Source organism: Pinus tabuliformis, chromosome 9, assembly GCF_031772625.1.
Source record: "Pinus tabuliformis cultivar Carrire ecotype Pingquan chromosome 9, CPIR1, whole genome shotgun sequence".
Taxonomy (NCBI): Eukaryota; Viridiplantae; Streptophyta; class Pinopsida; order Pinales; family Pinaceae; genus Pinus; species Pinus tabuliformis.
The window spans coordinates 1,996,399,534-1,996,543,712 of record NC_142307.1 but is presented as its reverse complement, the minus strand read 5'-3'; positions in this window follow the sequence as shown (position 1 = coordinate 1,996,543,712).

Below are 144,179 nucleotides of genomic sequence, written 5' to 3'. Positions count from 1 at the left end.
TATTGAGGATCCTATCCTCAAGGTTCGATGTGATTGTCACCACCATAGAAGAGACAAAGGATCTCACAAACTTCTCAGTTGATGAACTACATGCATCACTAATAACACATGAGAAGAGATTGAGTAGAAATGAAAACTCATCTCTAAAGCATGCCTTTAAAACCCAGATGTTCTTTGGAAGAGGAAGAGGTCAAGGCAGAGGAAACAAGAGAGGAAGAGGCAGAAGCAAAAACAGAGGTGGAAAAAACAGTCCAGCAAATGCTCAAGGAAGAGGCAGCAATCCAAATCAGAACCAAGGCCAAGGCAGCAGCCAACAAAGTGGACAACATCATGCTCAAGGACAAAGGTATGATAAACCCAATGTCCAATGTCACTATTGTAAAGAAGATGGGCATTATGCAAATGAATGTAGGAAGAAGCAGCATGATAGGGATAATAGAACTAGTGCAAATTTCACTAGAGAAAATATCAGCCAAAATAATTTGTTTTTAGCTTGTAATATGGCTGAAGAAAAGAGTGAAGATGTATGGTTTCTAGACTTCAGTTGCAGTAACCATATGACAGGAAACATAGCCATGTTTTCTATGTTAGATCAGAATGTGAAGTCACAAGTCACACTAGGGACTGATAATAAAGTTTCTGTTATGGGAAAAGGAGAGGTAAATGTCCTAACAAAGAAAGGTGAAAAGAAAACCATAGTAGATGTTTATTATCTTCCTGGAATGAAATGTAACCTCTTAAGTGTTGGACAGCTTATGCAAAAGGGTTACAATGTTTTCTTTGTGAATGATGTATGCACTATCATGGATAAAACACCCAGAAAACAATGTATTGCTGAAGTGAAGATGACAAGGAACAAGATGTTCCCTCTCAGAACGAAAGTAGACTTAAAAAATGGAGAAGAAATAGCAACAGTGACTCAAGAGGCTTTCCAAAGCGAACCAAAGGATGAAAACTAGTTGTGGCACTTGAGATTTGGACATCTCAACTTTGGAGGTCTTAACTTGTTGAATAGAAAAGGAATGGTAAGAGGATTACCATTGATAGAGAAGCCAGACAACCTTTGTGAAGGTTGTATCTTGGGGAAACAACACAGAGAAATTTTTCCATCTAGGAAAAGCATAAGGGCAAAAGCACCTTTAGAGATTGTCCACTCAGATTTATTTGGACCGATGCAAACTCCATCACTTGCAGGCAGCCACTATATACTAACATTTATTGATGATTTTACTAGAAAAACTTGGGTTTATTTCCTGAAAAGCAAAGGTGAAGTGTTTGAAAGATTTTGCAATTTCAAAGCACTTGTAGAAAACCAAAGTGGGCTGCATATCAAAGTTCTAAGAACTGATAGAGGAGGTGAGTATATCTCCAAAGAATTTCTACGTTTTTGTAGAGAAAATGGAATTCATAAGCATTTTACCACTAGGTACACTCCGCAACAAAATGGAGTTGCCAAAAGGAAGAATAGGACAATCATGGATATGGCGAGGAGTATGTTAAAGGCAAAGCATTTGCCAAATGATTATTGGGCTAAAGCTGTACACTGTGTAGCGTACATTTGAATAGATGCCCTACAAAAGCAGTCATGAATAGAGTGCCGGAAGAAGCATGGAGTGGGACAAAGCAAGGAGTCACCCACATGAAAGTTTTTGGATGTGTGGCTTATGCACACATTCCAGATCAGCTAAGGAAGAAGTTGGACAGCAAAGGGGAGAAATGTATTTTCATTGGATACAGTGAGGAATCCAAAGCTTACAGGTTGTATAACCCATCCACCAAGAAGCTTATTGTGAGTAGAGATGTTCATTTCATTGAGGAGGAAGCTTGGGATGGAAGCACAGAGAAGACAATGAATGTTAAAAACTATTTATCACATGATGAAGATGATGAGGAGATGGCTGAAATACATCCCCAAATAGCAGCACCAACAGAAGGGCAGCAACAGACACCCTTGAGGAGAAATGAAAGTTCTTCTCCAAGCACATCACAAGGAGGAAATTCAAGTGCTTCTTCAAGCACTTGTACACCAAATGAAAGAGGTTAGAAGTTCAGAAATTTAAGTGATATTTATGAACAAGAGGCAGCAAATGAAGGTATGAACTCTTTGTTTGCTTTATATTGTCATGTTGATGACCCTGTTCATTTTAAAGAAGCAATTAAGGATAGGAAATGGATATAAGCTATGGATGAGGAGATCAATGCCATAGAAAGAAACAAGACATGGGATTTACTCGAACTACCAAAATGAAAAGAAGTCATTGGAGTTAAATGGGTCTACAAGACCAAGAGTAATGCTGAAGGCAAAATAGAAAGACACAAGGCAAGACTTGTTGTCAAAGGATACAAGCAACAGTATGGGAGAGACTATGAGGAAACTTTTGCACCGGTTGCTAGAATGAAAACCGTGAGAGTAGTGTTGTCCATAGCAGCACAAAACAAGTGGAAAGTTTACCAAATGGACGTGAAGTCAGCATTCTTAAATGGAGTGTTAATGGAAGAGGTTTACAGTGAACAACCTCTAGGCTATGAAAAGAAAGGCCAAGAGCACAAAGTGTGCGGATTGAAGAAAGCTCTTTATGGGCTGAAGCAAGCACCAAGAGCATGGTACAGCAGGATAGATTCCTATCTACTGGAAAATGGATTTGAAAAATGTGAGGGAGAACCCACCCTCTACATCAAAGAAAAGGATGGTAAATTACTAATTGTTGTGTTATATGTTGATGATGTTATTTTCATAGGTAATGATGATTATCATATTGAAAATTTCAAAACAGTCATAAAAGAAGAATTTGAAATGACTGACATGGGTTTGCTAAGATACTTCTTAGGAATAGAAGTAGAACAAAATGGAAATGGGATTTTTATCTCACAAGAAAAATATGTTAATGAAGTGTTGGAAAGATTTAATATGTAGGAGAGCAAAGTAGCAATCACTCCCACAGTTATGGGATTAAAACTCAGCAAAGATGACAACAGCAAGGATTTTGATCCAAGTTTGTACAAGAGCATAGTTGGCAGCCTCATGTATTTGACTACAACAAGGCCGGATATAATGCATCCTGTTAGTTTGATTTCTAGATTCATGGAGAGGCCAAAAGAAGCACATTGGCACATAGCAAAAAGGATTCTGAGGTATGTTAAAGGTACTAAAAGGTTTGGCATTTTATATACTACTTCAGAATGTTCAGATTTAATTGGATACATTGATAGTGATTGGGTTAGAAGTGTAGATGATCGGAAAAGCACATCCGGTTATGTTTTTCACATGGGTTCAGGAGCCATTTCATGGGCTTCTAAAAAACAGCCTATTGTAGCATTATCTACAGCAGAGGCAAAATATGTGGCAGCTACAGCAGCAGCGTCTCAAACAATTTGGATGAGAAGGATGTTAAGGAGCTTATGCTAAGAGCAAGCAAAAGGAACTGTGATTTTTTGTGGCAATAGTTCAGCTATTGCATTATCCAAGAATGCTATGTTTCATAAGAGAACGAAACACATTGACACAAGGTTTCATTACATCAGGGAATTGGTAAACAATGGAGAAATTGTTTTAGAACACGGCAGAACTCAGGAGCAGGTTGCAGATATTCTGACCAAACCATTGGGGCAGAAAAGTTTTGAGTTTTTGAGGAAATGTCTGGGTGTGATTGATAACCCAGCAGTTGAAATTAAAGGGGAGTTTTGAAATATTACTTTCAACTACAGTGCCAAAACCGTCATGGGATTTGTTAGCTCTGTTTCTTTTTCTTTCTTTGCGATGCGATCTTATCACTATCGCAAATCGCGTCCACGCCCTGTTGCCTTTGTTACGCCCTGTGTTTTCTGCCGATTGCGATTCTACAATGTGATCCGATTGTAAATCGCAAATCGCACCCATATGTTAGTGCTCCACTTTTCTCTTCCGCCGACGCAACGTTGCGATGTGATCCAATCGCAAATTGCATATCTCACCTTCTTCAAACCGATCTCAGCTATCTGATTAAAGCAACGGTTGATGTACATGCTTGCAGCAAATTACGTGACGTGAATTAGAAGTTTCATTGACCACGAGTTTTGTCAGTGAAACAATAAATGAAAAATTTACTATGGTTGGTAAACATAGGTAAAAGCCTTTGATTTTATTGTTTTTTTATTTTTCACGGGAGTATGGCATAGTGAAAAAATGTAATGTCCTGTTTTATTGTTCATTGAACATGAAATGTAAGTGTAGACACAGCAGCGCGAAGGAAAAAAAATAATTTACGCACAACAGTGCAAATGTAAGGTGTGAAGAAAAGGAAATTGACACATAGCAGTGTTAATGTTAAAACAGAGACAAAGTTCTCCTTTTGTAATGCACAGCAATGTTTTTTATTTTCTAGCAGAGACAGAGTAATTTTTTTTGGGACTGCCTCTGAAGCAGACTTGGTGAAATCCCTCTGTGAGAGGAAGATATTTTTTGTAACAGCAATATTATAAATGAATGCAAAGTTCTTTTGTGTGTGTCACTGAAACTCTGTCTTCAGCAAACAAATTTTTAGTTCCGCTGTGGTAAAAACAGAGCATCGTTCTCTGTTTTGTTCAGTTTATTTGTTCTGGAATTATCAGAAATTCCCAACTCTATAATATTCCATGATATTGTTTCTAGAGTCCAACTAATTATCACAAAATTAAAATGAATCCAACTTCCTCAAAAAAATAATACTATCTAATAAAGTTTATAAAAGTTTGTTGATGTTGGTGCATTAGACTCCCTAGAACAAAATATTCTTAAATCCTATCGAGCAGATCTTTAACCCTTTGTTGTAACTTTTCTTTGGCTAAAATTTTTCATGACGATTTAAATTTCCTCCAGCATCCCAAGGTTCTCCATTAAAAAAATGAATCTATTTGGGTACGCTCTTGGAAACTTAGCTCTCTGGGTTCTTGGCTAATTCCTTCACAAACTTCTTTGGAATGACCTAAACTTGTACAATTGAAAGCACCTTTCATGCTCATGAAACAAACATGTCAAAATTAATTTAAAATTTTTCCTTTATGGTTCCCAAGGTACTTGCTTTGTTGACCACTTCCATTTCTTGTCCAAAATATTTTGCATTATGGTTGTCTTCATCTGAAATTTGGATATTTTTGCATATTAACTTCTCACTGGTTTCAAAAGAAGCATTCTCCTTGACATTCTTTTGTTGTTCATTTATTAAAATTTCTTCATTCATCACCTTTTTTTGCCATGGATACTTTTGGTTGATCTCTATTTTCTACCATAAACATTTCATTGATTATCATATTCTCATATTCATTGGAAACATATTTCTTTTCTAAAGATAAGTGTTTTACCTCAATTACTGGTTCACATTACTTGCATTCTGCTTCATCCTTCAAAAAAACTTTATTATCCAGCGTTAACACTTGATCATTGTTTGTATCCTTTAATGGTAGAAGTGTATGTAATTTCCCATCTTTCTCAAAACTGTAAGTGTTTTTCTTTCCATTATGTTTTACGACCTTGTCATATTTCCAAAGGCTTTCTTAATAGAATATTGAAGATATCCATTGGCAAGACATTACACACAACTTCATCTTTATAACTTCCAATTTAAAATTCTACCTTCGATTTCTCAGAAACCAAAACTTGATGACCCTTTTGTAACTAAGAGACTTTATAAGGTGTAGGATGTGATGTCTTGGTGCAGGGTAAAAACCCCGCACATAGCCACAATATGCATCAATATGCATAATCACAATTGTCCCAGGTATTTGACTCTACAATGGAGTCAAATCTTCATTAACCATACATGGTTAAGGCCCTTTTACCATAGTTCCTTTGTTATCAAAACAAATCACCCCGCCAAAACCTCCTATTACGACTTTAAAACAACCCTCAAGCCTTTGTTTATGGCTTTATTGAACTCTTTCTATTTGTCCTTCTTATCGGGATGCTAAACCCCTTCGTAACCTTTAAACCATCCATCGGCCACTTATACATAAGCTTCCCTCTCTAAACATGATTAATATATGTTTAACACATAAAAACACTATCGGCGTTCCTTTTCCATTATAACCATTTTACAAAGGGATTATATGCACAACCATACCTTTTCCTGCTTTGGTACGGTCTCCACACACTCCCCGAGGCTAACCCTATCGCAATCAGCCATCTCCTCTTTCCTTCATCATGCATACATATATGCCTTCCTCTTTCCGATATGCGTTTTCCCTTCAAAACTGGGAAATACACTATCATCGTTTAATTCTTCACTATCCCATTTACAAAGGAAAACATCGCGGAACATATATATCGGAATTCAAATTCATTGAACCCGCGTTTATAAATGCATCGGGTCCGCTTCCTTTAGTCGTTCCATAGTGCGAAACTGTATTAAGACCCAACTTCCGATCAACCAAAATATCCGATCACCAATTAACGCTTAATCGCTATCGACATATCGGCCCTTAACTATTCCACTGTCGTTTAGGCCTTTGGCTTCTCTGATATGCGATGAGCGATCAGATCTGGACCATTGATCTAACGTCAGATCCGACAGCTATCGCTCAATCGCAATATCGCAATTGCTCTATTCAAAGGGCCATTCCAATCCTCGTCCCAACGATTTCTGCCGATGTGATAAGATCTGGACTGTTGATCTTACGAGATCTAATAGCTGTTGTGCATCGGTACTTCACTTATCCGTTCTTCTGTTTCACTTAATTTTTATGCCATTTTCAGTGATTGTGATAGTTTCTAGTTTCTTCAAGGGTTCTTCATCCTCCACTGTTTCCACTATGCCACTCTAATCTGAGCTTAACTCTGCATGCTCTATGATCAATGTCCTCTTAGATCCTTTAGATGGACCCAATGTTCCATTTCAATTTCTCTGAATCATTCCTCTCTTGCGTGATTCTTCAGAACTCCGCTTTCCACTGTTCAATTTCTCTGAGCTTAACTCTTAAGTTTATCCTCGCTTCGCCATTCCTCCAGAGCTTCCTTTGTCTCTTCACTTGGATTCGAAATCCATTGTGATTCCTCTGAATCACTCTATCCCTCTGCGTCCTTCAGAATTTTGCCTACAACCTGTTGTAGAGCCAATGAATTCACAGTAAATCATTCATGAAATACTCCCTAATGCACTGACACAATTAGGAAAAAACTTTGCATATATTAATGTAAAAGCAAAGATTATATTAGAGACTCCTTGGTCTCGCATAGGCCTATTTTTCCATGTCAGTGGCCTCCCCCCTCTGACTCTGCCCGTAGGCTTACATATATCCAGCATTGGTTCTGTTGAACTAATTCTAGGGTAAATCCTAAACTGAATCCTAAATCCTCTGTACTGACTCCTAAATCTTCTATCCACTATGTTCACTTCAATTAATTCCTAAAAAAGCTCTCTCTCATCCTCGAATCATGCAACTGTTTAAGAGTTATAGTTAACTTTGGACTCTTTTGGCATTACTACCCACTCATGTTGTCATTTATTCAAGAGCACTCACAATTTCCTCTCACATATCTAATTAGGCCTAGATATTGCATTAACTTGAGACTTAGGAAAACTATTTCCTAAAAATACATAACCCCCTTATGTCTATTTAATTACAATGATTTTCCTTGGGATGAATGCTCCTGCATCAGAATCCCAAAGTAGAAAATATTCATGATCTCCTAATCATGTGTCTTCTAGTCTTGGTCTTCTTGGATCCCACATTTTGTTATGTAACTGTCCACATGCTTTGTTCCCTTGTTGCTGCCGCACTTTTGTTGTCTTTTGCTCCATTTTCTTCTTCTTGTCAATAAGATTCAAATTTTGATTGATCTTGCTTCCTTCTGTTACCATTTTCCTCCATTTGAATTGCTTCATCATCAGTTGCCACATTTCTTCAAGTTCTGTCTCCAGTACATCTTTGGACAAGTTCATATTTTGCTTCTTACTTTTGCCTCTTTCTTTTTGTTTTAGGTTGTTGGTGTCCACTAGTTCTTCAATCTACTATTGGTTTTCTTTACTTACTTCATCTTTTGCCTTGGTTGCTTTGCTGACTTCTACTCTGCTTGCTTTTATGTTGTCTCTTATACTGACTTTTGCTTTGTTTTCTTCAACTTTTGGTTTGCTTGCTACCTCCCTATCATCCTTACCCTCTTGCATTGAATCACGATTGTTCAGCACTCTCTCCAGCAATTTAACATCTTCATTCCATTAATTGGATTCTTGTATAGAATCTACTTATCTCATCTTTAAGTTGCTTAGCTATGCCAAATCTCCTCCATCATTTGCAACATAACCTGCACTCACAAAACACTTGTTAAAATTAAAAACACAAGGCTACTGTGCCTCGTTTTCTTTTGGAAACAATTCAGTTTGCTGCATTGTTTCTTCCTCCTCTGTCAGCACATCAGTATGCTAATTTGAACTCTTAAACGAATTTATGAGACTGTCCATTAGTCTCTCTTCCATACCATCTTTTTCAATGATATCTCTTTGCTTTTGTCCATTGTAGTGAACTCCTTCTTTTGCAGTGTCAATTTGTTGAATTCTCATTATCACCTCCTTTCTCTTGTGACTGTTATTCATGACAATTATTTTGTCTTCCTTCTTCATCAATCTCTCTTAAACTTCTATCCTCTGTCTTTCGAACTCCCTTCTTTGAAAATCTAATTTTCTATATAACTTAACAACTTTAATTGGAGTAGATTTTGGAAATTTCACATAGTTCTCCATACCTTCCTTTGTTATGGATAGATCATCAGATGTCCTTTCTCCCTTTGTTAAGTCTTTCCCATAGACTTCTTCTTCCTTAACATCTTTCAGTAGATGTCCTTCTTCTTCATTGACTGTCTCAACATCTTTCATGGCTATTTCCATTGTGCCTATCATCATGGTGAATTTTTGATCCTTTACTATGTTTTCAGCTAACATAGTTTCTTCTTCTTCAGTACATTTTTCCTTGCTGTCCCTCTGTAACTCTTCTCCCAGAGTTATCCTTATCCCATCATCTTCATTAATATTCTCTTATATTTGTTTTTCATCATTAACATTCATCAAACGCATTTGATTACCTTTCTGAGAGAGTATCCCTTCATTCTTCATCAGAATAAGATACTGATTCCTCATCTCCATGACAGCTTCTATAGACTCATCCATAGACCTTTTCTTCTATATGCAGTCAAATTCCTCCTCTTCTGAAAAGTTTTCTTTGTCACCTTTTGCTTCTAGATCTTCATCTCCTCTTAAGATATCTTCAAATGGCTACTTTTCTCCTGCAATATTTGCCATCATACACAAACTATCAGTTTTAAAAATATAAGAACCTATGGTCCCATTTGATGGTTCAGCCATCATATCTCCTTGATGTTCTAAATCATTCATATGATTTAGAAATTCTTTGATAGTCTCCTTTTTAATCTCTTCAAGCCCTTCACTTAGTTGCTTGATATCTTTCTCCAACTGCATATGAGATCTATCTATCTCATCTTTTTCCAGAACAGAATTTAGATTCTGCTGGTCTTCTTCCTTCTTCATGACAATATTAGCCAATTGTCCTTCTTTACATGTTTCACCTGCATACATACACAAATTGTCAGTTTTAAACCCATGTGACCCTTTGGCCTCACTTGAAGTTTCAACCTTGATGTCTTCATCTTCAGTCTTTCCTAGAATTTCTCCCCATTCTGGTTCACAAATGTACTCTTCCATTTCCAACTCAGCTTCTTTGAGTTTTACCATCAGCCACTTCACTTGCATTTGGTGTAGCCTTCTCTGTATTTCTTGCCATTTTATTGGCTTCTTCCTCAAGACCCAACCTAGTCTCTAGCCTTCCTCAAGCATTCTCCTTAATGCATTGAGTTGTTCTTTTAACTCTACAATCTCCTTGTGAATTTCCCCTTGACTTATCCTCTTTCCATTTGCCTTGGCATCCTTCTTCTCATATCCTCTGTTGTGGCTTCTCTCTGAACTCTGCTATGACTATCAGTAGTCATCTTCTTCTTTTCTTTCTTCATGAGCTTCTCTCACTCATCTGCAACAAGCCTCTGCTACAGCTAGTCCTCTTGGCTACAATCTTACCTCACTAAGCTCTCCTCACTCAGTCTTTTGGTAAGCACAGGTCCTTTATCTGGAACCTTCTCTTGAGCAACACCTTTGCTCCTTCTATGCTTCTGCAATCTCTCACTCTCTCCTGAGAACATTTCAATTGTCCTCTCTGTCCAATTTCTTGTTGGATTCTTCAAGTTCACTTCCACTTCTCTTTTAGAGTATTCTTCTTATTCTGCCTTTAAGAACACATCTAGTTCTCCTCTCACAACTTTTCTTGTTGCCACGTATGCATTAATATAAAAACACACATTCTCAATTTAAAGCAGAACATATTACCTCACCTTCAAGATCACAACATGATCTTGTTTCACCATTCCACCTGTGCTTTGAATGGATTCCCCTCTGTCTTGTCTCTAAGTCCTATTTCCTTCAGAACTTGCATTAAGCAATCTTGCTTTCTCTTTCCTTCAAGGAATCCTTTATTCCTGTCTACTCCAAGCCTCTGATGGAACTGCTACAGTCTTCCAGAACTTCAAAAGTTCTCCTTATAGTCTTTTGCTGTAGTCTCTATCATTCATCCATTTAACTTATTCACATTACCTTTTTTTGTGTTAAACCTCATTTTCATAAGAAATATTCCCTCACTCTGATTTCAATTCTACTCTGATACCACTAATGGTGCAGGGTAAAAAACCCGCACATATGCACAATATGTATCAATATGCATAAACACAATTGTCCCAGGTATTTAACTCTGCAACACAGTCAAATATTCATTAACCATTCATGGTTAAGGCCCTTTTACCATAGTTCCGTTGTTATCGGAACCAATCACCCTGCCAAAACCTCCTATCGGGACTTTAAAACAGCCCTCAAGCCTTTATTTATGGCTTTATTGAAGTCTTTCTATTTGTCCATCTTATCGGGATGCTAAACCCCTTCGTAACCTTTAAACCATCCATTGGCCGCTTATACATAAGCTTCCCTCTCTAAACACAGTTAATATATGATAGTTTAACACATAAAAACACTATCAGCATTCCTTTTCCCTTATAACCCTTTTACAAAGGGATTATACGCACAACCATACCTTTTCTCACTTTGGTACGATCTCTGCACACTCCTCGAGGCTAACCCTATCGCAATCAGCCATCGCCTCTTTCCTTGGTCATGCATACATATATGACTTCCTCTTTCTGATATGTGTTTTCCCTTCAAAACCAGAAAATACACTATCGGCACTTAATTCTTCACTATCCTGTTTACAAAGGAAAACACCACTGAACATATATATCGAACTTCAAATTCATTGAACCCATGTTTATAAATGCATCAGGTCTGCTTCCTTTAGTCGCTCCATAGTGCAACACTGTATTAAGACCCGACTTCCAATCAACTGAAATCTCCAATCGTTGATTTGTGCTTAATCACTCTCATCGTATCAGCCCTTAACTACTCCATTATCTCTTAGGCCTTTGGCTTCTTCGATATGCGATGAGCAATCAGATCTGGACCGTTGATCTGACGTCAAATCCGACAGCTATCGCTCAATTGCAATATCGCAATCGCTCTATTCAAAGGCCCATTACAATCCTCGTCCCAATAGTTTTCGCCGATGCAATAATATCTGGACCGTTGATCTTACGAGATCTAATAGCTACTGTGCACTGGTACTTCACTTATCTGTTCTTCTGTTTAACTTAATTTTTACCCCATTTTTAGTGATTGTGATAGTTTCCAGTTTCTTCAAGGCTTCTTCAACCTTCACTATTTCCGCTACGCCACTCTGATATGAGCTTAACTCTGCATGCTCTTTGGTCAATTTCTTCTTAGATCCTTCAGATGGAATCAATGTCTCATTTCGATTTCTCTAAATCATTCTTCTCTTGCATAGTTCTTCAGAACTTCGCCTTCCATTGTTCAATTTCTCCTCGCTTTGCCATTACTCGAGAGCTTCCTCTGTCTCTTCACTTGGATTCGAAATCCATTTTGATTCCTCTAAATCACTTTGTCCCTCTGCATCCTTCAAAATTCTACCTGCAACCTATTGCAGATCCTACGAATTCACAGTAAATCATTCATGAAATACTCCCCAATGCACTGACACAGTCAAGAACAAAATCTGCATATATTAATGTAAAAGCAAAGATTACATTTGAGACTCCTCGATCTCCCACAGGCCTATTTTTCCATGTCAGTGGCCTCCCCCCTCTAAATCTGACCGTAGGCTTACATATATCCAACATTGGTTTTGTTGAACTAATTCTGGGGTAAATCCTAAATTGACTCCTAAATCCTCTGTACTGACTCCTAAATCTTCTGTCCACTATGTTCACTTCAATTAATTCCTAAAAATCTCTCTCTCATGTTGGGTGTGGAGCCCGATTATCTTCTATATTCAAAGGTTTCAGCTGGAAGTATACCCCAGGAAGAATGTACACCCCTCCACGCGGGTGGGACTTGTCACCCTCGCGAGGGTTCAGGGGCAGCGCCCCTGAACCCAATAATAGATGTAAAATTGCCTTGTAAAATTCTAGTAATTTCTAGTCAATTTGGGCCATTCATTAGGCGGATGATCTAACAGTAGAAGTTATGTTTAATTTAGGGTTTTTTGCCCTAGAAGGCAACCCCTCGCTATATATGAGGGAATTGTATTGCATATATGTAGATCTGTATTCTGAGTGAGAAAGAGAGAGGAGATTGAGAGCGAAGAGGGTGTTATAGCGAATCTGTTGTGGGTTGTATCTCTTTAGTTTGCTGGGTAATATAATAAAATAAGAACTGGCTGTTTCTTTGTGGATGTAGCCCAAACTGGGTGAAACACGTATATCTGTGTCTCTCTTGTTTTATGCGTTTTCTGTGTTTATATTTCTGCAATATTTTATGTGTTCCATTGCTCTGTAATATATAATTTTCTAACATCTCATCCTTGAATCATGCAACTATTTAAGAGTTATAGTTGACTTTGGACTCTTTTGGCATTACTGCCCACTCATGTTCTCATTTATTCAAGAGCACTAACAATTTCCTCTCACATATCTAATTAAATCACTTATAGGCCTATATATTACATTAACTTGAGACTTAGGAAAATGATTTCCTAAAAATACATGACCCCCCTATGTCTATTTAATTACAATGATTTTCCTTGGGCTGAATGCTCCTGCATCATGTCTTCTTCAAATTTACTTTTCTACCATTTCAATAGAAGCTATATTATCTATGCTACCACTATCAATCACAAGTTTACAGCACTTACTTTTGGACTTACACCTAGATCTAAAGAAACTCCTCCGTTGAGCTGGTTCTTTAATCTTTTTTTAATGCTTGCATCAATAGCCTTTTTAATAGCAAAGAATCACCTTCCTTAGGACAATTTACAACTGCAACTAGATCTCCATCCTCCCCCTTTTCCTTTGTCACATTAGAAGCTTGTTTGTTTGTTGATCTATGTCCAGGACATTCCCAAGAAATGTGTCCTAATTTACCACAATTGAAGCATCTGGATTGATACTCTCTTCCTCGGCCTCTACCTATCAAAAATGATCTCCTTCCTCCGAAATCTCTTTCTCTTGGTGTTTGACTACTAGAACTTCCTTCTTCTTCCTTTGGAGATTGAACTCCTTATCTGTTGGTTTGTCTTTTATACTCTAAAAGAATTCTTCCTCTACTCCTCAGTTTTTGTTTTTGGGAAATATTCTCTTTTGTTGTCAACGGTGCCTGATATGCATCTTCCACAATTTTCAAAGGAAACAAGTTAATTTCATCTTGAATTTCAAACGTTAAACCAGTAATGTACCATGAAACTTTTTCATCATTGTCTTCTATACTTTCAACGCTGATGTTTAATTTGTATAATTTCTCAATGTATTCTTTAACAATCATATATACGATAATCTCTAGGTAAACATTTACCTTTAATTTTCGCCACCATATTGTCCCACTCTTTAATTTTGGCTTTCCCTTTCCTCCTTCATTCATCTTGTACCTCATCCCACCATAGGGTTGCATGTCCTTTAATTCTATTCATTGCATACTTGACTTGATTATCCTTGTCAACATTCTCATAATAAAAAATGATGCAAATTGCAACTTCCTGCAAATTCTAATCCAAAAATTTAAAAACCCACACAACAATTACACTCAAAACTCAGATATAATTAATTTAATATCAAAATATTTACAATATAATATTGGCCTCATTATCATTGGCCATTTACTCATACTCCACACCTCTCCCACACTCACACACAAATTTTATAGAGCATCAAAATGGTTGTTTGGAATATGCATCAAATCAACAAGTACGTTGCATGTACATTTATTTACAATACTCCAACAAAACACAATTAATATCATATCTTAAAAAAAACATATTACATCAAGATAGCTTTTTCCTTCAATGAATCAAGAGAGGATTCATAATGGAAAGAATTAGTTTTCCCCTCCTCTTACACTAATAGCTCCAATCCTTCTCTAGTTCTCCACATACTTACTAATTTATGAAAATAATTCTAAATCTACAATAGGATCAAGATGCATAATAAGTAGATAAGACCCATTATTTTAATAACTAACTTGGAAAAATCAAAACTAAGACTACTTTTTTGTTTTCTCTATCCTAATCCATAATATTGGATGATAATGTTTCTAGAGTCCAACTAATTATTACAAATTTAAAATATAAGGAATCCAACTTCCTAAAAAAAAGAATCTAATAGATTTTATAAAAGTTTACCCATAAACATACATCATCATGGCAGTTTCCAAATATGAAATTCACATTTTTGTTAAGAATAGAGTAGAAAAAGGAAAAAGTGATACATTATAATAATGAGTTACAATTCTGATTATTGTTTTTGTGATTTTGTGAAGGGTTTTGATTTCTTAATAATAGGGATATGCATATTAAAAAAATAAAAAATATTTGAATAGAAAAATTTTCATGCACATGTGTCTACATTGAAAACATGTCTACATGGAAAACACTAACCATTCGACAATGTCCATATAGACTTACAAGAGAAATAACATGATATTGTCTATACAGGCTTACAAGAGCAATAACATTACGACCCATTGGTCTAAGTCTCTAGTACACTTGAGATCAACTGAAGAATTTTTTTTTACTTTATTTAAATCCCCATGCCAATGCAACTTGTCCCAACTCTATGTTGTATTAGTTTTGTTTTTCCTTTTCCTTCAAACTTTTATAATTTATAAATTTTATTCTTTTGTTCCTTTATTTTTACTTTGGTCTTCTTTTTAATTATTTTCTTATTTCTTCTTATTTTTTATTTTTTTATTTTGCATTTATTTGTACTCCATATACTCTAATTGAAAAAGTTTATCAACATCTATAATATCAACATTTTTGTTTTCTTCATCTTATTTTCATTACCACAACTTCGACAAATCCAATGATTTCCTTCAATTTCTCAGTTTATTTTTCTATTATAGTTATGGATGATTTCTCATATATGCTTTCATATTCATCATAGTTTCCCTTTACAAGCCACTTCTCAAGCAATGCTAATTTAACATAATAACTAAATTCAAATTTTATTTTCATATTCTCTTTATATTTTTCTACTATTACAAAGACAATTTCATCTTCGTTTTCAACATTTCATCATCCATATGTGCATCTACACAATGGGTTTCACCTTGTTCTCCATGTCTATGCACTACATTTCATATAGAGTTATCTTTCTTTTTTCAAATTTTCAACAAACTTCTCTAACCTGAAAAGTAATAACTAATTCGTAAAATAATTACAAGTGTGAATTATATTGGATTAGATTCTAAAGCTATGCACAATTGACAGGCCAAATTAATGGGATGAACAACAACAAAAAATTAATAGATACTGAAAAAGAAAGTTGACAATGGAGTTAACCCATCTTTGACTACTTCTTAGGGTCCACTTTCAATGAACAACCAATTCATTATAAGATGCAAAAGTGTTTATTAGATCAACTTGGCCTCCAACTTGTAAAAAAGCTTGTCTTAAAATCTACTACAAAGGTTGTGAGACTCCAACAGACCACCCCACTCTTGGTTGGCAATAATTGGTCCCATAACCTATATTCTTCAATTTACATAGAGAAAATAACACCACAAAAGAATTTGGTGTTGAGAACCTTTTAAAAAATCACACATTGGTGCATTGGTAAAATGCTTCCATATATATCTACTAGGTCGTAGAGTCGAATCCATGGACTATTGGTGATATTTTGGATATGCATAGATTTACATTTCAAATGTAATATTCCTTTCCCAACATACAAGGAAATTAGGTAGTGCACTACTTAGTCTGTTGGAATAATGGCATAGATATTATGGGGTTGAATATGTAGGCTATCCATTTTTAAACAATGTATAATACACAGAACATTAATATAACCTCATTGGCTCACCAAACAATGTTAATCCATATACTACATAAATATTAAATATAACCTTGCTAGCTCATCATACAACATTAAGTCATAGAATACATAAATCCTAAATATAACTTCATTGGCTCACCATACAATCTTAATTCGTTAGTTCATTTATTAAGTTATTGAATGTGGCATGGAGGTTGTGGGGTTGACCCCATCAATGTCAATTTTAAATGACATATAACATGTAGTGTTTACATAAATGTTGTTTCGGTTCATTACAACAATCATTTTTTTGTTGTAATGGTAAAAATGTTTGTTCACTTTGATGAGGTCAAGTGTTTAAATATGTTTTAATTTTTTTTCAACCATGATTTGACTCTCATATCCCATTTGAGGTACCACGTGGTACATTTTAATTGCTCCATGTCCCTTCTATCTAGTTTAAACATCATATTTCATGTCATCACTACAAAATCATCATTTCATATTAGCATTTGTACAATCCAATCAACATGCCATTGATGGCGGGGTTGCAGGCGTTATTGACAATTTCCCAAATCTGCCAATAAGCTCCTCAACGTCTTCGTCAATTCTCTGTTCTTCAGGCCTGAGCGCCTCAGTCATCAAACTTATATATTCATTTCAAAATCTCACCGTCGAGCCTTACAGCAACTCGTGGCTTTTAAAGGAATTTTAAAAGAGATGCCGTCGGAGGACTTATGCACATAACACACATATATCCACCTTATACATATATATTCATAGCACGTTTATTATTAACAAGGCTCGTGTATAGATGTTATAATGACCTTACCAAAGACAAGGCGCATAAAGAGATATCATAACGGTATTTCCATATGCTAGACTCTTAATTCATGGACTGAAGCCTTATATATATATATATATATATCTATTTGCCGTAATTTAAAGCCGAAATACATATACCAGTCACAATTCTGCCTGCGCTCTTTATATTTGTTCCATTACATAATTCGGCGATCGCTTGACAATCCTTCTCCCTCCGGAACCGATACAACTATAGTCAATGGTTAAGACTTCGCCAGTTCCGTTGTTCACAATCACTCCGGTGATGGTCTTCTGCTCCTTCGGACCCGATGCTATTATATGCTACGTTTAATTAACTCGGCGGTTCCACCATTCGGTGGTTGACTTACCAACCAATTTCTCCACCTCCGAATGCCGGACCTGGCGATACAATTGTGTAGCGGTGTATATTAATTCGCCTCCAAGTTGGAACGCGGCCCCTGTTGCAATAAGACTCCTTTCGGACGGAAACCTTTGCAATTTGAGCGTATAATTAACAAGTTCAACGAACCTCTCTACGCTACTACAGCCTCAGAACCACGATGGTAAGGGGATTACTCTTATAAGGTTCTAAATTCACTACAGTCACTTTAAGGAAGTCGCAAGAGGCTTAACACAAACAGAGATAGATGCGCTAATGAAACTCAAAGCCAGCATAACCAGAAACGCAAGGAAATGATTTCAATAATTTATATACAGTAGTTGCAACGGAAGGAATTAAAACCATTTAACGCCATCTATCTCATAGTCCATGCATGCATATACAGAATCATTGATAAGAGACACTGAGAGAACAAATTTTCAAAACAATACTATGGCACTCGCCCCTCTCCTCTGTCTGATGAGAGCTTTGCTGCCATTTTATTTATAATTAAGGATAGGCCCTCTCGTCCTTATCCAATACAAGAAAAGCATGCTTTACAGGTGATTTAAAGCTTGAAAGCTCTGTTACAATTAGCATGATTTATTGCTAGATTTATTCTAATTTTAACTAGGAAAGCATAGAAATTGCAGGCCAAAGGACCCCACTCCCTTGCCTGTAAATTTTTTTGGATTTTTGGAATAATTTGGAAGATTCTTCCCCTCTGAGTCACATGCTCCCGCATCACACTCCTGAGGACAAAACTCTTCATGGGCTCCTATCCATGAGCTCATCTACAGATTTGCCCAATTTCTGTAGAATGTCTTCTGTAACCCAAGTAGCTTCAGTAATCGGCTGTCCCTTCCATTTTACCAGATACTGGAAATATTCTCGTGCTCTTGTCTTCTTGTATACTTTCTTGTCCAGAATTCTTTCTGGCTGTAAATTCTTGGCTGTGGGTAACTGTTTTACCCAGTCAATCTCTGGAGTCTCTTGATCTTGTGTTGTGTCATCTGCCACTTCATTCTCATACTTGTACAGGTCTGCAACATTAAAAATTGGTGATATTCCCACACCAGGTGGTAATTCAATCTCATAAGCATTTGCTGAGAATTTCCTCAGTATCCTGCATGGTCCAATTTTCTTGGATTTTAATTTGTTATATTCTCCCTTTGGAAATCTCTCTTTTCTGAGGTGTGCTAAAACCAAGTCTCCAACTTCAAAATTCATTTCTCTTCTCCTCATGTCTGCTCTAGTTTTATATTTGATGCTGCTGTCCTGTAGCTGCTGTTTCACCTGTTCATGTATCGCCTGCATTCTTGAAGCAAAGTCTTCACCTTCTGCACTTCTTATTTCTTCTTTCCCCAGATTTCTTAATTCAGATATACCCCTTGGGTGCATTCCATAAACGATATGGAATGGACTTTGTCCTGTGCTCCTGTTCGGTGAATCATTGTATGCATATTCAACTTGTGGTAACACTTGATCCCATTGCTTTGGATGCTCCACAGTAAAACTCCTTAAAAGATTGCCTAAACTTCTATTCACAACCTCAGTCTGTCCATCAGTCTGTGGATGATAGGCAGAACTAAAATTTAATTTAGTTCCCAGCTTCTTCCATAGCGTTCTCCAGAAATGCCCAACAAACTTTGAATCCCTGTCTGACACAATACCTTTGGGCAATCCATGTAATCTTACAATTTCTTTAAAAAACAAGTTAGCAATATGAGAAGCATCATTGGTCTTATAACATGGAATAAAGTGTGCCATTTTTGAAAATATGTCCACTACCACAAAAATTGAATCATAGCCTCTTTGAGTCTTTGGCAATCCTAGCACAAAATCCATACTTATCATATCCCAAGGCCTATCTAGAATTGGCAATGGAATATACAACCCTGTGTTCTGTCTCCTTCCTTTTGCATACTGACAGACTTTACAATTCCTTACATACTTCTCTACTTCAGATTTCATTTTCGGCCAGAAGTAAAATCTGTTGAGCTGTTCAAAGGTCTTCTCTCTACCAAAATGTCCTGCAAGTCCTCCACTATGCTTCTCTTTGATTAAATTTTCTCTCATTGAACAGCTGGGTATGCACAGCTGATTTTTCTTAAATAACAGTACATCTTGTATAAAATAATCCAGCCACTTGCTTCTGTCTGCTAAAACAGGATTCTTGCAAGCCTCATATGCCTCCTTAAAATCTGAATCGGTCTCATATAATTCCTTAAGAAAATCAAAATCCAACACTTGGATTTGGCTTTCTTGCAGCAATATACTCTTCCTACTTAAGGCATCTGCAACTTTGTTTGACTGTCCAGTTATATGTTTCAACACAAAATGAAAGCCTTGAAGATATTCTACCCATTTAGCATGTCTCTGGCTGAGTTTTGGCTGTTGCATTATAAACTGCAATGCATGATTATCTGAGTAAAGAATAAATTCCTTCGACATTAGATAATGCCTCCACTTCTTTAGTGCCTGTACCACTGCATAAAACTCTTTATCATAAGAAGAATACTTTATTTTTGCCTCATTTAGCTTTTCACTGAAGTAAGCTATTGGTCTATCTTCTTGGCTCAAAACTCCTCCAATTGCTTCTGCGCTGGCATCACACTTAACTTGAAAAGTTTTGTTAAAATCAGGAAGAATCAAAACAGGCTTTTCAGTTATTTTCCTCTTCAACAGCTGAAAATTTCTCTCTGCTTCAGCAGTCCACTTGAATGGATGTTTATCTTTCTTTATGGTCTCAATAATAGGTGCATTAATCTTACTAAAATTCTTAATAAATTTTCTGTAAAAACTAGCAAGACCATGAAAACTCCTTACCTCAAAAATACTCTTGGGTGAAGGCCACTCCACAATTGCTTTGATCTTTTCTGGATCCATCTTCAATCCTTCAGCTGAGATATCAAATCCCAAGTACACTAGCTCTTCTTTCATAAATATACATTTCTTTAGATTCAACAATAATTTCTCTTGCTGCAGCTTCTGTAGAACATAATTTAAATGCCTCAAGTGTTCTTCCTTGGATCTGCTATAGACTAATATATCATCCAGATATACGATTACAAATTTACCAATAAATTCTTTAAGGACTTCATTCATAAGCCTCATGAATGTACTTGGTGCATTGGACAGCCCAAAAGGCATCACTCTCCATTCATATAATCCTTCATTGGTCTTAAAAGCGGTTTTCCATTCATCCCCTTCTCTTATCCTTATCTGATGATAACCACTCTTAAGATCTAACTTTGAAAAATATTTTGCACTAGATAAACAATCCAGTAAATCTTCAATCCTGGGTAATGGAAATCTGTACCTGATTGTGATCTTATTAATGGCTCTTGAATCTGTACACATTCTCCAGCCTCCATCTTTCTTCGAGCTCAGCACTGTTGGCACCGAACAAGGACTCAGGCTTTCTTTAATCAACCCCTTGTCAAGTAATTCTTGCACCTGTTTTTTAACTTCTTCATTCTCTGCAGGAGTCATTCTATATGCTGCTTTATTAGGTAGACTTGCTCCAGGAATCAAGTCTATATGATGACTGATTTTTCGAATTGGCGGTAATTCATTAGGCAAATCATCAACAATAATATCACAATAATTCTCCAGCATTTCTTGAATTTCAATGGGTAATTCAGAAATTTTAGTAGAAGTCAATATTACCTTGGGCTTGCAAATCACAGCAAAATTTACCTCATTTTCTTCAATCTGCTTCAAGTACTCCTTCCCTCCAAGCAACAGAGTTTTTGGATCAGTCTTCTGTCCCGGTACATCTTCTTCTTGCAAAGGCAACAATGTATGATTAACACCATCTTTTCCAAACTTGTAGGTGTTTCGCTTCCCGTCATGTATGGCTCCTCTGTCATATTGCCAAGGCCTCCCAAGCAATATGTGACACACGTCCATAGGCATCACATCACAAACAATTTTATCCTTGTACTTGCCCACTTGAAATTCCACTTCACATTGTTCACTTACCAACAGTTGATGTCCCTTTTGTAACCATGACACCGTATAAGGTGTTGGATGCTTCATTGTCTTCAACTTCAATTTCTCCACTACCTCTGTAGAGACCAAATTATCAGTACTGCCACTATCAATGATCATCTGGCAACATTTTCCTTGGACTTTGCACACTGTCCTGAACAAATTTTTCCTTTGTGGCGGTTCAGCAGCCACCTCTTTCACTGGCTTAAGTAGAACTTTATTTACCACCAGAGATTCTCCCCTTTTTGGTGTGTTTTCTTCTTCTACTGCCGCTGCCGCTGGTGCTTCTACTTCAGCTGGAGCAACAATTGCATTTCTATGCTTTGTGTCAGCATTCTCTGGGCACTCAAAAGCTCTGTGTCCCAGTTTGTTACACCTGTAACATCTTATTTCTCTGCCTCTTCCTCTGCCTCCTCTTCCTCTGGAAAAACTCCCTCTGCCTCTTGCATCACCTTCTCTGGGTGCATGCTGGGTTGAGCTGCTGCTAGCTCCATCTCTAGGTGCTGTAGATCTACCTCTACCACCTTGACTTCCTTTTCCTCTTAAAGTCCCTCTCCCTTTGGCAGACTGCTTCCTTATGAGCTTTTCCTCCGCTTTCAGCGCTATCTGATAAGCTTCCTCTACTGTTTTAGGAGACAACAGGCTTATCTCATCCTGAATGTCCATTCTGAGGCCATTCATATATCTAGCCACCTCCTCATCTGTGTCTTGGGCTTCTCCAGCTCTTATACTTACTTTATAAAACTCTTATGTATATTCTTTTACTGTTAAAGCTCTTTGTCTAAGATTTTTCATTTGTCTAAACAATGTTTGCTGATAATTACTTGGCAAGAACTTACCTCTTAACTTTGCTACCATTCGGCTCCAGTTCTTGATTGGCTGCTTACCAAGTCTCTTCCTTTCCGCCTGCACACCATCCCACCAAAGTGCTGCATGGCCTTTTAATTTGGTGACAACAAACTTCACTTTCTTCTCATCCTCTGTTTCTTCGTAATCGAAGAATTTCTCCATGCTGTTAATCTAGTCGATCAATTCTTCTGGATTCAATCCTCCTTGATATACTGGTACTAATTGGTTCCATGGCCTGGCTGTGGATTTTAACACTGACTGGAAGAATCTCATCTCAGGAGTAACTTGTACAACTTCCTCTTCTTCCGCAGCTTCCATTTCAGGCTCACTGACATCTCCATCATCTATATTTCGATCTGAAGTTAAAGCATCCACTCTAGCTCACAGCTCCTCCACTGATTCAAATAATTCAGCATTTGCAGCAGGTCGTCCTCTTCCACCACGTCCTCGTCCTCTTCCAACTCTGAAAGCCATCCTTCTTCTGCTCCTGAGATTCAATTCAATGTCAGTTGTGGGCTCTGATACCACTAATGATGGCGGGGTTGCAGGCGTTATGGACAATTTCCCAAATCTGCCAATAAGCTCCTCAACGTCTTCGTCAATTCCCTGTTCTTCAGGCCTGAGCGCCTCAGTCATCAAACTTATATATTCATTTCAAAACCTCACCGTCGAGCCTTACAGCAACCCGTGGCTTTTAAAGGAATTTTAAAAGAGATGTCGTCGGAGGACTTATGCGCATAACACACATATATCCACCTTATACATATATATTCATAGCACGTTTATTATTAACAAGGCTCGTGTATAGATGTTATAATGACCTTACCAAAGACAAGGCGCATAAAGAGATATCATAACGGTATTGCCATATGCTAGACTCTTAATTCATGGACCGAAGCCTTATATATATATATATATCTCTGTTTGCCGTAATTTAAAGCCGAAATACATATACCAGTCACAATTCTGCCTGCGCTCTTTATATTTGTTCCATTACATAATTCGACGATCGCTTGACAATCCTTCTCCCTCCGGAACCGATACAACTATAGTCAATGGTTAAGACTTCGCCAGTTCCGTTGTTCGCAATCACTCCAGCGATGGTCTTCTGCTCCTCCGGACCCGATGCTATTATATGCTACATTTAATTAACTCGGCGGTTCCACCATTCAGTGGTTGACTTACCAACCAATTTCTCCACCTCCGAATGCCGGATCTGGCAATACAATTTTGTAGCGGTGTATATTAATTCGCCTCCAAGTTGGAATGCGGCCCCTGTTGCAATAAGACTCCTTTCGGATGGAAACCTTTGCAATTTGAGCGTATAATTAACAAGTTCAACGAACCTCTCTACGCTACTACGGCCTCAGAACCATGATGGTAAGGGGATTACTCTTATAAGGTTCTAAATTCACTACAGTCACTTTAAGGGAGTCGCAAGAGGCTTAACACAAACAGAGATAGATGCGCTAATGAAACTCAAAGCCAGCATAACCAGAAACGCAAGGAAATGATTTCAATAATTTATATACAGCAGTTGCCACGGAAGGAATTAAAACCATTTAATGCCGTCTATCTCATAGTCCATACATGCATATACAGGATCATTGACACGAGACACTGAGAGAACAAATTTTCAAAACAATACTATGGCACTCGCCCCTCTCCTCTGTCTCATGAGAGCTTTTTGCCATTTTATTTATAATTAAGGATAGGCCCTCTCATCCTTATCCAGAAAAGCATGCTTTACAGGTGATTTAAAGCTTGAAAGCTCTGTTACAATTAGCTTGATTTATTGCTAGATTTATTCTAATTTTAACTAGGAAAGCATAGAAATTGCAGGCTAAAGGACCCCACTCCCTTGCCTGTAAATTTTTTTGGATTTTTGGAATAATTTGGAAGATTCTTCCCCTCTGAGTCACATGCTCCCGCATCAGCCATGCAACATCCATACGATCTAGTCAACATGTCATTTCAGCATTCATATTGCGACTTGTAAAGTTTGTACTTTCACTTGTCATAGTACATACTACCACATCATCTTCCGCATCAATTTTCATATGGCCATGTGTTAGCACTTGGTGATGTCATGTGTCAAGCCTACACATTTTTTTACTATTTGACCAAAACTTTAGCAGGTCATAATTTTCTCATATGATATATGTTTGAGCTCATTCAAGCATCGTTGGAAATCTCTCAACGAGCTCTACATCATGAATACCTTTTCATGAGAATTTGAGGCCACCATTTTTGTCAGTTGTAAAGGTCTACCTATATCATTCCTTGTAGCTTTCAATAAAACTTTATTAACATTGTCTTTTTTATCTTTTCTTCTTTAATAGGTTCTCCCATATCTTCTCTAATTATTTCTACAATATCACAATTTTCAATGTTTTCTATTATAATGACTACTTAGTCAATACTTATAAGGCTTTGTGACTCAATTTTAGGTAGATTGGTATTTATCCTCTCTCAATATATGTCATTCTAGTATAATCCAAGTGTCTTTGGATCTAGGTATTGTTGCAATTTTGTGAAGAATGTTGTTATCCAAGCTTTGTTGAATGAGAACATTGTTGTTGTATCACCCTTATTGTTTGCAAAGGGTTGATCCTTTTGATCTTGAATCATGGCCTCATAAGTTACCGGATTTGAGAGTTCTTGAAACCCATTCAACACAATATCTCATACACTTTTTTATTCTAAATAATGAATTTAAATAGTTTTAATTCTTTTTTTTTTTTTTTTGCTTACATACTAAAACAATTTTCAAAAAATAAATAATGTAAACTCTTTACATACAAATCAAATGAGAATATTACTATATTCCAACAACTTGAAATGTAGTAGAATAAATTTTCAAATGTTTCATGAGTCAAAATAGTTGATAAAATTTTTTGTAATTAATCATATAAGGTAAAATTTTCCTTTACAATGTTACTATTTTATTATGTATTTTGTTGTAAATTTTTTTTACCCATAATTTTTTCTTATAAATAAAATTTTCAAAAAAAGAAAGATTTATATTATGCACTTTGTAATACAGGGGAATATTTTTATAAATGTTGCAAGAAAATTTGTTTATTTTGAAAATAAGTGTAATTTATTTTGAAATTTCCACCAAAAAGGCACATGGTAAAATTCGTGCATTTTCCAATGGCTGAGATCACATCTGCAACAATCAAAGGAGTAAATGCCCCCCTCCCCTTCCCTTTGCACTCCTGACGTTTAACGAAGAGGGGTTCTACAATCCATGGTTTTGACAAACCATTGAAAGTGACGTGTTGCACGCTCATGTGTTGCGCACCCCCCCACTCATAAACTACCTTCCCAATTAGTTGTTGCCCCACTAAACTTATCCCTTCAGCATCCCGTTGGATATTATTCTACCAAATTTTCTCATGTTATTTCCTCCACCATTCGCCAATCCATAATTTCCAAATTTGACATTTAATTGCCACTAACGTTCAAACATCTATTAACCACTTCGGTCATTAAATTTATCAAATAATATTTCATGTCCTCTAAAATTCAAGTTTATTCCAAGTCATTTGACCATTTTTCTCAGACTTATAGTGTTCCTAGAGTGATCCATTAGTAAAGAAGTTCTAAAGTCACACAGGAAATTCTTTCAACGTCTTCAATTCTTACCTGATATTCAAGTTCCCTTACTCTTTGTTAAATTTTCAATATGAGTACTCAGAAAGAAAAAGGAAATTCAAAATTTGAAAACCCCATGCTTCTTGCAGTCCTGAATTTAGATGAGTTACCATTAGTAGACTTACATTTTAAGATTCTAGAGACCAAGTGTGAGTTTGATTTATATGAATTACATAATTGCGATTTTCAAAAGTTTGAATATGTCAATGATGAGTTTAGTATTTGGGAATCCATGTTATCTCAACTTGTCTTTCCTTAAACTCATTATTTTCCTAAGCTTGTCTTCTGGTGCAAAAGAATATATTTACTCATTCAGAGAGAAATAGTAGCAATAAATGGTGAAACTCTGTTCTATATAACATTAGTGCCTATTACTCAATATTTGAAAACTAATCCTCAATTTCCTTGCATTCCTTTTTAGTCGACTCATTAACAAAAATTTTCCAAAAGCTTACATTTCAAGAGAGAACCAATATATTAGAATCATTTTTACCACAAACATATGAATTTTTGCGTCACAATCTACCTTATTACTGAACCATATTTCCTAAAATGTCCAGACAAGAAATTTCCATGTTTTTTTGTGTTTTATGTTATCAAAATGATGAATGGGTTGATGAATTTATTCTAAGAATCCTGTCTGTCTTTTCATCTGGAAAAAATCCTTTTGCCCTATTCAATTTTAGTCATTTTATCTCAGATAACATTCATGAACAATTCTTAAAGTTGAATGTTGAAAGAGCCTTCAAGCATGAATTTTTGTAAGTTCATCTATTCATATACCATCAAGCTCAAAGATTTAAGATGCCACTACAATAGTTGGATTCATAGGGGAGACCAAAATATGTTATTCACTAGACCTCATTAGTTAAAAAGAATTCAGAAGAGTATTCATTTCCTGATTTTATGGACCACTTTTTGTATTTATCACTCTGACTTCTTAGTAGTGATGCAGTCTCAAGGGTTTTAGCTAAAATTAAGAGAAATTTGAATTTAAGTAGGCAGCAAAAGCTAGGATATTGGTATTTATATCAAAGCTTCGCAAAGATCAGGGTTTATGGTTGAGAATTGTCACCCTATAAGTTACCAGTATTTCTTCCAATAAGGATTTTTTATTTGGATTTCATAAGGCAGATCCTGAATGTAGATGAAGTTAATTTTTTCTCAAGGAAACATAAGGATTAGTTTAAACTAAAATCTCATATTGGCCCCTTCATAGCCAATACCAAAGCGACTAATAGAGAAGAAAAAAAATTGTTAACCCAAACAAATTTTAAAATGAGTTTCAATTGGCACTATGATCCTTTGGAAATAATTTTAGCTATTAGACATAGGCATAAGTTTGCTCCTTATATTCATTTTTCAAAACCATATATTGAACAGTTTGTTAATCAAGAGGTTTGGGAGGAAAACACTTTACAGGAAATTGAAGAATAGGTGTCAAGTCAAACAACATTGGAAATGCCTCTTCCAAATGAAAATGAGCTGAAAGGAACAAGTGAAAGAATTTATTCTATCATTTCAAGGTCTAAGTCAACATAGTTTAGAGTTTTCAAAAGAAGAAATACCAAGGAAACAAAAGAAGAATCATCTGAAGCTAGAAATACAAAGGTTTCAACTACAGTGATGGTGTCAAGTGAGCCTTTGTTTACTCTACAACAGATTGAAGAAAAAATAATTGATTCATCTACTTATCCTTCTTCTAGTGGCCAAAGAATTTTTTCTAAATTCAGAGAGATAAAGAAAAAGAATGAGCTTCTAAAGTTTGTTACATATACTGAATTTTGGAAACAAACATCCTCTACCCAAAATAGATTGTTATTTGCACTAGATCCTGATAGAGGATAGTTTCAATTTCCATTTCTTGAGCCAAAGGTTCTAGTCCCAAAAATTGTAGAGGATTATAAAACCTCCTTATTTTCTTTAAATACAAACAAAATTCACCCTATAGACCAGACAGATTTACATAACCAAACAAGTGAAATGATCTACTCTTCTTTGACAAGTTCTTCCATGGTTGTTTGAAGATTACAAACTTCTTTGAAAAACATTCACTCTCAGTTCAAGTTAGAAAAGATGTCATCATTGGACAAGGATACAAGGATAAAAACTTTATAGGATATTGTCATCGAATTAGGATCGGATCCTAATGATGTTGATGCAGTGCGGGAGATCATAAAAAATAGAAATGCAGATATGTAGGCATTGTGTAGGAAATTAAAGTTTCCAATGACAAAGAATCCTTAAACCCAAGAGGTGGGAGAACTTGAAAAAGAAAAGGAAAACATGTTGTGTATAATTATGGAGAAAAATCTTTAGATACAAAAAATGGAAGCAGAGATGGGAAAGTTATTAAAGGAGAAGGAAAACAATGTCAATGCAGGAGCTTCAACAATGGAGATAGGATCAAAAAGGCATGATTCAATAGAGAACTAATCCAAATCAATAGTTGATCTATCATTAGGAAATGTAGAAAATGAAAAGTTGAAGGAATCATTAAAAAAGGTAGAGAAAAATAAGATAAGAGCAGACAATGCATACATTTCAAAAGTGTAGAAGAATTTCAACCTTACAAAGCAACTTGAAAAATATTTGGATGAATCAGTTAGTGCACAAAACTTATCATAAGGCAAGGAACAAATTTTGTTCAACATAAATGTTGCAATTTTAGATTTTTTTTTCTTCCATATAAATCATTTTTTAATAAGAATAACTATTGGAGACATCTAAAAGGGCCATTTAATATATTAAAGAAGATTTGGACCATAAACCTAGAGAGGCAAACATAATAATCAAAGTTCTAAATTCGAAAACCGTGGAATAACTAAAAGAAAGTGGAAGTGAAGATAGGACAGATGCAGTCATTGAGGTGAGGAAAGTGTTGACTAAGAGGAATTTAATGTTGCATTTGGAAAACAAATGTGAAAATTTATAGGTTCAAATGAAGAAATTTCACAAAAAATTCCTTGTTCCTCAATAGAAAGGACTCCTATCATTAAGGGATTCTCATGGTGGATCAATTCAACACGAAGACTATCAGAAAATATTATTTGATATAGCAGCAGAAAAGCCAAAATTTTCTAGAGTCAAAGGAGTGGTCAAGTTTTATTGCAGTACTTGGCAAATTATTTCAGTTTATTTCATATGAAATTCATCATCTTTTTGTCATTAAATTGGATTTTGAAAAGTATTTTTGGTGTTTAGATATGAATCATGCAATTCACTGAATTCCACATTAATTTTCAACCCAAGTCTCTACGAGTATTTCAAGGATATCATGCAAAGTATATGCAGGCCACAGTTTCCCTACCCAGTACTGATCATTCAACTACAAGCTTAACAATGTGTAACAACAACTGATAATGGTAACAACAAATAAGAGTAACAATAGTACTGTAACAACAACAAGACTAACAAAAAAGCATACTCACAATAATACATTGATATTATTGTTTTGAGGCTTCTGCGATTAGTGATTTATGTGTAGTTTTCTTCTGGAGTTCTCGCATCCATAATTGTTTGAATCGACGTTTCGAGCCATCCACCATGGCTCATCATCAGGATAGATCAGTAAGTGTGTAAGACAGATCTCATTGGAATGAATAAATAGAGTTAAGAGATGTAAAGGGAATGGAAGCCGACCCTGTCATAATTAAATTAAATCCAAATATTATAAAACAATTATGACAGGGGCGGCTTCCATTCCCTTTACATCTCTTAACTCTATTTATTCATACCAATGAGATCTGTCTTACACTCTTACTGATCTATCCTGATGATGAGCCACGGTGGATGGCTCGAAATGTCAATTCAAACAATTATGGATGTAAGAACTCCGAAGGAAAACTACACACAATACGTTGATAATCATTCACAACAATAAATGAATTAATTGAAATTAACCTACGCATGCATCTATCGAACAACACCTGGATAGGAGAGTGGGCCAAACTCCTTGATCAAGGCAGTGGCGAGAACAAGAAATCACGAAATGCTCAGAATATTAGAATTTAATTAATCAAAAGGATAATACATGTATTTTGTTACAGACTCAAAGATAACGTAATTCATTATGATTTTAATTTTTGGCTTTCACAACCCCATAACTCTACCTGTACAATTTGTTAAAACTAATAGCTCCTAGAATTACGGTAGCTATCTTCTCAAAATTACATAGTGGTTTCTTAATAGAAATATAATATAAGTATAGTAGTGCGTTGATTCAAAGATTGATACACCATTGTAGCTGATGTCTTCAGATAACACTGCCAGCTGGATGGTCACCATTCTAGAACCACGATCTTGATAACATTTCCTCCAAATCTGTAAGAATAATCAAATTCGCAAGCCACTTAGGCAATAATCCCCTTTGAATATGCTTCATTAATTAATGATTCATAACGGCATGACAAGAGGTATACCTGTGCAGCTTAGAATGTAAATTGATCAACAACAGTGTAAAATGTATATAAGAAACAAGGTAAAAAGGTGGGTAAAAACATGCAATTTCAGCCACCAACATCTCCCCCCAACTAGTCTTTCTGCATTTTCTCATGCAGCCTGTCGCTTATGTAGATTGAGGTTAGAAGTGCGATGATCAACATGAAGCTATGCAAGATCATATTTTGCAGCCATTTCTATTCCCGGAGGCTTATACCCATCTATTTTCATGCCTTCCTTCCACCAATCCCCGCCTACCTCGTAAGCTGGAGTATATTGATCAGTTGGTATCTAGATAATGGGGAATCAAAAAACCTATCCATCAGAACCCATGAAGTTTCATGCACGCAATATACCGAGGTACCCTGTTCAAATACTAAGAAAAATTATGGGGCCCAAAAGGTTCAGGTGTCCTAATGACTGATGACGATAACATCCATCGTTTCTGGTAGTCGTCCCAGGCCTCCTCTTGACAAGTAAAAATTTGTTTTGTGCATATGTCAACACACCATTTATGGGTTTCCAACATCTTTTATTTCCATCCCTTGATCCCTAAGAGGGTTTCACGTCTTTTATAAACGTTCACAAGCTGAAAATTCCCCATCTGAAGGACCAGTGGCGTGTTTGCTTGATTCTCTTCAAATGTGACAAAGGCCTTATTCCATTTAACCTAATTAACTGTGTAGGAGGTAAAGTCTCCCAATTGAATGTCTCCAATGTATGAAATTGGGTTAAATGATTGATCATTGCCCAAAAAGTAATCATGCATATAGAGTTCACACATCAAGTGCTAATCCAAAATATTGTGGCATCTCAAAATGTGTAGAAACTGCATTGAGTCTTCTATCTCATGGATGAGTTCCTGACGAACACTTTCTAAACAAAATAATAGATATTATTCATGGAGGAATAGATCATAGTTTTGGGTAGAGGGTTGGCAAGCCATTACCTGTTGTGCCAAAGCAAACATTTCTTCCTTATCAGCCTTTAGTAGCTACAACTGCCCTTCCACTTCCTTGATTTTCTTCTATTGCTTCTCTAACTTCCGCTTCTCTTTTTCCAATTGCTCTATGTAACTGATAACTGCTTTCACATGTTTCTCACGAACTCCCTTAACTCCTTCCTAGTGGGCTTCTAAAGGAATGGTCCCCAGTTGAAGGTGAGTTGCAGCAACTTGTCACTTCTGAATTTTTGCAGTCATGAAAAACTCTCATGCCTTGATCACATGAAAAAACGACTCGGTCTGTGTAGCCATAGAGGTTGTGGGGTTGTCCTCGATCTGCACTATCATTGAGATGGTTTTAGCCCCAGATTTCACAGCATTCTTCTTATGACTCCTCACTTTCCTTTGTAAGTGTCGTACTTTCTTCCTTAACTTGATAATTTCCATTTTTAGTTGCATGTTTTCCATGAAATGTGACTCGTACCTTTCTCTAAGAGGAGGTCTTCTTTTCACACATTTCTCAATGAATTCTTGTTCGACAATAACCTCCTTGACCGGTCTCAAGTTGGTGTGGGGTTTGGTGTATTGGCATCGACAAATTCGTCAATCAGCTCTTGCTTTACACTAACCCCCTCTGTTTGTTCCTCAGCCCAGGGAATGGTCCCAACATCTTCTCCTTCGGGTCTTGGAATCTCCATATCTTCCCTTGGTGGCTCTTGAGTCACTCCAACCCCTTGTGGGGTGGTGTCTTTGACACCCTTTTCGTATGACTACTCTGCCTCCAGACCTTTTTCTCCTCTGGGCCTTGAATCCTCCACACCTTCCCTTGGTGGATCTATAGCCACTGTAGGTTCCTGTGGGGTAGCATCAACAATAATTTCCTACTCTAATGGCACTGTGAGGACAATATTGGCTATAGTCTCTTACATTTTTTCTTCAGTTGGCACTGGTCCTTGTGTGACTGTGTTGATCACAAATCCCTCAATTTGTGCAACCTTTTCACCACCCGATATTGGTTCTTGTGTAACAGTGTCGAAAATGGTGCCTTTAACCACCCCAACAAATTTTAAGATTGGGGGAGAGGCTTTTTCCTTCACTAGGCACCTAGTGGAACAAAACTTCCTTTCCCCTCTTAGTAAGGATGCAAGAAGTGGAGAACAAAGAATGTTTTCTTTTGTGTCCATTCTCTTAGTGTCTTATGCCTCAGGTCCTCCTTTGCTTGTTCTCACTAGTTGGTCTATGCCCTCTTTTTCTTCCTGTGCTTTTTCTAGTTTGTCTTCCTACTCAACATCGACACTCGTTCTTGTGGAGCAATGTTGACTATGGCCCTAGCTTCTTTCAAGGGTTCCATAATCGCTTGAGCAGGTGATGACAGTATTTGTGTATTAGCACCACTTGTAGCCTTGCCCAAAGGTTCCTTGATTTCTTGAATGGCTGATGCTAGTTCTTGTGTGTCAGCACCACTTGCAGCCCTATCCACCCTTCGATTTCTTGAACAGTTGATGCTGGTTCGTGTGTATCACCACCACCTGCAATTTCATCCAAGGGTGGTGATTCTATTCTCAAAGAAGCATCCACCGCTAGTTCCTATGGAACAACGTCGACTACATTGTCTTCTATCTCCATTCCTTCTGCTCCCAGTGGGCCAACAGTTGACACTAGCTCTTGTGGAGCAGTGTTGACTATGGCTTCTTCTGTCTCCATTTCTTCCACTCCTATTGAGCCAACAGGTGACGTTGGTTCTTGTGGAGCGGTGTTGGCCTTGGCCTCTCCTATTTCCATTGCTTCTACTCCCATTGAGCCAACAGGTGACGTTGGTTCTTGTGGAGTAGCATCATCTACAGCTCCTTCTTCTTCTTCTTCTTCCACCAATTCTTCCTCATCCTCCCTTGCAGGCATCAAAGTCGCAAGTTATTCTTATGCTAGCTCGGTGAATTGTGGCCAATCCATAGAAGTTCGGGATAGAGCATACACCACTAATAATATTACCAACCGATGATTTGTAAGAACTGGTATTGTTTTTTGAGACTGATGAGCAGATTGCAACATTAACTGAAGACTATTCCATAGAAAATATGGCATGTCTAGAGAATGAATTTGTGCATGCCAAAACCATAGACATGCAAGAAGCTTCAAATGATACTTAAACAAAGTAGCAAATCGGCCTTCACAAGTAATGTACCTCATGAAAAAATATGCAATCTCGGCCCATGGGTGTGGAAAAGACTTTCGATCATACCCCCTACCCTTCTAGACTGTTGTTTCACCAACCTGTAAGAACAATTATGGGAACTTTGGTAACGGCGATTTCCTTGAAAACCACTTATTCCCTCGTTGTGGTAATTTGCTGATGGTCAAAATGAATTCCTCTGTGATGGGATTATCCAATCCATGCACTCTAGAATGATTTCCATCCAAATTCAACTTGAATTGGAATATGATGGCTTTGTCAAATCCCTGCAGCCTTTCAAAATACACATGCCATCCTGCATCTAAAAAGATCTTCCATATGTCTGGATATCTCTGGGCATGCATTTTATTCTTTGGTTCGTGCCTAAAGCTTTCCCGCCCATTCTGCAATTTCTCTATAGTAGCAATCAGAGTAACAATACGACCGTTGAGGAGGATTGTCGGCAGGTAAAATTACAGTGACGGGGTTGTGGTAGTGACGAGGTACGGTGACAGTGAAAATTGGAAGGACGATGGTAAAATATGGAAAAATCTATGGGAGATTATGGTAATGATGAGTGATTATTATGTTATGTGTTTCACAACATTAGAAAGGACCACCATTAAAGTTATCGTACTTATTCAAGTCCCAATGCATATGGATAACCATGCGAGGTATGGTGGGGATCGTGGAGTGTACGCACTTGGCACATGGTTCAATAGTGATACGACAAGTCATTACTTCGTTAAATTATGGTGTTTTCGTATTGTTATAATATCGCCCCCAACTGAGGGGATGACTGTCTGCGGTCATATCAGGTCATGTCAAATGAATTATCAATCAAATCCACAAAGTCAATTAGGTATGTACCTAGCGACTTACCTTGATGGAGTAACAACAACAGAGGAGTGACAACATCGGAGGGAGTAACAACACTCGAAGAGTAACAAAATGAGGGGAGTAACAACATCCGAGGAGTAACAACACCGCTTGAACACTTAGTCAGAATCGTGATCTAGTAACAACATCGGAGGACTAACAACACTAGAGTAGTAAGACGAGATTGCGATGGAGTAACAACACTGGAGGAATAACAACACTAGAGGAGTAACAACACCAGAGTACTTAGACATAATCACCATCGCCATGGAGTAACAACACTAGACGAGTAATAGCACCAGTGAAGTACTTAGACAAAATCACCACGATCAGAGTAACAACATAAGTGAAGTACTTAGACAAAATTGCCATGATCAAAGTAACAACATCGAAGGAGTAACAACACTAATGAGATACCTACAGGAAAAAGAATGATAGAGTAGTAACAACATTTTATTATACTAGATATATAGATATGTATTATTTCTTGTTTTTCCAAATCGCAGCGGAGTAACATCACTGGAGGAGTAACAACATCAGAGGAATAATATCACCAATGAAGTACTTAGACAAAATCACCATGACCAGAGTAACAACACCAGAGGAGTAACAACACTATTGAAGTACTTAGACAAAATTTCCATGACCAGAGTAACAGCACCAGAGGGGTAACAACACTAGTGAAGTACCTAGACAAAATTAACATGATCAAAGTAACAACACTGAAGGAGTGACAAAAATAGTGAGATACCTATTGGAAAAAGAATGATAGAGTAATAACACCATTTATTATATTAGATATATAGATATATATTATTGCTTCCTTTCTTTTTACTCAAAGGTGCAGAGGAAGAGTTCTCTGCACTAATAATTTGAAAACCAGATTTATCAGAGAAATGTTTGATAAAGGACTCTTTAGTCATATAATCTAAGGTGATGTCCATTTACAAGCAAAGGAGTACGTGCCTCGTCAATTTTTATAAGTCTAATAGTCTTGTTATCTTTTTTTGGCTAAAGCAAGTGTGGATCCTTCTATTTCAATAATCCAAAAAATAGTGTACAATTTTTACAAACGTCCAATCGACTCCAAGGAATCCGAAAAGAAAGAAAAGCCCAAGCCACCAAGGGCTAAACCTCCTAGCCTTACAACCAAAGAACCGAACCCAAGGAACAAACAACCAAAATAAAGCCTGGCACTCTGAAAACCCGCGAACTTTCTCGCTGCCCCACTCCCGAAAAAGCCCGAACCATCTAAGCCATCCAAAAGAAGCAAAAGGATGAATGGCTGAGAAGAATATCGCTCAGCACAAAAAGCCCAAAGTTTAGCGGTACCACCACACCAAGATGCACGATCAAACTCAACCGTTGATCCCCTCCAACTGAAGCCTATGGATGAGAATAATATCAAGTGAGACAAGATGGTTTGGCATTAGCATGCAAAAAAGGGCAGTTTTCGGGACCCCACCCTGCCACGTGTTGTAAGTTGAATGGAATCAGTTTTACATTTCAGGACTTCGGTTTCTAAAAAAAGCATCTACCAGACAAAACAGGGTTCTTCTTGTGCCTGTTAATCTCCCTCTCCTGAACCTGGAACCTTGAAAAGATTAGAGGCTTCCCAATGAATGAAGACTCGAGGGATTCTGTTCGTTGCCCCCTAAGAACTGAGATCTTCATCTTTCTAACACCTAGAGTATGCGCGACCAGACGTGGTCTTCTTCCCACCAAAGAACAATATACTAGATATTGGTGACACATTCAGGAGAAAAGTCAAATCTAGTAGGCCTCCATGGCTTTGTGTCTAAACACTTCCCTGTCTTCTTCCACCTGCTCGCAGCATGGAGCTTTCAGTCTACCCGGACACAACTCCTGCCACTTTCTCGACACCTTATTCTTTGTGTAGCTAAACCCCTGGTTGGCCAGAAGATCTGCCAGCTTATTAGCCTTTTTGCGAATATGGTGGAAACTGACCATGCGAAGGCCCTGTAGATGGCTCTGAATTCTTTGGAAGACCCGAATTAATTTCCAATGTTTAGAGACTTTCTCTGGTGCAGTTCCATTATTTATTTTTTGCACTGTGTTAATTATTAACTCGAAATCCACCTCTATCATGACATTGAAACAGTTGTCTTGACCCAGAAAATCTAGGCATTGCTCCATAGCCATTAGTTCAGCCATGTTGTTAGTGGTTGTACCAAGGTGGCAATGGAAGATGGATTAATACTTCCTTCTGCATTTCTGAGGATGCCACCATACCCAGCTATTCCCGGGTTCCCTTTTGAAGTTCCATCATTGTTGTATTTTAAATAGCCTTTTGGAGGAGGATGCCAGAATTCCTTCTCTATATACAAAGTATTAACCTTCTTGTCAATTCCTAGGGGAGTGAGCCCCTATAGCCCTAGCTGCCTAAGAATTTTTAGATCTAAATCTGAGGGAGGTTTTTTATGGTAGTTGTGAACCGTGGTTCCCACCGTCTCCTTGAGCTGTTTTAGGATTCTTTCTAACAGGTGGTGTGGGGGCGTCTTTTCATCCTTAAATATTCTTTTGTTCCTCTCCTTCCAAACGTTCCATATAATGAAGCTTGGAATAAGAGCCCACGCTGAGCTGAGAATTTCATAATCCGAAAAATTTATTCTCCAATTGGTGAGGGTATTAATAATGCTCCCTCTATCTCTATCAGATTGTTGAAAGATTGTAGCAAAAATGTCCCATAACCAAGAAGTGAAAATGCAGTTGTTGAGTAAATGTTCCATAGTTTCTTCTTGAGCCTCACAGAGCTGCCATTCTGAAGGCCCCTCAACACCCCTTTTCCTGATGTTGCCCCAAGTTAGTATTTTCTTGTGATATACCAACCACATGAAGAGTTTGATTTTCATCCACCCTTGCTGCCTCCAAAGGTTTTGTCGGATTTTGTTTGGAACCTCGGGATCTAGCTCAAGGAGAATGCCTTTTGCTTCCTTAAGATTAAAGGTACCCTCTCTATTGTTGCCCCATCTTATTTGATATTGTCCCTCTACAACTAAGATCTTCCTTTGTTCCACTATTTTCCTGAGCTCCTCTGCTTTTGTTTTCAGGAGATTGTTATCTCTGCAATCAATGTTTCTCCAAATTCTCGACTTTTTCGTGTGATGAGAATGATTCCAAAAGTCCTTTAACTTAATTAATCCTTAGGAATATAACTCCTGCTTAAGATCCATGAAGCCTTCTTTTAACACAATTGATTCTTGCTGCCACTTGTCTTCCCAGAAAAGAGCAAGATTTCCTTCCCTAATTTCCCAGAAGTTTTTTTCTTGTACTAGTCTTCTATTCTCCCAGGCTTTGTTCCAGATATATGAGCCCTTTATATTTCCTAACATTCTTATGAGATCACTATTTTTCTAGGAGCTAGCATATTTTTCTTTCCATATATTTGCCCACTGAGTCTCTAGATGCTGAACCCAATGCCACCAAAGTTTGGCTCCTAGAACTTGGCTGAGTATCTCCTGATCATCCAAACCTAGCCCTCCATGGTTCTTGGGCTTACAAATTTTTTCCCAAGACACTAAGGCCCATTTCTTCATAGTCTCCTCCTTGCCCCAAAGGAAGTTTCTTTGAATATTTCTGAATTGTTGGACTCCTTTTGGATCTGGGAGGGTAGATAACATAAAAATATGGATTGCTTGCAGAATAGCTTTAGTAAGAACTAACCTGCCAGCAAGATTTAAGGATTTGATGGTCCATTTACTGAATTTGTCCTGAAACTTATTTATCAAAGGTTCCCAAATGCTTTTGAGCATTTGTTTAATAGTTAGAGGAACTCCCAGATATTTTGAAGGAAGGGAATCCCTTTGGAAGCCTAGAATTTTGGAGATATTTTTCTGAATAGCAATATTGGTATTGAAAAAAAGGATTTTTGATTTAGATAGATTTACTTCCATACTTGAAGCTAAGGCAAAGAGAGTCAGAATATTTTTGTAGCATGTAGCTTCTTTGACTGTGGGGATTCCCTGCAGCATGGTATCATCTACAAATTGTTGGTGAGTCAGGGCCTGACCATTTTCTGTTAGTTGCAGCCCTTTAATCTTTTTTGTTGCTTTCACCTACTTTATAGCCCTACCCAAACCTTCCATCATGATGATAAAAAGAAAGGGAGAGAGCGGGTCTCCTTGTCTGAGTCCTCTTGAAGGACTGAAAATCTCTGAGGGAGAGCCATTAACTAATATAGAAAAACTTGAGGAGGTCACCAGTGCCATAACCCATTTTACCCAATTATGGTCAAATCCAAAAGCAATCAACATCTTCTTTATGTAGGCCCAGTTTAGCTTGTCATAATATTTGGAAATATCCAATTGCATGATCATGCCCACCTGCTTCTTGCTTGTTAATGAGTGTACCACCTCTTGGGCTTGAATGATGTTATCAAGAATTTTTCTCCCTTCCACATAACCTGATTGTTCCCCTGAAACTAGAATCAAAAGTAAAGGTTTGAGTCTATTAGCCACAACCTTGGATATAATCTTATAGATTACATTGCATAGGGCTATGGGTCTATATTTATCTGGTGTATGAGCAATACCTGTTTGGGGGTCAAGGTGATGAAGGAAGTATTGAGCGCTTTCAGAATGGTTTTGTTTAACCTGGAGTCCTCCACCACCTTCAAGATATCATGCTTTACAATATTCTAGCACGCTTTGAAGAAGTCCACATTAAAACCATCTGGGCCTGGTGCTTTACCATTCTGCATTTCTTTGAGGACTTCCCTAAGCTCCACCTCCGTAACTGGTCTATTAAGGTTGAAATTGTCCTCTCTGGACACCAGTTTCAGTATATTGCTAGTTACCTCCCTGATGAATTACTCTCTATATGAATTGTTCTCCTGGGTTATACCTTGGAAGTGGTGGACTAACTCAGTTTCTATAGCTTCATGGGAGATCAGAAGGTCCCCCTCCCCATTCTTGATCGAAGAGATTCTGTTGTGAGTTCTATTGGCCAAGGTGGTTCTATGAAACAACTTAGTGTTACGCTCTCCTTCTTTGAGCCTTTGAACTCTGGACTTTTGTCTCCAGAATATTTCCTCTTATTTACATAGATTCTCCCATTCTTGAAAATGTTTATCTGCTTGATCACTAATGCCTTTATCAAAACCTTCCTTGATCAGAGCTTGGTTGAGAACCTGCATTTTTCTCTCAACCGCCTTTTCTTCTCAAAAATATTGCCAAAATCATTCTTGTTCCATTCTTTAAGCCAAAGCTTGATGTGCTTTAGCCTTTTGTGAAGAAGGTACACTCTAGTCCCCTAAATCTGCAAATATTTTGACCACCATTTTTCAATGTTGCTAATGAAGTCTGGGTGTGTTAGCCATATATTTTTCAAATCTGAAGGGTTTGTTCCTGGGAGTGCCTATACCCTTAATCTCCAACTGAATTGGCCAGTGGTCTAAGCCTCCAAAGGGAAGAACTTGTGCTGTTACCTCTTTATCTATCAGCATAAGATTCTTAGAGACGAGGAATCTGTCTAACATAGAGGCCACTTGGGAACCTCCTCCTCTTTTGCTATTCCAAGTAAAGAGTCCAGTATTCCAATTAGTGTCAACAAGATTCATATTGTCTGAAAAGGATTAGAAAACTAAGGAGTCTTTACTTAGAGTTCTTGTTCCTCCTTTTTCTCTGAAAGAGTTTTGATCATGTTAAAATCTCCTCCCATGATCTTGGGTATATCTGCATATCTGTCCCTGAGATCTACCAAGGAATCTAGAAACCTGAGTTTGTCATCTATTCTCTAAGGACCATACACATTTGTGACCAGAAAGGTGTCCTTTCTCCTACCCGTTGAATAACAACTGATAAATAATTTCTGGAAGCCTCAGCATCCAGAATGCCTACTTTGTGGGGGTTCCATAGGGTGAGAATTCCCCCTGCTGTATTCTCTACTTTGACTTCAAGAAACTCAAATCTGCTGAGCCATTTGCTATGAATTTGTCTTAATTTTTGAATGGAACATTTCGTTTCTTGGATGAAAATTATATCCGGCATTTCTTGTTTCATTCTATTACTAAGCATTCTTTGCTTTCTCCTGCTCCCTAGACCTCTAATATTCCAAGATGTGAACTTCATTATTAAAGATTTGTAAAGGAGTAGCTGGCTAGATCTTTCATCTTACCTAAATCAATCATTAGCTTCCCACACTCCATCAAGAGTTCATTCTACTTTTTCCTCCCTCTTTTCTTGCTTGGGTTTCTAGTGGCTAGTCCTAGAGTAGCTTTCGTCATTTTCACTCCTCTGTTGTCCTGCTTATCACTGGTTTCTCCCCTTTCTAGCACTTTAGCCTGCGTTTTCCATAGAAAGAACTGTTGTATTATGTTGATCTTTTCTTGAGGTAATGAGTCCACTCCTCCCGTGGTTCCCTGCAACAAGAACCCTTCTAGATCTAGGTTTTCTTTGTCAAGAATTTCCTGTAGTTCATGGTCCTCCATGTCCATTTCATTCTGGTTCATTTCCTGATCCATTTCTTGTTCAACATCACTCATTGTAGCTTCTTTCTGGTACTCAAAATTTTGTGTTTGTTCCCAGTTTTCCTCCTTCTCTTTTTCTACAGTACATCCTTCCATTGCTTGATCTTATTTTGTGATCTCCTACTCTTCCTCAAGCACTTGGTATCTATTCTGCCTAGACTGTTTACCTTCATCTTGAGGTTGTTTCGGTCCTCTTTTACCTCCTTTCCCTCAATTATCCACTTTCTAGAAGCTGTCTATTTCTTTTATTGTGTTAGTTTTGTTCTTATTTACTTCTTTGTTGAGTAGATAGTCTCTGAAAAGGTGTCCATGTTCATGAAATTTTTGACATCTGAATAGAATTTGCACCCATTGTTCATCATAAACTTCCAAGACCACCTCATCCGGTAAAGCTCCTGATAGATCCATTTCCACGCATATTCTGGCAAAGGACGTATATTTTTGCCTTCTAGTGGCTTCAGAGGCTTTAACATATCGACCTAATTTATTGCCTATGGCAGCTAACGATTCATTTTGCCAGTAATCAAGAGGTAGAGAATAGAGCCTTACCCAGACCAGAACTAAAGTAAAGGTTTCCCTTTCTGGAACAAAATTCATCCTCCATGGTCTCATGTAGAGTCCCGCTGCAGCATAGAAGTAAGGCCCTCCTTCAAATATTATGTCCTTGTCTTCAATATTTGTGAACACCACTATAAAGAATCCCTTAGACCCAAGATGTAGATCTATGCTCCCTTTAGGTTTCCAGTGGTATTTAATCCATGACTGTAAAGCTTTTTCAGTGGGCCATAGACCCATGAACTTACAGATGATGGCATATGTCCGCATGTGCTCTCTGTGTGCCTGCAGAGCTGGATCATTTAAAATGACCCTAGGTCTTATCTCTGCTTTGGGTTTGCAGGGTCCTTTTTTTTATTGTCTTTAGTTCCTTGTTTATTGTCTTCTATCTCTTTGTCTTTAGTGCCATTCTTTTCACTATTTATGGCTTCTTTTGTTTCTTCTTCCATAATTCTTTTCCCTTCCTCCCCAATTCCTCTAGCATTTTCTAGAGGTTTCTAGCCTCTGCTGGCCATGGCCTCCTTGAAGGAGGGAGTGGAGCTCCCCCCTCTACCTCCCTCCATAGGGTTCCCCGACTGCTACTTCCTGCAAGCTTCGTTGTTTGCTGTTCACTCGTCGTCCCTTCTGGCCGCAGTAGCAAAATGGAAGAGTAACAGTCTTGTTACAAACACTGTGTCAACTTCATATGGTCCCATCCATCTAGAGCAAATTTTCCCTTTAAACTATGTGAACCGAGAATCATAGAGCAATTCCCAATCTTCCCTTTGGAACACATTTTTCTTGATAAATCTATCGTTCCATTTAGTTCTTTGTTGTTGAATTGCAACAGTATTCTGGACAACTACCAAATGAATTTCATCTAACTCATGTAATTGTTCCAACATGTTCTTCTGGGATTTTGAAAGATTCAAACCTACTTCAAAGGGTTGTTCCTGAGCATCTTAATTTTTAATTCCACCAAAACAAAGGGGATTTCCCATAGACAAGATCATATGGTAAGAATCTTGTTGTGTTTAGCCATGTTTTTCTATATGCCCACAGTGCCTCATAATGTTTTTCAACCCAATTTCGGCAATGGTTTGCTACAGTCTTTGTAAGAATGTTTTCCAATACCTTGTTTATGCTCTTAACTTGTCCATTCACCTGCAGATGATATGGAGACATTACCCTATGCTTGATCCCATATTTCTTCATAATTCATACCATCAAATGTGATGTAAATTGCACCCCTCCATCTGAAACTGTCTCCCTAGGAGATCTATTTCAAGAAAAAAAATCTTTAAATAAAAAGTCTGAGACAACCTATTCTATTTATTTCACAACAACTTTTGCCTCTACCCACTCTATCACATAGTCCGTGCAAACCAGAATGTGAATTTTTTGATGTGAAGGTGGATTGAATGGCCCAATGAAATCAATAGCCAATTTCTCGAAGGGCTCAAGAACTAGTTGAGGCTATAGCGACATCTCATTTGCGCCACAAGGATGACCCATCCGTTGGAAAATGTCACACTCTTGAACATATTTCCTTGCATCATGAAAAATAGAGAGCCAATAGTACCCCATTTGCAACACCTTATGACATGTTCGCTTATCTGCAAAATGTCCCTAGCAAGGGCCATCATGAGTAGCTTTTAGGACTCCATAGATGACATCCTCAGTTATGCAGTGCAAGATTTGTTGGTCGAGTCCCGTGTAAAAGAGATATCCTTCTATCTGTGAATAATGGGCACTATGTTGGATAATTCTTCTTTGTTCTCTATAAGGTAAGTGTTGAGGCACTTTTCCTATAGAAAAATAGTTAGCAATCTCTGCATACCACGAAATGTTAGTAGAAATTACAAAAATATGTTCATATGGAAAACTATCCTCTACGAGAATACCTTCATCACTAGTATCCATTCTAGACAGGAAATCTGCAACCACATTAACTTTCCTTGGCTTATCTATAATGGTAATATCAAATTCTTGAATTAACAACAACCGTCTTGTAATACGACCAGGGGTTATTGGTTTATTCATTAAATACTTGATAGATGTATGATCAGTGTACACGAAAGTAGGACACCCTATAATATAATGTTAGAACTTATTAATAGCATAAATAACAACTAAGAATTATTTTTAGTTACCATATAGTTCATTTCAGTAGGAGCCAAGTTCTTGCTAACGTAATAGACCACATACGATTTCTTATCCTCCTGTTGCCCCAAGACTTCCCCTACTACTATTTGAGAAGCATATGTAGGGATGTGAAATGGGACCTTCCAGTCAAGACCTTGTAATATCAGAGCTTTACAAACTAGTTCTTTGATTTCTTTAAATGCTGCTCCACATTCATTTGTCCACACAAACTCTGCATTTTTAGGTAACAAATGAAAAAATTGGAATGTTGTCTTAGAAAAATTCTCTATAAACCTCGTGTAATAGCCAACATAACTAATAAATCTATGTACTTGTGTCAGTGTCTTATGTGTAGGAAAATCAAATATCACTTCTACCTTAGCAGGATCAACCCAAATTCCTGCAGCTGAAAGCGAGTGTCCCAACATTATTCCTTCCTCCATCATCATATGAAATTTGACTCCACTAAGAGAAACATGTGTCTATATACATATTTTAAGTACTTTCTCTAAGTTTTCTAGACCTTCTTGAAAAGAATCCCCATATGGGGTGAAGTCATCCATGTAAATTTCAACACTATCATTGATTAGATCAGAAAAATTCCTACTATTTCCATTTGAAAGGTAGTGGGTGCATTACAGAGGCCAAATGGGAGGACTCAGTAGGCAATGGTCCTGCAAGGACATGTGAAGGTAGTTTTATCCTGATCTTCAAGAGCTATTTGTATATGGTTGTATCAATTGAATCCACATACAAAGAGGAAAAACTTCTTTCCACCTAATGTATCAAGGACCTGGTCAATAAAGGGTAGGGAAAAATGATATTTTAAAGTTGCTTTATTTTATTCCCTATAATCCACATAAATCCACCACTTTTCATTCTTCTCAAGAACAATGACGAGCAAGGAATCCCATTGTTTTTCTGATATCGGATAAATGAAACCCACATCTAATAGGTTCTGTAATTCATCTTTGACAATGTTTTTTAAGGCAGGATTCATTCTTCTCTATGGCTTCCTAACAAGTCGACATTATTCTTTAATGTATATGTGACGAGTGCATAAATCAACATGGATTCCTTTCATATCTTTATACTCCCAAGAAAAGGCTCATTTATGTTCGAGAAGGACCTTCAATAACCATTCAGTTTGGGAGGGAGAAAGACCAATATTAATTTTCAATGTTGTCCCTGGTTCAATTTCTATAGAAATGTTGTCACGGGGTACAATTACAGGAATATTTACAACTTTTGTTTATGGTTCCATATTTTCCTAAATGCTATAACTCATGAAAAATTCGAATAGCTGGCGGGTTGGTTCAGAAACGAAGTTGGGACTGTTGAGAAAGGCGTTAATGGCATCATCCTCCATTTCATCCTTGAAAGAAAGAGCCTCACTGATGGTAACGATTGGTCTAACTTATTCATTCTCGAATTCAGGCTCCTTCATAGGTAGAGATTTTTTCATCAAGGTAAATCCTGGTTTATCTTATGAACTTGGTTCGGTAGGGGGGTAAAGGATAAGATTCTTTGTAACTTCCCCATTGGATATTAGCATATATCTAGACTGACACCCAATATAAGAATATGCGGTCGTAAGCCAAGGTCTTCCTAAAATCATAGGATTTCCACCAGCTGGTGATTGAGTGTGTAAAGCTAAAAGTTTGATATGGTATTGCCATGAGTCTACTGAAATAGTTATATCTTCTAGCTTCCCTACCTATCTTATAGTAGATTGATCTGCCAATTATAGGACAGTGGGAGTTGGTTTAAGGTTTCGTAGACCCAGGTTAATCACTATTGTAGAGGTTATAACATTAATGGTTGCCCCTAAATCCACCGGTGCATTTGGGATATCAACCCTATCAATTTGTAATGTTAGAATCGGGTTCCCTGGATCCTCATATTTAACAGGTATTGTTAGGAAATTTACTGCATAACATAAATAATTACTGAGAGGAATAATTATAAAAATAACCAGCAACAACCAAAAACACATAAACACACATATTTATCTGGGAAAACCCCAAATCCGAGGAAAAACCCAACCATAATGAAATTTCATTATCCTTGGCCAAAACCCTGGCCAATCCGACCAAGTGAGCCTTCACCGCTCACCTCCACGTCTTGCATTACAATGAAGTCATTCCAGTATTTTATAAGCTCCATTACATATAATACCACGGGCAGAATACTATGGGTGCACAATACCATGTGCCCCAAAACCATCATTGTTTAACCTGGTCAACTTTGACTCTATCCTGAGTCAAGTTTACCTAACAGGTATAAGCTTCCCTAACATTATGTCTGATAGTTTTCACCATAACATGAATAGTGAGTGAATGCTTTGGTTTTCTTCTAGGTTTATTAGAGAAATATTCTTTAATTTTTTTCGCATAAATCAATATGTCCTTCATAGCCTTAAGTAACAAGATTTTGAGAAATAAATTCTACAGCTCCACTAAAAATTTGAATTTGGGACAAGGACTTGGTTTGGTCAATGATAATCTCTCAGGATAAGGTGGACCAGTCTGACAATCCTCTAGTAACAATCGTTTGTGAAGGGGTTTTTTGTTTCATAGGAATTTGTATTAACTCACCCCCAGTTATCTAGTAGAGTCTCTAGGTTCTAGTTCTGATACTTCATCATTGGTATGTTCAACAATTATCGGCGAAGTCTGAGTATTCACCACCCGACCAGACTGGAGATTCAATTCGTTACATTTCGTAATGGAGATACTATATGAATGTTAGCCTCACTCTCATATGTTAAAACAATTCTAAGTCCAAATAATTAAATTAATTAAAATCATGAAAGTTAGGATTTAATCCTACCTTTCTAGATTGAGTTTGTTCATCATGGGTAGGAGTCAGTTTAGGCTTAGTTGGTTGAGAGATTCTCTCCAACTAGTTAGGCTCCTAGATTAGTGTGTTGTTGAGACATTTTCTCAACCATAGTGTCCAAGATAGACGTACTATCTTGAGACAAACTTCCTCATGTATTTATTTGTACTATTATCATTCTTTTTACATTAGATTACATTAAAACTGTGAGGAAAATAATACAATGAGGCTCTGGCCTTTTCCACCATGTCTAATTTGTATATTTTTGATATTTTTTTATGAGTGTTTTATTAGTTGTTTATTAAATTTCTTTATTTGGTATCAAAGCCAGGTTTCCTGTTGAGAAATCGATAAATCTATTGTGCATTCAAACACTATGGTTTCGTTTTATGCAGTTTCTTTATAGTTTTTTGAGCAAATCTCGAAATTGAATATGGCTATAATAATGTGGGCACTGGTTCGATGCAGAGGGTAGCCTTGGCACATAGAACAACTCCAGCCTTTAGGACTTTGTCCTTTCTGAATCCTCCACTTCCATTGTATTTTATAACAGCCAGAGAATACAGGGTTCATGGGTGCGATGAAATTACTACTTCAGCCATTAAACCTAAGCCTGATCCATCTATCAGAGTTCCTTCCTGTTTCAATAGGTTTCTCCTCAGCTCCTCATACAATCTGCCGAAGTCGTTGAATAGCAGCATCAAATATTTCTAGCGAAACAGCAAGATGTAACAGGAGACCAACCTCTAGAATGAATAAAGTTCTCCTCTGCCACACTTTATATTCCTGGGCATCTGAGAAATAAGAGGACTTGAATTGCTGCAACAACTCCAGTGGGAGCACTATTGATTCCACACGCTTCCCAAGCTGTCCAGCTGAAATTCTTAATAGAGATCTATAGACATGAACATCAGTCTACTCGGATACATTCATCTGCAATCTCAAAAGCTCTTCATTTGTCTAGGGTATTCTCGATCTAGAAGGCTTCCATCTTTCAAGTGACTGCTCTTCTTTGAGGATCTCAAGCGAAGGGATCTCTTGACGCTACTGGCAGCAACAGAGGTTAATGATTTCTGAATAGAAGGTGATAGTGATGATGCTAATGATGAAGAGGAATGAACTGGTAGTTTTCAATAGGAGACCTATAAAAGCTATAGATCTTCTTTCTAATGGAACAAGGGAATCGAAGTGATTCGATCACAAAAGCTATGGAAGCTATAATACAATCATGTAGCAATTAACAACAAATCGACAACATTAAAGTATTGTGATCTACATGGGATTTGTGTGACTAGATCAACCTACATTCTGTGAAGTAGAGTAGATGATGGTGACTATTGTGGAAGTTTAATGAAGTTCTGGCACAAATTTCTATGAGAAATTACAATTGCCACAAAATTGAATTGTCACAATTTTCTTCCACATATTTGAATTTCCACAGATTTATATGAGAAATTTGCAAAGACAAAAATGGAGATTCGAGTCCTCATTGTTAAATCGGTTTTCACTATATCAGCAGTATCAAACTCTATTTCAGCGCAAACCACTAGATCATTGCAATTCTAGGGGCTGGAGAGTTTGACAATAAACAAATTATGAATGCATGAATCAGGAAAGCATTGATCATTGAAGATCTCTTGCAACCATGCCCAGGGTGCCTGTGGCATGAAATCTCCTCTTAACTAATCCAAATCCAAATATTTTTCTACACAGATCAACCCTTCCATAACCTGAGATAGAGTGCTGAAAAAAAGGAGTCTTTAAACTGCCCAGCAAAGGAATAGATTCCAAATGCAGGAACATGTAGATTTGCTTGGAATGAAGACTTCGGTTCTGGTGTTTCGGCCCTGCTTCGGAATCCAACAAAATTGTTATGTGCTCCTCTTGTAAAATACAAGACATGCCTAATGCCACTTGAATGTGCCATTTGAACGAGCCCTGACACTATACAATTGTTTATTTTGCAGAGTTTTATAGATCTAAAGGCAGCAATCTTCCATGAGCTTTCAGGTACAAGTACCTCGTCCTTTGTATAGTATAGCCATCGGTGTTAATTTCCAGTGCCTGTAGCAATAGATGATGATACCTTCTCGACAGCACCTGCTACTTGCCACTGTAATGGAAACGATCATAAGATTAAGAATCTGAAATTGTGGCTGTTGTGACAAAGCAACTTCAGTTTCTCAAAGATGAAAGGGTCATAGTTTTCCAAAGTTAAAATCTCTAATATTTTAAGAAGAGTGGAGAATATAGGAGGGATGAATGGCTTTCAAAACAAAAATGAAACCTTTAATAAATTTTTATAAAGTAACTTCATACAAATCATTCCATTATTTTGAAGAAAAGCATGATCATAAATTCTTTTTAAAGAGTATATTTTTGTACATTTTGGAGAGATAACGAGTATTTGAATTTTTTTATGTAATGGAGTAAGAAGTGATTTTGTGGATTCTTAAGGATAAGTGAATTTGTTTGAGAGAAAGTCATTGTTGTAATCCAAAGTAATATTTTACTTTGAGAGAGATTTTGAGAGAAATTGAGTCAGTGAACATCCAATCTTTTGAAGACAATTTACCTCCATGGAGTTCTCAAACTTTCTGCTTGAGAAATTTCAATGAATATGTTGTAAACATGAAAGGTTGATGTACTCAAATACTTAATAAAGACATAATTTTTGTGTGGTGTTGAAGTGTCCTAGATCCACCGAAAATTGAATAAGGGGATCTTAGGTACACTGTGAGAGTGTTTGTGATCGCGCATGATTCTTGATATTGTTTTTGTTTTGTGTCTACTTTTGACACTAACCTTCATGTGGTATCCTTCTAATATGGTACACATGTATCACACAAAAAATTATCGAATTGCATGCACATAATCATTTTCATTCAAGCTTATGTAATCAATCAAACTACAAACAATCAAGAATCAGAAATACATATTCAAGTTGTCAAAGATGATTCTACATCAACATCCAATCAAGTTAATGAAGTTGTCATCTACATCAACAACATTTGCATCAATTCAAAAGAAATTTTTAGGAAAATGAACTTGCACCATTTTTTTTAATAAGCTCAATACAAAATTGTAACTTGCAAATCATAATTTGTAAGTTTGATTGTAATCAAGTCCAATTGAGTTGAATTGTAAGGGTGCATTCTTGGTTGAAACCGACACCCAAGATTTGAATTGATAGAGAATCAATTAAACCAAGTGAATCCATTTTTTTTCAACTAATTGTTCAAATCATTGTAAGTGTTTCTCTTCAGGGTGCATTTTCGATAGTATTTGACACCCTTCTTTTGATCAATCAAGAGAGTGAGTTCAAGCAAGCAAAAAATTCACAACATCAAGAAAGCCTAAAACTAGTTGAACAAAGCAAGTGAGCATGAGTTCCAACAAGTTCATATGGCGAAAAGCATTCAATTATCAAATATTCTTAACAATTTGATCCTCTCAACTGCTGAAGACATGGTAAAAATCAGCAAAGCAACTCTTGCTAATATTTAAATGAATCTACAGCAAGCACATGAAGCAATTGAGTTCCTTCAATTGGAGTCGCAACTACAAAGAGATGAGTTACAACAGAAGAGTGATGCTTCCAAGTCATTCAACCATACAGGTGAAGATAAAGATGTTGATTCCAAATCACTCATCCAAACAACATCTAGTGTAGAAGTTGTTCATGATCAAATTGAACTTGCTTCTTCCAAACCAATCATCAAGCCGTGGGAAGAACTTCAAAGTAACAAAAATCAACGAGGATTAGTATATGATAAAGATGAAAACAACTTGCATATCCCTTATTATTCTAAGTCAATCAATTTCATCAGTGCGGGAATTCTTGATCAAATAACATCAACAAGCGATGAGAAAGTTGAAGACAAACCCACATGCAAACATTGTCAAAGAAAAGGTCACATGGAAGATCAATGTTTTGATCTCCATCCTTGTCAACATTGTGGCAAGAAGAATAATTCCTCAGAGAATTGCTGCAAACAAGACCAACCTGCCAGATTAAAGATCACTTATGCATGGATTGATCCTTGGGAATGGTCGTCAACAGTAAAACGATTGTATAAGTTTTACAACAGAATTCAATCTCACCTATTTTAGCCAACAATCAATTGAATATTGTACTCTCATGCACCTAAAAGTGGGAGTACACCAGTGAAACTCTCCTAGACCCGAAGGGGGGGATTTCAGAAATCAAGTGCAGATGATTGTCTCTCCTTTCAGTTGACAAAGGGGGGAAATGATAATGGAATTATGGGTGGTTGTTAGACTGAAAGTCTTGACAACATCATCAAAAGTAGCTAGTGGGCATTTTTAAATCAGCTAGTGGGCATCTTCAAATCAGCTAGTGGGCATCATAAACAAATTCGCCAGTGGGTGTTCTCAATATTTTGTTAGTGGACAAGCAAATTCGCTAGTGGGCGTCATCAACATTTTGTCAGTGGACAAAGGAAGCTGATTGGAAGGAAAGGATGGATGGACCCTTTCACAGCTTGGCACATGATGGAGTCATCAAGAAAATTTCAGAGATGAATTAGAATTGCAATTGATTCATGTTCTCTTCACATTTGAGTTTTTTCAGCATCCAGCTTTGTCGGTTTTTTACGCATTGTTTTTCGAGGATCAACACTTTCAGCATGAGGACTTGGAGATGGTACCAGGTTCTTATTTTGGACTTATCATTGTGGGGGGGGCAATGTTACCCTCACTCTCATATGTTAAAACAATTCTAAGTCCAAATAATTAAATTAATTAAAATAATAAAAGTTAGGATTTAATCCTACCTTTCTAGATTGAGTTTGCTCCTCATGGGTAGGAATCAGTTTAGGATTAGTTGGTTGAGAGATTCTCTCCAACTAGTTAGGCTCCTAGATTAGTGTCTTGTTGAGATATTTTCTCAACCATAGTATCCAAGATATAAGTACTATCTTGAGACAAACTTCCTCATGTATTTATTTGTACTAGTATCATTCTTTGTACATTAGATTACATTGAGAATGTGAGGAATATAATACAGTGAGGCTCTGCTTTTCTGCCATGTCTGATTTGTATATTCCTGCTATTTATTTTATGAGTGTTTTATTAGTTTTTTATTAAATTTCTTTAATTTAGGTAGGTTGAGTGTCTCAACCTTCTAAGCCCCTTGATTGTTTAGATTTGGATTTGATTGAACAGGCAGTTGCAGACGAAGAGAAGGATTACTAGTGGATGCATAAGAAGGCAACTGTAGCTGCTGTTGTGGCATAGGCTGGGAGAGTTGTCCTAAAGGAGGAGGAGAAGGTCCATGCAAATTTTGGGACCATGAAGGGTTTGGACCATGTTGAGGGTACCATGGTTGCCAAGGCATTGAATATGAATAAGACTACAACCATGAAGGTGAAAAAGGTACAGACTGAGGCCCAAAATTCAGAAGGGTCTTGAAGCCTACCTTGATTCATGTTCTGTGGCCATGGATTCCATGGTTTCTTTGATCCCATAAAATACAATTGATCCATTTCTTGATTCGTTCCCTGAAAGACTGCCTTTAGCCCAAGAATAGATGAACAAGTTCTAGTGGCATGTCTCTGTTCACATATCGCACAAATCTCGATGGCATTCAATGGGAATTCCTTTAGTGGTTGCTTATTCCTGCATTGAGGACAGAAAATGGACATAGCCTTCTCTGCTTCTCATTCACCTCTAACACATCTAGCTGTGATGACAGTGTGCTTAGGATATCGGTTCTCAAATTATCCATCAAGTTCCCAATCTTTACTTTTGTAACTCCATCGTTGGAGGCCTTGAGAGTTCAGATCATGTGCTTATGCCTCGCAGCCCCTCATGAACACTTGATGGATAATTCACAGATCGCATCAAATTCCTCATGTGATATACTCCTTTCCCTACCCCATTCAATAATTCTAGAGACTCCTCCCTAAGTGCCCAAAAAAAGATTATTTTCAAAATATTCTTATCCAGATCATGATGGCCTAATCTCTACAAACTATATTGAAAGCACTCCACAAATTCCTCCATGTTCTCATCCTCTTTCTGCCTAATCTTAAAGATTTATTCCTTTACATCTCGAGATTTGTAGTAGTCTTGCTATTTCTCAAGGAAAATCATCTTCATATCATCCCATGTAGCAATAGATTCCCCCCTAAACCCATAAACCATATCAAAATTGTTCCCTTAAAGGTGGCGGGGAATATCTTCAATTTTTGAGTATCATAAATATAATCATACCCCCAAAAAACAACATCGAATTCTAAAAGGAATGTGTCCTACCATGGAAATTAGGTAATTCTGTCAAAGGAATAGGCTTCATAGGTGCATCACCTTTGATATAACCAATTAAAATTTGATTGAAGAAGTTGTAGGAGGAATGAATATATACCAATACCCACTTGGAATATCAACATGTTCTGGCTCTATTTGTTCTATAATAGGTGATTGAAGTTGTTTAACAGCACTCCCTTAACCAAATGGTGCAGATAATTCTCTCAAATCTTCTTCCTCTTGGCTTGCAATATGCAGTTCCTTAGATCCTCTACTTGATGCTTCTTCTTCCCTGAATTGCACTTCAGTTATTGGGGAAGGGCCTGATTTTGAAACTGATTTCCCTCCAGGTCGCCTGTGAGATATCACCCTAGCAGCAGCTCGCGACGATGCTCCTCACCGATCTCTTGAAATGATCACTTGAATGCAGGTATTTATGCCTAGATATCTCTCTCTTCTTTTCAAGGGTCTTCCTTTTCCCCTTTTATTTGTATCTCTGTTCATACAATCAAGGAATAAAAGGAAAGCATTCAAAAAAATCAAAATCTCAGGACCTAGATCAGGGTACGAAATTCCCTCCCTAGGAAGAGAGAGTGGCCCCTAAAAAGAAATCAAAGAAAGAAAATAAATCAATCACAAAATTAAGCTCAGGACTTGAAACAAGGTGACACAAAAACTTCCCTTCCGAGGACAAGAGAGTGGCTCCTATGAAAAAAAACATGAAAATCAAAGCAACAAAAATGATCTAATTCTCAGGACTTGGAGCAGGTGGAAAATCCCCTCCCCAAGACAAGAGATCAGTCCTATGATTAATACTAGTTGTACTTTTGCGCCCTTAATAGCCTCCCCGACAACGACACCAAAATGTTGGTGTTCAAATATGAATCATGCAATTCACCCAATTCCATATTAATTGTCAACCCAGGGCTCTATGAGTATTTCAAGGCTATCATGCAAAGTATATGCAGGCCACAATTTCCCTACCCAGTACTGATCATTCAACTATAAGCTTAACAATGTGTAACAACCATCTATAACTATAACAACAAATAAGAGTAACAACAATAATGACTGTAATAACAACAAGAGTAACAACAATGCAGACTCACAACAATGCAATGATAATCATTCACAGTGGTAAACGAATTAATTGAAATAAACCTATGCACACATCTATCCAACAACACCTGGTGGGGAGAGTGGGCCCAACTCCCTAATCACGGCTATGGCAAGATCAAGAAATAACGAAATGCTCAGAAGATCGAAATTTCATTAATCAAAAGGATAATACATGTATGTTGTTACACAGTCAAAGATAATTTAATTCCTTGTGATATTAACTATTGTCTTTCATAGACACGTAACTCTACTTATACAATTTGTTAATACTAACAACTCCTAGAATTATGGTAGTTTTTCGCCTACAATTACGTAGTGGTTTCTTAAGAAAAACATAATATAAAGATAGCAGTGAGTTGATTCAAAGATTGATCCATCATTGTAGCTGACATCTTGAGATAGCACTGCTAGCTTGATGGTCACGATTGTAGAACAACGGTCTTGATCATATTTCCTCCAAATCAGCAAGAATAATTGAATTAGCAAACCACTTAGGCAAAAATACCCGAGGACTATGCTTTATTGATTAATGATTCATAAAAACATGACAAGATATATACCTCTATAGTTTAGAATGTAATCTGATCAACAACTATGTAAAATGGATAGAGGAAATAAGGTAAAAAGGTGGGTAAAAACATGCACTTTCAACCACCAACAAGTATATCGAGGTAGATGAGGCCTACAGAAATGTGATAAAGTTCTCATCTCCATATGATGATGAATGGGATAAGTTCATTGAACCTAACAATTGAATAAGAAGCAGGTTTTTTAGGCAACTTTTCAGTAGAAAACAAAGACTTTAGGAGAAGAATAAAAAAGAAGTTGATTTAGAGCAAGAAGTTGAAAATTGAACCCTTGAATAGTGTGTAGAGCCACAAAATTGGTTCGAGGACCTCTATTTTGAGTTATTTTGATTAGAATTATCCAAATTATATTGGACAAACATTTATCTTTTCATGAAAAAGTTGTAATAGGTTAGAGATTTTTGAAAAAACTCTATATGTACTTTGTAATTTGAAGTAAGAAGGGCTGAAGCCTAGAAAATATTTTTGGAGTGATATTGCTGTAATATTTTCATCTTCAAGATAATAAAAGGATTATGGATTCCATTTATGAAATATTTGTGTACCTGTGAGTGTTTTCTAGTGATTTTCATAATCTATTTCTATATATTTTTTGAGATAGTGTAGGACATTGGGAAGGGAAGGACTGAATATTAGTCTCCTTGACATCCCTAGCAAGGTTATTTTCTATACTCATAAATTAATATATTATTTCTTCTATGCTATGCTTAAAAATATTGTGTTCATTATAGAGATACATCTATATGTTTCCTCTCAACTCAGATGATTAGATGTTCAAGAAGGATAATTATTCTTCTAAGTTCTTCTTCCTTGAAATAAGTTATAAGGGTTGTATGTTGTCATATTGGAATATCGACACTTTGATTAATCTAAAAGATTAAGAATTATATGCACATAAAAACCCTTCAAAACTGATGATTTGGCACAATTCTTTGTCCTAGTACTTTCTACAAAGATACAACATCAGATATGCGTTGTTGTTGGGGAATGAATTTTGAAGTATATTGTTACTAGGATAATCACTCAACATTCCTCTTAATGGTGAATAAGAGGTTAGTAGGGTGAAATATTTCACTTGGCAACTTCATAGTTTTAAATTATGGCTTCACGCAAACATACTACATCTCATTTTGATCCTGAGCTACTTGCACCATTATAATATGCAAGGAGACTTGTATGAATTGCTTCCCACAGATGTAGATTTGAATATTTTTCTTCTTCTTCTTTTCCACTAGAATCAATTTCACAATGTTGGGCACGGGATCCCCCAAGGCAAGTTTTGGGGCTTAAAACCCAGATTTTGACCAAATCCAATGTAAAGACTCCGCGTTTTGTGGGCGCGGACCGTGAAGATTGTAAATGACTCATAGGGTTGTTCACCCTCATTTTTGTAATGTAATGGCGGATTTAGAAATCTACCCATGGTCCGTGGACCATGGGATTCTATAAACAGAGAGAGGCTCTAAGTTGTAAATAAGAAAATGATAGTCATGAATGAAGGATGAATAATTAAGTCTTATCTAAGTGTAAAGTCAAGTCCTTGGGTCGTAGAGTAGGAGAAGGCTCTGCAGCTGAATGCGTAGAGGCCTAGTAGTCTGCAACTGAGTGTGTGGATCCGTGCAATTAAGTGCACAGGGTGAGTCGAGTCGGTAATTGTTGGAGAAGTAATAAAGAGAAGTTTTACATCAATTCTATGTATCTTTTTCCTTTTTTGTGCATTGAATATATCGGATATAAATTTCAGTTCTATTGTTTATATGATGCACGAACTTATATGAATGTGTTGATAAAGTGAATATAGGATAAAGTATCTATTTATGTGAAGATAACTAACTGTTATAAGAAGATAAGTAAGATCCACGGTATAACTTGGGGAAGTAGCACAGATCGCTGCTCTAGTACTGCGAAAGCACCTCAGCCCTTGTTTAGGGCTGCGTGAAGCGACCTGCATGAAGGTATTCACAGTTGGACTAAATTGACCCCTCAGACATCTCGAGGGTGCGGAAACTTGGTTCCAGTATCCCCCCATACTAATTTGGGTGAGACCTTAGTGTGATCTCCATGGGCTGTTGCGGAAAGGGCCACTAGTACAGGGATTTGTTTGGCTAATTAACTCTAAACCTAGGTCAGGCCCCTTTAAGCCAACAAATGGTTCCATTTCCAGAACCAAAATCTGCATAGAGATGTCTAATGTCATATCATTGGAATCCAACTAAGAAGGAAATTGAAGGTTGGTTGGATAGAAGAATTCACGAGATCGTGATACAGGAGAATAGGAATCCGCGACTGACAAAGGAAGAGTAGTTAGACTGCTACATGTACACAGAGATCCTCAAAATATTTTTTGCATATTTCCCTACTGAGCTGTATGAGTGGATCACGAAGCTATAGATAGCCAAGGAAGGTGGAAACTCAACAATCCTATTGTGTGGACCCCAAAGTTCGTGCATAGATTGGAAGCATCGGAGGATAAGATCATGCACGTTGTTGATCACTAGCTCGATTGAATTATAGGAGGATTCATTAATGAGTTCACGGTAGATACTTTAGTTAGCTATAGCGAAGCAGAGTGACGCTTTCTCAAAGGACTGTGAGGTAAGTACATAAAGTCTCTGAATACCTGGATTAAAATGCTATTGTGTGAAAAGAGGGTTATGCAATTACCTTGATGTCTAAAGCTACGCGAAGTGGAAAAACCTACAAAAAAAAGGAAGTAAGGGACTAGAGAATAGCCCTTTGATTTCACCTCAGTGAGGGGATGAGGAAGAGCTCACGAAGGACTCGCCACGAGGTACGATCAATTTGATAAGGCAAAGGATTCCATGCATACCACCCCCACCCACACCACCACCTGTTTCACCACCTTCACCTCCATCTTTTCCCGTACCACCTCCACCACCACATGAGTCAATATGGCAAGCACGATAAAGTTTCCTGTGTTCAAGGGAGTAGGAAACGAAGATCCGGACCAGTTTTGGCTCGTGATAAGAGCCGTATGGGAAGTGCAGGGAGTTATAGATGATAATATAAAGAAAGTGATGCTAGTCAGTGCTCTGCAAGACCACCCGCTAACTTGGTATATTAAGCATTCTAATGACAATCCAAATGTAGGAATCATATCCAAATTGCGATAAACAAGGAATTTAGCAGCTCAAAGTTAGAAGCGCAGTCGATCATTGGGTTTAAAGAGATCACAATGCTACTAGGTGAGACTCCTTGGGAGCTGGATCAGAGACTGAAGTGTACAATTCACGAATCTAATATGACTTTGACGGATGGACAACACCACGAATAGTTAGTATCATCGCTAACGCCACATTTGAGGAACACCCTATCGCAACAGAGGTTAACGACTTAGGCAGAGGCCTTGGAGATCACAATGAGGTTGCATGAGACCTCGATGCAAGATCCTAACTTACGAGTTCAGAAAATATACGTGCAGTTGAAAAACTTGTGCCTTGAGATGCAAAGTCTGAAACAAGACAGGACAGCCCGACCAGAAGTGCGCGAAGAGGTATGGTGTGTAAAATGCAAGGGTCAGGGTGATGATAAGGACCACTGCCCTGTGTTCATGAATTACCTCGTGGGAGGAGGACCAATTCCGTTAAGGCCAGAAGTGCAAGCAGAACCTAGCGTGGCAGCTGTTTTGTGGTGCACGATTTGTCAAATACGAGGAAATCATGCTACAAACAACTGTCATTTGTTACAGAAGTACATGTAGAATTCACAACAGTTGTTCTGTAATTTTTGTAGATCGGTTAGAAACGATGAGCGCACTTCTAGAAGCTATGAGCTGATGATGTATAGAACTACCACCTATAGAGTTCAGGCCGAAACGTAGCTCCTAGACCCGAATGAAGGAGTGGCTTGTAGGTTTTAACCCCATACAGAAATTACCTGCATACGAATTCTAAAACACAAAAAATAAACACTGCGAGAGCATAACACATATAACACATATGCACAAAGATTTTCCCCTGGATCCCAAAATCGGGACTACTAGCTTGGTTTTTCATTATGTTCCTTTCAATGTTACAATACATATTTATACATGCTGAAGCATCGAATACCATGGACGAAAAACCATCGCATCCAAAACCATGGACCGAAAACCATCACGTCCAAAACCAGGTGTGAACAACATGCACAAAACCATCAGTGGGTCCGCCCAACCTAACATAGGGTCCAAAACCAAACTTTTTCGGGGTGCTGCCCCGGACCCCATAGAGTGGGGTTACCTGCACCCCTCAAACCCCTTGTGACCCCCCTCCCCACTACGCAATCGACGCAATGAAGTGGGGGCTCCACCGCCCCTCTAACCACCCGGTTAACTACGTGGGCTAGTCGGGGAAAGAATATAACACAACCCAACATTCTCCCACTTGTTGACTCTTTCCACAGTGGGGCACAAGAGAGCTTAGTCATTTATCCAGCTCTGCAATGCCCATTGTTTCTCTACACCAAGAGAACTTCTCAGAGCTCATGGATTTTTCCAATGCATCGGTAGTATTCTTCAAAGTGTCTATCTTTACCAGCAACACCTTTTTGTCTTCTATCATATCCCTCACAAAGTGATACTGAACATCAATGTGCTTTGTCTTTGAATGATATGCAAGGTTCTTTGCCAATAAAATTGCACTTTGGCTGTCACAGTCTATCCTTATAGCTCCCTGTACTAACCCCATACTTGAACACAATCTTTGCAACCAAACTACGTCCTTGCTTGCATGAGTGGCTGCCATGTATTCTACCTCTGTAGTTGATAGTGCCACTATAGATTGTTTCTTACTCATCCAACTGACTGCACCTCCAAATAGGTTAAATACATACAGAATTGTAGATCTTCTCTAATCCAGATCTCTAGCCCAGTCTGCATCAACAAAGCCAAGAATATCCAACACTCTATCCAATCCTGGTCTTCGTTGGTAGCACAAACCATAATCACTAGTGCCACACAAATAGCTGAAAACCTGCTTCACTACTATCCAATGCTCCTTTCTTGGTTTTGACATAAACGTGCTCAATACTCCCATTGCATGTGCAATGTATAGTCTAGTACAGACCATTGCATACATCAGGCTACTGACTACACTTGCATATGGAACACGGGACATGTCCTCTTCCTCTTCTTGTGTCTTGGGACAATGTTTAGCAGATAACTTTACACCTATAGGAATAGGAACCTTCACCGGTTTACTATCCTACATATTAAACCTATGCAGTATTGTCTCGAAATACTTCCTTTGGTTTAACCAGAGCTTCCTCTTTTCCCAGTCTCTTTTAATTTCCATGCCCAAAATATAGTTTGCAGCACCAAGATCTTTCATGTCGAATTTGGAGGACAATTGGGTCTTCAAATCCTGGATAATTTCTTTGTCATTTCCAACCAAAAACATGTCATCCACATACAAGACTAGATAAATAACACAGTCACCAATTAATTTAAAATACACATAGTGATCTGCTTTGCTTCTGGTGAAGCCAAGTCCCCATATAAATGTATCAAATTTATGACACCACCTCCTTGGTGACTGTTTTAACCCATACAGAGACTTCTTTAACTTGCATACCAGTTCTTTGTTACCCTTCACTGCAAAACCTTTAGGTTGCTTCATGTAGATCTCCTCTTCCATGTCCCCGTGAAGAAATGTTATCTTCACATCCATCTGTTCTACCTCAAAATAAAAAGCAGCAGCAATAGATAACAATAATATGATAGAAGTTACCTTGGCAATAGGAGAAAAAATATCACCAAAATCAATTCCCGACACCTGGGAATAACCTTTTGCTACCAACCGAGCTTTGTATTTCTCCACCTTTCCTTCTACATTTGTCTCCTTCTTGAACACTGATTTGCTACCAATGGGTTTCCTTCCAGCCGACAACCCCACCAGATCCCAAGCCTCATTTTTATGCAAAGATGCCATTTCATCAACCATGGCCTCTTTCCAGAGTTTTCCATCCTATGAATCTATTGCTTCCTTCACAGTTCTCGGATCATCATCAATAATAGATAAAACAAAACTTGAACAGAAAGCAGATGGACTATACCTTTCTAGATGCCTTCTTTCTCGAACTGATCTTCTCACACCCGGAGTTTGTGGCTCTTCATCTTCTGATTCCTCCTCTGATGTAGATTCTGATTCTTCCTCTATCTCAAACTCTATCTTCTCATGTTCCTTTGGTTGGACTTCATGTTTAATAACAAATTTCACCTCTCTGAACACCACATCTCAGCTATACATAACCTTCCTTGTTACTAGGTTCCAAAGCTTATAACTCTTTAAACCATCCTTATACCCAATCAAGATACACTTTTCAGATTTACTATCCAACTTTTCTCTTTTCTCCTTTGGAACATGTACATATGCATCACATCCAAATACCCTCATATGTGAAAGAGAGGGTTTCTTACCAGTCCATACCTCTTGTGGAGTCTTATCCTCCAATGCTGATGAAGGTGACCTGTTGACCAGGTAACATGCAGTCTCCACCACCTCTAACCAGAAATCATGACCTAACCCGAAAGCACTGAGCATGCGTCTTGCCCTTTACATCAACGTCTTGTTCATTCTTTCTGCAACTAAATTTTACTGAGGTGTATATGGAGTAGTATTCTGCCATGCTATACCACACTTCTTATAGAATTCTTCAAATTTCGTACTGTAAAAATCTCCACTGTTATCTGTCCTCAACACCTTTATCTTCTTTTCTGTCTGGTTTTCCACTAGAGCCTTAAATTCTTTAAACCTGTCAAGGACTTTAGATTTCTTCTTAAGGAAATATATCCATGTATTCCTTGAGAAGTCATCTATAAATGATACATAGTACACAGACTTACCCAATGATGGAACCTTCACAGGTCCAAACACATCACTGTGCACAAGCTCTAATATTTATTTCACCCTCTTACCACTAGAGGGGAAACTCACCCGATTGTGCTTCCCATATACAAAATTTTCATAGAAATAAAAATCCAGAGAGTATTACTCATACCTTCTACCATACCTTTACCATGAAGTATTCGAAGGCCCTTCTCTCTAATATGTCCAAGCCTTTAATGCCACAACATGGTCTTCTCTCCAGAGACCACTAGATTTTCTGCTCCACTTTCAGGAACCATAGAATTGTTGCACCCATCAACAACCATGCTACCTTGTAGCTTGTACAAAGTTCCGATCCAAACTCCCTGCATCAATACCAGTGCTTCCCGAACCATCTTGCAGGTTTCCTTCTCAAACATTGTTTTTACACCTGCATCATCCAACTTGCTTACAAAAATAAGATTTCTGGCCAATGCATGAATATGCAAAACACCTGGAAGTGTTCTAACCCTTCTACCTTGCAAATTCAACTTTACGTTTCTGTGATCAACGATTCTAGCCTTCCTATCATCCCCTAAGAAGACATCACCACCATCGTATTTCTCATATTCATAGAACCACTCTCCATGGGGAGTGAAGTGAAAGGACACACCTGAGTCAATCAACCACGCCTCATGATCTACATGTGTACTTGATGAAGCCAAGTACACATCCCCACCTTCATCTGAGGTGGTTTTCACCTCTGTAGAAGGAGCATCATTAGATCCCTTTCCTTTATCAGGAGCTTTAGATTTATAGTCCTTTTTGTACTGCCCTTCCTTTCCACATTTCTAGCACACCACCTTTATAGTTTTTCCTAGAGATTTAGATCTCCCTCTAGAGTTAGATCTCCCACTTGATGACTTATTTTTGTTTCTATTCTGGGACCATCCTCGTACAAACAAGGCATCATCATTCTGTCTCTCCATATTTTTTTGTCTCATCTCCTCTGTTAGCAAGGATGAGACAATTTCATCAAACTGCAAGGCAGTTGCATTTCTACCTATTGCAATAACTAGAATATCCCACGAATCTAGTAAAGAACACAACAAACCAATGCACTTATCTTCATCTGAAATTTTAATATCAATAGATGCTAACTAACTTACCATAGTATTAAATGCGTTCAGATGCTCTGTCACCGAGTCTCCATCTTTCATCCTCAGGTTATACAACTTTTTCTGTAGGAAGAGTTTATTCACTAGAGGCTTAGATTGGTACAAAGTCCCTAGCTTGTCCCACAAAGCCTTCGCCGTAGCTTCCCCTAATACATTTAGCAATACTGAATCTGAGACACACAATCGTATTGTGCTCCTGCCTTCCAATCCAACTTCTTCCATTCTTCATCAAACACACCCGTTGGTTTAGTACCCGGATCTACCACGATCCACTGATCTTTATCGACCAACAGATCCTCCATCTTGAGTTTCCACAACTCAAAACTCTGACCATTAAATTTCTCGATCTCTATCTTTCCACTACCCGCCATCTTCTTTCACCACCAAAATCTATCTCGTAGATCTCCAACTGAACGGGATCTTCCACAGGCTCGCGCGAAACCCCTCAGCAACAAAGGCCTCCCCTTGAAGCCAAAACATCTCTGATACCAAATGTAGGTTTTAACCCCATCCGGAAATTACCTGCATATGAATTCTAAAACACAGAAAATAAACAATGCGAGAGCATAACACATAAAACACATATACACAAATATTTTCCCCTGGATCCCAAAACCGGGACTACCGGCTTGATTTTTCATTATGTTCCTTTCAATGTTACAATACATATTTATACATGCCAAAGCATCCAATACCATGGACTGAAAACCATCGCATCCAAAACCATGGACCAAAAATCATCGCGTCCAAAACAATGTGCAAAAATCATGCACAAAACCATAGGTGGGTCCGCCCAACCTAACATAGGGTCGAAAACCAAATAGAGTGGGGTTACCTAGACCCCTCAAACCCCCTGTGACCGCCCCGCTACTCAATTGGCACAACGTAGGAGGAGCTCCCCCCCCCCCCCGCCACTCTAAACCCCAGTTAACTGGTTGGGCTAGTTGTGGAAAGAACCCCCGCCACTCTAAACCCCAGTTAACTGGTTGGGCTAGTTGTGGAAAGAATATAACACAACCCAACATGGCTTGAACTGGATTTTAGGGGCGCGGATGAGGCCGAGGTGGAGGAGGACCTAGAAGAGGTCGTAGACAGCTGATATGCTACAATTGCGAAGGGCCAAGACATTATGCTCGCGATTGTACAAATCCAATGTGCCCATCATGTCTTCATTATACCTTGTTTGATCATGACACAGAAGATTGTCCTATGCTGATAGCTAGGATACACGACAAAGGAGTGCTACGGCCTCCCCTGACTCAGAACCTGCAGATGGTGAGGTCTAAGCTATGCAAGGAAGATCCAAATGTGAACATTGTGCTCTGAAGTAGAATTACGACGGGAGATGATAAAGGAAAACAACCCAAAGATAATACTTGGGTTCGCAAGGCTCCGATGAAAGAAGCAGAGTTTGATTTGGAGCACACTAAGGAAACCTTCATGGAAGCTAAGAAGAGCTTCACTGAACCCTCCACTTCAGGAAGCAAAGATAGACCAAAGCCGAAAATGGACCCATCTATGTTTACGGAATTCCTCGAAACATGCATGAAGCTATTGCGTGATAGTAAGGTTGTCAAAGGCTTTCAGGAACTCATTAACAAATGCAGTGGGATGTGCCAGGAGAATTGTGCATAGTCCGGAAGATTGGAAAACACAAGACTAGGACAGCGAGATAAATGAGGCTAAGCGCACAAATTGGAGAATATGAGATGGACCAAGTAATTCTGGACTTAGGATCGGATGCGAACGTTATGCTGAAGCTGACAGGGGAGTGCTGGGAGGCCTATTCTACAATGGTCTCCTATTTAGCTGCGAATCGTGAACCAACAAAAGATAATACCCATGGGACAATTGTAGGGAATCACCGTGGGTATTGAGGGAGCGAGTGCACTAGCAGACTTTGAAGTCATAGAGATTGTTGATGACAACAATCCCTACCCTGTGCTCTTAGGAATTGGTTGGGCCACTGACATGAACGCGATGATTAATCTGAAGAAGTGCAATATGATTTTTGAGAAGAAGTCTCTACGTGTAGTTATACCCTTGGACGTTGCTGAAGGATTGCACTACACAGAGCCAGTGTGCGATTATGAAAGTGATGATGGTTTATACTGCATCTACAAGATAACTGCACGAGAGTGATATTGGATAAATCCCACTGCAGACGGATGGATCTCATGGGACCGTGAAAGCTCCTATACATTGGATTCGGATGAGGAGATAGAGCGATGGCAGAATCAGTTACACGAGGTAACCACGGTGAACTGTAATATGATGACTGTTAGGACTCAGAATTGACCATTTTGACCTTATATTTTTGCTATAATATTACCCTTTTTCAGTTCATAAGTTGAAAGCTTTGATTACATAATGACCTAATTACCCCAAGGTATGAAGTAACTCTCCGCATGTCTATATGTTTAATTGTTCATTACATATTCATGATATCTTTATATTTATCTTTGGAAAAGCTAACTAAGTTGCCAAGTAACCGTTGAACTGTCTAAAGTCTGCAGGAATTATAATTCATAGTTGCTGTAACACCAGAAATAGCAACTACGCAGTTGCTGCAACACCAGAAACAACAACTACGCAGTTGCTACAGCCAGCAACAACAACTATCTAAAACAGGGAAATGTTATTTTGCAACAATACCGGAAATAACAAACGGAAACTATCAGAAGATCGCCAGAATTCCATGCTGACGCAGCATGATCAGCAACTGTCCAAAAAGGGTAAAACACAATTACAGTTGCTAAAATATCAGGAACAGCATGGGTTTACTAAATCGGCAACCATGGGGAAGCGGCAAAGGATAGTGCGAGGATTCCAAGAAGACAGTCGAAGTTCGGCTACCAGCTGTGTAACAGTAAGAGACCTAAGAAAGAATACACTGTCACACTGTTGTAACAGCATCCTGTAACAAGGATGGATTTCTTATTTTTGACAGAAAGGTTTAACTGTATGAAATATGACAATCTATTGTAATAGATGTCTCCTCTATAAAGAGGAGACATCTACATTAGAGGGGGGGAGAGAAAAATAGTTTGTAAGGGAAATTTTGAAAGACAACAGCAAAGTCTGAACTTTTATTGTAACTGGATCTTTTGGCAGATGAATAGAAGATTGTTCTGAGCACCTAATCTAGCCTTTGTGTTCTGGGGAATCTTGTGAGAGGGACCGGGCCCACCTTCCTCACAAGATTCACCCATTTACTTTTCTGTCAAGTGTGTAAGTGTGTTTGGTAATTTCATTTTGCTGGTACTCTGTTTTGGATTCTGTAGCATTACCTCTGATGATTTCCTTTTTGTTGGTACTCTGTTTTGTTAATTGCTTGAAGCTGTAAAAGGATATTTCACCGGTGAATTAGAGTTGCAGTGTGTATTAGCAATCTAGTTACAGGGGCAGGTGTTGAACGTCCTTACCTGGAGGACAGGGTCCTGATCCTCTACTAACAGAGCATCCATCACTTCTCTTTTTAAATTTGTATTCTTAGTCAACTGCTTTCATTTTACTTTTGCAATGAACTGTTATAACATAGAGTGAGAAACACAATCGTGCGTACTACAGCTCTTTAATGCTTTTAAAAATTAAGTACATACAGTACACGATAGCCTTTGAAATAAAAGACTTTCCACGGTTGACAAATTAATGTGGTACTTGACTGTTTAATTGATAAACAATTCAACTAGCCAACATTTTGGCGCCGTTGTCGAGGAAGGCGACTAGAGATTTCTGAAAGCATTAATGATTTCTTTTTGAGAATAACAGGTGCATGAGAGGACGTAGGAAACCTAATTTCACAGGCGGCAAGGGCGGAGGAGGAAGAAAAACCTTTATTGACGAAATTATCTCCAAGGCCAAGACATCACAAAGGACGAGTTCCTGGAGGCCTCAGATCCAGCATTCCTCACAAACAGATCGACAGACGGAGGAAGTACTAGGACCTGAAAGGAAGCTGGAAGTACCAGAATATACTGAGGAACCGGTAGAAGAACCTGAAGAAACAGAAGATACAAAAGATAAAGCAAGTGATTCAGGAAAAAGACCAATGGAGGATAACAGAGCAGAAGGAAGAGGGGAAAACTCACTTTCTACCCTGGAGTTCCCTATTGGGGAGCTCCCAAGAGGAGCAACCCCCATGAAGAACATTCCACTCTCAGCATTACCCAATTTTCATGGGTTATCCTCTGAAGACCCGGATGAATTCCTCTTTGAATTCGATATACTATGTAGAAGTTATGATTATGTGAGCCCTAATCAGAAACTAAAACTATTTCCAGCAACACTGAAAGGGAATGCGTTAAGGTGGTTTATGAGCTTAGGAGCTCAGGCAATCACTACCTGGGATCAGATGAAAGAAAGCTTTCTGGCCAAATAACAAGATTACTGCCGGACAAGAGAAAGGAAGGAAGAATTGTTTAAAATGGTTCAGAAGGAGGACAAGAATCTGGAAGACTTTGTGGAAAGACTGCAGTATAATCTGCAGTGGTCTGACCACCCTAACATGAGTAAAGATATCCTGAAAACAATATTGCTGAAAGGGGTACGAGATGACTACCTGGATATGTTGAATATGTTAGGAAAAGGGGACATTTCTAAAGAGCCATTTGATGAAATTGTCAACCTCTGCATGAGATGTTCAAGAGGAGCAGTGAGCAGATCAAAAAGCAGGGACAATGTATATTCAAGAGTTCAGAAGTCAGCAAGTGGAGGAGCAACAAGGGCTGAAATAGGTAATTTGTTAGAAGAATTTAAAACTGAGATGTTAAGCTCTTTTGCTTCACAAATTGATGCTCTGCAGGTAAAAAAGAAACAAGTAGAAGCAGAAGCTGCCCTAGCTATTTTTTGTTCCAAATGTAGAGAAAAACACCCACTCAGGGAATGCCCACTAGATAAGGTACCAATCTGCACGATCTGCAAAAAGGACCATGAGACCCAGCAATGCCCCTCTCTGCCTGGAATTAAAGCAACATTGCAGTCAACTGAAGAAGAGGCTGAAGCAGTGTACCTGATGACACAGAGGAGGCAATGACCACAAAGACAAGGTATGAATTCTAACACAGCATTTAGTCATTGGAATAATCACTCTCCTTTTCAAACAAATTACCCACCCATGAACCAAATGCAGTACCCACCCTTTAACACAATGAATTTTCCACCTATGCAGCAACCAAATCTTCCTTTTCCTGATCCTACCATATGGAATCCTTGGGCTCCCCAGCAACCGTATTTTAATCAATGGAATCCAAGCTGGGCAGCCCAACAGATGCCATTTCCTCAACATCAACAGTCTCTTTCCTTACCATCCAATACTCCTCCAAATAACTAGGCAATTAGACCGCAGCTGCCTGTGCAACCCAACCCCAACCCAAATAATAATAAAGCCTTGCAAGCAATTGATATTCAAAATCAGCCTGTCTCCCCCATGCAATATAACGATATCCACCTTCGTTCAGGAAGAATTGTTGAACCAATCATTGATGACATTACTGACTCTGATAAAGAGGAAGTTACAAAAGAAAAACCAGCTAACAATAATGCTGAAACAGTGAAACAGCATCTAACAACAATGATCAAACAACAGATCCGCCATTTCCTGAACGACTAGCTCTCACTAAAACACTTGAGCAACCTGCTTTTAACCTTTTAGGCGAACTACAGAATTTATACGTTAAAATTCCATTATTGCAAGCATTAAGAGATGTTCCCATTTATGCTAGGACTGTTAGAGATATTTGCATAAAAAAGCCTGGAAGAAAAGCTAAGGACCCCCTCATAGTTCATGTGATGGGAGAACTGACTGCTTTAATGAAAGAAAAAGATCATCCTGTGAAATATGGTGACCCTGGTCACCCTACAGTAACAGTCTAGGTTGGAAAAACTTTTGTCTCTAAAGTTCTAGTAGATTTAGGTGCTGCAATAAATATTATGACACTCGAAACAGCACAATTGCTTCAGTTAAAAAACTTTATTAGGGAAACTCCAACCATCCTAGAATTGGCTGATCACTCTACAATTAAACCAGAAGGGGTCATTGAAGATTTAATAATTTCTGTAGAATCTTGGAATTACCCAGCTGACTTTGTGGTGTTACAAACTAAAACAAAGTTGGGGGGTCATCCGCTGATTCTAGGAAGACCTTGGCTGGCTACAGTAGATGCTTTCATCAGCTGTAGATCAGGATCAATGACCATCTCTAATGGGCAGGAAACCAAACAGCTTACCCTTTATCCTCATGCTACACCCATGATTAATAATGACAATTCTGTATGGGTAGATTATGAGGATGAAGAAACCCAACCTATATTGACTATTGGACAAGCCTTAACTTTCAAAGACTCTACCGAAGATGAATTAATCAGCAGCTTCATTTCTAAACCTTCTTCGGTCAGCCCAAAAATGTATAATCACTTCACTGCAATCTTGGAATCTGAATCTCAGTAGAACCTAAAAGATAAAAATTTATTTCAGACAACAGTAGGCAGCCCCTCCAAAAGTACAACAATAGAAATTGAGCCTGGCAAAACATTAAATATAAATCCTAACTTAACTGATAACGAAAAACAGCAGTTAATAAAGTTACTCCAGGAGAATAAAGAAGCATTTGCATGGGACTATACAGACTTGAAAGGGATCTCCCCTGAGCTATGCACTCACCGTATTTATATTAAAGAGGGATCCCGGCTAGTCTGTCAACCCTAGCGGCGGATGAACCCCAACCTAAGGGAAATTGTGAAGGAGGAACTTCAAAAACTGTTGAATGCAGGATTTATATACCCTATATCTGATAGTGAGTGGGTTTCCCCACTTGTAATTGTACCCAAGAAAAATGGCAAATGGAGATTATGTGTGGATTACATAGCACTGAATAAAGCCACCCAGAAAGACCATTTCCCTTTACCATTCATTGATCAGGTATTAGATAATTTGGCAGGTAAGAAATTCTTTTCATTTTTGGATGGATTTAGTGGATATAATCAGATTAAGATTGCACCCCAAGACTAGGACATGACCACGTTTACTAGCCCATGGGGGACCTTTGCTTACAGGGTACTTCCATTTGGGCTATGTAATGCTCCAGCAACATTTCAAAGAGCAGTGATAGGGATCTTTTCTGATATGCTAAATGATTCATTAGAAATATTTATAGATGACTTTACTCCTTATGGAGTGACCTTTGAGGATGCCCTGCAGAATCTTGAAAAAGTACTCAAGCGATGTATAGAAGCACACCTTGCCTTAAGCACTGAAAAGTGTCATATGATGATGAATCAAGGTATTGTATTGGGTCACTTCATCTCATTCCTATGAATTCAAGTCGATCCAGCTAAAATACAGATAATTCAGACCCTCCCTATCCCCAAAACACAAACTGATGTAAGAAGCTTTTTAGGACATGCTGGATACTATAGAAGATTTATTAAGAATTTTTCCAAAATACCTTCCCCTCTATTTGTGTTATTAACAAAGAATGCTGAATTTAAATGGACTAATGATTGTGAAAAAGCATTTAATGAACTCAAACATCAGTTGTCTGCAGCTCCCATTTTGAGAGGACCTGATTGGGCACTACCCTTTCATATATCCTCTGATGCCTCAAACACTGCAATTAGAGCTGTCTTGGGCCAGGAAGAAAATAGTCTTCCCTATGCCATTTATTTTATCAGTAAGAATATGACACCAGCTGAATTGAATTATACAGTCACTGAGAAGGAATTCCTAGCAGTCATTTATGCTATCAATAAATTTCGACATTATATTACTGGCTATACTACTTTTGTGCATACTGATCACTCGGCCATTAAATATTTGATGAATAAATCAGTTACAAATGCCCGAGTCACCAGATGGTTATTATTATTACAGGAATTTGATATCACAATTGTATATCGGCCAGGAAAAGAAAATGTAGTTGCTGATTTCCTTTCTCAATTAAAAACTGATGAAAATGCTCCAGTAGATGATTCTTTTCCTGATGAATATTTATTTGCAGTATCTGCTCACTCACCTTGGTATGCAAACATTGCCAATTATCTAGTTGCAGGAAAATTACCATCACACCTATCACACAGGGAAAGAAGAAAGATCATCCAGCAAAGTGCTAGGTACAGCTGGATAAGCGGGTGTCTTTTCCATACAGGAATCGATTAGGAAATCCGAAGGTGCATTGGTGAAGATGAAATTTATGATGTACTAAAAGCTTGTCATGATGGCCCTTGTGGAGGGCATTTTGTAGATAAGAGAGCAGCACACAAGGTACTCAGAATGGGTTATTATTGGCCATCACTCTTCAAAGATGCCAGAAAATATGTGAAGGCCTTTGATAGCTGTCAAAGAATGGGCCAGCCTAATCACAGGGATGAAATGCCACTCAATCCCCAGGTAATTCTTGAACCTTTTGAGAAATGGGCATTAGATTTTATAGGTCCCATTAATCCTCCATCCAATCAAAGAGTGTACATATTCGTATGCACAGATTACATGACTAAATGGGTAGAAGCTAAGGCACTCCTTAAAGCTAATGAAGAAGCAGTACTAACATTTTTATTTGAAGAAATCTTTGTTAGATTTGGATTGCCTAGAGAATTAGTCACAGATGGCGGACCTCCTTTCAACTCTCATGGCTTCAAAAATACGCTTCAGAAATATCATATTAAGCACAAAATGACTACACCTTATCACCCCCAAGCAAATGGGCAGGTAGACAGCACCAATAAAGTCATAGAAGCCATTTTGACAAAAACGATAAAGGAGAATAGGAGGGACTGGTTTCAAAGGTTGCCCGAGGCATTATGGGCCTATAGAACTACTTGGAGGAATACTACAGGCTTTTCACCTTATGAATTAGTTTTTGGAAAGAACACTATCTTCCCTGTAGAGTTTGAGATCAAAACTTTAAGAACTGCTTTAGCTGTTAACCTTGATTTGACTGATGCACAGACAGCCAGGTTGTAGCAACTTCAAGAATTGGACGAGAAAAGACTGGATGCCATCCATCAAACAACCATGATACAGCAACAAAGAAGCAGGTGGCATGACAGAACCATCAAGCAAAAGCAGTTCTAGAAAGGTAACTGGGCTCTACTTTATGATTCCCGTTTCGAGAATTTCCAAGGTAAGTTAAGAAGAAGGTGGTTAGGGCCTTATGAAGTGGATGCTGTTTTTCCAAATGGGACAGTCAGACTTTTAACAATTGATGACAGCAGAACACCACTACTAGTGAATGGATATCGACTCCGTTTATATCACTGACCTATTTCTAAAGAAGATTTTAAAGCCACTTGCATGGCAATTAAACAGTATTCTTTTCCAGGGGAACTTGCTGTCCCTCAAGGCATTTAAATTTCTATTTATTTATGCATTTTTAGATTAGATATTCTTTTTTTTCTTTAACTAATAATCCCTACCAAGGGTTGCCATATTACATTTCAGTATTTTGCAGATTTGAGCTATGGAAAATAGCTGAGAACGAAAGCTTCAAAGGAATCACTTTGCGGACTTGGAAGCCCTGTTGCTGCAACACCAATTCCCGTTGCTACAACACCATTCCTGTTGCTGCAACACCATTTCCCGTTGCTGCAACACCTTTTCCCGTTACTACAACATCTTTTCCCGATGATGTAACATCACTTCCAGTGGCTGCAACACCAATCCCGTTGCTGCAACACCACTTCCCGATCCCGTAATACCTTTTTCAGCAATTCTCTCATTTATAAAAGCACCAGTCTCTCCACTTCAGCCCCCAAGAAATGAATTTTTATAAAATAAACCATTTCTTGTGATGATTACAATACTCCACTATCACTTCCCGTCATTATTATTAAAAATCGCCGGTATTCTCATGCTCTTAGACCCGCTGTAATCATTATGATCCAGCAAAAGATAAGACAAGACTTTTCGATGCAGCAACCAAAAAGGTAAAACATAAAGGTACGCATGATTATGTATGGACATTAAATAATAGTTAATGTGGAGATGTTGATAGGACTACCGAATAATTGTACTTCCAATCATATCACTTATGCATAGGGGGGGGATTACCAAAGCGCTCTCATAATTGCATACTACGCCAACTGCCGCCGCCTTTAACTCTCCCGGTAATATGTAAAAGTCACCTCATCACGGCATGTTACCATTTGCAATGTTTACTCTGAACTGAACTCGGAAGCTCGGCTCTGAAATGAGAATTTCACTGAAACAACAGCTACGGGAGGAAATCTCATCACATACGAACCTAGCACAATAGCACTTCTTGAGCTCTATCCTGAGGTTTATCAAATCTTTCTGCAAGCGGGATGGCTAGAATATTTTAGGAGACTTCCAGACTTCGACGCGCAGCAAGTCCTTGAGTTTGCATGCAATTTAACAGAGGGATTTTCTGTCGTTCAAGGAGTTCAAATCCCAGTCACGGAGGAAGTCATAGCCCAAGTCACCGGGCTACCAGCTAATGGCATACAGTGGTTCAGTAGGAAGCACTTGATCCTTAATGCGCAGCAGGATTTTCTTCAACCAGGCGAGCAGGTGGAACCCAAGGGCAGAGGCGTAGCGCTTCAGTCACTGCCTCAACCGTGGCCGAAAGTTGCTGAATTTGTGAAGCAATACTTGACGTGCGAAGGCCGGTACCAGGTAATTTACCAGCACGATTTCGTCTTGTTGAATCATTTGAGGAATGGTCAGTTGATAAATATGCCATATTATTTATTGGGATGTCTTAAAAATATGTCACATTACACTGTCAACGCAAAGCGTCCGCTTCCTTCCTTGAAACACCACCGTCTAGCTCAATTGTTGATAAATAGAGGCCTCGCCTTAAATAAACCTCCACCCCCATTAATCCCCATCAAGAGGTAGAAATCCCCCAGCCAGAACAGGAAATTCCTCATCAAGAAGAGGAAATTCTTCACCAAGCTGAAGACATACCTCAGCAAGATGTAGAAATCCCTCAGCAAACAGAGGACATTCCTGAGCAAATACCTGAAGAAATCCCTCAGCAAACAGAGGACATTCCTGAGCAAATACCTGAAGAAATCCCTCAGCAAGCAGACGACATTCCAGAACAAATGCCCAAAGAAGTCCTCCAGCAAACACCCCCACAAGTTGCTGAAAATGAGCAATCAGCAATAGAAATAGCCACGGAAACAACTCCATCCTCCAATAGAACCAATCCATCCATTCCCATACTTGGTATTTCTACCGATGACTCTGATGAAAACATCCCTATTACCCTGCTCAAACGAAAAATGCAGCAGAAAAATGAAACCCCACCAAAAAGAAGAAGAACTAGGGCTTCGGCTAAAGCAACTGTTATTTCTGCCACTGTCCCTATCTTAAAGAAAGCCAGCCTGAAAAGAAAAGTGTCTGAATTCTCTGCTTCTCTACCCAAGCAAAGGACTCGGTCGTTTGTAATAGCTGAATCTCCTAGCCACACCCTCCCCAGCTCACCACCCATCACGTTAAAAACCCGCATTCCCACCAACCCTGAAAATTCCTCTCCCTCACCCTCGGAGGCTAAGATGCAAAGTGTTCACAGTGTTGCGACATCATCTTTTAAGGTAGTTGTCACACAAGAACCAGCTGCCGACACCCAAGGTAATATTGGCCAAGTGGCTGCAACACAAGAAACAGCCACTACCCCAGGTGACACACAAGAACCACCTGTTGGGAATATAAGTGATCAAAATGACGAAACACAACCTCTGCCCCCACTGGAATCTGCCGCTCCACAAGATCAGCCTACCATATCTGCCCTGCAGGAAGAAATTGAATTTCTGAAATCTCAAATTCAGGATTACCAGGATGAAATAATAAGGGTCAAGGAAGCCTATCAAAATGAATTTAGCCTGCATATTTTAGTACGAGTAGCATCCGCAGCAAAGAAGAGTAAGGACAATGAATATGTGTGTGCCAATTGTGGTGAAATATATACTCAAGCAGGATACGAAGTAGTGGCAGAACCAATGAATGAAGTCCCTGCTGTTGTGGTTGAAACAAAAGAACCTGTTGTTACACAGACAGAAACACCACAACCCTCTGCTCAGACAGAAGAACCTGCTGACACACAAGAACCAGTAGGCTCTCCAGAAAAAGTGCAGGAGCAGACAGAAGAACCTGCTGTCACACAAGAACTAGTAGGTTCTCCAGAAACTGCACAAGAGCAAACAGAAGAACTTGCTGAAACACAAGAACCAGCAAGTTCTCCAGAAACTGCACAGGAGCAAATAGAAGAACTTGCTGAAACACAAGAACCAGCAAGTTCTCCAGAAACTGCACAGGAGCAAACAGAAGAACTTGCTAAAACACAAGAACCAGCAAGTTCTCCAGAAACTACACAGGAAGTAACAGGGAATAAAGAAGAGGAAGATATAAAGTCACCACGGCCTACCCAAACAGCTGTATTGGTCGTAACACAGGAATCAGGAGGAAATGAAGAGGAAGATATAGACTCACCCAGGCCTACTCAAATTGCCATGGAACGAGAAGAAGAAGTAGTTACAGGAGGAAATGAAGAAGAAGACATAGACTCATCCCAGCCTACCCAAATTGCTATGGAACAAGAGGAGGAAGCAGTTACACAAGAATCAGGAGAAAATGAAGAAAAAGGCATAGACTCACCCAGGCCTACTCAAATTTCCATGGAACGAGAAGAAGAAGCAGTTACACAACAATCAGTACAGAATATAGAAGAAGAAGAAGAAACAGTAGCTGGTAATGGAAAAGAAGACATTGGATCATCCCGGCCTACTCCAATTATCACAGAGCAGATTATCCTTGTTGATGCCTTTACACAAACAGAACTTCCCTCTGTTAGTGATGCATGCACAGAAACCGATAGTTTTCAAGAATTAAAAGGAAAATGGTGGAGAGAATATGAGCTGTCACAAGGCAAAGCATTCCAACAGCAAAAGGGGATCTGGTTCAATTATGCATATAAGAACTGGGAAGCACTTGAGCAGTGTAGAGCTCAGTACAAAGAAATTAAGGAACTAAAAGCTAGATTGTCCCAGATGTTTGAGTTATTCCAAAGAATACTTGCCACAAGGAAACCCTCTTTCAATTATGCAACATTTTTAAGGGAACGACTGACATTCTTGCAGATAAAGCCAGTTAGAGAAGGTAGACCTCATTAGGTGGTTACATCAGAACAATTTATGCAAACCTTTGCAGAGGCACCTAAAAATGATCAGAATCTGTTATGCGAGCTTTATCTCCATAATGAAGCCATGTCCGAAGAGAGAAACATGAATATGCTACCTGTTGTTGGCGACATATAGCTTAGAGCTTTCATTTCTTTTTTAGCCAACCAACTTACATGGCAAAACGCTTTTACCTCAGCTCAACATAATGAACAGAATTGCCTTCTGTGGATCAGGGCTGAACCCCAAAATGCGGCCACTTTCATTGCATAGCACCAAAGAATGATAAGTGACCCTGAAATGAAGGATCATGTCAGGCAACTACAAGCAGTGGTCCTGCGAGATTGCCAACATTATGTGAGAACCAAAGCACCCTTGGCTATTAAGGCTAATAACTTGTTCTGGGAAAACTGCCCCAAGGAGAGGCAGGAATATCACCCTTATAATCCACCTAATTTATAGGCAGCAATCTCAAGGGTACCTTACTATGTTAGATGCATGCAACACTGTGCTGAAAATTGGATTGGCTATAGATTTAAATTTCCACTTCTATGGTTATCTAGTGAACAATACAAGGGCTAGTTTGGATTATCCAAAAAGGAAGAGGCAGCAGCATGGAGGCAAATACAGACTGTCTGTGGGTTCAGAGACAAGTTTGATACCACTTTCTATAACTATTGTCTCAGTAATTTACACTGTTCATCCCAGTACTCCGACTCAGACTCAGAGTAAGCATTGCATGAGGACATGCAATCTCTTCAGTTGGGGGGGATGTTAGGACTCAGAATTGACCATTTTGACCTTATATTTTTGCTATAATATTACCCTTTTTCAGTTCATAAGTTGAAAGCTTTGATTACATAATGACCTAATTACCCCAAGGTATGAAGTAACTCTCCGCATGTCTATATGTTTAATTGTTCATTACATATTCATGATATCTTTATATTTATCTTTGGAAAAGCTAACTAAGTTGCCAAGTAACCGTTGAACTATCTAAAGTCTGCAGGAATTATAATTCATAGTTGCTGTAACACCAGAAACAGCAACTACGCAGTTGCTGCAACACCAGAAACAACAACTACGCAGTTGCTACAACCAGCAACAGCAACTATCTAAAACAGGGAAATGTTATTTTGCAACAATACCGGAAATAACAAACGGCAACTATCAGAAGATCGCCAGAATTCCACGCTGACGCAGCATGATCAGCAACTGTCCAAAAAGGGTAAAACACAGTTACAGTTGCTAAAATATCAGGAACAACATGGGTTTACTAAATCAGCAACCATGGGGAAGCGGCAAAGGATAGTGCGAGGATTCCAAGAAGACGGTCGAAGTTCGGTTACCAGCTGTGTAACAGTAAGAGACCCAAGAAAGAATACACTGTCACACTGTTGTAACAGCATCCTGTAACAAGGATGGATTTCTTATTTTTGACAGAAAGGTTTAACTGAATGAACTATGACAATCTATTGTAATAGATGTCTCCTCTATAAAGAGGAGACATCTACATTAGAGAAGGGGAGAGAAAAATAGTTTGTAAGGGAAATTTTGAAAGACAACAACAAAGTCTGAACTTTTATTGTAACTGGATCTTTTGGCAGATGAATAGAAGATTGTTCTGAGCACCTAATCTAGCCTTTGTGTTCTGGGGAATCTTGTGAGAGGGATCGGGCCCACCTTCCTCACAAGATTCACCCATTTACTTTTCTGTCAAGTGTGTAAGTGTGTTTGGTAATTTCGTTTTGCTGGTACTCTGTTTTGGATTCTGTAGCATTACCTCTGATGATTTCCTTTTTGCTGGTACTCTGTTTTGTCAATTGCTTGAAGCTGTAAAAGGATATTTCACCAGTGAATTAGAGTTGCAGTGTGTATTAGCAATCTGGTTACAGGGGCAGGTGCTGAACGCCCTTACCTTGAGGATAGGGTCCTGATCCTCTGCTAACAGAGCATCCATCACTTCTCTTTTTAGATTTGTATTCTTAGTCAACTGCTTTCATTTTACTTTTGCAATGCACTGTTATAACATAGAGTGAGAAACAAAATCATGTATACTACAGCTCTTTAATGCTTTTAAAAATTAAGTACATACAGTACGCGGTAGCCTTTGAAATAAAAGACTTTCCCAGGTTGACAAATTAATGTGGTACTTGACTGTTTAATTGATAAACAATTCAACTAGCCAACAATGACAAGATTGCTACGCTGCATATCAACAGAAGTGAGGGATCTGCTTACATATGATGGTTTAGGTGAGGTAGATGCTTTCTTGGACATATTCGAAAGGGAGGTGCCGAAAAAGCAACATTTCTAGGCCTTGAATTGGGTACTGCATGCTACGCTCGCAAGGTGGTGGGGTATGCATATAAGGAGCTTTAAGGACTGGCACGAATGCAGAAGAATGATGTGCATGTGGTTTGGGAAGCCTAGAGTGTGATTGGCAGATAAATTCAATGGGCAGGATAAACCACGTGCACCTTTAGCCAGGTGGATGCCGACATATGATAAACAACCTGCATGGACACACATGAACTGTGCATTGAGAAATACGTTCAATGAGCATGTGTTGTGAGGGAAAATGTGTGAACAGTTCCTCAAGTTGGAGCAACATACTATGGAGAGAATGAGCGCGCAGAAGGTTATCCATGCGGAAGCATTTAACGTGGTGTGCGGAGCGCTAAACAAGTTATATAATGCATAACGAAGTGATTGGGACCTGCGTGTACCAATAGTTTTATGGGATTATAGGACAACATGCAAGAAACTGACAGGATAGGCACCTTCTAGACTGGCCTATGGAGCAAATACTGTAATGTTGATGGAGAATATCATGCTTAGTCTGCGCATAATAGTGCCCATGGATATGATGGATCACAGATTCTTCGAAGAAGGGATTGCGCAGTTGGAAGATCTTGAAGAAGAATACTTGGGGCATGATGAGGAGATTTAGCAGGGTGATCTTAGGCTCCAAGTGCTCATGAATGAAAGAGTTCGGTTGAGGGAGAAAAGCGCCATGGTGGAAGAAGAAGTCAAGAAGCTTAAGGAAGGAATAAAGAAGGACTTTCTTGATAAGAAAACTGTGGTGATAAAATAGGATGTGCATGATAGTGTTGACAAATTTGGGGACTACCACCGAGATTTGATTACTTTGATGCCTTAGATTGGACTGTATGTTATTAAGGAAACCTCGGATAGGGGTGCGAAGCGGTTGGTAAAGTTAAATGGAGAACCCTTCCTAGGAAGAGTGAATGGCAGTTGGTTGAAGCCATACATGGGTGGCCCAACTCTCTGACTTGCTCACCGAAGCATAGTCTTAGCACTCTCGGTAGCTGAAAGGAGGTGCAGCACTATAAACAAATGTAGGGAACACAGGAGTAGATACAAGGAAGCAGTTCAATAGTCTCTGAACAACGTGTCCAGGAGATACAGCAGGCAGCCGCTCAGTGCATTGCTGATCTTGTAGCGGTTAGGATAGACTTGGGAGGTCTTCGCGTGAAGATCTCTGCACCAACAGAGTGCACCAACGATGTTTGTGTTGGGGGCCTGTTGGGCGCAGGATCCCGTAAGGAAAGTTTTGGGTCTTAAAGGCTAGATTTTCACCAAATATGATGTAAAGACTCCGCGTTTTATGGGTGCAGAGTGCGAAGATTGTAAATGAGTCATAGGGTTGTCTGCCCTCTTTTTCTTAATGCAATGTCGACTTTAGAAATGTACCCATGGTCTGCGGATCATGGGATTGTATAAATAGAGTGAGGCTCTAAGTTGTAAATAAGAAAATGATAATCATGAATGAAGGATGAAGAATTGAGTCTTATCTAAGTGTAAAGTCAACTCTTTGGGTCATAGAGTAGGAGAAAGCTCTACAGCTGAGTACATAGAGGCCTAGTAGTCCGTAGCTGAGTGCACAAACCCTTGCAGCTAAGTGCGTAGGGCGATTCAAGTCTGTAACCGTTGCAAAAGTAATAAAGAGAAGTTTTACATCAATTGTGTGTATCTTTTTCTTGTTTTTTGCATTGAATATATCGGATATAAATAGAAATTCTATTGTTTATATGATGCGTGAACTTATATGAATCTGTTGATAACGTGAATATAAGATAGCGTATCTGTTTACGTGAAGATAACTAACTGTTATAAGAAGATAAGTAAGATCCATAGTATAACCTGGGGAAGTAGCACAAATCATTGCTCTAGCAGAGCAAAAGCACCTCAGCCCCTAGTTAGGGTTGAGCGAAGGTGATTGTAACAGATCGTGAATGCCTTGCATGTAAGGATAGTGCGCGAAGCGACCTACGCGAAGGTATTCATAGTTGGACTAAACCGACCCCTCATACATCTCAAGGGTGTGGAAACTTGGTTCCAGCATCCCCCCATACTGCTTTGGGTGAGACCTCAGTCCACGCTCCATGGGTTGTTGCCGAAAGGGCCAGTAGTACAGGGATTTGTTTCGCTAATTAACTTTGAGCCTAGGTTAGACCCCCTCAAGCCAACACACAATCGGAACAAACAAAGCACATCCAAATACATCATGATATACAAAATTTACCACCTAAAGTTTTGGAACTCCTTTCTAAGGGAATATATCTACAAACTGCTTTATTGGTTCATCAACTTGAGTCTTTTGATCTCCTTGTGTCCCTTTCAGAATCTTCTGATATAGACGCAAAACTTGAATTATAATTACCTAGAATCAAATGGGAGATTTTATATCCTATATTATTCATACATATCCCTCTTCCTCTGATCAACCTAAAGATGATTTCAAAGTTTATAAAGCCCATAACATCTAAAGATAAAGAGAGAGTTGTTATTGAATTTAAAAGGTTAATCATCCATCCTCAATTCCAAAAACAAATACTATAATTTCAAAGCAACCATCCCCTAAGAAACCTTGATCTCCTAAATAAACAAGTTCACATATTGCCAACAGTAGATCAACTTCATGATTTCCTTGATGGATATCTAAATCACTTACCTAGATACAATGGGGAAATGGGATCAAATGCAGAAGATCATTTATCTTCATTTTTATAGTTTGTAGATAATCTGAATATAGAACATGAATATGTATGTATGAGGTTGTTTTTGCAATCATTAGAAGGATATTCTAGTGTTTCATTCAGGAAGTTGCAGGAAAATTCTATTCGTACATGGGCAGGGTTAACTAATACTTTTATAAATCTGTGTGGAATAAAGAAGGGCCATGTTTATTATTTTATAGAGTTTGAGGATCTCAAAAGAAACCCTAATGAACCTGTATCATATTTCATCAAAAGGTTTAATAAATTTTACAACAAGATGCCTACAAATTGTAAACCTCCAGTTATTGTAGCAAAGGTTAGATTTTCTAAGGCTTTTGACGATGATTTTACTTTAATGTTAAGAGAAAGGAAATCTAGAAATTTGGTAGACATGTAAACTAATGAAATTGAAGTTGAGGCTGGCAGAGCAACATTAGGAAAGTTTAGACCCAAAGGAGATAAAGCAGAAAGAAAGCTAAAATAAAAAACAAAATTTGGTTCATCATCTAAAATTAAGGAAGAAGATAAAAAAATAGAAGAAATTAATTCAATGCTAAGAATGTTTTTGTTTAAGGGAAAACTAGTGTCAATTCGAACTACTAGTCCCACTAAGATGGGTAGCTATCTTAGAAACAAACAATGAAAGCTTCTCAAGAGTTCCTTTAAGTGTGATAGATGGAAGAGAAGAAAAAAGGAACAACCTGGATCTTCCGCTTTGATCCTAGCTTGATTTCTTCTTTCTTTGATAGAATTTGCCACTCCTCTCCTACTTGTCCCGCTTCGAAGAGTACCTGTAGAGTCAAAGTAATAGCAAACTATCAAAGCATATCTATCTAAAACATCATAAACAATGTGGAATCAGAAACACATTGACCATACAATTGCATTCATAAACAATAAGATTCACAAATACACGATTATATGGAGGTTCAAAGAAATTTATTAATAGTAATGTAAGAGAGGATTACAACCTAGCTATCTAATCCAGCATCATCCTCCCAATTTTAGAAGCCCTCTTCACCTCATGAACAATCAAAACACCCAACAATTCAATGTCTCTTCTCACCAAAAAATCAATAGCACTTCCTTACAAAATACAAAATTCCAGCCTCTTGATCTCTCAGATGAGGGATCCATTTATAGATGTCTTGCAAGGGTGTGAGTCATCTCTAGGTTTTTGATTAGTGTCATTCCACTAATAGTTCTTGGTTCCACTTGGAGATTTCAATGATCTCTTACTCATCCCTGGGCAAATTCAGAGAGGCAAGTGTCATAGGATAAGTTTCTAGAAGATTCCATGATTATCCACCTAGCAAACTATCTCTACCATTTGTCTATTCTCACTCATCGCACCCCAAAAAAGGCCATTTCAATATGCATCGCACCTGGCCAGTTTGGCAGTCAGTATGCATCGCACCTTGCCCATGGAGCAATCTGTATGGTCCATTTTTGGCCAGTTCTGAGTAGTTTTTCAGGTGGAACTTCTAGGAAATGATGTAATCAGCTGACAATGATCCTTTAGGGTATGAAACAACACTTTTAGGGACTTAAGGAGCCCTTAGTTTATGGACATATGAGTTTGGGGTTGCAGTGCCCAAATATGTCTATAACACTTGTCTAACAGAATCTCAAGAATGGAAACTCTACCTAGACAAGCACAAGAAAATGTAAACAAACCTCCAAGACCCTATAGAAGGCCTTTCCAACCACATATTTTACAGAGAGAAACACAAAATATTGACTAGCAAATTCAACCTCCATTAGTGACCAATGATCAAGATATTGAGGAAATACCACGAGTTGTAGATGATATCAATTGTTTTGTTGTTCAGCCACCTAAAGGTTCTATTGTTCCTATAAATCAAAATCAGTCTTTACTTTAGAATGTGGATTCTTCTAATGTTTACAAATATGAAGTTGTTTCATAATTTTTAATTTTTGAACGTAATAAAAGATATTATTTAAAGCCAAGATAGAATCTAGGCATACCAAATAAGAAAGTTACTTTTGATGTATCACAAAACAAGATTGTTGAATCTTCATCTTCAAAGTAGTAAACCTAGTTACAAGATTAATAAAAATTGGAAAAGGTGGTCCCTTATGCTTGTAATGTTGAGAAAGAATTAGGAAAGGTTAAAATTCCGATTCCTTTATCTGAGCTGACAAGAAATCCTGGTTATAAGAAGCAAGTGTCATGAACATGAGACTGCTAAGTAAAGTCAAATTCATAACTTAAATTAAATAAGGGTATTTCACCTAAGATGTAAACCTTTCATTTCTTATGCAATCTTTCCTCCTAATGCTGAAAATTGTTGCATGGTACTACTTAGTAAAGCAACTCCCCTTGATCTAATGCTCTTTGATCTCCTGTAGTTCCCTCATTGCATTTGTGTGGGGACAAATCCTATAGACCTGACTTGTCTCAAGGCTTCTTGTCATTCCACGCTTCTATTTGAGCTCATCTTATTTTCACAACATAAAATGTTGTTGTGTACTCCCCCTGAAACCATGTTGGTTTCTCTATCCCTTCTCTTACAATGATGATACATAAAATAAAAAAATTCACTACTATAATCAACAAGGGGAACTTAGTCATACCTTCAAATTTTATACACAAATCTTTTGTATAAGCTTTATTAGGATTGTTTCTAACTTATTTGGCCTCCCTTGAGGGAGTTCTCTTCTTTTAATTAAGAGAAATGAAGGATCTACTCTCCCTGAGTAGATTGTCCTCCTTCTTCTTCTAAAACTTCAATGACTGAGTCCTAACAAGAGCATTACATTCCATCTTCTTCCTTTCCCTTGTTTCAGATCTATCATGACTGTGAAGGCTAGAGGAAACTTATCCTTCAACCGCTCCTTTTCCCCTGAAATCTTCTTGCTACACTTTTGCTTCCTTTGTAACAAAGGATTGATTGGGTGATTTCTCCCATTCTTCACTTGAATGTTGTGAATATTACAATTATTCATTACACAGGTCTTTCTTCCTCCTCTATTATGCAAGTCCTTTTGACATAGAACATCGGAGACAAACTCTTCTTACTTTTCTCTTATATTTATTCTCATCCTTAATGTCTGACTTGATTTATTTTGCTACATCATCTGAGATGAATGCCTCAACTTCTCATGTTTGGAGCCTACTTCCTTGTGCCCAAATTTTCCATAGTTGTAGTAATCGACATGATATAGGAGTGGGAAAAAAGGATTTCTATTCTTGGAAATACTCCTACAAAGAGCTCTACTTCTACCAACGTGTCTTGTCCTAACCATTTTGTGAATTCTTGGGTTGTTGCTACCCAATACATCTTTTTTCCTTGCATGCCATCGACAATTTATGGCTTTATGTCCAAAATTATTGCAAGAACCATGAAAAGGCTTCTGAGGACTGAAGATACCTTTTCTTCGAAAGCTTTGTCCTTAAGGGAGAAATGACCTTTGTTGGTCCTTTATGTGTCTTCTATGGTTTTCTTGCATTCTTCTTTGTTGCTACTTATCATTCTATCACTTCTTTGTATTCTCTTCTTGTTTTTGATTTCTTCTCTACTGCTGCAATCCAATGACTTCTATTCCTTTATTTTCGATGGGATCAAAACTAGGATTGATGAGAGGGGATCTCAGCTTAACATGAATCTCATCCAAGGCCTCTCTTCTCTCATTAAGCCTCTGATATTGAGACAAATATTCATTTTTCTTTCCTAGTTCATGTCTCAATGAGACTACTTCAGCTTGTAGTCTCTCACTTTGAGATTCATTCTCATTCAACCGATTGCTTAACATCACATTAAGTCTTCTAGCCTCTTCTCATTGAGCATTTAAATATACAATTTTTTTTCTCAACTTCTCATTCTCAAGTTCATATTTGTGCAACTACTCCTTTTTCTTGAGATTTTCTTCTCATAGCTCCTTGATCTCCTTTAGAGAATAGATTAGCTTCCTCCTAAAATAGATAATTTCCTCTAAATCATTTTCCTCACTATCATAGATGCTAGCTGAGTCACCATAGAGATCCAAATTCCTCTCTGTTTCCGTGGAGTCTTCCACAGGACTGAGGAGTATTCTATCTTCATCACAACCAGGAATGCCCTCATTATCTGTTACATGGGAACACTCATAGGGTTTTTCTTCAATTTCTTCATGATGTGTTCCTTCCTCATCCTATAAGATACCTTCATTAGCTATTTCTACAATTGTAGGTCTCTCTTCACAAAAACTAGATGTAAGACTATCTTTATCTTCAAAAAAAGGATATGTACATCTAGTGGCTAAATGACCTCTCTCTTTACAGTTACCAAAGAACAATAACTTACCTTCAGGGAATCCTAGCCTCTCTTTTGATTCGACATCATCCTCTTGAAGGTGATGAGTAGCATCTTGAGCATTAAAAGGAATATCTTCAATCCTCTCAACATCTCTTCTCTAAGATGCTTTCTTCATCTTCTTCCTTCTTCTCTTATCTCCACTAGTAACATTTCAAAGTTTTGGTTCACCTCTTGAGCAACAAATTTCATCAATCTCCTCTATTGTTGCATAACCCTCTTTCCCATAAAGGCATTGCATCCTTTCCAACATTTCCTTTGCCATCTCATAATGCCTTACTTTGTCAGCATCTAGCTTAGACAACCCTTTCATGATAGTTTCTTTGAATTTTGTATTGAATTCATTCTTTACTCCATTCACTATGGAGTACCATACATCAACATCTAACGCCATTAAATAGGCCTCCATTTTGATCCTCTGAATTTCATACTCTACTCCAATAAAAAATGGGACTCCTAATGTAAACCAAGTTTGATTAACCTTTTTTTCCTTTTGATCACCTTCAAGTGGTTAAGTTGCTTCTGAAGGAACAAAGCTCTTATACCAATCGTTGGAAACAATGTTAATACTGAGAGATGGTTGAATCAGTATTAAGGCTAATTTAAATTTTTATGCCAATTTAGCATTACTCATTCAAATTTTGCATCCATTATGTGAGAGTAACCATTAAAAATCCATAAAATTAGCCATATGAATCAACAAAAGCACACACATCATGAGAAGCACACACATGAAACAGAGGTTTAACGTGGAAACCCTTCTGGGAGAAAAACCAACAAAACTTGTTTTGTTATTGATGTAATAATAAGAGCACCTACTCTATTACATAAAATTTTGTTTGCAAGCCACCATGTTCGATGTGGATCCTTATTATCATCCTGATTGTTTAGATGTTTTTGTTTTAGTCACGTTAGACCCCTATTCCAAATGGCACAGAGACGTCGCCTATTTAATCATGATCAGGGGGGTCCAAGAGGAGGAGGCGATGAATTTTATGAGCCCACCCTAGTGGGGATATGAGGGAAGTGCCCCTAAAGGTAAACACAACTAAAAATTTGACTTATAAAATATTGCAATGTCGTAGTCAATATGGGTCGTTCATTGGGTGGATTATCTGATGGTAAAAGTTATGTTAATTTTCGTTTTTTTTCCTTAGAATGCACCCACTAGGTTTTTATGAGGAATTGTAATGCGGATGTGCATTATTAATTTGAGCAAGAGAGAGAGAGGAGGTTGTGTGAGAGCGAAAAGGAAATTACAATGGATCTGTTGTAGGTGATACCTCTTCATTTTGCCGGATAATATAAAATAAAGGACTGGATGTTTCTCCATGGACGTAGCCCAAATTGGGTGAACAACATATATCTGTGTATCTCTTGTTTTGTGTGTTTCTGTATTTGTGTTTTCGCAATATTTTATGTATTTTATTTCTCTTTTAATTAATTTCTAACACACCACTCACATGAAGAACCAACACCCTTTGATTGATTTCTAGCACCAACTCCCTACTTTTATAGACACCTGATCAGCTTACCAAAAATACCATGTGAAGCACCAACTTGCAGGAGGCACCAACCCCCAAGTGTTCTTCAGGCATCCACTAAGATGGAAGCACCAACTTCCTGTATGCAGGCTCCAACCCACACTCAATAAGGAGATAATGTTAATTTTATATGATAGTCTCTTTGGCTAATATATGTTCTTTGTTCTCCTTTGCAACCTTCAACATTTTACCCTTTGTTCTACTCAACACCAGTCACCCATAGACAATCCTACAGTGTTATGTCCATACTGAAGTATTACACATTCTTACGTAGAGCTTTCAGCACTCGACTCTATACTTTTGCACAAGAACTCTCAGAATCCTCTTTGAGGTATAGGCACACTTGGCCTTCTCTCTTCAGCATAGGTACTCTTAGCCTCTCTCCCTGCATCATAGGCACACTTTCTATATTTCAGCAGTGCACACATAGAGCTCTCCACACAACTCTTTGGAAACAATGTTGCCCCCCCACCTCCCCCAATTTGCATAACTACAATCCTGGGTTTTTTTCCTCTGTGGCACAATGGTCGATGTAGTTTCTGTAGTTCTCCTAATGTCTTTGTTTGAAAATAAATCACTTTTTCTATGCTATCCTCTCTTCTTCCTAAGTGTGCAATTCAGCATGACAATTCATCTTGTTGTTGCATCTCATTTCTTTAATTTTTCAGTTGGATTAAACATGAGGATGGGAACCTAAGTTTTTCTCATACTGAGAATTATATCTTAGTCACCCTACAGACTCCAACAAGGCTCCCCATGCTTATTAATTTGATTGTAGTGCTCATAGTGTACCCCAGTATGGCTATGTTCTTTCTATGATCAAATCTCCCTTCCCTGAGGATATTTTCTTCATTTAGATCAATGAAGCACGCACAAAATATTAGAGATGCCTTGCTTCTTCTTGAGATAGACTCCATTATTTACTCCTATGTGTCATGGTTCTTACTATCTTTACTCGACATTTCTTTACAGTTACCATTACTCCAATGACATTGACCTCTTTATGTGCATTTACCTAGCTACCAACTCATCCATGTCTGTGGTGTATTGGAAAATGTGGCACATAAGCAAAATCTACCGCACATAGCCAAAGAGATACTTACCCACACATCTAAAAACATCCTCCATTACTCCATCTGGAGGCTTGGATGCTCGCATGCCCGTAAATTTTCATAAAATGAATTACATTCACCTTACAGGCTTCCAGGTTTCCGACCTAGCGCACTTATGCCTTAGTACCTCTCTCCTAGCTCATCTACTTATTTTCCTCCATAGGATCAGGTGGCGTGACCTACGGCTAGGCCTCTAAGCACTAGAAATTTCTTCTGGCCTACAGGGGCTAAATTCCCTTTTCTATTTGCATAAGGACCTTGGTCACCAAAACACTCAAAAACCATCGCAGAACAACCTTTGGCCCCCAATTACATACATACATCCTTTCTAGGTTGGAGGTCACATGCCTACATGCCCGTAATCCTTTTTTAAATGAATTACATTCATCTTATGGGATTTCATGCTTTCAACTTGGCCACACACTCCACGACAACACACTAGGCTAGCCAACTCGTGCACACCACTGCAATGACTTAAATCATTCCTTGGCACCTTTACCTATTTTGTGTCTATCGGTCGCACTTGTGTCGTTGTTGAGCCTGACCCCGGATGCCTTAGTGCTCATAACATTTTATAAAAAGAAATACCTCTACCTTATGGGCTTTCTAGCTTCCAGGATTTCTTTGCTACTAGTCCCTGCAACCCCAATGCTCCTGTTTGAATTAAAAAATAGTTACAGGGTTTCTAACCTCTGGGTTATTCTCACTACAAGGGTGACGTCATATTGATGTTATTCATGCCACACATTGACCTATAAGAGGTCCATGTGTCACCCATATATGGGCCTTTTGGGTACCCGAAAACACCAAAACTACTTGCCATGTGTCTAGTATTATGTCATGATGACATCATCTCTAACCAATAATATGTTGCCACCTGTCTTGTCGGAGGATAGAGAAATTATCCCTTGATCCTTGGTTCTATAAGTGATTTCCTTTGTAAATGGCTCTATTCCTGAAGTGATTTGTTCCCAAACCAATACCCAAATCCCTCAATCCTAACACTTTTAAGAAATTCATTTAACAAAACATTATGGGGTTCTGACCTTCTGGGATTTCAACCCTCCGAGATTCTGAAATTCCAGGCTTCTAACCCTCTGAGATTGTAACCTTCTGATATTTGTTCCCATGACCCATGCTTCATGGCATCCTAGGTCTTCTTTTAAATAGAATTATGGGGTTCTAGGAATTCTAGTGTTCCAACCTTGCAACGTTCCAGCCCTCTAGGACTTTAGGTGTTTTGTGATTTCAGGTGTCAAGGAACTATCCTGCTACTTTGAGTTAATGCCATTCTCAAGTATCTTTTAAATAAGCCTCAAGGCTTTTAGGCAGGTATTGTGATTCTTCCTTTTAGAGGACCTTACTTTGATAGTTAATAACTTTTGAACTAAGGGTCCATTCTTAGACTTCCATATACTGTTGGAAATATCTTTCCATGTACTTTCCAACCATGCCATTCCCAAGATCATTTCAGCAAGACTTTGATAGAGAAATGCCTTCAAATCTTGGGACTCCCAACCATCATAGTCATCATTTAATGGATTCTCCAATAAGCATGGTATTATGATGATTCTCTATAAGAGATTACAACAACCATGGGAATCCCCTTGAGCTTGACACCCCAAGCATATCAATTCCAACATCTATTTCCGCCAACATCCATGCTATTTTGGTTGGCAACAATTCCAAAACTCTTTCCAACTGTTATACAATTCCAACTACCCAACACATCTCCCTATGGATGTTGACATCAATGCCAACACTTGTTGTCATTAGCCATATAGGCAATGCCAACTATCCAACATGTAGAGACTTGATGGAGAGTGAGTACAGGGTGAGTGTAGAAAGAAACTAGAATGAAACTAGACCTACACCTAAACTAATCAGCTAGAATGTCAAGGTCAAGTGTAGTGGAATTTATATTATAGTTAATGTAGTTTCTCTTAACCTCCAAACATAAAGGTACGATGAATTAAAATCGATATATAATAATATGTGAAAGGAAATATAAGCAGTTCAACAACTTTTACAAAAATTTGAAGGTATTTCCTATAAGTATAAGGATGCATCATAGAAAATAACCTTAACCACCTTGCAATAGTACCTTTTCAATTAAAACCATAATCAAACAAAACTTAGAAACTTCTTGTGAGTGTACCTTCATCGATATTGTCTTTCTTCACAAACATCATGAATAATTGAAGCTTGTTGTTAGCATAAGGGCTTGCTAAGTAGTATGCTTCCAACCAACCACATATTGGATCATAAAATTAAAAACCTGAAATTTGTGAGAAGATAAGTTTCCAATAAATGCTATGGAATCAAGATGAGAATATTGTAATGGAAATTGAATTTGATCATATTCAAAATATTTGTCAAGATAGTGAGGACATGGCATAACCATTAGTGAAGGTTGAAGTGCTTCAACTACTTGACAAGTATTTGAATAGTGAGATGATAGACTATAAAGATGAATCGATGTGAAGAAACTATCATAAAAAACACTAGTGGGAAAAAGATGAATTGAATGATAGTTATAATGACCAAAATTATGATCACGTGGACCAATTAATGCATAAAAGGCTTGGTTGGTGGATATATAAATATATATATATATATATATATATATATATATATATATATATGTATGTATGTATGTATGTTTGAATAGCCTTACAAATTGTTTGAACAATAGAACCATCTTTGTTGCATTTGAATGTGACAAACCATTTCCTTGTACTTGGTTACAAGTTGAACTAGCATCAAAATCATCGAAATAATTTAAAATGAAAGTCAGTATAGAAAATACATGAAACAAGTCACGATACAATTGGTGAAATGACCAAAATTATGATCACGTGGACCAATTAATGCATAAAAGGCTTGGTTAGTGGATATAAAATATATATATATATATATATATATATATATATATATATATATATATATATATATATATATATATATATATATATATATATATATATGTTTGAATAGCCTTACAAATTGTTTGAACAATAGAACCATCTTTGTTGCATTTGAATGTGACAAACCGTTTCCTTGTACTTCTATACAAGTTGAACTAGCATAAAAATCATCGAAATAATTTAAAATGAAAGTCAGTATAGAAAATACATGAAACAAGTCAGGATACAATGTGTGAAATGACCAAAATTATGATCGCGTGGACCAATTAATGCATAAAAGGATTGGTTAGTGGATAAAAGATTTATATATATATATATATATATATATATATATATATATATATATATATATATATATATGTGTGTGTGTGTGTGTGTGTGTGTGTGTGTGTGTGTTTGAATAGCCTTACAAATTGTTTGAACAATAGAACCATCTTTGTTGCATTTGAATGTGACAAACCATTTCCTTGTACTTGGTTACAAGTTGAACTAGCATCAAAATCATCGAAATAATTTAAAATGAAAGTCAGTATAGAAAATACATGAAACAAGTCAGGATACAATGTGTGAAAAGGAGGAATTTGATTAACCAAATAACTCAATTATTCACTAACATTGAAGAGGACATTTGGTGCCATAATAAAAAAGAGTAGCATGATGACATTCACCAAATTTACTAGGAGTTGATTATTGTTAGAAGTATCTAATAGGTAAGAATCCTTCAGCCAATGATAATCTTTAAAATGATAAACTCCGTAGCTCTATGTATCCATGAAAGATATACACTCTAAACCCAAATTTGATACAATAAATTTTCATAAAGATAAATTAACTAAAAAGGACTCCTTAATTTGATCAGAAACAAAATCTTGGCAGTTAAAGGAGCTATATCTGAGATACCAAAAATATTCCAAGGAATTTGCATCCAGTGAAACCATGCAAAGGAAAGAATTTTGCGAGAAAATCTAGATCTGATTCAGTTCGGGGATCTCACCAGGATTGCGAGAATGTGACATAAACATCAATGGAAGTTGAAGTACCTCAACATCCTTACAAGTTTCAGAACATTGAAATGTTAGATAGCTACATTTTGAGAAAGGATTCAGATTACAAATTACATGTGGACAACTACTATCAGTTAAATTAACAAAATCACTACTATCCATATGGCAGCCATCTACATCATTGGTTTGATAAGATTTAATAGCATTAACAAATATATTACCCATGTCATAAAGTTATTCTAATTTCTCATGTAAAGATGTATAAATTAGAGGAAATCTATGAGCAATCTGAATTATAAGGTTATCTTGATGCAAGACTGAAATTTGCAAAGTGGCTAATCATGTAGATAAAGAGACAAGGGTTTATGAGAATGAGATGATAGAGGAGAATGCATATCCCTCGAAGAGGCGCTTTTAGGATTTAAGTTATGAGTCTTAATATCATCTTAAAAGATCAGTGGATTGGTCTTTATCCTACATTAAAAAATCTCTTGGATGAGATCTCATATAAATGGATCAACAATTCGATTTATAGATTTCCAAATGCCAATATCAAAAGGAGGATGATAAGAAATAAAAGGAGTTGTAGATTCCTCCTTTGAATTAGAGGTGTCTCAAGGTTTACAAAAGTTGGGAGAATAGGAACATCTAAGGGTTTAGGTTCATACTGATTCAAAGAGATTCGAACCAAATGTTCAAACTTATGTTTAAGGAAATCCCAATCTAGATCTTCTCGTAGAAACTCATAAAATAGGTGAAGAAATATATTAGAAAATTCCTTAATTGAATCATTAGGTTCCATTCTTAGTTGATTAATCCATTTAAGAAAATCTTGGTAATCATACCTATCAAAGGCTTCATAAATATCCTTGAGGAATTGATCAAACAAATGAATGGAAGAAAGTGGTAACGTATGACACCATTGGTTAACTTGACGTTGAAGAGTGAGGAAGAAAAGAAAACAAGCAAGATCTTCACAACCGATTTCATAAGATTCACAAATCTTAAAAAATTGAAAGATATGTTTGGCTATGGATGTATCACCCTCACCATCAAACTTCAATTAAGACAAGTCATAAAGAGGCTCAGTGGGCATAAAATGTTTACCATTATATTTATTAGTAAAACACCTCGGGAGTATGATTTGGAGATGAGCCATTTAAGATAAGGGTTTCAAAATATACTCAATGGGAACAACTAGTTATTTGGCCCTCCTAGCACCAGAATGTTGACAGTGCTGGAAATCCGCCAACATATTGTGGGTCTCCCTGATGTGAAGTCCCAATTAGACCTCACACCATTTGGAGTAGGAACCCCATATGGAGTATCAGCCTGGAAACCATAACTTATGTTTTTCCTTGGTATCAGTGGATAACATAAGAGATTATACACATAACCTTTGAGTAAACAAGTAAGTTGACATTGTGAAACACCAAGACCTTCACAAGTGGGAGACAAGTGTGAGTCTCTAGAAGGAAAGTAATACTACTATCCTAGGAGAGATGCATGAGAGAAAGGAAATATTTGTTAGCTATTTAGCAAAGTAGTTTGCATAGAAACAACAATCATTAAAGAAAATACGACAGACATTCAACAAGATAAGTACCAAATCCAATGAAATAGTTTAATTTCCTTCGTACAAATGTATTCACCACTTAAGGTGTAAGGGATTTTAGTGTGTATCCCAATATATTTCCTTTTCTTTGATTAGTTTTTATTACTATAATTTTGGTTTTGATTACCAACATTGGTATCATCCTAAAACCTTCTTGTTTGGGTTCCACGGATTGCCCAATATACATGGTTTTCCTACCTTTTACCTATCATTTTCTTCTTACCTCTATTTCGCTGAGAAAGAGGATTTACCAAGCTCAATTTTTATTGACTTAGTGGACGATGTATAAAGTTGACCCTAACCTACTATTAGGATTATGGTGGACTAACAATGAAATGTGGGGGGGCTATCATAGAAAGGATAATATGGGTTTTCTTATGGTGGTTTCCCACATGAGGTGTAGGATGTGGGAACACCATCACCAAAGTTGATGGTTGTCGGAAGGATCATGAATGGGTGTTGGTGGGGGGGGGTGTGGGGGTTACATACATTATGTGGTATTTGGGCCCCAAAATTCATAGTATAGCTCCCCTTGATATATGTGAATAAGGGGGGATGTGAAGTAGAAGATTGGTCTAATAAAGTAACAAGACTAAGAATGCATCCCAACATTGGTGGGAGATCAAGAAGGTGTCAAGAAGATTCGGGAGCTGAAATATCCCCTGTGTTTTTAGTCTTGTTGTAGATTTCTTAACTAGCTTTTTTTATGTGAAATAATGTACTAAGAAGAGAAATGTGATATGATGATGTTTAAAACTTTAATCACTATGCAAAAAGTGAGTTTATGAAAAAATAATGAGTTTATCTGAAACTCGAAAATAGGAAATGCAATATGATTTATGTCCTTTACACATGATTCTATACTTTGGTCTTCTGAAGGATTTGATTATGCGCTCACTCCACCAGAAGAAGCTAGTGAAGATTGAAAGGATCAATTATCCTAGGGGTTACTGGGGGTATGGTCCAAAGAGGCTAGATGTATATCACAATATAGTCACATCCCACAACTACCACCTAAGTGAGTGACCTATGAGTTGGCAACTACACTACTTTTACTCACTATAAGTAGGGGGTTGTCAATTTCTTGGTATCATCTATAGACTAGGAAACCCCACAATACTTGGGTGGCTCATGAAGGTCTATAAGGTCTCAACCTAAGCCTTTGGTTTCTCCATACCTTTATCCTTGTGCACATTTATTGTGAAGGATTTTAAACTTCATTATATGTCAACTTCTATGTTTCATATGTAGAATAATCTAGGGGATTATTCACATGCCTACCCCCAAGATCCTAACATGATCTAAATATTTTCTTATGTGATCTCTCTATGGACGGTCTTAGTGTGTTCATCAAAGTTGATTTTAAGGATATAGAACTCGGGTAATGGACTCATTATTTTCAATAAGGGTGTTCTTGAAATTTTCTTTAGATCACTTTGTCTTCTTTTTCTTTTTTTAATTCTCCAAGATTGCTTATGAATGCAAGGATAAGAACATACTAACAAAAGAATGCATCTATTTTTTCTGTGCGTGCATGATGGTTGGTGAAAGTATTTTCTCTCCATCCCATATGAGACACTTGGATATGTTGTGATCGTTACTCTCCTCCTAATTAAACTCTATGTCAATTGAAACCTTGTAAATAAAGGAGCATATGCACATGGATGGGCATGTCATTTTCCCTGCTTATTAATTTAGGTGTTGTTTTTCAATTTTTAATAAGGGATATGGGGACGCATTTACACCTTTCTAGTCTATCAAGATCACTTGATGTGTGAAGTAGAAAGCATAATAGGTCTACAAAAACTCACCTATAGTTCTAGAAATGAAAAATAATTTATTGATGATGATGATGGTTAACGTCCACTGAGACCAAACATTAGTCTATCGGACCTAAAGAAATGAATTATTTAGTTTCTTAAAGCTTGGAGAGAAGCCTCCCGAGCTCACTATAATTTTGACATCGTAAAAGGCTAGGAAGGTCAGTATTGCAACAAAGATTATGAAACTGAGATCTAATCTAGTTAAAAATTTAAAATGCATTTCATATTAATTAATCAAAGTCTTTCGGTAGAAATCACATAAGAGAAATTTTTGGCCAACGTGTTTCGAACCAACAAGTGTGGTTAATCATCATCATATAGTTATTCACATGAAAAAGGAAAGAAGAATGATTCCTTTTCCCTTCTACCAATCTATGGGGTCTATATAAGTTCTAGGGAATAATTAAATAGCAAGATTTTGTAGGTTATATGGTGCAAAAATATACTTCTAGCCACCTACGTCAACTTGAGAACTACAAAAAATTTTAAAAATTGCAATCTAGAATCTATGTGGGTTTATGAGTGACAAACATGTGATTCTCACATGTGAAAAACAAAGCCTCTATGCAACCTACATGATTGTTTATTTGACAATTACACAAATGAAAATGAAAATATAGTTAAATGAAAAGTTAGGAAGATGATTCCATGCTATACGCACTCAAGTTTAGTGACATGGAAAAAAAATGTGAGATTAACCTTCAAGTAGCCAAGAAGAATTTAAGGGTGAAAAGACCAATTGAGTCATTAATCTATTGGGACACTATTTTTATGACATAAGAAAAATACACTTTGTTACATGCCTTTGTTAGACGCAAATAAGATGTCTTTTAAAACTCTTAAATTCCTCACATTAATTATCAACATGGGTAAGTCTCTTTGTTTCAATAGTGTACACAATATGTGAAAGTGATGTAAATTGCTAAATCTACAGAGAGTAATGCTTTAAAATAACTTATTGATTTCAATACAAGAGTAATCAGATCAAACCATAAACTACCAACTTATAACTTCAAGGAAATTAACTTATTCAAACATAAAAACTCAATCTTAATCAAAATCACAATCCAATCTTAATTGAAAGTTCTAACTGCAATTACATCAACTGAGTGCACCGTATTGATAACAGAGATCTTTCAGCTGAATCTAGGCTTATGCATAAAAGTAATACATCTGATATAATCAATAAAACTCTAGAATTCAATTAACAAGAAATGATTCTTAATTATCAATCAAATCAATCCACGATACTAGATAAATGAAACAGATAATAGAAATAAGAACCAATGCAATGAACACACAAACTCAACAATAGTAAAAGTAAATCAATCATAAAACTATAAAATAGAATAATTAAACTGTAGAAAGGTAAACTATAAACAGGGAACAACAGTGAAATCCACGAGTTACCAGACCCAAGCTGCCAGTGATTACTGCTTGATTACTTTAGAATCTTGTAAATGAACATCAACGCAAATTATATATTATTCATCAAATCCAGATGTCATTACAGCACAATGTCTTTCAGAATAACACTTGGTATATTAAAATTACAACTGAAGTAAACGGCAAAAAAGTTCTCCCTTATTCTATGCATCTTTCCCTTCTTATAGCCAAAGAGGAAAAGAGATAAATGTGATTCCTTAGGATTAGGAGATCCTGAGGAATTCGCAACTAAATGCTATTATCAGACAGTCTTTCTATCTTGTGCTGATCCTCTTGATCTACTTCTCGATTTGACTGCACAAGACGTGCGTTGTTTCCTCTGTTTAGGCTTTATTGTTCAATATTTTTAACAACAGTTGTTCCCTTCGCCAATTTCTGCATAATAAACAATGAAAGTTAGTTTTGTGATTCAAATTGCATCAAAAGCAGTTGCATTCATTTTATATCAAAATCTTATCAAAACCTTATTATGTCATGGCACAAAATGCATGAAAAGGAGGAAAAAGATAGTGTATAAATTTATACCTATTGCGCGGCCAAACATTCTCCCCCGCTTACCTTATTTCACGACCTCGTGAACATAAATAGTTATTATTTAATGCAGTTAAAGAGTAAGCAGGAAATACTTTTTCTTTATCTGACCTAAAATCGTGCTTTTGTATTAAATCTGCAAAAGTTGTCCCTTCATGACCTTCAGGAAACTCATAATCAGAATGGTATCCTTCAGGTGGGTACCAAATAATAGGACTCCTAAAACGACATTCCAACCAATATGGTCCTTCCCTCAAGATAATATTGCTATAAGTGACAAAACGGCCTGTGACAACTTTAAAATTCCTATCATTAAATGGTTCTCTATCCTTGACACTATTGGTTGAGACTGTCCATATCTACTTGGATGCAATCAAGGATCTTTCTTGAATGGATAAGAAATACTCCCTTCCCGTTTGCACGATTTATTTATGTATAGGCCCCAGAATCTTAGTTACACCCTCCTGTGTCATGAGCCTTTTGTGTTTAATAAAAAGTTGCAAGGGGTGCATAGGTTCACTCCTTACTAATAAATCCAGTCCATGTTCTTTTCTTTGAAAGGCATTACAAGCCTTAGACCACTTGAGTTGGTTTACTACAAAAGAAATAAAGGCCTCGATTGGAATATCCCCAACAAAAGGACTAGGATTATTATCCACCTCCCCTTCTAATACAAAATTGTGCAAATAGAATTCACAAACGATACGTTGGACTTTTATCCCATGCTCCTTAGAGAAATTTATAAATTCATCATCTATCTTCAATTCAACTGACTTGCAAGCCTTAATAGCTTTAATCTTCAACATCAAATATCTTTCTAATAAAAATAGAGCATAATCTGTGGCAAGAGACCTGCAAGATAAGACATCAAAGTATAAATAGCAAATAGCATCGACCTGGCCCACAACCTTATCTAGCTTGCTTTTATTTTCCACTGCTTTTCTTCCTCCTATATGAACTTATCAAAAGTTTCATTCTCAGTTATGGTCAATTCTCTACATTGCTTTCGCAACTCCTGATACCTTTGCAGAGGAACTGTCTCCATCTGACATTTCTCTAAAGCAAGCTGGGCTTGTGCCAGCTCCTCTTGTAATTCTGAAAGAATATGATCACTGCATGATGGAGCGTTATTGATTATTTCTTCTATCTGGGTTCCTGTGCTGTGAGAGGGTATACTCTCAGTCTAAGTTATTTTATTATGGGAGGACCAACCCTCTGCCTGAGTTCTTTTACTGTGGGAGGACCAACCCTCCATCTAAACAGCTGTATCCATTAATTATGCATGAAAATTTGTTTGGGTGGCTAATGTCTGAGTAGAAATAGGTTCAGTCTGGGTTTCTGTTGCCCTGCCCTCACATATTTATGTTTGTGTGGCCATAGTGACTACCTCAGGAGTAGTGCTCTGGGCCTCTCTATTTGTAGTTTCTTTCAATTTTCGACATAGCCTTCTAACTATCTTCTAAAGCTTTTGGTATTTCTTCCTCAGCTTCTTTAGTTTTGTTTCAGCTACTCGCTTTTTTTGAGGAGCATCCTTTATAGAAACAGGTTTATCAATACCCTCTGTATCTAAGGGTTCCTGGTGCTTGTCTTGGCTATGTTCCAATATAACCGTGTCACCTGACTGGTTATCGGATTCATGCATTACTTCTGTGTCCATTTCCTCTTCCCGATGTACAGCTTCTGGGGAAGGCAAAATTTCTGTGTGACCAGAATCTTCTGAGGATTGGGCTTCAGTTAGGTTTGGATCAAGTGATCCTCTAGGTTGCATGTATGCATTTAAATTTGCCAGGACCTGGGCCATCCCTTCCTCAAAGTCTTGCAAGAAATCATCTTGGGGGCTCATAAGTGGTGTTTGAGGAGGCCCTGCTTCATTTTCTGGTTCAACATCAAAATTTTGTGCTTCCTCTTGTTCTGAGTCTGACTTATGTTCTTCCTCAAGTTCTTGTTCCGAATTACCTTCTTCCTCAGGTTCGAATTCAGAATTACCTTCTTCCCCCTATTTAGGTTCAGCATTGCATTCTTCCTCTGACTCTGGCTCTAAATTACCTTCTTTCTTTGGTTCTGGCTCAAAATTGCATTGTTCTGGCTCAGAATTACGTTCTTCCTCTAGTTCTGACATAGAGTCCTGTACATTAAATGGACTGGATGGCTCAGCTGGTCTTTTGGCGCTACCCTAAGGATATACAAATGTTCTCTAGACTGGGTTCAACCTCGTAGACTTCTTGCATTTATGAGGTCCAATTTTTGAATGAGCGATCCTCTTCCTCTTCGGAACAGAGTTCTGTTGTTCAATTTCCATGGTTTCAGGGGTTTGGACTATAGGGTTTATCCCTATCTCTAGTAGTGCTATAAAATTATCCCAAATAAAAATTTTCTGGGCCAGACTGTGACTAACAATTATTCTGATCAAACCATGATGACTAACTACAGTCTCAGGATGTCTAGCCCATCTTATTCTATCTGCTGTGTCATGCAATAATGAATTCAAGAAAAATGGTAAATTGACAGTGAGCTTCTATTTTAAAACAACTAAGAGTTTAAGTTGTCGTGGATTTACCACATCCCAACGACCATCACTGGTGATGGACTTCTGGACGACACTTGCCAATTCGTGCCATGGTTCTCCGAGAGAAGATGGTTGAATGCCCTTGCCTTTTTGTGTTAAATCCTCGTCTGCATCTCTAAAATTATCCACCGCGTCATGCAACATTATGTGTTTTTTAGGCCATACTGCCCCTTCTGTCGACAACCCAGAAACTTTAGCTATCACAGCCTCTGATACTGTTACTCTTATGCCTTTTATTGTGGACTGTCCATTTTGTAAGTGTTGTAAGAACTCGATAGTCATTTCTTCGCTTGCAGCCTGAAGTCTGGTGAAATTTGATATCCATCCTGCATGCTCCAGAATTTTCTTGACTTTGTCAGACATCTCCAACACTAAGGGTTCTCGATGAACTAATTTTCCACCCATAATGCTCGAATTCTTTCAATGTTCGTCTTACAATTTCAAGGATTAAAACAGCAGAAAAGAAATAGTGGAGAACAGCAAATGCTTTAGTAAAATAGAACAACAAGTAGATGTAACAAGTAAATTCCATGATATTAAGTGGAATTTCCATGAGAATTAATAATATTAATTCAAGGACTAGCATATTGCCACATGTCATTTGATCATGGGATATCACAGCAACATATCAAGTCGAATAAGCAGAATAAATATAGTGCATGCAAAGGCATAATGGAAATCCTTACCCCTCCTTAAAAGAGAGGTCACCTACGACCGAGTAGACAGGGAAAGTGTTGTTCTGACGGCAAGGCAGGGGAATGAACAATACGGTAGTAAATGAAGCAGAATACACATATCAATGATAGGATGACAAGAGGTATGGTTATAATGAGAGCAGAGTGTGTAACGATAGTTATCAATAACAGATAGGACACTTTGGGTTGATGATAAGTTATGCGAAAAAGAAAAGGACAACAATATGCCAAAAAGGTACTCTGCTGATGGTATTCTAGCCAAGAATGATACGATTGCTCGAAAAACATTATCTTTGATAAAAAGAAAGAATAAGAAGAGGGTATTATAGTAGTAGTTGATGATAATATATAACTTCAATACCATAAGCAGAGCCTCCGCTACCAACAGGCGTCCATAGCCTCAACAAGGTTGCCTTTTAACCCATATGAGCCAGGATCCTCAATTTATAAATGGAAAGTCCCAATGCTATTCTATAAAATAGATCAGTGTGATGGCATGGTAACTAGATAACCACAATGCCATTCACTGGGATGTAGCAAAAGTGATAAGGCCAGCTCATGAGGAGACCTCCTGTTCCAAGGATATTTTGGCTATCCAATGGATCATAACCCTGGTGTGGTGGCCATAGTGGGAATTTCACTTTGCTATAGCCTTATGAACATGGTGGTTTAGCTCGTAATGAGACCCCCTATCCTCCATTTGAAAACAAAATATTGTTGTTATTACACACTTTTGTGATAAATAGGGGGAGGCTCAATACTTCCTTAAGAGCAGGGATTGTGGAAGAAGTTGAACATGTCAATAAAAAAAAGTATAACCATATTCTTATTTGTTATAGACGGATAAGATTATAACCAAGAAGGGTGGAACCAGCGTGGTTTTTAATATTATCAATCAGTATCATGTATAGTAGAAAACGATACAGTAAAGTAGTATATAAATCACTGTGTCCATTTTCTTGAAAAGAATCTATCATCAAGAAGTTGTCCTGTTAAAGATCATAACGTTAATGGTATTAACTCCTTTCAATAGAATCTATAAATTCTTTGTCCTCATAAAATTAGTGTACTTCATGCCATGAAAAGAAAACAAAATGAAAAAAAAAAGGAAAATGGGGCTGAGATAAATGAAGAGAAATCACACAAAAGAAAAAAAATTATGTTCAATTGGATTGGACTGCGGCTGTTCAAAAGGTTGAACAATGGTTATTCAATTAAATGAACAGCAAAACAACACAAAAGAGAAAAGGCGTTGTTTAATAAATTGAACAGTAGTTGTTCAATAGATTGAACAGCAGTTGTTTAATAGATTGAATAGCAAAAGCACGCAAAATGAAACAAGTGTTGTTCAATAGATTGAATAGTAGCTGTTCAATAGATTGAACAACCATTGTTCAATTAAAAGAACAACATTTGTTCAATAGTTTGAACAACAAAACAATCGAAAAGAAAGAAAGTGTTGTTCAATAGATTGAACAGCAGCTGTTCAATAGATTGAACAACAGTTGCTCAATAGATTGAATAGTAGCTGTTGAATTAAATGAACAACAAAGCTAATGAAATAAAAGTGTTGCTCAATAGATTGAACAACAAAATGACAGAAAGAAAGAAAGTGTTGTTCAATAGATTGAATGGAAGTTGTTCACTAAATTGAACAGTAGCTGTTCAATAAATTGAACAATAACACAGTGCACAGGAAAGAAAGTGTTGTTCAATAGAATGAACGGCAGTTGTTCAATATATTGAACAATAGTTGTTCAGTTATTTGAACAACAAAACAACGCAAGGAAGGAAAGTGTTGTTCAATAGATTGAACAACAACTGTTCAATAAATTGAACAACAAAACGATAAAAAACAATAAAGTGTTGTTCAATAGATTGAATAGCAGTTGTTCAATAAATTGAACAACAGAACGATAAAAAGCAAGCAAGTGCTGTTCAATAAATTGAACAACAAAACAACGCAAAAGAAAAGAAAGTGTTATTCAATAGATTGAACAGCAGTTGTTCAGTAGATTGAACAACACAACAACAAAAAGTAAGAAAGTGTTGTTCAATAAATTGAACAACAAAACAAGCAGAGAGAAAGAAAAAAACGAAAATAAATCCAATCAGCAATCATATTTACATATTTTACATAGAAGAAATAAAATTTATCAAGATGGAGCTACCGGAGGATTTACTTCTGCAGCTAAAACTTGGATAGTGGGGTCCTTAGGTATCTGTTGATAGAAATATTCTTTGGTAAGTGGCTTTTGGTAGAGGCACACCTGATGCCCATTTACTTTAAAAGAAGAACTATACCCATCAATGCTAGCCAACGTAAGAGTACCATTGTCGTGTACTTGCTTTATTTCATAGGGGCCTAACCATCTAGTCTACAGTTTGCCAGGGAAGTCTTAGAACCTGGAATCATAAAGAAGTTCCCAGTCGCCCTCATGAAATGTCTTTTTCTTAATCAGGGCATCCTGCCATTTGGATCTTTACTGTTGAATAAGTTTTGTACGCTATACAGCCAGTATCCAAATTTCATCTAATTCGTTCATCTGTTGTAACCTCTTAACCTGGGTATCATTTAAGTCCAGTCCTATTTCTTGGGCTGGCTTTAGTGTTTGTATCTAAAATTTTGTGGGAAAAATGGGTTCCTTACCAAATACCAGTTGATACTTTGAGTATCCAATAGTGTTTCTCCAAGTTGTGCGATACGCCCATAAGGCCTCAAGCAGTTGAGCAGTCCAGTCTCGTCGATGTGATGAGACAGTCTTTGTTAGAATAGCTTCGATAACTTTTTTGGTGCTCTCCACCTGCCCGTTCGCCTGTGGGTGAAATGGAGAGGTAATTCTGTGTGTGATGTGATGATTTTTCAGTGTAGCAGCAATATTGTGACCCACGAATTGTGGCCCCCCATCAGTAATTACTTTTCTGGGTAAGCCATATCGCACAAAATATTTGAAAAGAAAATTAATAATAGTTTCCTCTGTTGCTCTTAGTAATGCTACTGCTTCCACCCACTTAGTTACATAATCTGTTGCAACCAATATATACTTTTTCAGGTTGGATGGTGGTTTCAACGACCCAATGAAATCTAATTCCCAATGCTTAAAGGGTTCTATCACTAGCTGTGGATGGAGGGGCATCTCATTAGATTGGCCAGGGCGACCCATCCTTTGGCAACTATCACATGCCTAGACAAATTTCTTAGCATCTTTAAAAATAGTGAGCCAATAGTAGCCCATCTATAGAATTTTATGTCCAGTTATGCGGTCTGCAAAGTGTGCACCGCAAGGTCCATCATGGCAAGATTTTAAGATATCATAAATTTCATCCTCCTTGATGCACCTGCGGATGTGCATATCAGCGCCCATGTGGAAAAGGTATCCTCCAATCCAGGAGAAACGAGTGTTATGCTGCACAATCAATTTCCTTTCTCTGGATGTCAGATGTTTGGGTAATTTTCTTGCTACTAAGTAATTCTCTACATCTGCATACCATGGCGTTTTTACGGCCACAACAAACAAATTTTCATCTAAAAACTGATATTCTACACCCGTTGTATCATCTGTTCTTGGCACTCTGGAGAGGAAGTCTACCACTAGGTTCTCCTTTCCTGGTCGATCCTTTATAGTTATGTCAAATTTCTGCAAAAGTAGTAACCAGCAAGACACTCTTCCATTTGTAATGTGTTTATTGGATAAATAGTTGATAGCAGAGTGATCTATATACAAAACTACAGGGTATCCAGTTATATAGTGTCTAAATTTGTTGATAGCATAAATAAAAGCTAGAAACTCGTTTTCTATTACTGTGTAATTCAACTTAGTAGGAGTTAAATTTTTGCTGATGTAATATATAGCATAGGGTTTCTTGTCTTCTTCTTGGCTAAGAACAGCTCTGATAGCTGTATCTGATGCATCTAATGAAATCTTAAAAGGTATATCCCAATTCGGGCCTCGTAATACTGGTGTTGCCGATGCTAACTATTTCAGATCCGTAAAGGCAGTTTCACATCTATCAGTCCATATAAAGTCAACATTTCCTGTCAAGGCATATAAAGGTGCAGCAATCTGCAAAACGTTCTTTATAAATCTACGATAATATCTAGCAAATGCCAAAAAACTACGTACCTCTGTTTGAGTGCAAGGAGTAGCTAATAAGAGGATTGCCTGTATCTTTGCTAGATCTACTTGAATTCCAACTGCTGAAATGTAATGACCCAGAATCAGGCCTTCTATCATCATCATATGACATTTCTCATGGCTTAAGCATAGTCTAGTAGCAATAGACTAATTTAAGACTTTCTCAAAATGGTTGTAATGCCTGATCAAAGTCATCTCCATAGGGTGTGAAATCATCCATGTACAACTCTTATCAAGTCTAGAAAGATATTGAGTATGGCTCTTTGGAATGTAGCAGGTGCGTTGCACAATCCGAAAGGCAATACCCTGTAAGCAAATGTTCCCTAAGGGTAGGTGAAAGTAGTTTTATCCTGGTCTTCAGGGGAAATTTGGATTTGGTTGTAGCCACTGAAGCCATCTAGGAAAGAGAAGAATTTCTTTCCTCCTAGTGTATCTAGGACCTGGTCGATAAATGGAAGGGGAAAATGGTATTTTTGAATTGCTTTGTTGAGTTCTCTATAGTCAACGCATATCCGCCATTTTCCATTCTTTTTAGGGACAACTACTAATGGAGAAACCCATTTATTGTCAGATATAGCATAGATAAAATTCACATCTAATAGTTTTCGAAGCTCTTCTTTCAAAATATCCTATAGATGAGGATTTAATCTACGATGTGGCTGTCGAATAGGTCTTGCATCTTTTTCAGTGTAGATGTGGTGCATGCATAACTGAGGGTCAATTCCTTTCATGTCTGGGTAATCCCATGCAAAAGCCCCTTTATATTTCCTAAGGACTTGGATAAGTTGCTGGTAATTACTTAGATTACTGTTAATGTTCAATATTTTCCCTTGCTCGATTTCAATAGGTTTTCTATTATAGACAGTGGTTGTTGGTATTGGTTGGTCACTAATGTCTCTCAAGGAATCTTCTTCAATCTCATTATCAAGGACTGCTTCAATCATGTGAAATCTCAAATTAGACACTATAGCAAGGTGATTAATAAAGGTGTTAATGACATCATATTCTGTTTGGTTTTTGAATTCAAGCACATCTGCCACAGTCAATGGTGAATGAATATTCTCTTTTAAATATGTTGCTGGTTGTTTCCTAGTTTTTACAATGGTTAGGCTTGGATGAGTAGGAGGGTATAAAGCTAAATTCTTTACATCATTTCCTATAGTTATGGTCATACTGCCTGTTTGGCAGCCTATATAAGCATCGACTATTGCGAGCCAAGGCCTTCCTAGTATTAAGGGGTGTCCATGTAGCCAATTTCTGGGGTTAATAATCAAAAAATCTGCCAGATATTCCCACGAGTCCATAGAAACCATCACATCTTGTAATGTTCCTTCTGGCCTAATTACTTAATGGTCAACTAATTCCAGCAAGGTAGTGGTTGGTTCTAAGGCTATGATGCCAATCACTTCATAAGTTTCTGTTGTAAGAATATTAATGGATGCCCCTAGATCAACTAAAGCATTGGGAAAAGACTGACCATTTATTTGTACTATGACAACGGGATTTCCCGGGTCTTCGTATTTTACAGGTGTCTCTTTGCCTAGTAATAAGTCAAACAAAGTTCCGACGACATGTACAGTTGGTGTTATTTTTGTTTTCCTCACAGGCTTTTTTGCACACAATTATTTAATGGTTTTAGCATATATCGGAATGTCTTGAATGGCCTAGAGGAGGGGTATTTTTATACATAGATTTTTGAGTTTACCCAAAAGATCAAAGTCAGGATATTCAATTGGTTGAGTTATTATCAATCTTTCTGGGAATGGGGGAGAAGTAATTATAATTTGCCAGGGATATTTCTGCCTAACTGTGTCTCCTCCCTGTTTTATTTATTAGTCATCTACAGTCGAAGGCTTATTCAAATGCATTTCTTTACCATCGGGTTGTATATTTTTTTCCTCATCTGGAGAAATTATGCAACCAACTCTTAACCTAAGTTCATTACATTCTCTCATCTCAATTTCAGGGTTCAGACTTTCAATAATTTGGACTGACTGGATTGGTCTGTTGTTAGGATTTGGGTTGGGTTGAGCTGGGAGTTGCGGTCGTATATTAGGTTGAGGATTTTGCTACAACATATAAGGTGCTGGTAAGGTTGGTTGAGGCAGAGGAAATGTTCCCATAGGCTAGTTTGCGGATCGTTTCCAATTTAGTTGCCAGTTTTGATTTTGCGAGGTAGAAGGAGACCATTGAGAGGAATAGGGGGTGTTCTACTAGAAAGGTGGAGGGTAAGAAGAATTTGGCCAATTATTATTTGATTGTCTAGGCCATAGTGGCATAGAAAATGCTTGAGGTGGCCATGTAGAGAAAGGTGGTTGGTTCTTCCATGCTGCTCTTGAATACTGTTGAGAATTAAATTGCGAAGAAGGAAAGAACGAAGATGGTTTTGTAGGCATACATGTCGAACGTGTTTTCCATTAATGGTGTTGGTTCATCAGATATACTAGTTCCACTTCCTCTTCTGCTTCCTTAAAGACCTCCTTTAATCTAGGAAGCGATGGGCAGCTTTCTGTAGTGTGATCCTTAGTGAAAATGACACATGTTTGAATTGTATCTAACAGACATTCTCTATGATTGTGTTTCTTTCTACAGCGTGGACAAAAAATAGCCAGATTTTGTTCTACCTCGGCCTGCTTTTGTTTGGATTGCATGATATCCAATTGTGTGGTGAGAGTCCCTGAGATATCAGTCTTGATATCTTCTAGTAGATTGTCGATTTCGACTTGTGTAATGCTTCCTCTTGAGGCTTTGTTGTCTCTGGTGATCGCATCACACCTGGTTAGTTTTAGCCTTGTACTACCTCTGGAAATCATGATACACAATTGTATAATATTGTCATAATCTTCTTGATAAATATCACCCTTCCCCACTAAATTTAATGTTTCTACCCATTGGTCTTTCATACCTTTGATCATCACAGTTTTAAGAACTTCAGTAGGTAAATTTGGATAAGGAGATCTTCGCAGATTATATTGAAAACATTCTACATATTCTTCAAGAGTCTCAATAGTCTTAGCTAACATTTGAAAGATTTCATCCTTCAGTTCTCTAGTTCAGTAATAATCTTGGTATGTCTTTATAAAGGTTGTTTTCATTTGGTCCCAGTCATTAATAGTACCTCCACCAAGCCCCATAAACCAACGGAGAGGTGCTCGCTTCAGAGTAGAGGGGAACAGCTTCAGTTTCTGGGGGTCAGTAGTGTAATCATATCCCCTAAATAAAACATCGAATTTGAAAAGGAATGCATCAGGATCCTCTGAAGTTAACTCATGGAAGGTAGGAATATTGTGTAATGGTATAGCTTTCATGGGAGCATTGACAACTGTATCAACAATAGGGTATTGCAATCTGGAGATCTGAGGCTGTTACTGATTATTGGCCATTTGGTAAAAAATATGCCAATATTATTCAGGGATTTCTAGAGCTAGAGCTCTGTTTCTAGGGGAGTCAGAAGAGACTTTTAAAATGATTTTAACAGCACTACCTTGGTCCAGAACACTGGGTGTCCTTCGTTCAACTACTATTTTAGGAGATTTTGGTTCTGATGAATTAATCTTTTCAGCACTGCCTATTTCTCCTTCTCCTTCACGGAGGTTGCAATAGTTCCCTTCTTGTAAAGAGCTAAACTGCAAATTTTCAGTGTTTTGAAAGCTCTGTTCAAACCCTTTAGTCTTGTTGTGAATATCAGCATTAGCTGCAGAAGGTGATCATGCGGCTTGAAGGGTTACAATAGGATTTCTTGTAGAAATGATTCGAGTTCCTACTGATGATTGAGACTCGACTTTCCTTATGATTTCGTCAATAAAGGTTGACCATCCATGGGGCACTAATCCCTTAGATTTTTCAGATCTAGGTGGAGGAATTAAATCTTTTTCTACTCTTCTCTTCTAAGTCATCCACTCAGAAATTCAAACATTTATTTCCACTTTAATTCCTATGCAGTTTTGCTAAAAAGCAGGCGAGGGAATAAAAACTTTACTTACTCGTACGTAGGTTCTTATCTTCCATTTTTAATACCCAATTCTTTCACAACAAAGACACATCAAACATCTAATCCTACGCAATTGTGCTTAAAAGCGGGCAAGGGAGCAAGCACTTTACTTACTCATACGTAGGTTCTTAGATTCCATTTTTAATACCCAGTTCTTTCAAAACACACAAACATAAAACACACATCAACTTCTGTGAAATGGAAACACTCTCCCCGGCAATAGCACCAAACTGTTGGGTGCAAATAAGTTGTCTTTTAAAACTCTTAAATGCATCACATTAATTATCAACCTGGGTAAGTCTTTTTGTTTCAAGAGTGTACACAATATGTGCAAGTGATGTAAATCATTGAATCTACAGAGAGTAATGCTTTAAAATAACTTATTGATTTCAATTCAAGAGTAAACAGATCAAACCATAAACTACCAACTTATAACTTGAAGGAAGTTAACTTATTCAAACATCAAAACTCAATCTTAATCGAAATCACAATCCAATCTTAATTGAAAGTTCTAGCTGCAATTACATTAACCGAGTGCACTGTAATGATAACAGAACTCTTTCAGTTGAATCTAGGCTTATGCATAAAAGTAATACATCTGATATAATCAATAAAACTCTAGCATTCAATTAACAAGAAATGATTCTTAAGTATCAATCAAATCAATCCACAATATTAGATAAATGAAACAATCAACAGAAATAAGGACCAATGCAATGAATACACAAACTCAACAATAGTACAAGTAAATCAATCATAAAACTATAAAACAGAGTAATTCAACTATAGAAAGGTAAACTGTAAAATAGGGAACAACAGTGAAATCCACCAGTGACCAGGCCCAAGTGGCCAGTGATTACTGCTTGATTACTTCAGAATCTCATAAATGAACAACAATGTGAATTATATATTATTCATCAAATCCAAATGTAATTACAGCACAATGTCTTTCAGAATAACGCTCTGTATATTAAAATTATAATTGAAGTAAACGGTGAAAAAATTCTCCCTTATTTTATGCGTCTTTCCCTTCTTATAGCCAAAGAGGAAAAGAGATAAATGTGATTCCTCAAGATCAGGAGATCCTGAGGAATTCGAAACTAAATGCTATTATCAAACAGTCTTTCTATCTTGCACTGATCCTCCTGATCTGCTTCTCGATTTGACCGCACAAGACGCGCGTTGTTTCCTTTGTTTAGCCTTTGATGTTCAATCTTTTGAACAATAGTTGTTCCCTTTGCCAATTTCTGCATAATAAATAAGGAAAGTTAGTTTTGTCAGTCAAATCGCATCAAAAGCAGTTTCATTCATTTTCTATCGAAATATTATCAAAACCTTATTACATCAAGGCACAAAATGCATAAGAAGGAGGAAAAAGATAGTGTAATCAAGGGTAAATTTATACTTTTTGCACGGCCCAACAACCTTAAGGCTACAATGTTGTAGAGTACAGATGTTAGAGTCATTCCATAGTGAATACAAGCTTGCATCATTAAAGAAAAATAAACAAAATATAGGAAGAAATGAAATAGAAATAAATAAAGATTAATGGAAGAAGCGAGCTATACTTTCTTCATTTACAATGGATTAGACTAGTAACCTTAAAGAGACCATAAGGGGAATGAAGTAGAGCTCATAGGCCTTCTCCAATCTTCTTTAAGATGGTGTGTTTTGTGTCACTTGAATCTCCTTTCTCTTGAAAACAACAAAGGATTCAACCTCTTTCAATGCAAAAAAATACTCATAGATGAAAGCTACTCTCACAAACTAATATCTCAAAGCTCTAATATCTCACAGTATAGGAAACTCTAATAACACTTAGGTGAAACAAATCTTCTATTATTCATTGCTTAGAATCTTGTTTTATGACCTATTCTTATATTCATGACATGAAAGGGTCAATTTTGAATCTTAATTTCAAATATGCAAAAAAAATCATGTTGTATCACAATTCACAATTAATGACAATGTAACATAACCACACATAATTTTTTGATACTAATCTTCAATAGATACCCTTTATAGAATTTAACATTAATGAGTCATATAAATACATAAAGTATCCTTATCTAAATTCTTATATTTTTATGATGAATCTGAAAATAATATAATATTGATAGTAATTCTAATAATCCCTTGTAAAACCTTGTGAGTAATTTCTAGATTTCATTTTATTACGGTGAATAATTTATCTTAATCTTAACTCTCGTAATAATGTACTTTTCATATGTATTTTATAGGAAAATTAACGACCCTAGGGTATCCTCAAGTTTGTGACTAAACGTTCTATATTTTTATTCACTAACAACTTGATAAATATTGGCACCTAAGTGCATGTTGTGACGATCGGGGCGGTTGGTTTGCACACCCCCGGCCGCATTCGAATCGGTGGAGCTGCGCATGCTGCAGCTTGGTTTGCACACCCCCGGCCGCATTCGAATCGGTGGAGCTGCGCATGCTGCAGCATATCAAAATCCATGGCGATTAATCAAAAACGATATGACGGTTGTCAGCCTAGTTCTGACACATATTTGTAATATATGTATAAAAAAAAGAGCCCATGATGCTTCTGTAGAGAACTATCCCCGCCCATTTTAAAAACTTGATAAATATTTAAAAATCTAAATTTAATCTGTAAATTTATACAAAAATAAAATTTAAAAATCATTTTAATAACTTCAAAATTGGTGCAATAAAATTGAACAACTGAATTTAATAATTTCATGACTACCAGAGTAGTACATATTACTTTCAATGTAAATCCAGCTACACAAATATCTCTGAAAGATTGTGTTAATCACACCATAAACATAAACATCTAGAGTCATGTACAGTCGTCAAGATGGGGGCGAAATTTTTTTTATAGATTTATGGATGACAACTGCATCCAAAATTAATTTATAAATAGTTTTTATGTTACTAATTAGTTCAATTGCGTGACATTTTTTGATTTTTTTTTATTATACAAATAAAATATTAAAATTCTCAAATAAAATATAAAAAAAATTCAATTAATCTTTTATTTTCTTTATAATAGATATTAGTCACTATATTATTAATATTAATTTTTCCATCCATCATTAACAAAATTTCCGCCAAGAGGAAGTGGATATCCACTATATCCACTTACGTGTTGAAGTGCAAAACAAACAGCACATCACCTACTCATAAAAGTCATATCCACCTAATGGAGATGGTAGAAATTAGTTTTCATGTTTTCAAATCATTTGTCTGATTGCAATTGTCCTCGCCCTGAAAATACTCCGCTATTCTCTCTTCTTACATGGTGCTTAAATTTTCTACTTTCACAGTCACACACATTTATTTTCCAGAGATGCAAGCACCAAACTGTGATATCACAAAGTTGTAAGAATCGTGTTCTGTACATCTGATTTTATGGCAAGCAGCTGACCATTAAGCACTGCACTGTGTACGAAAGTCGCGGCACAGACGGAAGTCCCATCTTCTGCCATAAACTTTAATTCATCACCGTGCTCCTGCTGCTAACAGTAATTCCATGCTTCTCCAATCCGCCACCACGTGGGAACTTACAGAGACGACATCATGCTCCATCTGTCTCCCACCGCAACGCGATTTAACTGTATACCTATACTTACGTTTATTTTTATTTGGTTGGTAAATTTTTAAAATATAAATACTGTATAACACCCTCTAGACTTCTAACCCTCTTGGATTCTAACCTTCTGAGATTTGTTCCCATGACCCATGCTTCATGCCATCCCAGGTCTTCTTTTAAATAGACTTATGGGGTTCCAACCTTCTAGGATTCCGGCCCTCTGGACCTTCCAAGGTTCCGGGATTTCTGGTATCCAGGGACTATCCTGCTACCCTAAGTTAAAGTCATTCCTAAGTCTGTTTTAAATAAGCCCCCAGGCTTCCACGCAGGAACTGCAACTCTGCCTTTTAGAGGACCTTAATTTGAAAGTTAATAACTTTTGAACCATGGGGCCATTTGTAGACTTCCATATACCATTGGAAATATCTTTCTAAGTAATTTCCAACCATGTCATTCCCAAGAGAATTTGAGTAAGTCTTTTGATGTAGAAATTCTTTCAAATCCTATGACTCTCAACCATCATAGTTATCATTTTATGGATTTTCCAATAAATCTGGTACTATGATGATTCTCTACAAGAGACTTTAGCAACCATGGTAATCCCCTTGAGCTTGACACCCCAAGCATATCAATGCCAACATCTGCTGCCCCCAACATCCATACTAGTCTCATTGACATCAATGGAGACAGTCTTACCATCTGTTAGACAATTCCAACTACCCAACACATCTCCCTGTGGTTGTTGACATCAGTGCCAACACTTGTTGCCAAAAGCCATCTAGGAAATGCCAACTATCCAACATGCAGAGACTAGATGGAGAGCAAGTGTAGGGTGAGTGTACAAAGAAACTAGAATGCAACTAGACCTATACCTAACCTAACCAACTAGAAGGTGAGGGTAAGTGTAGTGCAATTTCTATTATAACTATTGTAACTACTCTTAACCTACAAACATAAGGATACAATCAATTAAAAATGATATATAATAATATGCAAAAGAAAAAATAAGAACTTGAACAACTTGTAAAAAAATTTGAATGTACTTCCTATAAGCAGAAGGATGCATCATAGAAAATAACCTTAACCACCTTGCAATCTTTCCTTTTCGATTAAAACCATAATCAAACAAACCTCAAAAACTTCTTGTGAGTGTAGCTTCATCTGCATTGTCTTTATTAGCAAACATCAGGAAGGATCGAAGCTTGTTGTCAGCATAAGGGCTTGCTAAGTAAGATACTTCCAACCAACCATAGATTGGATCATAAAATTTAAACAAACCTCTTGAAAAAATTGAAATATGTGAGAAGATGAATTTCCAATTAATGCCATGGAATCAGGATTAGAATATTGTAATGGAAAATAAGTTTGATCATTTTCAAAATATTTGTAAGATAATGAGGACATGGCACAACCATCAACGAAGGTTAAAGTGCCTCATCTACTTGAAAAGTATCTCAATAGTGAGATGATATACCATAAAGATGAATAGATGTGAAGTAACTATCATAAAAGACACTGGTGGTAAAAAGGTCAATTGCATGATAGCTATCAAGAGCAAAATTATGATCAAAATGACCAATTAATGCATAAAAGTCTTGGTTAGTGGATAAAAGAGATATATATGTTTGAATAGCCTTACAAATTCTTTGAACAATAGTATCATCTTCCTCACATTTTAATGTGACAAACCATTTCCTTGTACTTGGTTACAAGTTGAACTAGTATCACAATGATTGAAATAATTTAAAATTAATGTCCGTATAGAAAATACATGAAACTACTGACAATACAGTGTCAAAAAGAGGAATTTGATTCACCAAATAACTCAAGAATTCACTAACACTAAAGAGGACATATGTTTCCATAATAAAAAAGAGTAGCATCATGACATTCATTAGAAATACTAGGATTTAATTATTGTTAAAAGTATATGATAGTAAGAATCCTTTGGCCAATGACAATATTTAAAATGATCAGCTTCATAGCTCTATGTATCCATGAAATATATACACTTCAAACCCGAGTCTGATCCAATAAATTTTCATAAAGATAAATTAACTAAAAAAGACTCCTTAATCCAATCAGGAACCAAATCTTGAAAGTTAAAAGAGTTATATATAGGATACCAAAAATATTCCAAGGAATTTACATCTAGTGAGACCATGCAATGGAAATAAAGTTGCGAGAAAATACGGATCTGACTCGGTTCAGGAATTCTATCAGGATTGCGAGAACCTGACATAACCATCAACAGAGGTTGAAATACGTCGACATCCTTACAAGTTTCAGAACTTTGAAATGTTAGATAGCTACATTTTGAGATAGGAGTCAGATTGAAAATTACATGTGGACAACTTACTATTAGTTAAATTAACAAAATCACTAGTATCTAGATGGCATCCATTTACATCACTAGTTTGACCAGAATTAATAGAATTAACAAATAGATTACCTAAGTCATAAGGTTCTTCTAATTTCTCATGTAAATATATATAAATTAGAGGAAAGCTATGAGCAATCTTAATTATAGGGTTATCTTGATGCAAGACTAGAATTTGCAAAGTAGGGGGTGGATGTTTTATGATTTGATTACCTCCATGTTCACCATGAATGACATCATTACCCCGTGTCAATTGAAAATTTAACTCATTATATGATGAACTTGAAGAACATGGAATATTCTCATCACAAACCAATGCATTACAAATAGTAGGGCATAAGGGATAGTGAGCTAAAGACGGTGTTTCCATAAGAAAATATTCTTTGATCGAATCATATTTAAGATCTAAATCTTTTGAATCAAAATCTCTTTGAGAAACTAAAACATCAGTTTGTGCACTTAGGCATCCCTCATCATATACATCAATAGATTCATTATCATTGGAATGATGGTTGGCCACGAATTTAGATTGATTAGGAAAATCAACTTCACTTGATTGATTACTGAGATTAGTAGATTCAAAATCAGCCAAGGATGGAGGAACACCATTTTGACCAAGAGGAATTTGAAAAAGGGAACAAATATCGAAGAAACTTTAGATTTCTACTCCTTGACCTGTGAAATGTGACTACCTTTCACCTGATCACTACTTGAATTGGAAAATAAGAAATCAAAAGAGTTTCAAAGAGGCTAATCAAGAAGTTCAAGGGACAAGGGGTTATGAGAATGAAACGATAGAGGAGGAAACATATGCCTTGAAGATATGCTTTCAGGATCTAAGTTATGAGTGTTAATATCATGTTGAAATATCAAGCGATTGGTCTTCATCCTACATTCAAATTTTCTTGGATGAGATCTCAGATAAATGAATTAAAAACCAATTTATAGATTTCCAAATTCCAATATCAAAAGGAGGAGGATAAGGAATAAAAGGAGTTGTAGATTCCTCCTTTGAAATTAGAGGTGTCTCAAGATTTGCAAAATTTTGGAGAATAGGAACATTTAGGACCTTAGTTTCATAATGATTCAAAGAGATTTAAACCAACTGTTCAAACTTTTGTTTAAGGAAATGCCAATCTGGATCCTCTCCTAGAAACTCATAAAATAGGTGAAGAAATCTATTAGAAAATTCCTCAATTGAATCATTAGGCTCCATTCTTAGTTGATTAATCCATTTGAGAACATCTCGATAATCATACCTATCAAAGGCTTGATAAATATCCTTGAGGAATTGATCAAATGAATGAATAGAAGTAGGTGGTAATGTATGACACCATTCGTTAACTTGATCTTCAAGAGGGAGGAAGAAAATCAAACAAGAAATATCTTCATAATCGATTTCATAAGATTCACAAAACTTGAAAAATTCAAAGATATGCTCGGTTATGGATGTATCACCCTAACCATCAAACTTTAACTAATACAAGTCATAAAGAGGTTCATCGGGACAAAAAAATTACCATTATATTTATTAGTAAAGCACCCCGAGAGTATGATTTAGAGATGATCCATTTAATATAAGACTTTCAATACACACTTAATGGGCACAACTTGTCATTTGGCACTCTTAGCACCAGAATGTTGATGGTGCTGGAAATCCACCAACATATAGGGGGTCTCGCTAATGTGAAGTCCCAGTTATAACGCACATCATTTAGAGTATGAGACCCATTTGGAATATCAACCCAGACACCATAACTTAATACATAAGAGATTATACACATAACCTTTGAGCAAACAAGTAAGCTCACATTGTGAAACAACAATTGCAATGTGTAAAGGAAGACCTTCATGAGCGGGAGACAAGAGTGGGTATCTAGAAGGAAAGTAATAGTATTATCCTAAGAGAGATGCACAAGAGAAAGGAAAGATTTGTTAGTTATCTAGAAAAGTATTTCACATAGACACAACAATCATTAAAGAAAATACAACACACATTCAACAAGATAAGTACCAAAGCCAATGAAATCGTTTAATTTCCTTAGTACAATTGTATTCACCACTCAAGATGGAAGAGAGTTTAGTGTGTATCACATTATATTTCATTTTCTTTGATTAGTTTTTATTGCTATAGTTTTGGTTTTGATTACCAACATTGGTATCATCCCAAAACCTTCTTGTTTGGGTTCCAAGGACTGCCCCCTATACATGTTTTTCCTTCCTTTTACCTATAACTTTCTTCTTACCTCTATTTTGTTGAGAACTAGGAATGAGCAAGTTCAACTTTTTATTGACTTAGTGAAGGTTGTATAAAGTTGACCCCCACCTATTGTTGAGATTATGGTGGAGTAACAATGAAATGTGGCAGGGTCATTAGAAGGATAATATGGGTTTTCTTGTGGTGTGTTTCTATGAGGTGTAGGATGTGGGAACATCATCACTAAAGTTGATGGTTGTAGGAAGGATCATGAATGGGTGGGAGGAACTACATACATTATGTGGTAGTTGGGCCCCAAAATTGTTAAGAAATTTACTGCATAACATAAATAATTACTGAGAGTTCTCTCAATTTGATTTGCTCAAAAACTTCTATCAAAACACTCCAACTGCAAGCTCGACGAGAACCTCGTAGATTCCAAAACCAGTGGCCTCATGTAGCAGAAAACGAACAATTTTCGAAGCTGCATGAATCCCGAACAATTCATCAACATGTTCCAAACCGGTAAATATTGCAAATGCACTTTGATCCCTGGCAGTTACGGCACTATCTTCCGCACATTCTCCTCGAGGTTCCTATGATTGTTCCACCATTATCTTCAGACCCAGATCTATAAAAAGGTTGCATTGATCTTATCAAGCACTATAAACCCCTGGCATCAAAGAATCCCTTTGAAGCTGCATTGATCTTATCAAGCACTATAAACCCGTGGCATCAAAGAATCCCTTTGAAGCCAAAATCTGGCTCTGATACCAGTTGTTAAGAAATTTACTGCATAACATAAATAATTACTGAGAGGAATAAATATAAAAATAACCAGCAACAACCATAAACACATAAACACAAATGTTTATCTGGGAAAACCCCATATCTGGGGAAAAACCCAACCTAATAAGATCTTATTAGCATTGGCCAAAACTCTGGCCAATCTGACCAAGTGAACCTTCACCGCTCACCTCCAGGTCTTGCCTTACAATGAAGTCCTTCCAGATTTTTATAAGCTCCATTACATATAATACCACGGGCAGAATACCATGGGTGCACAATACCATGTGCCCCAAAACCATCACTGTTTAACCTGGTCAACTTTGACTCTATCTCAAGTCAAGTTTACCTAACAAAAATGCCTAGTATAGTTCCCCTTGATAGATGTGAATAAGGGGGAAGTGAAGGGGAAATTTGGGCTAATGAAGTGACAAGACTAGGAATGCATCCCAACACTAGTGGGAGATTAAAAAGGTGTCAAAAAGATCAGGGAGTTGAAATATCCCCTGTGTTTTTAGTCTTGCTGTAGATTTCTTAACTAGCTTATTTTTGTGAAACAATGTACTAAGAAGAGCAATGTTATGTGATGATTTTTAAAGCTTTAATCATTATACAAAAAGTGAGTCTAAGAAAAAATGATTAGCTTTATCTAAAACTCAAAAATAGGAAACACAAGATGATTTATGTCCTTTACACATGATTATATAATTTTGTCTTCTGAAGGTTTTGATGATGACTTCTTTCCACCAAAAGAAGCTAGTGAAGATTTAAATGAACAATTATCCTATGGGGTACTAGGGGCATGGTCCAAAGAGACTAGATATGTATCACAATATTCACACAACATATTATCAATGTGTAGTCACATCCCATAACTATTGCCTAAGTAAGTGACCTATGAGTTAGCCACTAAGCTACTTTTAATCACTATAATTAGGGGGTTATCAATTTCTTGGTATCATATATATTCTAGGAAACCCCACAGGAGTTGGGTGGCTCATGAAGGTCTACAAGGCCTCAACCTAAGTCTTATGCCCTTTATTGGTTTCTACATATCTTTAGCCTTGTGCACATTGATTATGAATGATTTTAAGCTTCACTATATGTCAACTTCTATGTTTCATATGTAGAATAATCTAGGTGGTTATTTGGATGCCTATCCCCAAGATCCTAACATGAACTAAAAAATTTCTTATGTGATCTCTCCATGAAGGATCTTAGTGTGTTCGTCAAAGTTGATTATAAGGATATAGAACTGGAGCGATGGACTGATTCTTTTCAATAAGGGTGTTCTTGAAAAATTCTTTAAATCACTTTGTCTTCTTTTTCTTTTTGTAATTCTCCAAGATTGCTTATGAGTGCAAGAATAAGAACATACTAACAAAAGGATGTAGTTAAATTTTTTGTATGTGTGCATGATGGTTGGTGCAATTATTTCTGTCCATCTCATTTGAGATACTTGGATATGGTGTGATCTTTACTCTCCTTCTAATTAAACTCTATTTCAATTGCAACTTTATAAATAAAGGAGCATATGCACATGGATGGGCATGTAATTTTTCCCACTCATTAATTTAAGTGTTTTTTTTCAATTTTTAATAAGGGATATGGGGACGCCTTTACACTTTTCTAGTCTATCAAGATCACTTGATGCGTGAAGTAGATAGCACAATAGGTCTACAAAAACTCACTTATAGTGCTAGAAATGAAAAATAATTTATTATTGCAATCTACTTAAAAATTTCGAATGCATTTCATATAGTTATCCACATGAAAAAGGAAAGAAGAATGATTCCTTTTCCCTTATACCAATCTATGTGGTCTATATAATTTGTAGGGAAGAATTAAATAGTTATATTTTGTAGGTTATATAGTACAAAAATATACTTCTAGCCATCTACGTAAACTTGGGAACTACAACATTTTTAAAAATTTGAAATCAAGAATCTATGTGGGTTTATGAGTGAAAAACATGTAATTCTCACATGTGGAAAAAAAAGCCTCTATGCAACCTACATGATTGTTTCTTTGATAATTACACAAATCAAAATGAAAATATAGTCAAATGAAAAGTTAGGAAGATGGTTCTATGTTATAGACACTCCACTTTGGTGGCATGGAAATAAATGTGAGAGGAATCTTCAAGTAGCCAAGGAGAATTTAAGGGTGAAAGACCAATTGAGTCACTAATCTATTGGGACACCTTTTTCATGAGGTAAGTAAAATACACTTTGCCAAATACCTTAAGGTTTCAATGCTATAAAATACAGATGTTAGAGTTAGTCCATAGTGAATACAATCTTGCGCCATAAAAAAAAAAACAAAATAGATAGAAGAAATGAAATAGAAATAAATAAGGATTAATGGAAGAAACAAACAATACTTTCTTCATTTATAGTGGATTAGACTAATGGCTTTAAAGAGACAATAAGGGGAATGACGTAGAATTGATAGGCCTTCTCTAATCTTCTTTAAGATAGTGCTTTTTGTGTCACTTGAATCTCTTCTCTTTAAACTAAGAAAAGATTCAACCTCCTTCAATGGAAAAAGCTAAACTCAACTCATAGATGGAAGCTACCCTCTCAAACTAATATCTTAAAGCTCTAATATCTCAAAGCATAAGAAATTCTAATAACACTTGATGACAAAAATCTGTTATTCCTCTTTGCTTAGAATTTTGTTGTATGACCTCTTCTTATATTCATTATGTAAAAGGACCAATTTTAAATCTTGATTTCAAATGTGCAAAATGAATGAGACTCTATCACAATTCACTATTCATGACAACGTGACATGACCACACATAATTGAGGCTCTATCACAATTCACCATTAATGACAATGTAACATAATCACACGTAATTTTTCTGATACCAATTGTCAATAATTACCCTCTATACCCTTTATAAAATTTAACATATATGAATGCATAAAGTATCCTTCTCCAAATTTTTATATTTTTGTGATGATGAAAATGATATAATATAGATACTAATTCTAATAATGCCTAGTAAAACCTTGTGAGTAATTTCTAAATTTCATTTTATTAGAATGAATAATTTATCTTAGCTGTGATAAATAATGTAATTTTCATATGTATTTTATATGAAAACTAACAAACCCAAGTATCCTCAAATTTATGACATTCGATATTTTTATTTACTAAATGATTTATATTTTAAAATCTAAATTTAATATTAATATATTATTTCTAAATTTATATATAATTAAAAATTAATTTTAATAATTTCAAAATTAAAGCAATAAAATTGAACAAATGAATTTAATAATTTCATGACTACTAGAGTAATACATGATTCCTTTCAATGTCAATCCAGCTCCACAAATATCTCTGAAATGATTGTGTTAATCACACGAGTAGCACACCATAAACATGAATATTCGTTATATAGAGTCATCTACAGTCCAAGATTGGGGTGAGAAAATAAATTCATAGATTTATGAATGACATCTGCATCCGAAATTAACTTATAGATAATTTTATTAACTTATAGATAATTTTTGTGGGTTGATAACTAGTTTGGGGTGAGAAAATAAATTCATAGATTTATGAATGACAATTGTATCCAAAACTAATTTATAGATCATTTTTGTGGGTTAATATTTAGTTCAATGGTTTGATAATAGATTTATTAATGAGAATTGTATCTAAAATTAATTTATAGATCATTTTTGTGGGTTAATAATTAGTTCAATGGTTTAATATTTCTTGATTATATTTTTTTTCTAAGATACAAATAAAATATTAAAAATCTCAAATAATTTAGGTTAATCATCATTTATCAATATTAATTTTTCCATTCACTATTAACGATTTTCCTCTATATTTTCCCCAAAAGTGAAAATAAGATGAGGATAACATACTGTACAGTGATCCTTCCTCTATCCACTTACGTTGAAGTGCAAAACAAACAGCAAATCACCTACTCAGAAAAGTCATATCTAGCTAATGGAGATGGTAGAAAATAGTTTTCATGTTTTTAAATCATTTGTCGGATTACAATTGTCCTCGCCCTGAAAATCCTCCGCTATCTCTCTTCTTAAATGGTGCTTAAATTTTCTACTTTCACAATCACATACATCGATGTACCCAAACATTTCACATTTATTTTCTACAGATGCAAACGCCAAACTTTGATATCACAAAGTTGCAAAAATCGTGTGCTGTACATCTGATTTTATGGCAAGCAGCTGACGATTAAGCACTGAACTGTGTACGAAAGTCGCGGCACAGCCGGAAGTCCCATCCTCTGCCTAATCTGCCACAAACGGTAATTCATCACCGTGCTCCTGCTGCTAACGGTAATTCCATGCTTCCCAGTCCGCCATGACGGCGGGCACTTACAGCGACGACATCATGCTCCATCCAGGGTAGGAATTTCAAGTTTGAATCACCTGTTAAATTTGGTAGTGTTTTGGCAGTTTAGGCAACTCTGGTACCAGTTCCAGTCATCTTAACAAAAGAATTTACATGTTATAAAATTAAATTAATTATATTTAACTGATAAATCAACAGTGATAGGCAATTTGCCTGTCAAATTCTATCCCTGGCTCGATCTAGTGTGACACTAGAAGGGGCACCAGCAAAAGGACACTTTTCAGATTTTACTGTATACCTATAATGTTTATTTTTATTTTGGAATAAGGTTTCTAAATTTTTTTTATCTTGGAATAAGGTTGGTAAATTTTTAAATTATACTTTAGCAATGTTTATATAGGTATTTTATTTTTTATTTATAGTATTAGTTTGTTTTTCAGTAAAAAATTAGGACAACTATTCATTACAAATGAGATTTTTGTGATTATTTAAATTTATTTTTGTGATTATTTAAGTTTATTTATTCATAAAGTGATTAGTTGAGGTTTTATTATGGGTTGTTTAGTAACTTTTATTTTTATTAGTTACTATTTTTTTGTTTTTTTTTTTAATTTCTTTTTTATTTAATTTTTTTAATTATTATTTCTATTTTCATGAATTATAATTTTTTCAAAGTAGTTTCAATTTAAGATGTTTTATTATTATATTAAAACCAAAAAAGTAAATCTAATTATAAACAATTATATATTAATAAATACATATTTTGGAATAAGGTTTATCATGGTTTATATAGTTATTTTATTTTTTATTTATAGTATTAGTTTGTGTTTGACTACAAATTTATAACCATTATCCATTGCAAATTATATTTTTGTTATTTTTTATTATTATTTTAATTTATTTATTTATAAGGTGATTGGTTGAAGGTTTATTATAGATTGTTTGGCAACTTTTATTTCTATTAGTTGCTATTTTCTTTTTAGTTTTATTTCCTTTTTATTTAACTTTTTTCTTTTTTTTTTATTTCTATTTTCATTTTCATGAATTATAATTTTTCACCATATTTTCAATTAAAGAAGACTTATTATTATATTAGAACTATATTTTAATAAATTTAATTATAAATAATTATATATATATATATATATATATATATATATATATATATATATATATATATATAGATATAGATATATAAAAGCATATTAGTTAATCATATTTCTTCATCCTTTGTGATGGCATTCTACAATATAGTATTTTACTAATTGTTTTATTTTTGTGATGAAATCTGCCTTTATTATGTCTTAGCTTAATTAGACTATATCTATACGAAGCTATAGGTACTAGCTACTATGTAGCTCTTGTTTGTTTTGAAATAAGTTTTCTAAAATTTTAATTTACGTACTAAGTGGATGGTAAGATTTAATTTATAATAAATATTTTAGAATATTTTTAATAATATTCACAAATCAAAAGTTGAATTTTATATCCAAAACAACTATACTTTTATTGTTCCTTTGGTTAATTAAAAAATTGTTACATAAACAAATGTGACACCTTTACCATTTAACTGTATACCTATATTTAATGTTTATTTTGGAATAAAGTTTCTAAAATTTTAAATTATACCCATATTATAAGATTAGCAATGTTTATATAGTTATTTTATTTTTTATTTATTTTGAAATAAGTTTTTTAAAAATTAAATTTAATTATAAGGTAAATGGTAGGGCTTTAACCTACATTAAATATTTTAAAATATTTTGAATAGTATACACAAATCAAAAGTTAAAATTTATATCCAAAATAATTGTACTTTTATTGTTCTTTTAGATAAATTGATTAATTAAAAAAATTGTCGTACTAATAAATGTGATATGATATGAGTTATAAATATTTTTTGGGTCATGTACTATTGATAAATCTTGGTATTAGCCCATAGTATTGTAACAAAGATTGTTTACAGATGGAGAAGAATAAATTTCTTAACAATCTTATTCCATCTTAAACATTATATTTTTTATAATTAACAATAATTAATATTATTTAAAATTAAGTTATAATTTAGTTAGTGTTATGATTTTATTAGCTTTAGCACATGGAGTATGTTTTTTAATTTAATTATGTTGATAAGTATGTCTATTTTGGAATAAGGCTTTAACATCATGGAAAATTATAAAATATACATATTGGTATACACAAATCAATGGTTGATATTTATTTTCAAAGTTAATTAACAAAAATAAAATATCATGTTTTGGGCATGTAATATTGATAAGTCATGGTATTGGCCTTGAACAAAATATATATATATATATATTCTTTTTATAATTAGCTTTTATGATTTTTTTAATTTTAACAAGTATATAAAAAAAAAATATATATATATATATATATATATATATATATATATATATATATATTATGGATTTATGTCTATTAATATTATTAGTATTTAGATTGCACTATTTTATTTTTTTATTGAAAAATAGATAAAATTGTACTGTAAAGCGTTATATAAAATCTAATCACAATTATGTGTTATTTTTAAGTTTAAAAAAAAATTACATATTATTTTCACATTATTGGTTATTTATTAATTTTCATAGTAATTTTAAAATTTTATTAAAAAAACAAAAACAATAACATACATAAATTTAGAGATATGAGATATAAAGTAACTAATATTTGAAATCTTATCAGTCAAGAAACCAAGATACGATAGCAATTTATAACCCGAAAAATTAGGGAAAAAAAAATTAACATTCCAATATTCACTAGAAATGCCTGTGATAATTTTAATGCCGGAGATTGTTGTAATACTTTACCGTTAATCGGATTAGAATTGTCATTGTCAATTTTCAGAATGAAAACACAAATAATGAAACTCTTCGGGTCACATAAAATTTTATTCTGAATTGCGACTGTCAATTTCTTTAGAATGAAAATACAAATAATGGAACTCTCCGTAGGAGATAAAATGTGATAAGGTTTCTTATGAGGCTACACCTGAGATTTTCTCGCTGTGGATGTTCTCATCGCCACAGGGCCGCATTGGGACCATGCTGCGTTCTGCCTTCGGGTTGTTATCGGGTCCATGCTTCAAAATCTCGTATCAAACATCAATACATTTTGATTTTTCTTCTGAAAAAAAAGGCTAGAAGGTATGCGTTATTGTTAAATTTTAGTTGACCTTCCCTGTGAGTATTTTGCCTGTGAGTATTTCAAAACGTCGAATTCTTTTTCGTACATAATGACAGAAAACCAGATGTACAGCATACGATTTTTATACTTTTTAAACTTTTATGATTACAAGTTGAACTAGTATCACAACGATCGAAATAATTTAAAATGAATGTCCGTATAGAAAATACATGAAACTAGTGAGGATACAGTTTATGAAAAGGAGGATTTGATTCACCAAATAACTCAAGAATTCACTAACAGTAAAGAGGACATATGTTTCCCTAATAAAAAAGAGTAGCATCATGACATTCATTAGAAATACTAGGATTTAATTATTGTTAAAAGTTTATGATAGGTAAGAATCTTTAGGCCAATTACAATATTTAAAATGATCAACTTCATAGCTCTATGTATCTATGAAATATGTACACTTCAAACCCGAGTCTGATCCAATAAATTTTCATAAAGATAAATTAACTAAAAAAGACTCCTTAATCCAATCAGGAACCAAATCTTGAAAGTTAAAAGAGTTATATATAAGATACCAAAAATATTCCAAGGAATTTGCCTCTAGTGAAACCATGCAGAGGAAATAATGTTGCGAGAAAATACGGATCTGACTCGGTTCAGGGATTTTATCGGGATTGCGAGAACCTGAAATAACCATCAACAGAGGTTGAAATACCTCGACATCCTTACAAGTTTCAGAACTTTGAAATGTTAGATCGCTACATTTTGAGATAGGGGTCAGATTGCAAATTACATGTGGACAACTTACTATCAGTGAAATTAACAAAATCACTATTATCTAGATGGCATCCATCTACATCACTGGTTTGACCAGAATTAAAAGAATTAACAAATAGATTACCTAAGTCATAAGGTTCTTCTAATTTCTCATGTAAATATGTATAAACTAGAGGAAAGCTATGAGCAATCTTAATTATAGGGTTATCTTGATGCAAGACTAGAATTTGCAAAGCAGGGGTGGATGTTTTATGATTTGATTACCTCCATGTTCACCATGAATGACCTCATTACCCCGTGTCAATTGAAAATTTAACTCATTATATGATGAACTTGAAGAACATGGAATATTATCATCACAAATCAATGCATTACAAATAGTAGGGCACAAGGGATAGTGAGCTAAAGACGGTGTTTCCATAAGAAAATATTCTTTGATCGAATCATATTTAAGATCTAAATCTTTTGAATCAAAATCTCTTTGAGAAACTAAAACATCAGTTTGTGCACTTAGGCATCCCTCGTCACATACATCAATAGAGTCATTATCATTGGAATGATGGTTGCCCATGACTTTAGATTGATTAGGAAAATCGACTTCACTTGATTAATTATCGAGATTAGTAGATTCAAAATCAGCCAAGGATGGAGGAACACCATTTTGACCAAGAGGAATTTGAAAAAGGGAACAAATATCGAAAGAAACTTTAGATTTCTACTCCTTGACCTGTGAAATGTGACTGCCTTTCACCTGATCACTACTTGAATTGGAAAATAAGAAATCAGAAGAATTTGAAAGAGGTTAATCAAGAAGTTCAAGAGGCAAGGGGTTATGAGAATGAGATGATAGGGGAGGAAACATATGCCTTGAAGATATGCTTTCAGGATCTAAGTTATGAGTGTTAATATCATGTTGAAAGATCAAGTGATTGGCCTTCATCCTACAGTCAAATTTTCTTGGATGAGATCTCATATAAATGGATTAAAAACCAATTTATAGATTTCCAAATTCCAATATCAAAAGGAGGAGGATAAGGAATAAAACGAGTTGTAGATTCCTCCTTTGAAATTAGAGGTGTCTCAAGATTTACAAAATTTGGGAGAATAGGAACATTTAGGGCCTTAGGTTCATAATCATTCAAAGAGATTTGAACCAACTGTTCAAACTTTTGTTTAAGGGCATGCCAATCTGGATCTTCTCCTAGAAACTCATAAAATAGGTGAAGAAATCTATTAGAAAATTCCTCAATTGAATCATTAGGCTCCATTATTAGTTGATTAATCCATTTAAGAACATCTTGGTAATCATACCTATCAAAGGCTTGATAAATATCCTTAAGGAATTGATCAAATGAATGAATAGAAGTAGGTGGTAATGTATGACACCATTGGTTAACTTGATCTTCAAGAGTGAGAAAGAAAATCAAACAAGCAATATCTTCATAATCGATTTCATAAGATTCACAAAACTTGAAAAATTCAAAGATATGCTCGGTTATGGATGTATCACCCTAATCATCAAACCTTAACTAAGACAAGTGATAAAGAGGTTCATCAGGGATAAAAAATTTACCATTATATTTATTAGTAAAGCACCCCGGGAGTATGATTTAGAGATGATCTATTTAATATAAGACTTTCAATATACACTTAATGGGCAAAACTTGTCATTTGGCCCTCCTAGCGCCAGAATGTTGATGGTGTTGGAAATCCACCAACATATAGGTGGTCTCCTTGATGTGAAGTCCCAGTTATAACTCACATCATTTAGAGTATGAACCCGATCTGGAATATCAACTCACACACCATAACTTAATACATAAGAGATTATACACATAACCTTTGAGCAAACAAGTAAGCTCACATTGTGAAACACCAATAACAATGTGTAAAAGAAGACCTTCATGAGCGGGAGACAAGAGTGAGTCTTTGGAAGGAAGGTAATAGTATTATCCTAAGAGAGATGCACAAGATAAAGGAAAGATTTGTTAGTTATCTAGAAAAGTATTTCACATAGACACAACAATCATTAAAGAAAATACAACACACATTCAACAAGATATGTACCAGAGCCAATGAAATCGTTTAATTTCCTTAGTACAATTGTATTCACCACTAAAGGTGGAAGAGAGTTTAGTGTGTATCCCATTATATTTCCTTTTCCTTGATTTGTTTTTATTGCTATAGTTTTGGTTTTGATTACCAACATTGGTATCATCCCAAAACCTTCTTGTTTGGGTTCCAAGGATTGTCCCCTATACATGGGTTTCCTTCCTTTTACCTATAATTTTCTTCTTACCTCTATTTTGTTGAGAAGTAGGAATGAGCAAGCTCAACTTTTTATTGACTTAGTGAAGGTTGTATAAAGTTGACACCCACCTATTATCGAGATTATGGTGGAGTAACAATGAAATGTGGTAGGGTCATAGAAAGGATAATATGGGTTTTCTTGTGGTGTGTTCCCATATGAGGTGTAGGATGTGGGCCCTAAAATGCCTAGTATAGTTCCCCTTGCTAGATGTGAATAAGGGGGAAAGTGAAGGGGAAAATTGGGCTAATGAAGTGACAAGACTAGGAATGCATCCCAACACTAGTGGGAGATCAAGAAGGTGTCAAAAAGATCAGGGAGTTGAAATATCCCCTATGTTTTTAGTCTTGTTGTAGATTTCCTAACTAGCTTCTTTTTGTAAAACAATGTACTAAGAAGAGCAATGTTATATGATGATTTTTAAAGCTTTAATCATTATACAAAAAGTGAGTTTAAGAAAAAATGATTAGCTTTATCTCAAACTCAAAGATAGGAAATACAAGATGATTTATGTCCTTTACACATGATTATATAAATTTGTCTTCTGAAGCTTTTGATGATGACTTCTTTCCACCAAAAAAAGCTAGTGAAGATTTAAATGAACAATTATCCTATGGGGTACTAGGGGCATGGTCCAAAGAGACTAGATATATATCACAATATTCACACAACATATTATCAATGTGTAGTCACATCCCATAACTACTGCCTAAGTAAGTGACCTATGAGTTAAACACTAAGCTACTTTTAATCACTATAATTAGGGGGTTATCAATTTCTTGGTATCATATATAGACTAGGAAACCCCACAAGAGTTGGGTGGCTCATGAAGGTCTACAAGGTCTCAAGCTAAGCCTTATGCCCTTTATTGGTTTCTGCATATCTTTAGCCTTGTGCACATGGATTGTATTCATTATGGACCAACTCTAACATCTATGATAAGTAATGCAATTTTCATATGTATTTTATATGAAAACTAAGCAACCTAGGTATCCTCAAGTTTATGACATTCCATACTTTTATTCACTGAACGATTTATATTTTAAAATCTAAATTTAATATTAATATATTATTTCTAAACTTATATATATAATTAAATATTAGTTTTAATAATTTCAAAATTGGAGCAATAAGATTGAACAAATGAATTTAATAATTTCATGACTACTAGAGTAATACATGATTCCTTTCCATGTCAATCCAGCTCCACAAATATCTCTGAAAAGATTGTGTTAGTCACACGAGTAACACACCATAAACATGAAAATTCGTCATATAGAGCCATCTACAGTCCAAGATTGGGTGAGAAAATAAATTCATAGATTTATGAATGACAACTGCATCCGAAATTAACTTATAGATAATTTTTGTGGGTTGACAAGAGAAAATAAATTCATAGATTTATGAATGACAATGGTATCCAAAACGAATTTATAGATCAGTTTTGTGGGTTAATAATTAGTTCAATGGTTTGATGTTTCTTGATTATCATTTTTTTTTCTTCCACGATACAAATAAAATATTGACAAATCTAAAATAATTTTTTTAGATTCTTTACCATAAAGGTTAATCATTATATATCAATATTAATTTTTCCATCCACTATTGACATTTTTTCTCTGTATTTTCACTTATTATTAACAATTTTTCTCTATATTTTCCGAAAAGTGAAAATAAAATGAGGATAACATACTGTACAGTGATCCTTCCTCTATCCACTTACGTTGAAGTGCAAAACAAACAGCACATCACCTACTCAGAAAAGTCATATACAGCTAATGGAGATGGTAGAAAATAGTTTTCATGTTTTCAAATCATTTGTCTGATTACAATTGTCCTCGCCCTGAAAACCCTCCACTATTCTCTCTTTTTAAATGGTGCTTAAATTTTCTACTTTCACAGTCACATACATCGATGTACCCAAACATTTCACATTTATTTTCTACAGATGCAAACGCCAAACTTTGATATCACAAAGTTGCAAAAATCGTGTGCTGTACATCTGATTTTATGGCAAGCAGCTGACGATTAAGCACTGCACTGTGTACGAAAGTCGCGGCACAGCCGGAAGTCCCATCCTCTGCCTAATCCGCCACAAACGGTAATTCATCACCGTGCTCCTGCTGCTAACGGTAATTCCATGCTTCCCAGTCCGCCATGACGACGGGCACTTACAGCGACGACATCATGGATGTAGGAATTTCAAATTTGAATCATCTGTTAAATTTATAGTGTTTTGGCAGTTTAGGCAACTCTGGTACCAGTTCTAGTCATTTTAACAAAAGAATTTACCTGTTATCAAATTAAATTAATTATATTTAACAGATAAATCAAGCCTGACGGGCAATTTGCTTGTCAAATTCTATCTCTGGCTCCATCTAGTGTGACACTAGAAGGGGCACCAGCAAAAGGACACCTTTGAGATTTTACTGTATACCTATACTTAATGTTTATTTTTATTTTGGAATAAGGTTCTTAAATTTTTTATCTTGGAATAAGGTTGGTAAATTTTTAAATTATACTTTAGCAATGTTTATATAGGTATTTTATTTTTTATTTATAGTATTAATTTTGAAAGTTATTCATTACAAATGAGATTTTTGTGATTATTTTTATTATTATTTAAATTTATTTATTTATAAAGTGATTAGTTGAGGTTTTATTATAGGTTGTTTAGTAACTTTTATTTTTATTAGTTACTATTTTTTTTTTTTTTTTTTAATTTCTTTTTTGTTTAATTTTTTTTTAATTATTTCTATTTTCATGAATTATAATTTTTTCAAAGTAGTTTCAATTTAAGATGTTTTATCATTATATTAAAACCATATTTAATAAGTCTAATTATAAACAATTATATATTAATAAATACATATTTTGGAATAAGTTTTGTCATGGTTTATATAGTTATGATTAGAACGAATTCTCATGAGCTCCATAGTGAAACAGGTTGTTGGGCAGTTCCTAAAACGCCATGGATGGAAAGGATTTGCCATATATGTGAGAATAGGAACATCGAGGATGAAAACCACTTCCTCTTAGAGTGCCCCACGTATAACCACATTAGATCTCAGTTTCACAATCTTTGTTACAATACTGACCTTCCTAGCTTTTTACAATGTCAAAATTATAGTGAGCTCGGGAGGCTTCTCTCCAAGCTTTTTGGGCGTAGGAATAGAATCTTAAATCAAAATAAATAATTTGTTTCTTTAGGTCCGATAGACCATTGTTTGGTCTCAGCGGACGTTAACCATCATCATCATCATCATCATCATCATCATCATTTATTTATAGTATTATTTTGTGTTTGACTACAAATTTATGACAGTTGTCCAATGCAAATTAGATTTTTGTTATTTTTAATTATTATTTTAATTTATTTATTTATAAGGTGATTGGTTGAAGGTTCATTATAGATTGTTTGGTAACTTTTATTTCTATTAGTTACTATTTTTTTTAAAGTTTTATTTCCTTTTTATTTAACTCTTTTTTTTTTATTATTTCTATTTTCATTTTCATGAATTTATTATTTCTATTTTCATTTTCATGAATTATAATTTTTCACCATATTTTCAATTAAGGAAGACTTATTATTATATTAAAACTATATTTTCATAAATTTAATTATAAATAATTATATATTAGTAAATATATATATATATATATATATATATATATATATATATATATCTATATAAGCATATTAGTTAATCATATTTCTTCATCTTTTGTGATGGCATTCGACAATATAGTATTTTACTAGTTGTTTTATATTTGTGATGAAATCTGCCTTTATTATGTCTTAGCTTAATTAGAGTATATCTATACGAAGCTACAGGTACTAGCTACTATCTAGCTCTTTTTTGTTTTGAAATAAGTTTTTTAAAATTTTAATTTACGTACTAAGTGAATGGTAAGATTTAATTTATAATAAATATTTTAGAATATTTTTAATTATATACACAAATCAAAAGTTGAATTTTATATCCAAAACAACTATACTTTATTGTTCCTTTGGTTAATTAAAAAAATGTAACATAAAGAAATGTGACACCTTTACCATTTAACTGTATACCTATATTTAATGAGTATTTTGGAATAAAGTTTCTAAATTTTTAAATTATACCCATATTATAAGAGTAGCAATATTTATATAGTTATTTAATTTTTTAGTTATTTTGAAATAAGTTTTTTTTTAAATTTAAACATAACTATAAGGTAAATGGTAGGGCTTTAACCTACATTAAATATTTTAAAATATTCTAAATAGTATACACAAATCAAAAGTTAAAATTTATATCCAAAATAATTATACTTTTATTGTTCTTTTAGATAAATTGATTAATTAAAAAAATTGTCATACAAAAAATTGTGATATGATATGAGTTATAGGTTTTTTTTGGGTCATGTACTATTGATAAATCATGGTATTAGCCCATAGTATTGTAACAAATATTGTTTACAGATTGAGAAGGATAATTTTCTTAACAATCTTATTCCATCTTAAATATTATATCTTTTATAATTAACAATATTCAATATTATTTAACATTAAGTTATAATTTAGTTAGTTTTATGATTTTATTAACTTTAGCACATATTGGTATACACAAATCAATGGTTGATATTTATCTTCAAAATTGATTAACAAACATAAAATATCATGTTTTGGGCATGTAATATTGGTAAGTCATAGTATTGGCCTTCAACAAAATTTATTTACAAAATAAGAATATCCATGATATATATATATATATATATATATTCTTTTTATAATTAGTTGTTATGATTTTTTAAATTTTAACAAATATATAAAAAAAAAATATTTTTATATTTATTATAGATTTATGTCTATGAGCATTATTAGTATTTAGATTGCACTATTTCATTTTTTATTAAAAAATAGATAAAATTGTACTGTAAAGTGTTACATAAAATCTAGTCACAATTATATTAAAGTGTAAATTTAATTGACACACTAGCATGTGTTATTTTTAAGTTTTAAAAAAAATTACATATTATTTACACATTATTTGTTATTTATTAATTTGCATGGTAATTTTAAAATTTTATTAAAAAAACAAAAACAACAACATACATAAATGTAGAGAGATGAGATATAGAGTAACTAATATTTGAAATCTTATCTGTCAAGAAACAAGATACGATAGCAATTTATAACGCGAAAAATTAGGAAAAAAAACAATAACATTCCAATATTCACTAGAAATGCCTGTGATAATTTTAATGCCGGAGATTGCTGTAATACTTTACCGTTAATCGGATTAGAATTGTCATTGTCAATTTTCAGAATGAAAACACAATTAATGAAACTCTTCGGGTCACATAAATTTTATTCTGAATTGCGACTGTCAATTTCTTTAGAATGAAAATACAAATAATGAAACTCTCCGTAGGAGATAAAATGTGGAGATAAAATGTGATAATGTGATAAAATGTGATAATGGCAAGGTGCCTGTACCTTGCCATATCTTATGTTTTTTATATTATCTCAATATAAATCTATGAAGATTTTTCTCTCTGAAAATAAAATGTGATAACGTTTCTAGAAGGTATGCGTTGTGGTTAAATTTTAGTTGACTTTGCCTGTGAGTATTTCAAAACGTCAAATTCTTTCTCGTAAAGGACAGAAAACCATACTTTTATCATACCAAATTTTGGCGTTTGCATCTGTGGAAATATACTTTTATCATACCAAATTTTGGCGTTTGCATGTGTGGAAAATAAATGTGAAATGTTTAGGTACATGGATGGCTATGAAGGTGAAAGGAGAAGGTTTAAGCACCACCAAAGAAGAGAAAATGGCGGAGGCTTTTCTGGGGCAGGACAGTTGTGATCAGACAAATGATTTGAAACCACCCAGTAATTTCTACCATCTCTAGTTACTGGAGATGGCTCTTTTGAGTAAGTGATGTCCCGTCTGATTTTCCCTTCAACACAAGTGGATATAGCAAGGATCACGGTACAGTATGGTGCCACATCTTATTTTCACCTCTGGCTAAAATAAAGAGAGGAATTGCAAATGTTAGGTGGAAGAATTAAGAACACCAACCCAATGAGAAGGTGAAATACATGATCGGTGTAAGTTAATTTTGGTTGCAATTGTCTTTCATAAATCTCTGAATTTATTTTCTCACCTCAATCTCAAGGATCCTAGATAACTAACTTTCAGGTCTATGGTGCTGGTCGTGTCATTAACTCAAACCTTTCATAGATAAGTCTCCATTGGTATTTCAATTGTACGATATGTTTACATAAGAGTTAAGCGGTAGATGATGATTGCCCATCGTTGTTTTAGATATAGTTACCCCAAGTTATAGTAGCACTTGTTAGCGCTGAATTAGCATTGTCACGAATCATGTACTCTAGCCGGTAATGAGAATCACTAAATTGGATTCCCCACCTATGAATTAGTAAATAGGTTTCCCTTTTACTTAAACCTTTAGCTTCTAGTTAGGAACAAGTAGTATGTTATTAAATAGTTCAATGATTTTGTTGAGCCTAACAAAAATTAGAGAGTAGAGAGTGGATTTGATGTAGGAGCAAATAGCTCAACAATTTCATTATGTTTTAGTTAACTTAAGGGGTCTTGTGTTTTCTAGGAAGTTGAATTCCTATGTATGTAATTATTAATGTTTTGGGTGATTACAATAGGAATTAATTAGATATTGTGAGGATATTTGTAAATGCTCTCGAATGTAGGAGAACATGAGTGATGATGAGTGATGACGAGAGAGTTGGAAATCAATTATAAGTCTTAGGCTAGGAAGTGGTGTCATGATTCGTGGAACTAGAGAGGATTTTTAGGGATTATTGAAGTTAAAAGTGGACTTAGAGGATATTCACAATTTAATTCAGTAGATTAATGATCTGAACAAGAATTGGTTAACAAAACCTTTTGTATAAATGTAAGCCAAAAAGGTAGAGAGTCAGTGAGTGAGTCAGGAATCAGAGAGTTAGTCATTTAGGCTTGTGAGCAGGAAAGGAAAGGCCACTAATATTGAAAATTAGGTCGAGGAAAAAATTCCTGTGTAAATTGTTGTTTATTAATACAAATAACTTGATTCTGAGTTTGTATGATGTGTATTTGAATTATAAGTTCTATGTGAACTTGAGTAATTCTGCGTAATGTAGGTTGCAGATGTGCAGAATCAGAGAAGAAATGCAGAGAAGAGTGTTATGGTTTTACACACAGATGGTGTTAGAGAAAGCCTTTAACATTACAATGAAGGTGGAGGGAAGCATAAAGACGTGAGCGGAGATCGAGATTAGAATAAGTGAAGATCATGAGGTGAAGACAAATACACACGCAAAGGGCTGAATGGGTGATTACAAAGTAAAAACCAAAGGAACATAACAGTGTTCAGGGACCATTGGATCCATCAGATCAACAGATGAGGTTGTGTGCGATGGGAAACCAAGATTAAGTCACGCAAAATAAAGTCAAGAAATTAAGAGATCATATGAAGCCACGTGTTAATGGACGCGGGGTAGTATTCACAAGAGGTAAGTAGTTTCTCATGTGCCCTAAAGGTGGTAAGCGGTCTTCCAAAATTTCACGCGATTACCTTTAGCAACGAACACATATCTAACAATGGAGAGAGAAAACAACTTTTCTCTCATGCTTCCAATCTGATATCAGTCATGCAAATATCTGCACGAGATTGCACGATAACGGTTGGATCAAGCGGGATTGATCCACGGTGGTGATCAGACAAGTTTGATGGCGATTAGGTGACACGACAGCTATTGGATTGGGTGGAGCAGATCAATTGGAGACATCGTCCGGGTTAGTTAGAGATGAGGTGACGTGATAACTGTCTGATCAAGGAATGAGATCGACGACAGAGATTTAATGCGCTAAGGAGAGCATCGATGTATGTGCAAAGGTTTGTGGAATGGCAGAAATGTAAGGTTTAAGTGTGGGTTTGAAATATTTCTATTATATGGAAATTATAATAGAAATAAGCAGATTAGTGTATTTTGGGTTAAGTTAAGAATTAACCAAAGATTATGAAGGGTTGTGTAAGGTTCTGCTTAAAGGTTTATCAAAGGTTTAGACTTTGGATAGTTAAGTCAAACGTTTCCGCATAGAGTTTATTTAAGAAGCCTTCAACTTTAATTGAAGAGAATTTTCCCTAAGTATGGAATATTTAAGATTCCTGGGACACACATAGTGTGACATGCAATATTATTTGCATAATGTGGGTATATGCGGCTTAGACTGCATCATTGGGGTATACAAAGCTTAGGCTGGCATTATTTGGTACCAGAGCAGAACAAGGAAATTATGTGTGTAAGAATTCTTTGAGAAAAATTAGAACAGAGTTATGTTTTGAAGGTGTGTATGCCGGCAAGAGGAAATCAGATTTTAAATCTAACAAACAGTAGGCACACATAAATAAAGTGTAGCAAAATTGCAAATGCAAAGGAAACAGAGAACAACCCATTCAAAGTGCAGGTGAACGGTAGAACAAGATCATGCAGAGGTGTTGAAGATAGCAGGTGAGAAGATTGCAGCAACCTAGAGCAAGGAGTTCTCAATTGGTTCCAGAGGAGAGAACCAGAGAGATGCCAAAAGACTGAGCTCAGAGGAGAGAAGCTTAGTGAGGCATGTGTAGCAAGAAGGAGAATTGTTACTGCAAAGGTTTTGTTGCAGCTCACTGGAATATCATAAAAGAAATTCCACAGAGGATGTGGGTAGAATTGCTAAGGGATGAAGGAAGTTGGTAAGAGTTTCTAAATGAAAGAAAAATGTGGCAGAACCTTGAAGAATTCCAATAGAGGTTGGATAAAGAGGACAATTGTGTTCTTAAAAGGTGAAGATGAGTTGAAGCCTAGAAGGAGCATAGAGAAATGCTCGAGAGGTTCCATAGATAGAGAACCAAGTGCTTGCCAAATGACTAAGTACAAAGGAAAGCTTGGTGAGGTAAGTGGCAATAGGAAGGACTTGCTATTGCAGAGGCTTTAATGTAGCTCATAGTAAGTGAGTGAGGAACTCATGAAGATGGAGAAGAAGACGAATAATGATAGTCATAATAGAGGTAACAAAGGTTCTAAGGAGGACCACAACAGACCAAAAGTGAAGAAGGAGGATGCCAAGGCAAATGTGAAGATAATGAGTCAAGAGGAGCATGACAAGGAGATTACAGAGTTAAAAGAACAACTCAATGTGTTAAGGATGATACTAGAGGAAAACAAAAGACAAGGTTGGGTCTTGAGGAAAAAGGCAGTGAAATGGCCTAAGTTAAAAAAAAGGCTACAGTAGAGGCAAGTGAAGTGGCTGGTGGAAAAACTGAGAGAAGCTAAGTTGGAAATGGAAGTTTCAATTAGTGAAGCAGAACAGGGTGAAGTTCTAGGTGAAGATGAATATCGGAGATCTGTGGAAGATCTTATGAATTATTATGAGAATTAAAGACAACAAAGAGATATAATGACTGAAGCATCAAGTGAGACCACAAGGTCTTACGTTTTTAAAACTGATAGTTTGTGTATGATTGCAGGTATTGCAGGAGAGAAGAAACTTTGTGAAGATGTCTTCAGAATGGATGAAGATCTTGAAGTGAAAGGTGACAAAGAATACTTCTCAGAGGGGGGAGAGTTTGACTAGTTACAGTAGGAAGAGTCTATGGATGAGTTACTCAATGAGAGAAGACAGTCATTTAAAGTTGTCATAGAGATGGAAGATCAAGATCTTATTCTGATGAAGAATGAAGGAATATTGTCTCAGAGAGGTAATGTAATGAATTTGATTATTGTTATTGATGAAGAACAAATGCAGGAGAATATTAATGCAGATGATGGGACAAGGATAGCTCTGGAAGAAGGGTTATAGAGGGACAACAAGGAAAATTGTATTGAAGAAGAAGGACATCTACTGAAAGATGTTAAGAAAGAAGAAGTCTATGCTAAAGATTTAGCAAAGGGAGAAAGGACATCTGATGATTGGTCACTAACAAAAGAAGGTTATGGTCGAGGATGAGCATTCTTTAAGGAATTTAGACTTCTGTGATCCATGACATTATTTAGATAATCTTCAGCAAAATCACATAACCATTCTTTTGTCGACGCGTTTCGAACCAACCAGTGTGGTTCATTGTCAGGACAAGTTGAAGAACAAATCCGGTTTAGCTGATTAAATAGAGTGTGCAGAGACTCCAACGGCTATATTGCCAATGGCTAATTTGACCTAATGATTCTAGTCAAACCATTAATTTAATTATTAACATTCCTATAAATAGCTGCAACAGGTAAATTAGTTAATTTATATCTAAAATTAAAATCATTTTATAATTTGAGTATATAATATAATATCCGTATTTATTAAAATGGTCATATATTTATTAAATAATCTATAATTATTATTATTCTAATATTATTTAAATATAAATGAATGGTATTAAGTTATGTTATAGTTACCATAGGTAATTGTTCTTTAAATTGTACTATCCTTTAATATATATAAATGAATGTTATATAGTTACATTCGGTAATTGTTCTTTAAAATATACTATTCTTTATAATATAATAGCCATATTTATTATAATGGTCACATATTTATTAAATAATCTATAATTATTATTATTCTAATCATATCTAAACATAAATGAATGGTGTTATTTTTAGAATATATTTACATTAGGTAATTGTTCTTTAAAAGTACTATTCTTTATTTATTATTTAAATATAATGGTTCATTGGAATAATATAAATTAATAATTCACAATTCCAATATTATTAAAAACAAGTAGTAAATAGGATTCTTATTAAATTATTATTATAAAGTTCATGTTTATTAATATTATAATTACATCATATATATATATATATATATATATATATATATATTTATTTTTAATATCTTTTCTTGAATATATTTTAAACCTAAAGGTAAATTAGGTCTCCTCTTATATTTAAATAAATGGTTTATATTCATTAAATAAACACTATATATTCAATAAATATTAAAGTTAATTATGTCATTAGGTAAATATACTATTCCTTATAAGGTATAAAAGGGTTATAGTAGAAATTAAATAAAAGCATAACTAATTAAAATTAAGGAACCAAAATAATCTAATCTAACTATAAAATATCCACTAGAATCATATACGGGATAAGGTAATACCCTGAAATAACTTATTAATAAATCACCACTCCAAATTACTAGGACTTATCTGCCAAAACCGAGACTTAAGGAGGGGGAAGACAGAAACCTAAAGACCAAACACAAGGGGAATGAGGAGGCTAGGAAGACAAGGCTGGGACCCAGCAGCTACTAATCTTCCAGCCATCATCCCTATTAAGATTGTTTGGCCTTTTCTCAATCTCCAGGGCCTCGCTGAATTTGCGATGGTGAAACTTCACAACTTTGGCAATGACTTGAGCCTCCTCTATGCATACATGATGCATAGTCTTCTCCGCATGTTCAGCCAGGGCTGAGGACTTGGTCCTACCATGTCTCAGGTCAGCCGAATGCTCACTAATCCACTGATTGATAGAGCGACCAGTCTCACCAATATAAGGGGTCCCACAGGAACAAGGAATGACATAGACGCCCTTCATGTCCTTAGGGTCAATCGGGTCTTTTACAGACCTGAGGGAGCCACGGATAGTGTTGAGAGGTCTAAAAGTAGTGGGCACATCGTACCTCCTCAAAATTCTCGCAATCCTGTCCGTGGTCCCTTGGATGTAAGGAAGGTTCACACCCAAGATATGATCTTTGGGAACCCTTCGGATTGAAGGCTCCTTCTTGGCCCTGAGGAAGGCTTTTCGACCGAGGTGCCTATTATAACCATTCTTCTCAAAGACATCTAGGAGATGAGCCTTTTCTGTTTCCAGGCTCTCCTCATCCGAAATTCTAACAGCACGGGTGGCAAGAGTGCTAAGAACCCCTAACTTCTGAGCGGGGAAATGATGCGAAGAAGCATGCAAGTATTGCTCAGTATGTGTCTTCTTTCTAAACACCCGATGAGAAAAGGAACCATCCACCTTCTTAGAGATGAGAACATCCAAGAAGGTGTGCCCGCTACTTTTGTCCACCTTCTCATCTCTAAGAAGGTGGATGGTTCCTTTTCTCATCGGGTGTTTAGAAAGAAGACGCATACTGAGCAATACTTGCATGCTTCTTCGCATCATTTCCCCGCTCAGAAGTTAGGGGTTCTTAGCACTCTTGCCACCCGTGTTGTTAGAATTTCGGATGAGGAGAGCCTAGAAACAGAAAAGGCTCATCTCCTAGATGTCTTTGAGAAGAATGGTTATAATAGGCACCTCGGTCGAAAAGCCTTCCTCAGGGCCAAGAAGGAGCCTTCAATCCGAAGGGTTCCCAAAGATCATATCTTGGGTGTGAACCTTCCTTACATCCAAGGGACCACGGACAAGATTGCGAGAATTTTGAGGAGGTACGATGTGCCCGCTACTTTTAGACCTCTCAACACTATCCGTGGCTCCCTCAGGTCTGTAAAAGACCCGATTGACCCTAAGGACATGAAGGGCGTCTATGTCATTCCTTGTTCCTGTGGGACCCCTTATATTGGTGAGACTGGTCGCTCTATCAATCAGCGGATTAGCGAGCATTCGGCTGACCTGAGACATGGTAGGACCAAGTCCTCAGCCCTGGCTGAACATGCGGAGAAGACTATGCATCATGTATGCATAGAGGAGGCTCAAGTCATTGCCAAAGTTGCGAAGTTTCACCATCGCAAATTCAGAGAGGCCCTGGAGATTGAGAAAAGGCCAAACAATCTTAATAGGGATGATGGCTGGAAGATTAGTAGCTGCTGGGTCCCAGCCTTGTCTTCCTAGCTTCCTCATTCCCCTTGTGTTTGGTCTTTAGGTTTCTGTCTTCCCCCTCCTTAAGTCTCGGTTGTGGCAGATAAGTCCTAGTAATTTGGAGTGGTGATTTATTAATAAGTTATTTCAGGGTATTACCTTATCCTGTATATGACTCTAGTGGATATTTTATAGTTAGATTAGATTATTTTGGTTCCTTAATTTTAATTAGTTATGCTTTTATTTAATTTCTACTATAACCCTTTTATACCTTATAAGGAATAGTATATTTACCTAATGACATAATTAACTTTAATATTTATTGAATATATAGTGTTTATTTAATGAATATAAACCATTTATTTAAATATAAGAGGAGACCTAATTTACCTTTAGGTTTAAAATATATTCAAGAAAAGATATTAAAAATAAATATATATATATGATGTAATTATAATATTAATAAACATGAACTTTATAATAATAATTTAATAAGAATCCTATTTACTTGTTGTTTTTAATAATATTGGAATTGTGAATTATTAATTTATATTATTCCAATGAACCATTATATTTAAATAATAAATAAAGATAGTACTTTTAAAGAACAATTACCTAATGTAAATATATTCTAAAAATAACACCATTCATTTATGTTTAGATATGATTAGAATAATAATAATTATAGATTATTTAATAAATATGTGACCATTATAATAAATATGGCTATTATATTATAAAGAATAGTATATTTTAAAGAACAATTACCGAATGTAACTATATAACATTCATTTATATATATTAAAGGATAGTACAATTTAAAGAACAATTACCTATGGTAACTATAACATAACTTAATACCATTCATTTATATTTAAATAATATTAGAATAATAATAATTATAGATTATTTAATAAATATATGACCATTTTAATAAATATGGATATTATATTATATACTCAAATTATAAAATGATTTTAATTTTAGATATAAATTAACTAATTTACCTGTTGCAGCTATTTATAGGAATGTTAATAATTAAATTAATGGTTTGACTAGAATCATTAGGTCAAATTAGCCGTTGGCAATATAGCCGTTGGAGTCTCTGCACACTCTATTTAATCAGCTAAACCGGATTCGTTCTTCAACTTGTCCTGACGATGAACCACACTGGTTGGTTCGAAACGCGTCGACAAAAGAATGGTTATGTGATTTTGCTGAAGATTATCTAAACGATGAGCATTCTTTTGAAGCTGTCAAAAGCATGGAAGAGTATCTCTTAGAAGATAAATACTTTGAAGTAAAGAATGATGGAGAATGTCTCTTGAATGATAAAAGTAGTGAATTATTGCAGCAAAAAGAATTTAGTAATACATTGATGTTTGAAGTTGTTACAATCCAAGAACAATTTCTTGTGAAATAAAGAGACGAGAATCAGTCTAAAGAGCTAATATGTGAAGCAACAGTTGAGACTATTGAACCTTGTAATTTTCAAATTGATAATTTTTGTATAAATGCAAGAATTATAAGTGATGATGAAGTACTTATGAAGTGTCAAAGAGAAATTGAATTGTTGGAATATTTGTTGGAAAACTCAGAGTATGGCAGTGTGATTGCAGAGGAAGGAGTTCACTACAGTGGACAAGAGTAGAAAGACATCATTAAAGAAGATGGTGTGGAAGAGAGATTTGATAACAGTCTCGAGAGTCATTTAGAGAATTCTTTAGAGAGGTGGAATCAACATACTGATGTGTTGATAGAGGAGGAAAAATCAGAGCAACATATTGAAATGTTGCCAAAAGAAGAAGAGGCACTCATGCCTCATGTTTTTCATTTTGATAATTGTTTTGTGAGTGTAGGTTTTGTTGCAAATGCTAGAGAAATTTGGCACATATGAGCAGCCAGGTAAAGAAATAAGAGGAAGGAAAATATGCTAGAATTGATGAACAACATAGTGATGGATTTGAGAGGAATCAAGTACAAGTGGAATTGGAGGAAAATTTAATTTTTGAAAGTAAATTTACAGATATTGAACAGAAGTTGTTTGGAAAGTCACAAGAGGGTAAGGATGAAAGGGCGGTAGTAAAAATCCAACAACTTCAAAGAGAAGACAACAAATAGAAGTTTGAAGATGAGTGGACAGAGCACAACAACAAATGGAAAAGTAATTATGAGTCAAAATATAAATTGGACATAGAGATTGAAAGCATAATAAGATTGATGATGAAGGTGACTTAGAAAAAAGCAACAGTAACAAGACCAAGCAACATCAAGAAAAAGACAGCAACAGACTGTGAAAGCATAGCTAGTGGGGCAAAGAAACATAAAGTATGGAATCTTGGAGAACAACAAAAAACAACAGCAGCAACCAAAGACAAATTACAGAACAAAGTATGGGATCCAAGAAGACAAAGGTCGGAAGCACATGATTAGGAGATCATGATTATTTTAACCTTGGGAGTCTGATGCAAGAGCATACAACTCAACAATTTCATTATGTTCTAGTTAACTAAGGGGGTCTTTTGTTTTCAAGGAAGTTGGATTCCTACGTATGTAATTATTAATGTTTTGAGTTTAGAATAAGAATTAATTAGATATTGTGAGGATATTTGTAAATGCTCTCAAATGTAGAAGAACATGAGTGATGATGAGTGATGATGAGAGAGTTGGAAATAAATTATAAGTATTAAACTAGGAAGTGGTGTCATGATTCGTGGAACTAGAGAGGATTCTTAGGGATTACTAGAGTTAAAATTGGACTTAGAGGATATTCAGGATTTAGTTCAATAGATTAAGGATCTGAACCATAATTGGTTAACAAAACCTTTTGTATAAATGTATGCCAAAAAGGTAGAGAGTTAGTGAGTCAGTCAAGAGTCAGAGAGTCAGTCATTTAGGCCAACAGGTAGGAAAAGAAAGGCCACCGATATTGAAAATTGGGTCAAGGAAGAAATTCTTGTGTAGATGGTTATTTATTAATACAAATAACTGGATTCTGAGTTTGTGTGATGTGTATTTGAATTATAAGTTGTGTGTGAAATTGAGTAATTTTGCGTAACGTATGTTGCAGGTGTGCAGAATCAGAGAAGAAGTGAAGAGAGGAGTGTTATGGTTTTACACACAAACAATATTGGAGAAAGCCTTTAACGTTACAATGAAGGTGAAGGAAGCATAAAGGTGCGAGTGGAGATCAAGATCAGAACAAGTGAAGATCGTGAGGCGAAGACAAATACACAGGAAGAAAGTCGAATGGGCGATTACACATTAAGAACCAAAGGAACATAACAGTGTTCAGGAACCTTTGGATCCATTAGATCAACAGACGAGGTTGTGTGCAATAGGTGGCCAGGATTAGGTCGCGCAAAATAAAGTCAAGAAATGAAGAGATCAGATGAAGCCATGTGTTAATGGACGCGGGGTAGTATTCGCAAGGGGTAAGTAGTTTCTCACGTGCCCTAAAGGTGGTAAACAATCTTTCAAAAGTTCATGCGGTTACCTTTAGCAGCTGATATGTAGCAAATGATG